Below are 144,179 nucleotides of genomic sequence, written 5' to 3'. Positions count from 1 at the left end.
TATTTTCCTTTGAACTATTTGAAAGTTATCCAACTTGAGTTATGAGAGTACGAATGGTTTCTTTTTCATTTTCAGTAAGAAAGAAGAAAAAAGGATATATAAGTCCTGGTTCTAGTCCCTAAATTAATGAAGATATTGATGTATGAATTCTAATTCAAGTCTAGCAATTGATGATGATATTAATATTATGAGTTCTACTTCAAGTCTAGCAAATAATATTATGATATTGATACTATTGGCGATATTATGATGATGATAATATGAGTTCTGGTTTGAGTCTGATAATTAGAGTTGGGTATGATATGGTATGGTATGGTTGATTTGATGGTTATAACTGATATTCAATAAAGTTATGGATCTTTGGTCATTTATTTTTCCTTGATTATACCCTTTGGGCTAATGGGCCGGCGTTAGGTTATTTACTTTTCTGCACTCATTGGCTTATGAGGGCTAATTTAATAGTTATAATTGTTTGATCTTTATGCTACTCTTTCTAATTTATTTATTCATTAATGCACAATAATGTTGGAGCTTATTTCTAGTTTTTCCCTTTTACCTTGACTTAGCTTTTATTATCTTGTATCTTATCGTATTTATATGATGATTTAACTTAGTTGGTGATGATGCTTACTGACTACTCATGGTTTTAGTACTCATACTACACTTTTGTATCTTTTTGGTGCAAATTTGGCTACTAGTAGTGACCACTAACGTAATGCTCGTGCTGAGTTGGATTTGAGAGATCGGGTGAGCTCCCAGAATCAGAGTTTCCCCTTTGCCTTCTATTTATCTATGTCTTGTCTCTTATTTTTTAGACAAATTATATTTGACTATTCAATACTTATGGTTCAATAGTAGTTGATGCGGTATTGCTATTACTAGGTCTTGGGATGATTGTTGACCTTTTATCTATCTATTAGACTATTATGATTGTTTTATGGCTATTTTAAGTATTTAAATATTTATTTCTAGATTTTAGGACATTTTCCACTAAGTTATCCATAGGTTATAGCTCCAAGCTATGGTTTGGCTTAAGTAGGAAGGATAAAGTAGGTGCCATCATGACTCATAAATTGGGTCATGTCAAATTGGTATTAGGGCCTAGGTTTCACTGGTAATGTTGGTACAAGAGCAAGTGTGTATTAGATTCTCATAGATCCGAATGATGACGTCCATTTTTTCTTTGGGAGGCTATAGGACATTCTTATGAGTTCCTTACTTCTTTCACTCATTTTGTGCTCAGTATTGGAGTTGGTTTCTAAAAAATTCTGTTGGTTTTACTTTTTAACATATGGATAGGACATATGATACTACTATACAAGATATGGATCTCAAGACCAAGCCTAGGATTCTATGTCTATTCATGGATACACTATAGTTCTTTAACAACGTAGGGACGTATCCTAGCTAGGGGACAGGATAGGAGGCCTTAACTAGATCCTATTCCTTCTCTTGAGCCAGAGATTCTTCCACCCAATAGGCTAGGGACCAGCCCTGTCTCTATTGGGGTTTATTTTTTTTTTAGTACTCAAGGATACATTGGTTCAACTTTTAGGATTGGTTGGTAGTGCACCATCTGATAATGCATAGTCTATAGACTAGAGTGGTAATAAGGTAGGGGCACAACCTATAGTTACAACTCATAGTGTTTAGGTCCCTCCTGGATCTATAGTTTCCTAATCAATAGTTGTTTAACCAATAGTTTCCCAAACTTTTATATTTTTTTATGAGCAAAAAATGTTGGGTAGATTCTTTAGATTGGCTCCGCCTAGGTTTTCTAGTGCACCAGGCAAAGCTGCATATGAGTTCTTGATTGCTTGTGAGAATAGGCTTCATAATTTAGGCTTAGTTGAGACTTATGGTACAAATTACATTATATTTTAGCTGGACTTGGAGGCTCGACATTAGTGGAGAGATCATCTTAGTTCTAGGCCAGCTGGATCTCCCTCATTAATAGGGACTCAGTTCTCTGAGATCTTTTTCAAAATATATGCCTCCTAGTCTTAGGGGTCGTTAAAAGATCAGTTCTTGAGGTTACAACATGGCCTTTTGACTATTGTAGGATATTAGGCTCAATTTTATGAGTTGGCTAGGCATGCTATGTCTATTCTAAATAATGAGTATGAGAGGGTTTGTTGCTTTATTCTGGGATTGATACTTTCTCTCAAATATCTACATAGAGTTTAGTTGTGGTAGGTAGGTCTTTTGTTGAGGTTTTTTATCATGCTCGGGTAATTGATAAGATTCATTGCGATGACCAAGGGGGTAGAGATAAGAGACCATGATATCAAGGTAGTATTAGTTAGATCCATAATGACTCATTACTCTTAAAGGCAGTGGTCCTCTGGTTAGATACCTTTTGTGTCTCCAATATCCCCATCAAGGTCAGTTTTGTATGTTCATTCAGGCTGCTTTTCAGGTTACCGATGGAGTCCACTCTAGTTTTTGTAATCATCCTGGCCAGGGTGCTGGTCATTAATAGAGAGGTTCATCTTGTGGTTATTATAGTCACAATTATTCTAGTTTTCATACTGTGCTTGGGGATTCTTATGGTTATAGAGCTCTTGGTCATTTCTTGAGAGTGTGCCTTAGTTGGAGTGCCTGTTTCTTCAGATTAAAGTATTCCTCAGATTAGGTGGTATATCTCCAGTTAGAGGTGGAATGCACGGTCATAGAGGTAGTCCTCAAGGTAGGATAAGAGATTAGTCAAGAGACCATCAAGGTGGAGGGCGTGGTTAGTTGTATGCCATACCTTCTAGACTCGATTGAGTCTTTGGATGCTATTATTATTAGTACAACCTTAGTGTGCTCTCAGTCAGCTTTTTCTTTATTTTATTCAGGATCCACTTATTCTTATGTGTCTTTTTTTATGCCCTATAGTTAGAGTTATCTTAGGATTCACTTTCCACACCATTATGTGAATCTACTCTTGTGGGTGATTATTTAGTAGTGGATGGGGTTTATAGCTGATATATTATGATAGCTTGAGGATTTGATAGTTAGGTTGATCTTATTATGTTAGATATAGTGTATGTTAATTTAATTCTAGGCATGGACTGGTTATCCTTTAACATACTCGGTATAACCTTAGTCATGTAACAAGGAGAGGTTTTGTATGAGCCGATAGGGATTATTTCTTATATTTTGTCTAGGAGACGTATTCGAGGGGTTTAAAGTCTTACCTCTCTTATATTTGTGATGTTAGTGTGAAGAGTCAGTCGTTTGACTCTGTTCCTATAGTTTATGCATTTTTAAAAGTTTTTCCCTATCAATCTACCTGGTCTTTCTCCTGAGCTTGGTATTGAGTTTGTTATTGATCTTGAGCTAGGTAACTAACCTGTTTCTATGGTACCTAACTGTATGGCTCTTGTTGAGCTTAAGGAGCTAAATTCTCATCGTCATGATCTTCTTGGTAAGGGTTTCATTAGACTAAGTGTAGCCCCTTAGGAAGCCTCTGTGTTATTTCTGAAGAAAAAATATAGTTCCATGCATATATGTATTGAATATAGGTAGCCTAATAAGGTGATAGTGAAGAACTGCTATTCAATGCCTTGTATTGATGATTTGTTTGACTACCTTTAGCAAGAAACAATGTTTTCTAAGATTGATTTGAGGTCTGATTACCATCAGTTGAGGATTCGGGTTGAGAATATCCCAAAGATAGCCTTTAGGACCCATTATGGTCATTATGAATTCCTAGTGATTGTTTTCCAATTGACTAACTCTTTAACCACATTTATGGATTTGATAAACTGTATGTCAGACCTTATTTTGATTATTTTTGTAATTGTATTCATCGACGACATCCTTGTGTATTCGAGGAGTAGAGAGGAGTTTATGTAGCATTGAGGATTATGCTCTAGACTTTGGGAGAACATATGCTTTTTGACAAATTCTCTAAGTGATTTTTGGCTTGAGTCACTGACATTCCTTGGGTATGTGGTGACTAAGGATGGGATTATGGTAGAAACAACAAAGATCGACGCTAGTCATGATTTCCCCAGGCCTACTTTTCCATCTCAGGTTCATAGTTTTATTGGTTTGCCCTACTACTATAGGCGGTTCATTAAGAGTTTTGCCTCTATTGCAGTGCCAATGACCATATTGACATAAAAAGAGGTTCCTTTCTGATGGTTCGAGGAGTGTGAGTTAAGCTTTGGAAAGCTTAAGCAGTTTGTCACTTCAAAACCTATCTTGGCTCTTCGAATTGAGGGGGAGGGATTCATTGTGTACTATGATGCTTTTGGTGTTGATTTGAGGTTGTATGTTAATGTAGTAGGGTCAAGTTATTTCTTATGCTTTGAGATAGCTTAAGGTGCATGAGAACAACTACCCCACTCTTGATTTGGAGTTGGTACTAGTAGTTTTTGCACTTACAATTTGGAGACATTATCTTTATGTTGTGTATTGTGAGATCTTCACAGATTATCATATTTCTCAACATCTTATGATCTAAAGAGAGCTTAATTCTAAGAAACATAGATGGGTGGAGTTTCTCAAGGATTATGATATCTCTATCTTTTATCATTTGAGCAAGGTGAATGAGGTAGCAAACTCCTTGAGCCGAAAGGTGGAGAGTATGAGTAGCTTGGCTAGTATTTAAATTTCTTAGAGACTATTGGTATGGGAAATTTAGTCTTTATCCAACTTGATGGAGCAATATGATATTTCAGACCCTAGAAGGATTTTCGCTAGTGTGTGGTGAGGTCTTTTCTATTTGAGGAGATTTGAGGTCGTCGATTTGAGGATAAGAGGCTTTGTATAATTCATGATCAGGTGTTGAGTGGTAAGTTTAATAGGGTTACCATATATTTTGAGGGTGTTTTGATATTTGATAGCTGCATTTCTATTTTGAGGGTTCCTGACTTGATTAAATCGATTTTGCGTAAGGCTCACAGCTCTAGATATTTTATTCACTCAAAAATAACTAAGATGTATAGACATTTGAGGCGTCATTATTGGTGAGTTTAGTGAATATATATGTGGGGGACTTTGTAGTTCATTACCTATGTCGTCAGTAGGTGAAGGACAAACATCGAATACTTAGTGGCTTGATTCAAATATTTCCCATTCCAGAGTAGAAATGGGAGCAAATTACCATGGAATTTATTAGAAGTTTGCCTCATACTTCCCATGGTTCCAATGGTATCTCGATCATTACGGATCATTCAACCAAGTTTGCCCATTTAATTCCTATTCTAATGTCCTTCAGTGTCGAGAGGTTGGCCCATATTTACGTTAGTGGGATAGTCTATTTGTATGGAGGGTTCAGTGTTCACTTCTAGATTTTGGAAAACTTTACAGAAGGATTTGGGTACTCAGGTGTATCTTAGTACAACCTTCCATTCTCAGACCATGGGTAGTTAGAATAGACTATTCAGGCTCTTGACGATATGCTCTGAGCTTGTGTTATAAATTTTGGACGAGAAGCAATTGGCTTTGGCAGAGTTTGCATATAATAATAGCTATGATTTGAGTATTGAGGTGACTCCATTTGAGTATTTATATGCTAGGCAATGTAGTTCTCCATTGGTTGGTTTGAGACTTTTGAGATTAGAATCTGTGGTACTAACTTGCTTCAGGAGTCACTGTATTGAGTCAAGCTGATTTAGGATATTTTCAGGGAAGCTTAGAGTAGAAAAAAGGCTTATGCATATTTTAAACTCTGTTCCTTGAGATTTGAAGTTGGTGATAAGGTATTCCTTCGAGTATCGCTCGTGAAGGGTCTGATGACGTTCAGGAGGAAAGGCAAGCCTAGCCCCAGATATATTGGACTCTTTGATATTCTTTGTACAATTGGTGAGGTGACTTATGAATTATCATTACACCCCATATTTTGTTGTAGTCCATTTGGTTTTCCATGTTTTTGTGGTTTGGCGATACATTCTTGACCCTTTCATGTGTTTGTATGGGACTCAGTTTAGTTGGATGAGTGGCTAACCTTCGTAGAGGAGCCTATGGTTATTTTGCCTAGTGATGTTAAGCGAATGTGTACTATAGAGATTTCAGTAGCTAAGATTCAATTGAGGCACTGCCCAGTAGAGGAGTATATTTGTGAGAATGAGAACAAGATGTGGATTCGGTATCCTTGCCTAGTCGAGGCTTCAGATACATCCTAGTCCTTTATTTTCACAGATGGAAGTTCTTTTAGTAGTGGATAATGTAATGACCCTCCATATCATTGTCTATATTTCATCTTATTTTTGCCATTTAGAATTTCCTATAGCTTTTCCAAGTTGTTTATGACTTTGTAGAGCTGGTAGTTTGGTTATCGGGCAATTCTTTTGGTTTCTAGATCCAATACCCTATTATGAAGCCTTTGCTAGTTCAAACTAGCTACTAGGAAAAAAATTAGTCAAACGACTTCTATGCCAATTTTTATAGTTCCAACAACTCTACAACATTGATTTTAGGCAAGGTGGACCCTTGTTTTGGGTCCTGAGGTTCCAGACTCATTTTGGGATATTGTTTGAAGGTTAAGAAAAATAACAAATGGGAGTGGGACCCACTTTTCAACAAAATGATCTCAGATGAAAATTTTAACTGTGCCATTGACTCTGGAGCATCGAATTTGATAGGGTAGCATAGTCCATTGGTATATACGTGATTATGGATGAATCCTAAGGGGTTGGTGGAAAATTCCAAGTCTCAGCTGGTACACAGTAGATCACTTAAGAGACCTAGATTGACCCATTGGTATTGCATAAGTAAGGTACGTGTCACGTAATCGAATGTTGCTTAAGTGATACCAGGGTCACACACGCAACATGTGCAAAGAAAACAAGTATCTCTAAAGAGACATTTGGTTGCTTAAGTAATATTTGGTTAAGCGACTTGGTGTACACTTAAGTGACATCCACGTACTCGAAAATGGTACAAATACCCCACTTAGCTCAATTATTTTCATCATTTTTCATCCATTATCAAGGATATTAAACCCTAAAAGGTTGTAAAACTTGGGAGAATCATTTGTTGACGATTCAGGAGCTTTGGTAAAATTAATATGCGTTTCTTCTTTGAATTTGTGGAAAGATTCCATTAGTTTCTTGGTTTAATTCTCCAACTTTTTCTAAAATCCCTAAAATCTTGGTGGCATGAATGTAGCACCATTAGAGCTCGTAATTCATCTATATTTGAGGATAAATGTTCCTTGAGCATAGAGGGACATTGTGTTGGTTCAGAACTACGATTTCATAAATGGGCCCCCCTTGAGATTTTTGCATAATTTTGGCCCTAAATCACAATAGTTCAATATAATGGGTATCATTGTTTTCATTTTGATTAATATATTGTGATTTTGATAGTGTGGTACCTTGTAGAAGCTTCTCAAAAAGGGAAGTGGTTTAGAGGATTCATCAACTTTTTCTTTGGTGTCCAGGTAGGCTAGGTTTACCTTCCTCATAGATTAAGCTAACTCATAGTATAATTATGATATTATTCTAGATATAGGATGGTATTTAGGCATTTGAAGCATGATTGATATGATTACTCTTATTTAGACTATTTAGGCTATGTTGGAATAGTAATTTAGGTGAAATTGACCTAATTGCTCACATTTTAGGTGGGATTTACTTAGTTGGTCATAGTTTAGAAAGAATTATTATCGTAGGTATAATTTTGGTTTATGTAACATCTAGAAATAAAATTAGACACCATATTCCAGTCTGAGGTAGAATTTGCCTGAAAAGGGATTTCGAGGACTAAAAGTGGGCTTTTTTGGCCCACCTTAGTCCAAGACTTATGTTAGATTTTGAACACCTTTGTACGCATTTTCAGCTTTTATAAGTGCTTATTTTAGGAATTTGAGTAGGTTAAAATACTTAATGATTATTCTAATATTGTAATTGGAAGTTAGTGCTAATTTTGGGTAATATTCGGTGGGTAATTCTTATGATTTAGTGATACGTCTTAGGGATATGGTTTAATTGAATTGTTTATTGATCGACTAGTTCCAATTTGAGTCAATCAATTAATGATGATACTGATATATGAGTTTCAGTTCAAGTATGATAATTTATGATGATACTGATACTATGAGTTTTGGTTCAAGTCTGATAAATGATGTTATGATATTAATGATAATATCAGTTTTGGTTCGAGTCCGACATTGACAGTTGTGTGTGATATGATATGGTATGGATGGTTTTATGGTTATAATTGATATTCAGTAAAGTTATGGATCTTCAGTCATTTATTTTTCCTTGATTGTACCCTCCGAGCTTATGTGGCCCCGCATTGGGTTATTTAATTTTCTACACTTATTAGCTTATGGGTGCCAATTTTGTTGTTATAAATGTGTGCTCTTTATGCTACTTTTCCAGATTTATTTATTTATTCATGCACAACAGTGTTGGAGCTTATTTCCAAGTTTTCCCTTTTACCTTAACTTTACTTATTTTATCTTGTATCTTATCGTATTTAAATTATGCTCAGTTTGCCGATGATGCCTTTTGAGTACCCTAGTTTAGGTGAGTAGCATAACATAATAAGGCATATAACTTAGCCTTATAAGCTACAACAGACATATTGTCCTGCTTAAGGGACAAAAACCCATGCTTCTTGAAATCATGAACAGTACGAGGTACATATTTCTCAAATAATAGAGTGTGGAATTAAGCCTATGTCAATGGAGGTAAATTTGGTGATCGGCCCTCCATATATGGCCTCCACCACTACTTTGTATCTCTATGCTGCAAGAAGGTCACAAAATCAATACCATTATACTCCACAATACCTATTTTATGCAGCCTTTGATAACTATCAACAATGAACTCAAATGTTTCTTTAATCTTAAAGCCAACAAAAGTAAGATGTTTCATTTTTTGGAACTTACTCAGCATGTCATGTTTATTCGCAGTTTTTACCATACCAAACATTAACTATGGGAAAATTTCAGTTGCCAATGCCTCAACCATTAGAGAAGCAACAATGTCAGTCAGATGAATACCTTGAAATTGATAAATAGGAATAATAGATGTGGCTTCAGTACCTTCCAATCCACTAAAAAATAAAGCACCTATTGAATCATCTTAGAAGACACGGGGAAGAGTTGCACCCCCAATCGGTCTTGCCTCTTTTTGCTTCATAACATCCTTATTCATAAATCCTTACACTAATCGTGGGAGTGAGAGGTGTCTTCGATCACTAATGGTCCTGATTAGCTGCCGCTCGAGATCTACCCTTGACAGGTGTTACTCTACCTATCCTTCTTCCCCTTACCCTTTTTTGTCCACAAACAATCAGTTTTGCAGCTGGAGCTACTAGTGTAGGTGCTGCTGCTCTGGCTCCATTAGCTCTAGTTTTCACCATCTACAAACATAAGAATGAAGGGGCTCAGATATAAATTTAGATTGCTACATAAAAAGTGGAATCACATTATAGCATGAAAGAAGAAAGAAAGTGATAACTTCCTAAGGTCCTATAGCTTCTCAAAGAAAAGTACAAATTTCCCTATACCATTCCGCAAGACTTTACTAGACCCATCTTGGTATAATAGGATCAATGAACCTAGGGCTCTCACATCAACTTTTTCAAGATCACAACCAATCGTGAGCAGCACCAACACAAACCCTTTAGTGGGAGAACCATCTAATTTAGACTTCTCAACCCAACACTTTACAAAAATCAAATAAGCTAATTTCTTTATTTGATAATACAATTTATCAAGGTGTTTTAATAACAATATATATGGAAATCAAATGAATATCTAAAATGACACATAGAATCTTAAAGTCATATTACCAAAACCAGTAAAATTTTCAATAAAGGATTCAACCTAAAAAAATGAAAATATTCGAGTTCGAAACAAATAAACCAGAAAATACTCTGCACTCAACAAAGAAAGAGAATATGTAGTATTAATACACAAGAAACAATAGTATAATGGTAAGGTCATTGGCCAACCCAAAATAAGAAAAACGAGCAAGAAACTACAATTTAGTAAACAAGAACAACCACACACAGCTACCATATAAATGTACTTCAAGTATGTCACTTAGCCTTTGAAAAAACACCACAGAGTTTAGTCAAGTACATATCAATATAGGAAATAACTCAAGTCAAGGCTCTGAGTACCAACATTAAATCCAAGTTAACAAACCATGACTCATCAACAGTATTCTAAGCCAAGTATCAACTATATAAGTGAATTGACAATGAAAAAACGTATGCCAGTTATTTATATTTTAGCTCTAACCACTCATCGATCCATATCAACAATAGTAAAGACTATTATCATAAGTGTCAGTTCACTCAAGGAACCAAATATAACAAGTCAACACATAAACATGATTCACTCAAGGAACCTTTACACTCAATAATACCTTGTCCGCACATGCTATAGGTCTTATTTGCCCATTAGATATGACCTCCAAGGGATGAGCTCTTTTCTATGTAACAAATCCTAGACATATAGTGCCTGCAAACCTTATATCATCCGATCTCATGAAGATGTCCAAATGTTGGTACATTGCACAATATTCAATAGATATCATAAGAATCACAACCAAAATAAAAAAAAACAATCACACTTTTAAAACCAACAAGCTTTTAATATAACTTCATTGCATGTGATTAACACTTAGGATATCATTCAACCATTGATTTTCATTGAACATGCATTGTAACAAGTATAAGAACAAATAGTTAACATGAATAATAAATTAGTTTGGGTTTCAACTATGTTACACCTACTTCAATCAAAGATAGGACCACTCTAATGGGCCTGAGCCTTACCTTTCTATGAAATTTCTGTTTGGTTATGGTCTAAAAACAATATCATGATCATAATTCAGACAATGAACTAGTATATTCGAGGATTATTGCATGATTTTATAACCATAAGGTCATATTCATGAGCATTCTTCTCATTTTAGGGTTTTCTATTATCATTCCACCTTAATCTACTAATTTCATGAATGTAATGGTGAACTCTAAGCATGCAATTGTAAACTAAGTACTTTTAAGCAAAATACAAAGGTTTTCAACTTGATTCACCTAATTGCACCACAAAGCTTTTCTACTCAATTCACCTAATTGCACTAGTATAATTACCTAAGTCAAGTTAAATTCTTCCTAGAACACAAAAACTATTGATTTTAAGGATTAACAATCAAAATACTAGTTAATGGAAGAGATTAACATACCTTTATGAAGGAATATGATTTAATTTAGGTGCGAATCACGCAAGATCACCTATCCCAACCCCTAGACAATGTTGAATAAAAATAACTTTTTTAGGTATTTCCTTCATTAATCAGTGCATATTCCACTATAACGGTCCTATCTCTCTCTAGTGTGATCCGCCCACTATGTCAAAATTCACTAAAGCTAACTCCTACTAAGTGGTGTGGTGGTAGAAGCCCACAACCCACTATAATGGGGTAGATGAGGTATAAACATAGGATTTCTCCTAGTTTTACCCTTTTGTCAACTCACCAATAAATTTTGACATTCCTCACCATCCCATTTACATAGTTTCAATATCAAGAGTTCTACTCACCTAAATTTACGTCAAAAATTTACTATCTATTCCTTACCATCTTAGATATAATAAAATTTACTCAAAACACTTATAATTTAGATAATCCATTCTTAAATTACTCTTGACCATATCATGCTCAAATTTTATTTAAGATTAGCGTAGCTTGAAATTTTTAACTCTTAATTTGGAAAAAAACTTAACCCAACTTTTAGCACATTAGACTAACTCATAATAATGGAATGAGTCATTACAGGGAGAGATGTTAATATACATAAGTTTCAGAAGTATATGTTCCTGAAAATCCACTGTATCAATGTATTGAGGGTAGAATTAAGCATATTTCACTAGAGGAAGAAGTCTTAATATGAAAACACCACAATGTAGTGAGGATAACATAAAGACTCAAATTTTAGTAGATGATGTGGTTCAACCACAAGATCATATTAGCACAGTTTCTCCTAACATGGCCCCACACCAATAGTGACTAGTCATAGTCAGAGAGTGATAAGAAAACCATTATGCACTCTTAGGAGAGTTTTTTGATAGAATCCCTTGAGAGTTGAATACCAAGCCCATGAATTATGATGAAGTATTACAAGATAAAAATGCAAAAAATTGGATTATTGCTATTAATAATAATAAGAGTTTATGTACTCCAATAAAGTCGAGGATCTTATAAAACCACATATATATAGAGTTAAATTCATTGTATGCAACTAGATCTATAATAAAAAAAGATGAGTAGATAGAGAAGTGCAAACTTATAAAGCTATGCTTCTTGCAAAAGGGTATACTTGAAAAGAAAGGATCGATTTTGAGGAATTTTTTTTACCAATAGACATCCTTAAGTCTATTAGAATTATCATATCCATTTGACCTTACCCGACCGGGGGCCTTGTCGTAATAGGCATCCCAAGTCCAACATGTACTGGGGACCACCCCTGTTACCTAACCTCCATTACCCTAACTTGAGTTGACTGAATTTCGAACATATAATAAGATAGAATAATTGGACAAGGGCTGACTTTGGGATAGGTCTATTCCTAGACCAGCCCTACCAAATCATCCCATCCACCAAACCATACCAAAGAAACCACCAAGACAAATAAAACCTAACCAAGGGAAATAAACCGGGCCATAACCAAATAAAATCCAAAACATAATATGATTAATCCCCAAATAAAATAGATGGAACAACAAACAATATCATAAACCGATATTAGCCCCAATAACAATACCAATGTTAAAACTAACACCACTAGTGACCCTTCCCATTCCGTAGCAGTACCAATAAAGCCTCAAACAAAAACAATAGCAAAATTCGATAGGGACATGCCCCCAACCATAGCCCAAACTAATATCCATATATAAGTTAAAGCATGAAATAACATCCATAAAATGGAAACTTTTTTAATGATACAAGATCACCATTTAAATCTAAATGCTAACACTAACGTCTAAAATCACTAAGAAGAAGGAGTAGAAGGGCCGATTCCTGCATCACGTGGGGATACGGCGCCTGAAGATGGGTTAGTAGGTGAATGCTAGCATGAACTCAGGATAAAAATAAAATATGTCATTTATAAAACCAAGTAAAAAATCATCCATATGCATACTACCATAAAAATATATAACCATACCGGAAAAGTGAATCGGATTTAGCATGACATTAAAACCTTTACCTGGGCTGTGTAGCTTTGCTATCCTAAATCACCCACTAGCTATATGTGATCAACTCCCCCTTGCTGAAAGGGACCTAGTGCTTGAAGATGCACAACCAGGGAAGAAAATCTTGGATAACTAGTATATCTCTAAAATAAATAGTGTGACATCATGCATACGGTCACTAGGACCAAACCTCATATTGGCAAATATAAGTTTCTAGTTTGGATACCCCCGGGACCTCCACCATCCATGGCTATGCTACACATTCCTCTTTTAAGCCCAATTAAAATGATTTTCCAACAAAACCATTATTGCATTATTATAAACCAAGGCGATTAGTAGTGGTATCATCATACCAACAATAACTTGCAAGTATTATCCTTAGCCAAACCTTAGGAGATTCCTATGTACCTCATATGATTTCCAATTAACCAAGGCCATGGACACCAAAGCCTTTCCAATCCATTTAAACCATTTAAATAATTTATATTATTTAAGGTTCCATTACCAAGTTTAAACCATGCATAAGTTCCATTAAAAAACAAATATTATGGTGAAAACATTGTTATCGACATTTTTCAAACACATTGGGGACATAGTATTTCCAAAACCAAAGTCCATTACCAAAGAACCATTCCCATGCAACCAATTATACAAAAATACCATTAGTTCATATAAAAGCATAATTAAAACATAGAAAAACTATAACCAAGAACTTATATCGAAATCTCCCAAATCATATTTGAAAACCCTAGATCATACAACATTCAAATCATAAAAACACTATATAAAACCATGTCTTTAGTTTGAACTAACAATGAGGGAAAAGAACATGTCTTAAACTAAGATGATGATGGAGAGAAATCACCACGGCAAGCCCCAATTTAATCCCTAATATAAAGCCCTAGAATCCTTTGTCCAAGAACTCAAGAGAGGATTTAAGAGTGTTTCCCAAGTGTTTAAGAATAGAATAATAGTGAAAATAACCTTCCAAGAGAAATATAAGTCGTGGGACCTTATTAGGATAAGTAGAGAAATGTCCAGAATACCTCCACATAATGATGTCTCCCAAAACTACACCTTAGTCAGAAGTATAATGTGGTCAATGCAAATATAATAACCTAACTAGATTGGGGGAAATCTCACAGGGAAAATGTAAGTTGTTGCTTGCCTTGATTTAATCCTCGATCAGTGTAGGAAAGTAAATGGGGGAACTTCTATTATCAATCACAAAGAGTAACCAATTCTTGAGTGCTTTTGAGTTGTGATCAACAGTAGATAAATGCTAGGTCTATGATTCCCCTGTCTTCTGGACTCTGTAGACTTATCGTGATCAACCTACTTATCTATTGTTCTACATGCAAAGCCTATAAGTTAGGTATTATCAGCTACCTTTTGAGTGCAAAGATAAATTTCACCCATAGACATGGTTATTATTGTCGGGTGTTGCCTTATTGTCCCTTGCTATGGCCTTAGTTAACTTGATCCTTGGTTATTGGATCAAATGATAAGATGGAATACGGGGACTACAAGGTTGAGATAAAAATCCCAAATTACTGTCCTAAGCTTCTTTTACCAATCACAAGCTTCTTGGTTATCGAAAGAATGCAAATAAAGGCTTTTATCTCAAGATGATATAATTACTTAAAATCAATTATAGTGAAGAAGAATTAGGATACATACATAAACCCTAGAACAGATGTATTTCATGCTTCCTCTACGTAGTTAATCCAGCAGGGTTCCTACAACCCTAGAGAAAGAGATTAGCCACTGATGTTTATGAAAAAAACTATAATTATCAATACGGAAAATATAAAATCAATTGTACAAGAGTAAGATGAGTAAAATCCAAAGTCTTTAATTGAATAAAACCCTCCAATCTGAAGAATAATTGTAAAAGTATGTAATAATATGTAATTTTTTGTAAAAGAATGTCATCACGTGTGACCTAATAAATGATAAACCCTATTGTCTTTATAGTATCTCAAAATAACATAAAAATCCTATTAAAAATGAGAAAGGTAAATTTAAGTCAGTAGTCGGTACAACTCGGTCTTCAATTGTATCCTTAGCTTATGAGTCATACCCTGCCTTGATGTAAGCATTCCACTGCCTAATCATTCTACGGCTTCAATTCTCTATTCATCTTATGAATTTATTTTATGAGTTGTAACTACATATACGACCTATGTCCTTGATCCATATCCTGGGACTTCAGTCTTTTCAAATCTTGAACCCTGGTTTGTATATGACATCCATATACAAGTCATACTTAGACTTCTAACTAGTATCCTTTTGACACTTTAATTCCTGGATACTAGCTTGGATTCTGTTATGCTCATGGCTTCAGCATACGACTCGTAACCTGGCTTACGAGTGGGAAACTTGAATTGTATCTTCCTTATACTTGGTTTTTCAATTTGACTTTTGGTTCTATTCCTCATACGGTTTAGCATACGAGTCATATCAAATGGTTACAACTCAAGGGCTAACTCAAACACTAATTAAAGTTGATCTTTTTCCCCTCTTTTCATTCAAATAATGTTATAAACCTATTTTACCTACAATTTACACCAAAATCATCATATCTAACACAACAAACCTGATTTCATGCATAAATTGATGGTTTTAGGCATCAAAAGTGTCGTATTTCAATGTCACATCAACACCCTCAATGTATAGTTTTGGATGGCCTCAAGCAAACCAAACCAAATAATATTTCCTAACCCAGAGACAATTCTAAAAACTTGAAGATCCCAAACAACCCATGGCAGTGATATGGGATTTAACTTTTCAACTCATACTTGTGTATAACAATTAATCACATGCAAAAACATGTGAGAATCCAATGATGGCATTGTATTAGCAATAGAAACTTGGGCATATACATGCATTACATTCATCAAACAATCTAGCAACTTAGAAATATAACCCATGTGCACTCATATTCAAAGAAATCCCATTCAGTCCTTATGAATAGACTCTTTTATTTAGGGATATATAAAAGACTCTCTATCTCACAAAGAAGTATCATCGGTGTGCATAAATTACCATAAGTTTGCCCTTATGCTCTTTTTCTAAGTTATCAAAAAGTCACTGTAGGACTTTATTTGGCTTGTAACATAGGCTTGAGGCTGGTATGATACGCTTAGATTTTTAAAGTGACTGCACCTCCTGGACACTACGCTCTTTTCAGGGGTCCACTATTGTTGCCTTCTTTTATTTCTACCCTTATGTCTCTCTTTTTTTCTTTTAGAATACAATCCACTTAAGTCAGGTATTGCTTTCTAGCACATATTTTTCTTCTTTTTCTTTCTATACCTTGTATATTTCTTTCTTTTCTTTACATCATACCTGCCCATGTTTAAACTTATTTCCCTTGTACACATATTTCTTCATTCAGGCTTTTCTCTTATGCACCCTTATGATAACCACCCTCAAGTTAGGTGATTTGCCTGAGTTGAGGTACACAGTATCCCCAGAAGGACCAGGATGAAACAGGTTCATTGTAAGTTAAATAGGAAGGTGATAGGTTTAACAAGAAAAATTGGTCTATTAAAGCTTAAATATTTGGATCAATTGGATTTTTGCATTTGGTTCAGGCATTTTAGGCTTAAGTGGACTCACACAAAAATGGCCAATGATCATTCCCTACCTAACCATCCTAAGACCTAGGCAATAGCAATCGGGAAAGTTCTAGATTCCAACACAACCGGGCACTAAGTAAAGCTTACACTCAATTGCACAAGGTTGTATTACTAAGTACTAGTTATCCAATTATGCAAAAGTTTTTGTCCCAAACTATACTATCCCTAGTCCTATTTCCATTATCAGATACTCAATAGTCTCACACAACTATATAAATCACGGAATTCATAAAACAAATACTTTGACGTGCAATATATTTTTAATTTTTTCAACACAGTTCACACCACTTTTCACAATTTCATTAGAAATATCAGCACAAAATTAGCAGTGTTTGATCAATAATAAAACAAACATTAAAATCAGAGTCAAAATATCTTTAAATATATCCCAAATTTTCAAAAATCCCTAAAAATTATTGTAAAAACTAAAAAATATCCACTACCATATATGCATTGATCTACTCCCTATCTCAGTTGTCTGCCCTAGTCTTGTAAGTCATAATTGACTTTCAATTTTAGCTACATCTGAAAAAATTTCAAACTAATCCCAAAATTTTTTGGTACCCCCACGCCAACTTAAAAACATTACCCTATCCCTAGTGCTAAAACATATAACAAGAGTAGGGATAAAATCATACCTAGGCACTCACGGCGTCGGAACATAAACACTAAAATGTGGGTCCTTAGATCAGATCCCACTCTCCTCAGCAACTATCCCAACTAGGACTGGATCAACAATAGGTAGGGCTACAACATCAACCCCCTCAAAATCCAAAATCAGAGATCTTGAACCACCATATCCCATATCTATTTCTCGGACTCATGTCTGACGATCCTGCTCATCCTGAATACTATCACGTCTGGTCTTTTTTTCATAGCTTTGGCTTTTTTCCTTTTTTTTCTTCTCTTTCTGGGTCTGCTTATCCTGCTCATCCATTGGTAATACCCAAATATTCAGCACCTCGATAGTGGAAATTACAGTCTCTATAATAGTATCATATCTATTAGCCTTTAATACAACTCTATGACTATCTTCTCAATCTCTGCGATCTCGGATCTGATGTCGGCAACATTAGACACCTGTTCACTACCCAACGACCAAGCAACCCTTAACTAACCAAGAACTTTTAGACGTGCATATCCTATGCTGCCACCTGCAGCGTTATCTATCTTCTTACTCCACCCTCTATATAACTTAGTTTCTCAATCAACATTGCTAACTGGGTTACTACTTCTGTCCATACATCTTGAGAAATCAACATAATCCTAGGTGGAATACCCCATAAGCTAGGTGGCACCGACTAGACTTGCATTGGGTCACTGGAAGTACCCATTATATCTGTGGGAGCAATCTCCATCTATTTACCTATATCGGTGGCCTCAACAGTAGAAGAAATATTTATTTGATTATCTTATGAGAACTGTCCCGCAATAGCATCTGATGTCTTCCTTAAAGGCCTAGCCAATAGGTTGGATGCATCACAAATCAATCTGATATAAAAAGTCTGATGGGCCTCTCTCATGTCATCATTGCTCAGGATATCTAGTACTCCTGTAGCTAAACATATTTACATGATCATGTAGGGGTAGGCTAACAATGCCTTCTACTCTGCAATAGACCTATCTCTTAATGCTTGATCTAAGAAATAACCAACGTCAATGTAACACCCTAAATTTGGTACCTAGAATGCTACACGATTCTTACGACCCTAAAGGACCATGAGCTAAGCCATGACTGAAATTTATACTAATATACTGCATAATATACTGTAAAATATGGAAACATGAACTCAAAGACTAGAAGGTTCAAACTGTATCATGACATCTAAGGAAAAGTATAACATCTGGTGGGGTACAAAGTACCAAAAACAACTGAAATAATTGTCTAAACATAATAGTCCGGAAAGCCTCTACTGACTGAACTATCTGAATGACGAGTTGATGGGACATGACCCCAACTAACTGCAACTAATAAACTAATTAATGAGATAATAGAAAAATAATTGTGTTCTCAAAAGATGAGGAATCACTGCTAACTCTGACTGCTGATATCTGGAATCTACTAATGCTATAAAGCTCGTGTCTCTGAACCTGTGGTATAAAACACCATAGCGCGAGCACATCAGTATGACTAAATATACTGGTATGCATGTAAGGTAGGCTAAATGGATGAGGTTCATATGCATGAATAAGTATAGTAACAGACTGACTTTCATGAGCATAAGAGTACATACATGAGACATAAAAATGGACACTGATACCGTGAATACATGATTACTGAATCCGAATACTGATAACATGACATATTGATAACTAATATAACTGATAACATGAGTATATATATCTGACTGTCCTGAATCTGATAGAACTATCTGAGTTTCGTACTTAACTGAGTTAACTGTATCTGACAGCCCTGAAATCCGAAGAACTATCTTAGTTCTTTTACTGAGACTAATACTAAAACTGTGGGAAGTAGTCATCTATCCAACATTCCCCAAATATGCCATAATAGCTGAGCTGGGGTCCAATCTGTTCCCTGATTGGAAGGGTATCAATACCGCACCACTGGTAAGGATAACATATGAGCAACCCTTATGTAATAGGTAACTCTAGTGAGAATGGTGGGAACCCTCATATTGTAGGTTAAGACCACTCATCTACCATCATATAGCAAGGTATGATGTCTCAGCCTATGCTGCCTATATAGTTTTGGAACACAAGGATTACTTCTAAGAATTACACCCTCATACTCCCATATGAATAGACACTGAACATGAATTACTGAACTGAACATAGACTGAGTTATTGAATTCCGTTGACTGATAGAATATTACTAATATCTAATAACTGTCTGAGTTTATGAGATTATGGATATTTCTTGAGTCATAAGACTGTCTAAAGTCTAAGGATCATAGCTTGACTGAGAATATCGTGAAAACATGACATGGCTCTAGGCATACAGTTAATATTTTAGGTACAAGTACCCCCAGGACCCGATTGAAGAAACTGACAAAGCTCGACTTACTTCAACACATAATAATTACCATAATCCATAATTCATTTATTGAAGAATTTCATCAAACAGGTGATAGGAATAAACTTGTATATACATACGGATTTTATAATATCATGCTAGTTGGGCATTTTCCTTCATCTAGGCATTTAATCAAACACATGGTAGGCATAGTATGTGTAAACAACATTATACAACAATTAAACATCATGATTGAATTCTACTTTTATCATTCAAGGGTTTAGTCATAGGTTTGCATGAATCTATACCTATACTAACCAAACGCACATGGAATTTATCACCCAACATGGAATAGAATTCAATTACTCCTTATCAACATGAGCAAGAGTAGCCCAACATGAAATTCACAAAGAAAATCCATAATTTTGATTTTAGAAAAGAGATTCTTGGGCTTCATGGATGAAAGGAGTCCATCAATGAACACTATGCATACCTTGGTTGAGTTTATTAAAGTTCTTGAACTTGAGGGATTTGAATCTCTTAGATCTTGAAGAAGATTTGGATTTTGTTATTTGGATTAATCTTAGAAAGAAGAATCCTAGTTTTGTTGTTATGAAATAATAGTGAATAAATAAGTTGAGGTTGGGTATAACTGGGTAGATATAAGTGGATAGTAAATGATCAAAATACCCAAACTAAAATGACCTAAAATAACTGAGCGGGTCATGCGACGGTGGGGTACGACGGTCCATCGCTATTCCAACGATCAATCGGACCTCTCTGTTGTACTTATCCAAAAAGCTAATTCACTATTTTGATGCGGTGGTCATGGTCGATAGTCCGTCGCTTGTCTGACGGTCCGTCGCCTACACCGTTGCACTAGGGTGGGTTTTCTGCCTTCTGTATTTAGGCCATAACTTCCTCATCCGATACCAGATTTTGATTAAAGTGGTATCAATGAAAAGCTTATTCAATTTCCCACATGATAGAAATGATAACAATAAAAATACCATGTGTACAAAAATGTATTTTTATTTCAAAGCAAGTTTTAATATCCTTGAGATGATTTCAAGCTAGGAAAAAGGTATGGATATTACAATATCTCACCCTAGAGAACATTCATCCTCAATGAAATTGAGAGTGAGGGAAAGAACTTAAACTAACATACATATTAAACATGAATAACTGGAACATAATCTCATGACCGACATGACCGATAAGCTAAACATAGCATACTGAACAAGCATATCTGATGCATGTGTAACTGATTCATGAATGCATAACTGAGTGTTTTGATGAACTAAGTTTTTTGATAATAAGAATGTATTTTTGATGTATAGTTGTATAACTGAACTGATAAATGAATGCATAACTGAATATGCAATGGTACTTGACACCAAGTTTGTGATGATCACTGAACATGAAATTGAGTAAGATTATGGAGAACTATTACCTTGATCTTGATTTGACTTAGCATTTTTGCGTTAGGATACTTGGTATGCATTTCTGCTTCTTTTTCACAAGTAGCTCCCTCGATGGGCTGATTTCTCCAAAGAACTTTAACTAGAGGGACTTCTTTGTTCCTCAATCTATGAGTTTGACAGTCTATGATTTCAACTAGAATCTCTTTATAAAAGAGGCTATTCTGAACATCGATGCTCTGAATAGGGACTATAACTGCTGGGTCACCTATGCACTTCTTGAGAAAAGAGACATGGCATACTAGATCAACTGAGGCTAGATTTGAAGGTAATTCGAGTTTATAAGCTACTTTCCCAAAGCAATAGAGAATTTTGAAGGGACTGACATATTGGGGACTGAGATTTCCCTTCTCTTTGAACCTTTTCACTCCCTTCATGGGAAAGATTCTTAGATAGACACGATAACCAATCTCAAACTTGAGATCCTTTCTACGAATATCTTCGTAATACTTCTGTCGGCTCTAAGCAGTCTGGAGTTTTTCTCTGACCAACTGGACTTTTTCTAAGGCGTTGAATATCAAGTCAGGCCCTAGGATTGAGGCCTCACTAACTTCAAACCAACCGATTAGAGATCTACATCTCCTACCATAGAGAGCTTGGAATGGGTCATCCAAATACTGGAATGATAGTTGTTGTTGTATGCAAACTCAACCAAAGGCAAGAGGTCATCCTAACTTCCCTTGAAATCAATGGCACATCCCTTAGAATATCTTTAAAAGTTTGAATGGTCCTTTGTGTTTGACCATTTATCTGAGGATGGAAGGTTGTACAAAGATGAACTTGTGTAATACCCATACTTTTTCCTAGCTTGAAATCATCTCAAGGATGTTAGAAATTTCTTTGAAATATGAATCCATTTTGGTACACATGGTATTTTTGATATTTTCACTTTCTATCATGTGGGAAATTTAATAAACTTTCTATTGATGCCAATTTCATAAAAATCCAGTGTCAGATGAGGAAGTAATGGCTAAAATACAAAAGGCAGAAAAACTGTTTAGGTGCGATGGTGAAGGCCAAAGGACCGTCGGACTAGCGACGGAACATCAAACACCACCATCGCATCGAGGCTGTGATTTAGTCTTCTGGATGAGTACGCTAGCGAGGTCCGATGGACCATTGACCCAGCGACGGACTGTCGCACCCCACCATTGCATCGAGGTAGTAAATCAGTTTTTTGGCTAAGTACAATGGAGTGGTCCAACAAACCATCAATCCGATGATGGACCGTTGCACCCCACCGTCACATAAAGATAGTAGGTCCCAGTTCTTGTCCCATTCAACGGAGAGGTCCGATAGACCGTTGATCCAGTGATGGATCATTGCACCGCACCATCGCATGTTTTGCTCAGTTATTTTAAGTCATTTTAATAGGGGTATTTTGGTTATTTACCACCTACTTATATAAACCAAGTTATATCCGACCTCAACTCATTTATTCACTATTATTTCACAACAACAAAACTAGGGTTTCTCTCCCTAAAATTAATCCCCAAGAATAAGAATCCAAATCTTATCCAAGAACTAAGATATTCAAATCCCTCAAGTTCAAGAACAACAAGAAACTTAATCCATGTATGCATAGTATTCATTCATGGATCCCTTTCGCCCATGAAGTCCAAGAATCTCTTTACTAAATTCAAGTTATGGATCTTCTTTATGAGTTTCAGAATTGGACTACTTTGTTCATATTGATAATAAGTAATTGGATCCTATTCTATGATTGGGTGATAAATTCTATGTGGGTTGATTAGTATAGATATGGATTCATGCAAACCTATGATTAAACCCTTGAATGATGAAATTAGAATTGGACCATGATGTTTAATTGTTGTACAATGTTGTTTACATATACTATGCCTACCATGTGTTTGATTAAATACCGATATGAAGGAAACTGCCCAATGAGCATGATATCGTGAAATCTCTATGTATGTACAAGTTATTCCTACCACATGTTTGATGAAATGCTTCAATAAATATATTATGGTGATTATTATGTATTAAAGTAAGTCACGCTTTGTCAGTTTCCTTCTATCGAGTCCTAGGGGTACTTGTACCCAAAACATTAGTTGTGTTCTTAGAGCCATGTCATGTTTTCACGATAGTCTCAATCAAGCTATGAATCCTTATACTTCAGACAGTCGTATGGCTCAGGAAATCTCTATGAACTCAGTCAGTTGTTAGATATTAGAAGTATTTCATTAGTCAATAGAATTCCGTAACCTAGTCTATGTTTAGTTCAGTAAATCATATTCAGTGTCTCATCAAATAGGAGTATGAATTAGCAATAAATGAACCAAAGGATGGGGACACACACTGTCAGATAAGGGTGTGATCCTTAGAAGTCATCCTTGCATTCCAGAACTATGTAGTCAGCATAGGTTGAGATATCAACACTATTCGATGAGGGTTGATAAGATAGATAAGCATTGTCAGATAAGTGCCCATTTTTTTCTCTTGAGTATAAGGGTTGATGAGGTAGATTAACACTGTTAGATAAGGGCTCCACCATTCTCTCTTGGGGACACTATAAGATAAGGGTCACTCACAGCTTGTCCTTAATAATGATGTGGTATTGACACCCTTCCAATTAGGGTTACAGATTGAACCCTAAACTAACTATAATGGTGTATTAGAGGCATGTCGGTTAAATAAATACCTCCCACAGCTTCAGTATCAATATCAGTCAAGAACTCAGATAGTTTTTCAGATTTCAGGACTATTAGACATAGTCAATTCAGATACAGTACAAAACTTAGATAGTTCCATCAGATTCAAGACTGTCAGATATATAGTCACTCATGTTATCAGTTATATTAGTTATCAGTATGTTATGTTATCAATATTCAGAATTAATAATCACATTATTATGGTATCAGTGTCAGTCGTTATGTCTCTTGCATGTATTCTTAGGTTCATGATAGTTAGTCAGTTATTATTATTCTTCATGCATATGAACCTCATGCATTTAGCCTACCTCACATGTATACAAGTATATTCAGTCGTACTGATGCATTTGCGCTATGGTGTCTAATACCATAGGTTTAGAGATATGAGCTCCAGAGCAGTAGTAGATCCCAGTCTCAGTAGTCAGAGCTAGAAGTGAGTCCTCACCTTTTTAGGACATGCTCATTTACTTTTTTTATTATCTCATTAATTAGTTTATTAGTTGGGGACATGTCCCATCAACTCCTCATTCAGACAGTGTAGTCAGTAGGGGCTTTCCCGACTACTATGTTCAAATAGTTATTTTAGATGGTTTTGGTGTTTCATACCCTTTTTCAGATGTGATGCTTTACTTCAGATATGTGAACCTTATGGCCTTTCAGTTCATGTTTCTGTATTTATAGTATTTTATGCAGTATACAGGTATAGATATCAGTCATGGGTTAGCTTGTGGTCCTTTAGGGTCATGAGCACTGTGTAGTATTTTGGGTACCAGATTCAAGGCGTTACAAACTTGGTATCAGAGCCAGGTTTAATAGTGTCCTAGGAAGTCTATAAGCCATATCTAGTAGAGTCTTGTACATGGGTGTGTTTCATGCCATATTTATGTGCAGGAGGCTATAAGATGTTTTAAGAACAGTTTCCCTTATTTCAGTATTCATGTCATGCTAGTGAACATAATCTCAAATCAATCTCTCAATCTAATTCATTTCTTCTCTTTATTTCAGAACATGCCTCCTACGATGAAAAACCAGTCAGTCGCTTAGCTCGAAGAACCTTTGGGCTATAATATTTCACATGCGGAGTTCAGGGCCGCATTTACTACTCTTGCTCAGTTAGTTGCTGCTCAAAATGAATGATGATCTATCATTCTGGCCAAACCAGCGGCCAATTCAGCTGCAGCCAAGATTCAAGACTTCACCCGAATGAATCCTCCAACTTTTCTCGGGTCTAAGGCAGATGAGGACCCTTAGAAATTCCTAGATCAGGTGCAGAAGGTAACAGATATCATAGAGGTGACTATTATTGAGAGTGTTGAGCTAGCTTCATATCATTTAAAAGATATTTCTCATGCTTGGTTCATGCAGTAGAAGTCAGAAAGGGAAGATGATGTAGGGTTAGTTGAGTGGGAAGAGTTTGTTTCTGTATTTCTTGATAGATTCTTCCCCCTAGAGCTTAGAGAAGCTAAGGTGCTAGAATTCATCAACCTCAGGTAGGGAAATATGGCACTGAAAGAGTATTCTCTTAAATTTACTCAATTAGCCAGATATGCCCCCCATGTTGTTGCAGATAGTAGGGCAAGCATGAGTATGTTCGTGTCAGGGGTTAATGGTAGCGTGGTTAATGAGTGCAGATCTTCCATGCTGAATAGTGACATGAATATAGCCAGGCTCATGACTTATGCTCCACAGATAGAGGAGAAAAAGATCAAGATAAGGGAGAAAAAGAATAAGAGAGCGAAGTCAGGTAGTTTCAACTTTGCTCAGCCTAAATTAGAAGGAGGAAACCATTCTCAATTTTATCCTAAGTCATCAGTCCCAACTCCTTCTTTAGCCAGTGCCCCAGTTCCTTAGTTTAGAGAGGGTAACAAAGATAGAGAGCCAGGATCTAAACCCCAGGGCAGTGTTAGGAATGCCTGAACTAATCCTCTTTGTCAGACTTGTAGTAAGAACCACAAGAGTGTGTGCAGAGCTAGAAGTGATGTCTATTTCGATTGTGGAAAGCCAGTCTACGGAGTCAGAGACTATCTTCAGTCGGGTTACCAGAGTCATCTTTGCTCCTCAGCTCCGTTCGGTTACCCAAATCAGCAGGGTGCCACATACAGTGGTACTAGTGGGCAATGCCCAAATTGTCTCTATGTCATTCAGTCCCGACAGGATCAGGAAAATTCTCCTGATATGCTTACTGGTACGTTATAGATCTTTCATGTACATGTTTTTGCTTTACTAGATCCAGGATCTTCTTTGTCTTTTGTTACTCCTTATATAGCAGTTGATTTCAGAATTAGTCTCAAAATTCTAGTAGAACCTTTTTTTAGTCTCTACCCCAGTGGGGAAAACCATCATAGCCCGCCGGGTATAGAGGGACAACTCAATTATGATATGTCAAAAGTCACTTCAACAGACTTAGTCGAATTAGAGATGACTGATTTTGATGTCATTCTCAGCATTGATTAGCTTCATTCCTGCTATTTAACAGTTGACTGCAGAAATAGAATAGTCCAGTTTTAGTTTCCAAATAAACCCGTCCTTGAGTGGAAGAGTAGCAGATCCGCATTCAGAGGTCAGCTTATTTCCTACCTTCAGGCATGGAAAATGATATATAAGGGATGTGTCTATCATTTTGTTTGAGTTAAGGACTCTCATTCCAAAACACCCAATCTTGATTCAACCTCAGTCGTGAATAAATATTTAGATGTCTTTCCTGAAGATCTTTCAGGAATTCCTCTTGAAAGGGAAATATACTTTAGCATTTATCTTCTTCTAAATACTCATCCTATCTCTATTCTTCCATACAAAATGGCACCATCTAAACTCAAAAAATAGTTGAGGATATCTTAGAGAGGGGATTTATCAGACCCAGCATTTCCCCGTGGGGCACACCAGTCTTTTTCGTGCACAAGAAAGATAGTTCTCTTAGAATGTACATTGATTACTGTCAGCTCAATAAAGTTACAATCAAGAACAATTATCCTCTTCCTAGATTCGATGACTTGTTTGACCAACTTCAGGGTGCGGTGCCAATTATTTCTCCAAGTTAGACCTCAGATTCGGCTATCATCAGCTCAGAGTCAAAGAATGTGACGTTCTAAAAATAGCTTTTCATACTCGGTATGGTCACTTTGAGTTCTAAGTCATGTCCTTTGGACTTACCAATGCCCTAGAAGCCTTCATGGACTTTATGAACCAGTGTTCAAGAAGTACTTGGCTATGTTTGTCATACTCTTTATAGATGATATTCTCGTCTATTCGTGTAGTGAGCACGATTATGCAGACCATCTTAGAAAATTACTTCAAACTCTCAGAGATCAGCAGCTATTCACCAAATTTAGTAACTGTGAATTTTGGTTAAGGTTAGTAGAATTCCTTTGTCATATCATTTTCGGTGATGGCATTAGAGTAGATTTTTAAAAGATTGAAGCAGTAAGAAACTGGCTCAGACCTGTCTCTCCATCAGATATCAGAAGTTTCTTGGGTTTGGCTAGCTATTACAGATAGTTTGTGGAAGAATTGTCCTCTATTACATCCTCTATATTCAGATTGACTCAGAAGAAAGTCAAGTTTCAGTGGTCAGATCCTTGCGAGAAGAGTTTTCAGGAGTTCAAGACAACTCACCTCAGCTTCAGTCTTAGCTCTTCCAGATAGTTCAGATGGATTTGTAGTGTATTGTGATGCATCCATACATCTTAAACCCTATGAGAAGAATTATACTACTCATGATCTTGAGTTAGCAGCCGTATTTTGCCTTAAATACGGTGTTCATGTAGATGTGTTCACAAATCATAAGAGCCTCCAGTATTCTTTTCTCAGAAAGATCTCAATCTTTGTTAGAGAAGGTGTTTAGAGCTCTTGAAAGACTATGATATGGGTGTCCTTTATCATCCAGGCAAGGCAATGTAGTGGCTGACACCCTCAGTGGACTGTTTATGGGTAGTGTTTCTCATGTTGAAGACAATAAGAAGATGTTAGCTCAGGAAGTCCATAAGCTTGCCAGACTAGGCATTCACTTAGTCGATTCTTCAGAGGGTGGTGTATGGGTTTAGAGTAGTTTAGAATCATCTCTAGTTTCTGAGGTGAAAGAAAAGCAAGATAGGGATCCCAGCCTTGTCACGTTGAAAGAGTCAGTCTAGAATCAGAAAGTAGAGATCTTCTCCTAAGGGGAAGATGGTGTTCTACGTTGTCAGGGTCATCTATGTGTTCCAGGTGTAGATGACTTAAGGCAGTGAATTTCTGCAGAAGTGCATGGTGCACTCTACTCTATTCATCCAGGGGCATCTAAGATGTACTGCGACTTGAGGGAGGTCTATTGGTGGAGTGGGATAAAGAGAGATATTGCAGAATTTGTGGCTAAGTGCTCTATATGTTAGCAGGTTAAGATAGAGCATCAGAAGCCTAGTGGTTTGATGCAGGCATTCATTGTTCCTACTTCGAAGTGGGAGGAAGTAAACATGGACTTCGTGATGGGTTTGCCTCAAACTCATTATCAACATGATTCAGTCTGAGTCATTGTAGACAGAATGAACAAATTAACCCATTTCTTTCTTGTTCATACCTCTTATTCACTGAGGATTTTGCTAAACTCTAAATCAGAGAGTTGGCCAGATTGCACGGTGTTCTGTTGTCCATTATCTTAGATAGAGGTACCTACTTTACCTCTCACTTCTAGAAACTGTTCCAAAATGGTCTTGGTACCCAATTTCATCTTAGTACATCCTTCCATCCTCAGATAGATGGTCAAGTATAAAGGACCATTCAAACTTTTGAAGATATGCTAAAGGTGTGTGTGATTGATTTCAAGGGTAGTTGGGATGAACACTTTCCTTTGATTGAGTTTACATACAACAACAACTATCATTCCAATATTTGGATGGCTCCATTCGAAGCTCTCTATGGTAGGAGATGTAGATCTCTAATTGGTTAGTTAGAAGTTAGTCAGGCCTTAGTCATAGGGACTAACTTGATGTTCGACACCTTAGAAAAAGTCCCATTGATTAGAGAGAGACTCTGAGCTGCTCAGTGCCGATAGAAATCTTATGCAGATGTTCATAGAAAAGATCTTGAGTTCGATATTTATGACTATGACTATCTAAAGATCTCTCCCATGAAGGGAGTGGAGAGATTTAGCAAGAAGGGAAAGCTCAGTCCCCGATATGTCGATCCCTTCAAGATTCTCAGTAGCTTTTGTAAGGTATCTTATGAGCTCGAATTAACTTCAAATCTAGCCTCAGTTCATCTAGTTATCCATATCTCATTGCTCAAGAAGTACATAGGTGATCCAACAGTAGTAGTCCCTATTTAGAGCATCAATGTTCAGAGTAGCCTCTTTTACCAAGAGATCCCAGTCAAAATCCTAGACAATTAGACTCATAGATTGAGGAACAAGGAAGTCACTCTAGTTAAAGTTCTTTGGCAAAATCAGTCCATTGAGGGAGCTACTTGGGAAGCAGAAGACGACATGCGAACCAAGTATCCTCACCTCTTCTCCGCCAACTCAAATCAAGCTCAAGGTAATAGTTCTCCTTAAGCTTACTCAGTTTCATCTTCAGTGTTCATCACAAACTTGGTATCAAGTACCATTGCATTTTAGTCATGCATTCAGGTATCAGTTAAGTTATATAATTATGAATCATACATGCATTCTCATTATGAGAAATTTAGTTCATCAGAACACTCAGTTATGCATTCATGAATCAGTTACACATGCATCAGATATGTGTGTTCAGTACTACATGTTCAGTTTATTAGTCATGTCAGTCCTGAGATCATATTCTAGTTATTCATGTTCATTATGTAAGTCAATTTAAGTTCTTCCCCTCACTCTTAGACTCATTCGAGGATGAATGTTCTCAAAGGGGAAATATTGTAATACCCGTACTTTTTCGTAGATTGAAATCATCTCAAGGATGTTAGAACTTCCTTTGAAATATGAATACATTTTTTTACCCATGATATTTTTTATATTTTCACTTTCTATCATGTGGGAAATTGAATAAGCTTTCCATCAATCCAAATTTAATCAAAATCTGGTGTCAGATGAGGAAGTTATAGTAGAAATACAGAAGGCAAAAAAAATGCCCAGGTGTGACAGTATAGGCCGACGGATCATTGGACTAGTGATGGACCATTGACCACCACCATCGCATTAAGGTATTGAGTCAGTTTTCTAGATGAGTACGACGGTGAGGTCTGAAGGACCGTTGGCCCAGTGATGGACCATAACACCCCACTATCGCATCAAGGCAGTGAATCAATTTTCTTGCTAAGTACGATAGAGTGGACCGATGGACCATCGACCCAGTGATGGACCATCGTACCCTAACATCGCATAAAGACAGTAGGTCCCAGTTTTGGTCTTGTTCAACAGAGAGGTCGGACGGATCATTGACCCGGTGATGGACCATCGCACCCTACCCTTGTATGTTTCTCTCAGTTATTTTAAGTCATTTTAACATGGGTAATTTTGTCATTTACCATCCACTTATATATACCTAGTTATATCCAACCTCAGCTCATTTATTCACTATAATTTCACAATAACAAAACTAGGGTTTTTCTCCCTAAAATTAATCCCCAAGAACAAGATTCCAAATCTTCTCCAAGAACTAAGAGATTCAAATACTTCAAGTTCAAGAACAAGAAAAAACTCAACCTAGGTATGCATAGTGTTCATTCATGGACCCCTTTCGTCCCTGAAGTCCAAGAATCTCTTTTCTAAATTCAAGATATGGATCTTGTTTATGAGTTTCAGAACTGGGTTGCTTTGTTCTGTTGATAATGAGTAATTGGATCCTATTCCATGATTGGGTAATAAATTCTATGTGGGTTGATTAGTATAGATATGGATTTATGCAAACCTATGATTAAACCCTTGAATTATGAAATTAGAATTGAACCATGATGTTCAATTGTTGTACAATTTTGTTTACACATACTATGCCTACCATGTGTTTGATTAAATTCCTATATGAAGAAAAATGCCCAACTAGCATGATATCATGAAATCCTCAAGTATGTACAAGTTATGCCTATCACATGTTTGATGAAATGCTTCAATAAATGTATTATGGTGATTATTATGTATCCAAGTAAGTCATGCTTTGTCATTTTCCTTCTATCGAGTCCTGGGGGTACTTGTTCTCAAAATATTAGCTGTGTGCCTAGAGCTATGTCAAGTGTTCACGATACTCTCAGCCAAGCTATGAATCCTTAGACTTCAAATAGTCTTATGACTCAGGAAATCTCTATGATCTCATGAACTCAGTCAGTTGTTAGATATCAAAAGTATTCCATTAGTTAACAAAATTCAGTAACTCAGTCTATGATAAGTTTTGAAAATCATGTTTAGTGTCTAATCAGATGGGATTAGGAATTAGCACCGAGTAAACCCAAGGATGGGGACACACACTGTTAGATAAGGGTGTGATCATTAGAAGTCATCCTTGCATTCCAGAACTATTTAGCCAGCATAGGTTGAGACATCACCACTGTCCGATGAGAGTTAATGAGGTGGAAAAGCACTGTCAGATAAGGGCCCTACCATTCTCTCTTAGGGACACTATCAAATAGGGGTCACCAATAATTTTTCCTTACTAGTGGTGTGGCATTAACACCCTTCCAATTGGGGTTACAAATTGGACCCTAACTCAGCCATAATGGTATAGTAGGGTTTTGCCGTTTAAATAACTACCTCCTACAGTTTAAGTATCTAAATCAGTCAAGAACTCAGATAGTTCTTCAGATTTTAGGACTATCAGATATAGTCAATTCAGATACAGTACGGAACTTAGATAGTTCCATCAGACTCAGGACTATCAGATATAGTTACTCATGTTATCAGTTATATCTATTATCAGTATGTCATGTTATCAATATTGAATCAGTAATCATGTTATTACGGTGTCAGTGTCAGTCATTATGTCTTATGCATGTATTCTCACGTTTATGATAGTCAGTTATTATTATTGTTCATGGATATGAACCCCATGCATTTAGCCTACCTCACATACATACCAGTATATTCATTTATACTAATGCATTTGTGCTATGGTGTCTTATACCACAGGTTTAGAGACACGAACTCCAAAGCAACAGTAGATCCCAGTCTCAGTAGTCAGAGCTAGAAGTGAGTTCTCACCTTTTGAGGACATGATCATTTACTTTTATTTATTATCTCATTAATTAGTTTATTAGTTGGGGACATGTCCCATTAACTCCTCATTCAGACAGTGTAGTCAGTAGGGGTTTTCCAGACTACTATGTTCAAACAGTTATTTTAGATGTTTTTGGTATTTCATACCCCTTTTCAGATGTTATGCTTTACTTCAGATATGTGAACCTTATCGCATTTCAGTTCATGTTTACACATTTAAAGTATTTTTTGTAGTATACAGGTACAGATATCAGTCATGGGTTAGCTTGTGGTCCTTCAGGGTCATGAGCACCATGTAGCATTCTGGTTACCAAATTCGGGGTGATACACTTGGGTACCTAGACACTTTTGGAACATTTTCCATAAGTAAGAGGTGATCTGGGTACCTCTATCTAAGATAATAGATAGCGAAACATCGTACAATCTGACTAACTCCCTTATGTTAAGTTTGGCATAATCCTCGGTCGAATAAGAGGTATGAACTGGAAGGAAATGAGCTGATTTGGTCATCCTATCTACAATGAACCAAAATGAATCATAATGATGACGAGTTTGAGGCAAACCCATCATGAAGTCCATGTTCACTTCTTCCCATTTTCAAGTAGGAATAATGAACTCCTGCATAGGACCACTAGGATTCTGATGCTCTATCTTAACCTGCTGACATATAGATCATTTAGCTACAAACTTTAGAATATCTCTCTTCATCCCACTCCACCAATAGATCTCCTACAAGTCGTGGTACATCTTAGTGGCCCATATATGAATAGAGTAGTATGTACCATGCGCTTCTGCATGAATTTGCTATTTTAAGTCATCTACACCTGGAACATAGGAATGACCCTGACAATGCAAAACACCATCTCCCCCTTGGGAGAAGACCTCTACTTTCTGATTTTGGACTGATTCTTTCAACTTGACAAGGCAGGGATCTTTAAGTTGCTTTTCTTTTACCTCAGAAACTAGAGATGATTCTAAACTACTCTAAATGCATACACCACCCTCTCAAGAATCGACTAAGCGAACGCCTTGTCTGGAAAACTGATGGACTTCCTAAGCTAACTTCTTCTTATTGTCTTCAACATGAGCAACACTACCCATAGACAGTCTACTGAGAGCATTAGCTACTATGTTGGCCTTGCCCATATGATAAAGAAAACTTATGTCATAATATTTCAAGATCTCTAACCACCTTCTTTGAAGAAGATTGAGATCTTTCTGAGAAAAGACATACTAAAGACTCTTATGGTCTGTGAAGATATCTATATGAACTTCGTAGAGAGAATTCCTCCAAATCTTTAAGGAAAAAACTATGGTTGCTAGCTCAAGATCATGAGTAGGATAATTCTTCTCATGGGGTTTAAGTTGTCTAGAGGCGTAGGCTATGACCATACCATGCTATATGAGGACACAACCTAAGACCACTCTTGATGCATCATAATACACTACAAACCCATCTGAACCATCTGGTAATGCTAGAACTAGAGCTGAGGTGAGTCGAGTCTTCAACTCCTAAAAACTCTTCTTGCAAGGATCTAACCACTGAAACTTGACTTTCTCCTAGGTCAATCTGGACATAGGGGATGTAATAGAATAAAATCCTTCAACAAACTACCTGTAATAGCCAGCCAGACCAGAGAAAATCTTAATATCTGATGGAGAGATAGGGCGAGGGTAGTTTCTTACTTCTTTGCTCTTTTAAGGATCTATTCTAATGCCATCACTGGAAAAGATATGACCAAGGAATGCTACTGACTTATCCAAAACTCGCACTTACTGAATTTGGCGAATAGCTAATGATCTCTGAGAGTCTACAGTACTATTCTAAGATGGTCTGCATGATATTACTCACTGTAGGAATAGACTAGAATATCATCTATGAAGACTATAATGAACATTTCTAAGTACAGCTTGAACACACAGTTTATCAAGTCCATGAAAGCGAGTGGGGAATTGGTAAAACCAAAGGACATAACTAATAATTTAAAGTGTCCATACCGAGTACAAAAAGCTATTTTTGAAATATCACATTCTCTAACTCTGAGCTGATGATAGAGGAATCTGAGGTCTATCTTGGAGAAATAACTGTCACCCTAAAGTTCGTCAAACAATTCATCGATTCTGGGAAAAGGATACCTGTTCTTGACCTTGACTTTATTGAGCTAACTCTAATCAATGCACATTATGAGAGAACCATCTTTCTTGCACACAAATAAAACTGGTATGCCCTACGAGGACACACTGGGCCTAATAAATCCCTTATCTAAGAGATCTTTCAACTGTTGTTTCAATTCTTTAAGCTCTGTTGGTGCCATTCTATATGGTAGAATGGAGATAGGCTGAGTATCTGGAAGAAGATCAATACCGAAGTATCTTTTCCTTTTTGGAGGAATTCCTAGAAGATCTTCCGGACAGAAATTTGAATATTCACTTACAACTGGGACTAATTCAAGACTGGGATTCTTGGAACTAGAATCTTTAACATGAACAAGATCATAGACACATCCCTTATATATCATTTTCCTTGTCTAAAGGTAGGAAACAAACTGACCTCTGAAAGCTGAAGTACTACCCCTCCACTCTAGAATAGGTTTATTTAGAAATTGAAACTGGACTATTCTATTTTTGCAGTCGACTGGGGCATAGAAGAAATAAAGCCAATCTATGGCCAATAATGACATTAATATCAATCATCTCTAATTCGAATAAGTCTGCTGAAGTGACTTTATGGAATATCATAAATGGGCATTTCTTGTATACCTACTAGGTTATGATGGTTTTACCCACTGGGTAGAGTCTCAAAAGGGCTCTGCTAGAGTTTCGGGACTGATTTCGAAATTTCCTGCTATATAAGGAGTAACAAAAGACAAGGAAGCACCTAGATCTAGAAAAGCATAAAAATGCACATAAAAGATTTTTAATATACCAGTAACCACATCAGGAGAATTTTCCTGATCTTGCCGGGACTAGAGATCATAGAGATAGTTTAGACGGTGCCCACTAGTAGCACTGGAGGTGGCGCCCTATTGATTTGGGAGACCAAACTAAGCTGAGGAGCAATTCTGTTAACCCTGAGGACAATCTATGACTCTATGGCCTGGCTTGTCATATCCAAAACATATACCACTACCCTCTCTACAAACATACTGATGGTGCTTATCGCAAGTCTGACAAAGAGGATGGGTGTGGGCATTTCTAACACTACCCTGAGACTTAGAGCCTGGTGCTCTATCTCTATTATCCACTCTGACCTTAGCAACTGGAGCACTGGCTGAAGAAGGAGTTGGAACTTATGACTTAGTACAAAACTGAGAATGATTGCCCCCCACTGAATGAGGAGTTGATGGGACATGACCCCAACTAACTTTAGCTAATAAACTAATTCATGAGATAATAGAGAATAATCATGTCCTCGAAGGATGAGGACTCACTGCTAACTCTGACTGCTGATATCTGAAATTTACTTATGCTCTAGAGCTCGTATCTCCGAACCTATGGTATAAGACAACATAGCACGAATCTGTTAGTACGACTGAATGTACTGGCATAAATGTGAGGTAGGATAAATTCATAGGGTTCATATGTATAAATAAGTATAATAACTTACTGACTATAATGAGCGCGAGAGTACATACATGAAATATAAAAACCAACACTAATACCGTGAATACATGATTACTGAATATGAATACTAATAACATGATATACTAATAACTAATCTAACTGATAACATGAGTGACTGTATCTGATAGTCTTGAATTTGATGGCATTATCTGAGTTCCATACTAAACTGAGTTGACTGTATCTGGCAGTCTTGATATCTGAATAGCTATCTGAGTTCTTTTACTAAGAATGATACTAAAACTATGGGAAGTAGTTATCTAATCGATATGCCCCAAATGTACCATAATAGCTGAGTTGGGGTCCAATCTGTACCCTCATTAGAAGGGTGTCGATACCGCGCCACTGGTAGGGACAATATGTGAGCAAACCTCATATAACAAGTAATTATAGTGAGAATGGTGGAAACCCTTATATTGCAAGTTAAGCCCCCTTATCTACCCTCATATAGAAGGCTATGATTTCTCAACCTATGTTGGCTACATAGTTCTGGAACACAAGGATTGCTTCTAAGAATCACACCCTCATATAGAAGGTGATTTTCCATCCTTGGGTTCATTTGGTGCTAATTTGTACTCCCATTTGAATAGACACTAAACATGAATTACTGAACTGAACATGGACTGAATTACTGAATTTCGTTGACTGATAGAATATCTCTGATATTTGACAACTATTTGAGTTCATGAGATCATGGATATTTCTTGAGTCATAAGACTATCTGAAGTCTAAGGATCATATCTTGAGTGAGAGTATCATGAAAACATGACATGGCTCTAGGAACATAGCTAATGTTTTGGGTACAAATACCCCCAGGACTCGATAGAAGGAAACTAACAAAGCCCGACTTACTTGAACACATAATAATCCCCATAATTCATAATTTATTTACTAAAGCATTTCATCAAACAGGTGATAGGCATAAACTTGTAAATACATGGGGATTTCGCAATATTATGCTAGTTGGGCATTTTCCTTTATCTAGGTATTTAATCAAACACATGGTAGGCATAGTATGTGTAAACAAAATTATATAACAATTAAACATCATGATTCAATTCTAATTTTATCATTTAAGGGTTTAGTCATAGGTTTGCATGAATCTATATCTATACTAACCAAACCCATAAGGAATTTATCACTTAACATGGAATAGAATTCAATTACTCCTTATAAACATGAACAATAGCATCCCAACATCAAATTCAAAAAGAAAATCCATAATCATAATTCTAGAAAAGAAATTCTTAGGATTCATGGACGAAAGAAGTTTACGAACGAACACTATGCATACCTGGGTTGAGTTTCTTGAAGTTCTTAGACTTGAGCGATTTGAATCTCTTTGTTCTTGAAGAAGATTTGGATTTTGTTCTTGGGATTAATCTTAGAGAGAAAAACCATAGTTTTGTTGTTGTGAAATAATAGGGAATAAATAGGCTAAGGTCGGGTATAACTGGGTATATAAGTGGGTGGTAAATGACCAAAATACTCCCGCTAAAATGACTTATACTAATTGAGCGAGTCATACGATGGTGGGGTACGACGGTCTATAGCTAGTCCGATGGTCCATCAGACCTTTTCATCGACTGGACTAGAACTGGGACCTGCTGCCTTTATGCGACGGTGGAGTGCGATGGTCAATCGATGGGTCAATAGTCCATTGGACCTCTCCATCATACTTATCTAGAAAGTTGATTCACTACCTCGATGCGACAATAATGGTCATGGTCTGTCGCTTGTCCAACGATTCATCGCTTGCTCTGTCGCACCTGGGTGATTTTTCTGCCTTCTATATTTCAGTCATAATTTCCTCATCCGATACCAGAATTTGATGAAATCAGTATTGATGGAAAGCTTATTCAATTTACGACGTGATAGAATATGAAAACATCAAAAATACCACATGTACAAAAATAGATTTGTATTTCAAAGCAAGTTCTAACATCCTTGGGATGATTTCAAGCAAGGAAAAATATACAGGTACTACAGTGAAATGCATACCCTAGTGTACAATCTACCATCACCGTGGCACAAAATAGTTTCAGTACATCATCATCTGTAGTTGGACATAGCCTGTTTTGAGCTATATTCCACCAAGCCTTACTCTCAAAGTTATGGGTACCCTTCTTTATCTGTTGACACTCTCTAATACTAACCTCAACCCAAGTAGCATGCACATATTTTGAAGCTATACGCTCTACAATCCATCAGCACATTACCTTTTTATCATATTTACCCAAAGTCTGGTTGGTCATCTTCTTAATTTTAGCCATTCTGTACTCTATTTTAGCTGTGTTGGCATGGGCCTAATATGTCAGACCAATTAAGAATCTTCCAAAAGTTTGAGGTGATATATCAACTCGAACACTGTGAATTATTAGAAAGTTAATAAGTTCACCTCCCTTCCATAGCTTACCCGATGGATGTTGCATCAACAACTCACCCTTATATGCCGCATAGAACTCATATATAAGGACCTCATTTTATGGTCCTAGCACTCTTATCATCCATTTAAAACCATAATTTCTAAACCATTCTGCATACTCAAGAAATTCTGCCATACCCATAGTAGTCATCCACCTCTTTTTGTACAATTCTCTCTTAATCTTCCCTATTGGTAGCTGAGACAACCCCATGTTAAATGTTGCCTACATGCCAGGGTAGCTCCATCACTCTACAATGGGCACCAAAGTAGGGGCTAGTACGAGTAGGGGGTCTTGTTTGTCTATCAGAGTGGCCTCTACCTCGGGATCCTTACCCTCATGTGAACTCTCTTCTGCTAAACTAGATTCATCTTCATTATCATAATCCTCATCTTTACCATCCATAGGCTATTGTGAGTGCAGGGGAGATAAAGTTGCTTTTCTCTTCTCAAACCCTTTGGTGGTGTATCAGAATCCTGGGGAACTGCTCTCTTCTCCTTTGCCTTAGCTGCTGCCTTACCTTTCTAAGAACTTTTCCTAGATGAGGTCCTGGTATTCTTCCCCTATGATTTTAGAGATGGTTTCAGATTTGGAGAATCTTGTTTCCTCACTCTCACTAGTGCTTGTTTATTCCCTTTCTTTTCCATGGTTTTGGATGAGGAAGCATTTTTTGGAGGCATATTTCCTAGAAATACACTGAGTTTAGTAACTATGTAAAGAAAGGAAAAGAAAAATTAAAAGCTAAAGTTTGATGTGCATTTTCTAAACTGGGTATGAAAGGTTGTTATTGGTCGTATCCACCAGATACGACTAATATACTCGAGTCGTATCCTAGACACTATTAGATTGTTGTTAACTGGTCAGTTTATGACTCCTACTTACTAATCGTATCATTAGTTTACGACTCATGAACAACAGTCATAAGCTAGTCAGAAACTTTTGTTCATACATTTTTCTTTCTAGGCGGGTACAATTAACGTGTACTAGTTATATGGTCTGGATACGACTCATATTTTTGAGTCCGATCCATGCCAGAATCTTAAATTTGTTAGATTTCCATGTTGTCAATAGGTACGAGTACCATTACAACTCCTATATCAGTGGGTACGAGCCGTAAGTAGTCCCATATCCACTGCAACATAGAAGTCCAACTTTCAAAGTTTGATGAAATTCCCAAACTACCCACTACTTTATTCAGCTATATCTAATATTTTAAACACCTAAGCACACAAAATTCCTTTTCTAAACCCTAGTTCATCCTCATTTTCAATTTTCAACATAAATACCTATATTATGCTATCAACAACCTAATATATGCATAAATTTTACTTAACCCATGATTACTATAGCACCTATTACTCAACTCACTTTGTAATGCAGCAGAAATAAGTTAAGAAACATACTTGTTTAGTGTAGACAGGAGGATTTTGATTTTTGATCTTGGTAGCCTCAAATTTGAGTTAAAATCATATGAAGTGATTGATTCGGAGTTGTTGGTACTTAGATTTAGTTGAAAGCTGCTTTATTTTTAAGATTAAAGTTCAAAATTTGGTATCGAAAATCGTGGGTATGAGTTAAGTTCCTGGGTGCCCTATCGGGCCTAAACTTTTAATTTAAATAATAGATCTGGGTTGGGTCAAAACCAAGAACTGACCTTGTAAGCCAGGGTACGAGTTGTCTATATGACTCGTACCCAGGTTTACAGGTCATTTCCTTGACTCATATAGCCCTAAGATCTTACCGAGGTTCTAGAGTGGTTACAACTCTTAGTCATGACCCGTACCTAAGGGATATCACTCATACCTTGAGTCATATGCATTCTAGAACCTAATACCTGATTTTGATTTTTCTCCCTGGTCAATACGACTCCTACTCATGAGTCGTACCATATAGATACAACTCGTAAAGAGTCCGTGTGATACCCTTTTCACTTCTTTAGATTTTTGTCTTCATTCTTTAGTCCTACACATTGAACAAACAAATTACCCTATAAATAAAATAAGTGCAAAACATGGGTTGCCTCCCACATAACGCTTGATTTAACGTCACAGCACGACGTGGCTAAGTTGGACCCTGAGACTTCACCAACTAGCCTTATAGGTTGCCTTCAATGGTTGTGAACCATCTTTTTATAGTTCTAAAGCACCATAGGGATAGACTTTTGAAACTGTGAATGGGCCATGTCATCTAGACCTCAGCTTCCCAGGAAACAAGTGAAACCTGGCGTTCTATAGTAGCACTTGGTCACCTTTCTTAAATTCCCTCTTATCAATCTTCCTGTCATGATACAACTTCATTTTCTCTTGGTAAATTTCTGAAATTTCTTATTCCCAGAGTCGGAATTCATCCAACTCATTGATGTTTTTCAACCATGACTTAGCTGCATCCTTCTACTCTAAATTTAGCTTTTTTAATGCTCATATTACCTTATGCTCAAGCTTAATTGATAAATGAGAAGCTTTTCCATACACAAGTTAATAGTGTGAAGCACCTATGGGAGTTTTGTAAGTTATACGGTAAACCCATAGTGTATTATCTAACCTTTTTCCCAATCAGTCCCATTGGCATTAACAGTCTTTCCCAATATGGACTTGATTTCTCTATTGGACACTTCAACTTGTCCACTAGTCTATGGATGATAAGGTGTTTCCACCTTATGATTCACTCTATATTTTGCAAGCAGACTCTTTAATAGATAATTGCAAAAATGTGACCCTTCATCACTAATAATAGTACGTGGCATACCAAATTAAGAAAAGTTATCCTTTCTCAAAAATGTCGTGACACTCCTTGCTTCATTGTTAGGAAGCACAATTTCTTTCACCTATTTTGAAACATAATCAACAGCTACAAGTATGTACCTCATTCCATACGAACTCACAAAAGGTCCCATAAAATCTATGCCCCACGCATCAAATACTTCCAATTCTAAGATAGGTTTCATAGGTAGTTCATGTCTTCAAGTAATAGTACCTTGTCATTGACATTGATCACAGGCAACAACATAGTCATGAGCATCTTTGTAGATATCGACCACTAGTAGCCGCATTGTAGGATATTATGAGTTGTTTAGGCCCCTATATGGTGACCCCTAACTGGAGATGAATGATTTGCCTCAAGTATTCTCATTATATCCACCTCAGATATGTATTTGCGATTGATTCCATCTGCAAAAATCTTAAATATGTAAGGTTCATCCCAGACAAAATTTTCTTACCTCATGCATGAACTTCCTTCTTTGCTGATATGAGAGATCTTTTGGGACTAGATCACTTGCTAAGTAATTTGTAAAATTTACAAACCATGGAATAGGATCTTGGGAAGCTTTTAATATTTGTTGTAGCAACCTTCTGCATGTCTTCCTCCTCTAATCTAGATAAGTGGTCTGCAACTTAATTTTCTGTGCCCTTTCTGTCTTTCATTTCAAAGTCAAACTCTTAAAACAACAACACCCATTGGATCAGCCTAAGCTTTACGCACAATGTTGTATGATCAGTGTGTACTATCACCTTGGTCCTAATCAAGTAACATCTAAACGTTTCAAAGGCAAACCCCATTGTTAATAACTCTTGCTCCATCACGGTATAGTTATTTTGAGCAGGATTTAGTGCCTTACTAGCATAGTAGATGGGATGAAAGATCTTTTGTTTCCATTGGCCTAGTACAGCCCCTAAGGCCAAACCACTAGCATCACAGATAATCTCAAAAGGTAAGGACCAATCATGAGACACAATGATTGGAGCAGTCACCAACTTCTCTTTAAGGATTACAAAAGCTTTCATGCATGCATTATGAAAATTAAACTTTACCGCCTTCTCAAGAAGCTTGCAAAAAGGGCTTGCAATTTGTAAGAAGTCCTTGATAAATCTTCTATAATAACCTGCATATCCTAGAAAACATCTAATTCACTTCATAGAAATTAGATAAGGTAATTTTTCAATCACCTCAATCTTTGCTCAATAAACCTCTATGCCTCGCTTTGAAATCTTGTGCCCAAGCATAATTCCTTCTTTAACCATGAAAGGACACTTCTCATAATTGAGCACCAAGTTGCATTATTTACATCTTTGTAGTGATTTTGCCAAGTGCATGAGATAATCATCAAAAGAGTCATCCACCACTAAAAAATCATCCATAAAAACTTCAATGGTGTCTTCCACAATATCGAAGAAAATGAACATCATATATCTCTAAAACATTGTTGGGGTGCTGCATAGCCCAAATGGCATACATTTAAATGAAAAGGCCCCATGAGGACATATAAAAGTAGTCTTCTCTTAGTCCTCCGGTTATATTGTAATCTAGTTATAACCCGAGTACCAATCAAGAAAATAATATCATCATTTTTCTTATACCCTGTCTAGCATCTAATCCATGAACGACTTTGGAAAATGGACTTCTATAATCCATGCACACTCTACAGAGAATCACCGGCCTCATAGGAGCTAACTCATTCTTCTTATAAGTAATAATAGTTATTCCGTCCTTTTTAGAAACCCATTAAATTAGGTTAACCCACTTTCTATCAGCAATTTGAAACACCACACTTGTATCCAATAACTTTATTGTTTCTTTCTTTACCATCTCCTGCATAGGATGATTAATTTGCCATTAATGTTTAATAGATGGAATGCAATCTGGATCAAGCTAAATTTTGTGAGTGTACAACCCAGGTGGAATACCCATAATATCTGCAATGGGCCAATAATGGCCCTTTTGAAATTCTACAAAACTAACAACAATGCTTCCACTTCTGACTGTCTCAAGTCAGCTGCAATAATGACTAGCAAAGTAATGTTGGCCCCTAAAAATACATATTACAAGTGAGATGGGAGGGCCTTCAATTCTAACACTGGTGTTTCCTTAATGGATGGACAAGCAAGTTGAGTTGTTCTATTCTTTTAATCTAAATCAAGCTTCTTTGGTGTAAAATTATAACCATTACCATGCAATTCACCAACCAGCTCCTCATATTCTTCTATGCCATCAGAGTCAAAATTCATGATCACAGCTGCAAGATACTCAATACTTAGTATTTATTCAATAGGAACTACCACATCAGAACCATCATCCCACAAAGTTAAAAACACCAACATCATAAAATGAATCTGCCTCTTCATCATACACATTAATCATAGATATCACCCTTAACTCATTAGGTTACTTCATGGATTTACATATGTTAAATATCACATGTTTGTTAATGAATCTCAACATCAAATGTTTAAGATGCACATCAATTAACATTCTACCTATAGCAATAAAAGGTCTGTCAAGAATAATTGGTACTTAAAAGTCCACATCACAATCTAGCACAACAAATTCAGTAGGATAAATAAAAGAAGCTACTTTTACTATGACATCTTAAAGGATACCGACTAGATTTTTCACACTTTTATATACCATGACTAGCTCATGGTGGTGGGTTATGGATCATCAAACCCTAACTACTTTGACACTAAAAATGACATAAGGTTGATACTAGCACCCAAATCACACAATGCACATGCAAAGTGGAATAATCCAATAGTGCAAGGTATAGTGACTGTACTAGGATCCTTCTTCTTCTTTACGAATGATGTAGTGGCTACAGCACTATAATAATGGACATTGTCAATCAGCTCATAACTGACTTCTCTTTTCTTTGTAATCAGGTCCTTCATGAATATTACATATCCAAGCATCTACTCCAATGCTTCAAATGGTATGTTGACTGACAACTCTTTTAGCATAGATAAAAAATTTTGATACTTACCCTCTTCTTGTGTCTTTTTTAGTATTTGAGGATAGGGACAACATGGTCTTGGAATGGGTTTCACCACAGGCTCTATAGCCTTATCTTCTCCTTCATTTGGCTTGCTACTACTCCCAATATCAATAAACTCATTCTCACTTTATTTTTGCTCATCAATAGTAGGTGTAGCTAAATCTATAGTAACCTTACCACTTTGAGTAGTAATGGAATGATATTGATAGTCATTTCTTGGATTTACCACTGTGTTGCTTGAAAGAGTGCCATGTTGTCTCTGATTTACTATGGTTAACATCTGCCTAAACTGTTGCTCCAACAACCGATTATTATTGAATGTGATTTAACTTTTTGATTGAGTCCTGACAAATCTTCTTTGATATCTTTCATAGAATGTTCTTAACTTTCTTGTCCCTTAACTAGCTTATACAAGAGAGCTTCAACTATAGACTTTGTATCTCAACTGCCTAGTGGAATGTATTTATCACTCTTCTTCTTCTAGTAATCCTTATATCGCCAATCACTATCTCTACTTCTATATCTATATCTATCATATAATTATTTCGACCTTGATTCCCTTACCCTTGGGCTCATAAATCTACCAATCTACGATCAAGATAGTTTGCCTCATCTTTAGATTCAATCTCGAATAGTTTTGATGTAGACCCTAGTACTGCTACTACATTCACTTTCTCAGTATTTAGTAAAGCAAACTACTTTATGAGTAATCCAATATTAGTCTGAAGTTGTGCTACCTCTAGCGTAATAATATCATTACCTACTCCATATGTGTTTGTAGCCCCAATAGCATATGTACCACTACCATGATCAGAATCTCTGGTATGCTATCCTCTATTAGTGACTTCAATATCTTCAAAAAATTCCTATGCAGCATCCCTACGAATATGCATATATTCTTCTTTAGAAATAGTATCTACCATGGCTTTCAAACTATCACTCAGTGATCTATAGGATATTGCTGACAAATTAAATCATGTAATTCTGTGTCTTGGCACTAGGCTCTTCTTCTTCTTAAATCTAAACCATGCTTTGTACATCGATTTTATAGGTAGTTATCAGAAATTACAAATTTTATCCTTAAGCTATTTACTTCATGTGGGAGGGAAAAATCTGCTCAGAAACTATTTCTTTAACTCATTCCAAGTAGTGATAGATCCTCTTGGTAGTTCCCCTATCCATAGATATGCTTCTCTAGTTAAAGATAATGGGAACAACCTTAATCTCAATGCTTCCTGATCAACCCCTAGGACATTATAGTTTGTGCAGATCCGAAGAAAGTTAGTAAGGTGCATGTTTGCATCATCCTTAGTTGCTCCTGAAAATACACCTTTTAGATTAAATACCTGGATAATAACACTTGTAATATAAAACTTCACATTAGGGGCTAAAGTTGGTGTAACAATAGATCCTGTCTTAGTAGGGTCAACATAACCATTTTCTTCTTTATCATAATCATATGGATTGATTTGTGGTGATTTTACCATTTATTTTCACTAAATAATTATGCACACTACCATATTTTGTATAAGAAAATCAGGTATCATCATGATTTAAATACACTAATATCCATATTTTGCAGGTATATGGTTGATAACATGAAAGCTTATTGATTAAAGCTAAAAGAGATCAAATAGAAGCAAAAAAAGAGTAGTTGAAGACCGAGAATAGTTCAACCTTAGTTACTGCGATCGCAGTCCTTAAGCTATGGTCGTGGTCAGTCAAAGATAATTAGGATAGCACAATCACAGAATATAAACATGGTCGCATTGGCTGCAATCGTGGACAACCTCACGTGATTATGGCCAAGTGGGAGTATGACCCAGAGAAGTTTTATAATTTCTCTTAGAATAATCCCAAACCTCATATAGGCAAAAACTCTTTCTTCTTCGGGTATTGTATACCTCATAGATAATTTTTGAATTTGAAGCAAGAAACCCTAATTGGGCAAGTGTGTAACTAATTTTGGGGGCTTGATTTTTTAGTTGTCACAACCCTTTTTAACCAAAAAAAAATATTATATCTTAAGTTTGAAAGTGTTCTATTATTAAGTGAAAAAAATAATGTTGTTTCAAAAAGGATTCATTTTACAATTAACTCAGAATCGCCACTTGGCATAAATCGGGTGTGCCAAGTCACCTTTTAAATCCTTTTTAAAAACAATTGTTGACTCTTTAAAACTGATTTGCAAATAGAGATTCCGGCTAAGGAATTCTACTAACTAAGGGGAAGGTGTTAGGCACCCCTCAGACCCATAGTTCTACCATGGTCACTATGTAGACTATGTCGTCTAGTAGACACTATTGGATGTATAAACCAAACAAAACACACAACAAGAAAGAAACAATCAAACAAACAAAAATCCAAAAAAATAATGTTCAGTCCAATTTATTACAGTCCCAAAAATAGAAAAATGCAGAAATGTAAATCCTATTCTAAACTACTCCTAGATTAAACTCTACCCGACATTCTGAGCCTTGATCGCGAGCCTCCTTTGCATACATAATACTTTGGGGAATTCTCTTGTGAATAAGTACATAAGATCTCGGGGCATTCCCTGGTAAAATGAATACATTTTTTGTGCATTAAAATAGAAAGAACCATTCACAGACATTCGCACATTTAATAGTTCACCATTCCTAAGTTTGCCTACCCAACCTATGTTTGCCTATTGATGCCCGTTCTAAGACATGATTCTATCAATTTCGATAAATTTATCATCCATTTCAATTCAAACAAAAGGGACTAATCAACACAATCCGATATTCACTTTTATCGATTTTTTATACCTTCCCCCCAAAAAAGTTTTTCAACATAAATTTCTTATGCAAGACATGGTTATCCAACCTATACAACACCAAATTCATTCCAAAATCAATTATCCATAACAAGTAATATCAACGGCAATAAAATCACCCAATCTTCATTATCCAATACACAATCATAGAATCAATTCCCAAATTTAAGATGAAATAAAAAGAAAGAGTTGAAGAATTGGACCTCAATTGTCAATTTCAATATATCAAAGATAGAACCGCAACTGGAAAACCTTAATTCGAACCTCGACACAAAACAAAATTCAACTTGGTATTGAATTCAACCTTGAACCAACCTTGATCAAATCCTTTTTTTCCTATATTCCACCAACCTGAACTAGTATCACAAGGAATACCAAAGACCAGTACCCGGACTGGTCTGCCTCATCTATTTTTTGGTGAAGTTTGCCAAAAACTAGAATGGAAATTAGTTTTAAGACAATTACATCATCGATTTTGATTGAAATTAGAGATGGATGCCCTTTTGCGGGGAGGGATGCCATTTTTGGCGAAAAGTCACCAAAAAAATGAGCTTCCGATTATTGTTTTTCCCCTTTTTTTGTTGTTTCTCAAACTCTTCACTTTGTTTTTCTTCTTCAGTGAGTGTATGAGTTCTTCATTGAGGTGATATCTGATTTCTGGAGAAGTGTTAGTGCCGGTAACTATGATGTGTGTGTGTTCATTTTGGTTGTCGAAAAAAAGGAAGATAGGGTTGTGTATGGTATTTGTGCAGTGTGTGAAGTGAATGAGAAAATTTGTGAATATGTTGAATTGTGTATCCAAAATAGAGGATCCTCTCCCCCTTGTCCATCTCCACTGTGTGTATATAGTGTTTCCCCTTTCCAGTGAGGTGTATATGTATTGTTGTGGAAGAGAATCCCATAAATTAGAGTGTGTGTGAGTAATTGTATTCGTTGACGAAAATATAAGAAGGGCCCTGGGGGTATAGGGATATGTGAGAGTAGGGGGTTGGGTGGTGATGTGTTAAAATTTAATAGGGAGGTTGTTAGTTTGTTCAAATAGGATTATGTGGGAATTTAGGGATATTTTTTTTTTGAATTTATTGAGAGTTTGTTGTTATTTTTTGGTTATATTGTGGAAAAATTATCAACTAAAAGGGGGTGTATGCTAAGGTGAGTTAAATGAGTTAAAATAATTTGTGGAGGGACAAAATTACGTGTATATATCATGCCCCCTTTGGATGTAAACAAAAAGTGTTATCAGGTAAAGAAGTAGACAACAAGACCAAATTTTGTCCCGAGTGTTATTCAAAATAAGGAAATAGAAGAAAGGAGGGCATCTGAGTTTTGATTTTGAGCATCCTACCTATCCCAAGTTATATGGTATTCAAGTCATAGGTAGTTCTAGGATTGACAAGGAGGGACTATACTGAGATGGATTCCTATCTATACATCTTCTTTAGGACTCTTGACTTGAGTTTCTGATTCTATCAAAATTGACAAAAGATCTGATCTTCTTTGGGTTGAACTTGAGATCTTACTACATACAAATTTGATGTTAGAGGTGAACTCACAAATTAATCATACTTTATCGGAGATACTTCTGAACCTTGATCCTAAATTTTAGAATCTTCACCCTATTCTTCAGGTGGGCTCCTGACTTACAATTTCTTCACCTTATTGTTTGACTTTCAATTCATCACCCTGTTCTCCAGGTGGGCTCCTAACTTGTTATTTTTAATCTTTAGATATTCAATTTCACTGCCCTATTCTTTGGATGAGGCTCCCGACTTGTAATTTCCTCACTTTATTGACTCTCAATTTCTTTACCTTGTTGCTTGACTTTTAATCTCTTAACCTTGTTGCTTGACTTTTAGTTTCTTCACCCTATTCTTTAGTAAGGATCCTGACTTGTCATTTCATTACCCTGTTCTTCAGGCAGGATCCTGACTTGCTATTTCATCACCCTGATCTTCAAGCGGGCTCGTGACTTTCAATTTCATCACCTTATTCTTCTGGTGGACTCCTGACTTTCAATTTCATCACCCAATTCTTCAGGCGGTCTCCTGACTTTCAATTTCATCACCCTATTCTTCAGGAGGGATCCTGACATAGAATTTCATCACCTTATTCTTCTGGTGGGCTCCTGACTTTCAATTTCATCACCCTGTTCTTCAGGCAGGCTCCTGAGTTACAATTTCTTCACTCTGTTCTTCGGGTCACAATTTCTTTAATTTTTTCCCTGGGCGAGCTCCTAACATGCAATTTCATCACCCTATTCTTTAAGAAGGCTCCCAACTTGCAATTTCCTCACTATGTTCTTTGGGAGAGCTCCCGACTTTTAATTTCATCACCATATTATTCAAGCGGGCTTTCGAGTAGTAATTTCTTTACTCTGTTCTCCAGCCAAGCTCCCAACTTTTGATTTCATCATCTGATTCTTTGGTTAGCTTTCGAGTTGAAATTTCTTCACTCTATTCTTCAGGAAAGCTCCCGACATTCAATTTCATCACCCTATTCTTCGAGTAGGCTCCCAAGTTATAATTTCATCACTATATTCTTTGAGCGGGCTCTCGACTTGTAATTTCTTCACTATGTTCTCTAGGCAATCTCCTAAATTGCAATTTCATCACCCTGTTCTTCAGGAAGGATCTTAACTTACAGATTCCACACTCTGTTCTTCGGGCGAGCTCCTGACTTTTAATTTTATCACTGTATTCTTCGGGCAAACTCCGACTTGCAATTTCCTCACTCTATTTTCTGAGCAAGCTCCTGAGTTTCAACTTTATCACCCTGTTCTTCAAGTGGGCTCCTGACATACTATTTCCTAACTCTGTTCTCTGGGCAAGCTCCTAGCTTGCAATTTCATCACCTTATTCTTTAGGTGAGCTCTCGACTTTTAATTTCCTTACTCTATTCTCTAGGAGAGCTCCCAACTTTCAATTTAATCACCCTATTCTTCAGGATGGGTTCTCACTTGCAATTCTATCACCCTATTCTCCAGGCAGGCTTCTGAACTCAAAATAAAAACTAGAATAAAAATTATCCCAAACAATCATGATGATAAAGAAAGATTCCATATTTTAGAAAAATAAGGTCTCACTTTCTTGCAGGGTCCTTAAGTGAAGTTCCATATAATATGAATTACTTTTATTTTTTGCCTAAATTTTCATCAAAAGCTTTTATAGATGTCAAACCTAATCACAACTACTTGAAATAGTACACAATAGAAAGATGAATCAAGATCCTGATCAACAAATGCCCCTTTTGGGGGTAATATTGAATGACTAAGACCAATAAGTCCCTCTCTTAAGAATGAAAGTGAAAGGTTCTGGCAAAAAATGCCTCTTTTAAAATTAACGATCCAAATTAGGAAGTGCACCTCCTGGCCGTGAGACATGAAAGACCCAATTAGAGAATGTATCTCTTAGGGGTAGAAGATGATGAGTTTTACTATAATTGTGATTACTAAACCTATATAGCAACACTGCTCTTGCATTTGTAGAAATGAGTAATTCCATCTTTAGACATATGCGCTTTGAAGCTTTTGATTTGAACGTAGCAACTGTTCCTGTTTCATACAAACAAAAATTGTGAGTTTAAAATAGGGTGGTTGGCTTGTCGCTTTGTCATTCGAGGTGATTTCTCTTGCACTTGTCCCATTTAGACTTTTCTCCAATCATTATCATTTTCCATTTCGTTGTTATACCACTGGTCAAAACTCAAAATATTAAGCATGACGCTAAAACATACACAGTATCTCTGCTTTGCTATGTTTCTCAGACAATCCCCTTTAAACCTTAGTATTCCCATGAATTCCCAGACTCATTTGTTGACAAAACTTTCTGCATGCCTTATTTCTGCTAACAATTATGTCTCTTTCATGTGCTGGCCCTTTTTCTTGCTTTGTGCAATTAAAGAAGCTGTTAGCCTATTTTCAAATTTTCTCTCAGTTGTTTTGACATGGACTTGACTCAAGGACTAGAGAAAATGATAATGATTTTTTATTTGGATAATTGACTCAAGAATATAAAATAAAAATAAATAGAAAAAAATGACAATGAATGTCCCCATTTGAAACAAAGAAACAAAAAATTTATCTAAAAATGACAGTCAACTGTAATGATTATGCCATGCATTTTAAATAAAGCTGCCTGATCTTTCCATCCAATCTTGCTACCAATTGTTCTTGATTTAATATCCTTGAAACAGATTTACTTCCTCGGGCCAACTGTATTTGGAGACCTCATTCGGGTAGTGGCGCCATGAAGGGTTTTCGCGAACGTCTCCCTTATTTTTTTTTCTCATCTCACCTTTGTCTTATGATGTCCATGAAGGTTTTTCACCAATGAGACTCTCAATTTTATTTCTCTCAACTTATCATTATCTTACAGTGCTCGTGAGGGTTTTCACCAATAAGACTCTCATTTTTATTTCTATCCTAATTCCTTATGTTAAGGCAGAGAGTAGTTCCCAAAATATGTCATCATATCCATCCCATTCTTAGCCTTAATATTCTCAAATATTGATTTGAAAGTCTTTCTTTGGTTGTATCTTGGCTTTTGGATAAGGTTAGAAAAAAAGAATGGAATGAGGCCTAAACAACTCTTAAAGTGGGGTAGGACTTAAAACTTTAGGAATCGACTCAAACAATGAGGATCAAGTCATGCCCCAATTTCTTTTGGCTGGGAGACTAAATTGTTTATTTGGTTGGACTGAGGCCCGAGTAAGGTAGCCTACGTATATCACACCCAAGAGAGGATAATCAGGTCAAGCATAGTTCCAACAACTTATTTTTTGGCTTTATTCTAATTTCATTTTTTCTTTTTTTTTTCTTTTATTGACTCTTTCTCCTTTTGGGACCTTTCTGACTCTATTTTTTCTTGACACTTTTCTTTTCTTTCTTTTGACACACATTTTTCTTTCTTTTTTTGACACTTTTTTTACTCTACTCTTTTGCTCGACATCTTTCCTATGAGCTTTATTGACTATCTTGATTCCAAAAAGGGGGTTTGAAAGAAAATAACACAAAATCTCAAATGGGGTAAACAAAGGATGACACAATGTTTGGATAGCTGAATGAAATTCCCCCATCATATCAATCCTTTAAAATGAAAGTACATATCATGCAATGCGAAAGTGGGAGATGAAGATAATGTGTGCAATTTTTTACAGCACTAACTTTAACTGAGCATGTGTTCCATTTCTTCTTCTACACTTGTCAAACATACATGTTTTTCAATTGATGATCAAGTTATTCTTTTTATTCTCAAAATAATTGCCTTAATTTTGAAAGAAGGCTTCAACATGGTCACCAAATGTCTCAACACTTTACCAATTTCTGAGATGCCCTTTTTTCTAACTTTAGCCCTCTGATTCAATGTTTCACGAGTACACTGAATTTTAAGATCCGACTAAAAATTCCGCAGGCATGTCATAACACTAGAATCAGCATAAATATATTATGTAAAGAAAACAAACAAACAACTTAAAATAAGACAAAACAACAAGGGACACCATATTTTATTGAAAGGTAAGATATAAGTGCTTAAACAAAGAAGACAAAGAAATAAAAAAAGATAGATTTTGAACTACAATCCTAAAATAATTTGAAAAATAGAAAGGAAAACAAACAAACTACCAACAATCCTTCCAAGTAAGGAGAGGAGTACTTTCTAATTGCTGAGCTTGACATCTTACCCAATTATTTGCATATCATCATGACTAGAGAATTCACCGCCATCAGACACATTCTATGTAAAATGATCCTTTGACTTCCTCCTTTTTTCAAACTTCGGCCTCAATTAAAATTTGGAGTTAGAAGTTCTTTGGAAAATATGTTGGGGTCGAGGACGATATTAAGGGACTGGATCATGCCATTATAGATAAGAAGACAAATTAGTATATGCATGGGCATTATCTACTAGATATGGAAGTGGTGAAATGGAATATAATAGGTTTTGAGAATGATTATACAGAGCTTGGTTACAAACTTGGGCTTGAAACTGAGGGTAATAGCGACGCAGCCTTCTTGGATATGCATGTTGTCTATCTACAATAGCAGATGCATCTTCCTTATTCTTATTTCCCCCAACACTTCCTGAACCCTTTAACATTGCTTGAGTAGTCGCTTTTAATATTGCGAAACTCACAATGCAACCGGTATTAATTCTATCTTCTATTATTTCCCCCATTTTAAGGACCTCGATAAATGGCTTGCCTAATGCAGGTAACAAGTTTTGATAATATGTTTCCTTTTGTTCTTGAATAAATCCCTCCACTATCTTAATTTCTTTCATTGGTAGTTTCACCTTAGCAACTGGTTAACACCATCTAATCACGTACTCCCTAAAACTTTTAATACTCTTCTTCTTTATGTTAGTTAGGAATTTCTCATCATGGATCAACTCCACATTGTATTGAAATTGTTGAAGGAATTCATTAGAAAAATCATCCAAACAATTTCACTTGTCGATGTGTTGATCAACAAACCATTCTGAAACTAGACTTGAAAGACTCTCGCCGAAATAAGCCATGAGTAATTCTTCTATCCCTTCAGCACCCTTTAATTGGTTATAATAAAGTCTAAAATATGCTATGGGATAATCATATCCATCATACTTCTCAAACTTTGACATTTTAAAACCAAGAGGGAGATTAACACCTAGAAACATGCATATCCTTATACACGACACTTTTGTACCCCATGTCCTTGGAAGTTCTTCATAGCTAGTTCCAAACTTCTTAATTTTTTGGTTATTTTATCTTGTTCTTCAATCATAACATGCTTCTCAGTGTTAAGGGAAAATTCAGGCGGGTGAGCGTAGCAATAATGACCAGTCAACTTAAATGTAGGATCAAGATCATGATGTTGATCACTAGAAATATTCAATGCAGGTGTGCTTGCAAAGAAGAGAGGCATAACTGGTGGTTGAACATCAAAAGTAGGAGCTTCAGGTGGAAGTGATGCTGCCAAAACATGAACAGGTGGAGCATAGTATGCGGTAGTTCTTTATTTAGGAGCTTGGAGAAGAATATTGGAAGTGTCAAGATAGTGTTGCACCAAAGTAAATACTGATGCATGTTGTGGCATGTCAACAAAAATAAGGCATTGGGCATACGAAACTGGAGGAAAGCTAGAAAGATATTCCAGATTATCAATAGGAAATGGGGGAGGCGACAACCCTTTAACCCAATCTCAATGTATTTCTATCATTTGCTTCCTTAGTTTTTGAATCTTTTTATTAGATCTTAAATTCTCATTTCCTGAACTCCCTATCTGATTAGTGACAACAACCTCGGTATCCTTGTTGGCCATAACTTTCTCTTTGACTTGGTGCAATGCGGATGACTAGCAAAAATGCGACAAACCAACCACTTTAAACTAACTGAAAAAGAGTTAACAAATGCATTAGAGTTCAATATTTTTTCAAAACCTCTTTTTTCTTTTTGAAAAGATCACCGAACTATCTCACTCCTAAAAGAGAAGAATCAGGTGTCCGTAGTTTGTAACTTTCTTAATTTTTTTGAAACTTTAAGAATAAAGGAAAATACAAATTATTAAAAGAATTGATGAAAAACTTTTTGAATATTTTTCAGCTTTAACATCCCTATAGAAAATGAAACCTACGATTACCAAATATGAATCTTTTTTGGATTTTCGAATTTGAATTTCATACGAAAATAAAACTTGAACCTATAAAAGGAAAATCTTTTTGTAGTTTTCTTTTAAAGATGTATATGATACACTTACTCTAAATGAAGTGTAAAGAAAATCTTTTTGAATTTTTTCAATAAGATCACCGAACTCTAGAAGGGTTGCCTGCGTATCTCACTCCTGAGAGAGGAGAATAAGGGGTGCGTAGTTCATCCAGATTGAATAATTTAGGATTAATAACAAACTTAACCTTAAGAGACACGATCAAAGACAAATGATGAAAAATTTCAATAAAGATTTTTTTGTGGTTTTAGATTCACCACATCACATAAAACTGACACCAACCACTTAGAAAGAAAAATCTTTTTTTGTATTTTCGTTATATTAAATATACAAAACTTCTATCTATTTTTTTTAATCTTTTTATAAAAAATTCCTATTGAATTTTGTTTTTTGAAATTTTCAAATTATGAATGCTTGTTAAAGAGAATAAAAGAAAAATCTTTTTGTTGTTTTTTATTTTTGAGAACATGAGTGCAAAAGATAAAAAAAAATTCTTCAATTTTTGGATTCTGAAAAACAAAATCCATAAAAAAACTCAAAAAACTACGAAACTCATTTTTTTACTCACTTTTTTTCTCTCTTTTTTTAGATTTTTCCATGCCTACATACCTTATTTTATTCTAGCACATGTTTTCCCCAAATCAGTCCATCAAATAACCCTATTACCCTAAAAAATGAAATAATTAGCACGTAAGGATCTTTATGGGTAACTCACTTATGAAGGACCAAGTGGATCCTGCTAGGTATCAATAAAATGCAAATTGGCATTACCTAAAGGCTGACCCTTGTTGGGGTTCACTAATAAGGCTATTCGAGGAAGAATATGGTCGATAGTGGCTACAATGGCTTTCCACCTACTCCATATACCCAATGGCTCCTTCTTTTAAAATAAGGGTGACTAAACTAGAGGTCGTGTATATATGTGTACTATAGATTTGTTGCGAAAAAAATGATTCAGGTTATGCACATGATGACAGATATAAAGCGGTAACAGATAATAAAAACTATAAATATTTAGCACATAGGTGATCAAAAATGATAAAATAAATATAAACGATCAGACAAACATTGTTTATACACCCATAATATCAAATTAAGCTGATACAACTCAAAAAATAAGATCGAATTCTGAAAAATTCCCCAGCAGAGTCGCCAGAGCTATCACACCCCTTTTTTAACCAAAAAAAGAATGCTATATCTTAAGTTTAAAAGGGTTATATTATTAAGTGACAAAAATAAAGTTGTTTCTAAAAGAATTCATCTTAAAATTAACTAAGAGTCGCCACTCGGCATAAATAGGGTGTTCTAAGTCACATTTGAAATTCCTTTTTTCAAAATGATTATTGAATCTTTAAAACTAATTTGTGAATAGAGATTTTGGCTAAGGAATTCTGTGGACTGAGAGAGAGGTATTAGGCACCCCTCGGACTCGTGGTTCCACCACTATCGCTTTGTGGAGTATATCGGGTTGTAGACACTATGGAATGTATAAACCAAAAAAAGCACACAAAAAGAAAACAAATAATAAAATAAATAAAAATCCAAAAAAATAATGTTCAGTCCAATTTATTACAGTCCCAAAAATAGGAAAATGCAAAAATATAAATCCTATTCTAAGCTACTCCTAGACTAAGCTCCACTCGCCATTTCGGGCCTTTATCACAAACCTCCTTTGTGTATATGATACTTTGGGGAATTTCCCTATGAATAATTATATAGGACTTTGGGGCATTCCCTGATAAAACGAATACATTTTTGTGCGTTAAAATAGAAAGAGCCATTCGCAGGCATTCACATCTTCAACAAATCACCATTCCTACATTTGCCTACCCAACTATTGTTTGCCTATTAATTCCTAGTCTAAGACATGATACTATCAAGTTAGATGAATTTAACCTCAATTTCAAATCAAAAATAAGCAATTAATCAACATAAGTTGATATTCACTTTTACTGATTTTTAATCAATTTCCCCCCAAAGCTTTTCAATAGAAATTTCTTATGTGAGACATGGTTATCCTACAATACCAACACAAAATTCGTACCACAATCAATTATCCATAAAAAGTAACATCAACATCAAAAAAATCACTTAATCATCATCATCAAACACACAATCATAGAATCAATTTCCAAAAGTTAAGATGAAATAAAAAGAGAGAGTTGAAGAATTAGACCTCAATTGTCGAATTCAATATAACAAAGATAGAAACCGCGCTCAGAAAACCTTAATAAAAACCTTGACACAAAATGAAATCCAACTTGGTATTGAATTCAACCTTAAACCAACCTTGATCTTACCCTTTTTTCCTATTTTCTGCCAACCCAAACCAGAATCATGAAGAATACCAAAGACCCATTCCCGGATTGGTCTGTCTCATCTATTTTTCTGGTAGAGTTTTCCACAAACTAGAATGGAAGCTAGGTTAGGACAATTGGTTTGATGATTTTGATCAAAATTGGAGATAGATGCCCTTTTTCGACGAGGGATGCCATTTCTGATGAAAAACCACTAGAAAAATAAGATTCTTGATATGGTTTTTGCCCTTTTTTTGGTGTTTATTGCGCTTTTCGGTCTATTTTTCTTCTCCAGTGAGTGTATGTGTTCTTTAGTGAGGTGATGATTGAATTTCGGTAAAGTGTTTGCACCAATGACTGTGATGTGTGTGCGTTCATTTTGGTTGTCGAAGAAAAGGAAAATGGGGTCGTGTATGGTATTTGTGTAGTGTGTGAAGTGAATGAGAAAATCTCTGAATATGTTGAATTGTGTATCAAAAATGGAGGATCCTCTCCACCTTGTCCATCTTCATATATGTACATAGTATTGCCCCTTTTCAGTGAGGTGTATGTGTATTGTTATGGAAAATCCCGTGAATCAGACTTTGTATGATTAATTGTATCCATTGGGGAAAATATGATAGGGGCCTATGGGTATAGGGGTATGTGGCGATAGGTGGTTGGGTGTTGATGTGTTAATATTTGATAGGGATGGTTGTTAGTTTGTTTAGATTAGGATTACATGGGAATTTAGGGAAAAACTTTGTTATGTATTTATTGAGAGTTGGTTGTTATTTTTTATCATTTTGTGGAAAAATTATCAAATAAAAAGAGGTGTATAGTATGGTGATTTAAATGTGTAAAAATAATTTGTGGAGGGACAAAATTACGTGTCTGCATTAATATTTTATGAGAATAAATGCTTTGGATAATCCTTATGGTATATCTTTCTTTACTTTCTTCATGAGTAGCTAAGTAAATTAGTCTTAGGATTATGGTGAACTAAAGTGTAACTATGTGTGGGTGTTGTTGTGTTTGCATGATTGTTAGTTATTGAGTATGGATTCCACCGTTGCTTGAATTTATGAGTTGGAATTTGTGAGTGAAAACCCCAAATCTCCAAATGGGTTTGATGGGTGAAAACCGCAAACTCTATAAACCCTTCATCATCCTTTAAAGAGGGATGAAGGTGAACATGAGGTAACCCATAACATCCTTGAAATAGGGTAATAGGGAAGCAAGGCAATAGTGGACTATTAAGCCTATCGTTTACTACCTTTTGCAATCTTAGAAATAAGTGTAATTGGAGTGTAAATTGTGTCAAGAGCATCATCCTAAAAATGGGGATGCTTGGTTGAGGTTTTGGGTGATTACAAATTGTACACTTGTTAGGTGTTCAAAAGAGCTAACAGGTGAACTTGGTATGGTTTTATTGAAAGATTAACTGCAATGATCTTTGACCTAGACTGTCATTTAGTTAACAACTAAGTTTCATGTTAAACTATCATTAACACACATACTTTTACTTTTAGGTAGACATAATCCCAAGATCACCTAAAATATTAATTTTAAGCAAGCCAAAAGTGTCATATTCGGGCATTGTTAACCAAAAATCATTATAAATAAATCCCAAATTAATTCCCCCACTTTATTTTACATGTCATGTTGGTTAGCATTCTGGGTAATCTTTTAGTAATTAGAACACCCATAGGATTTGAAATTTATACTTTGCTACTTGTGGTTTCAACCCCAATACGAGTTAGGTTATTAAAAACGACCACCTAACCCCTCAAACTTGGGAGTGAGTTGAGCGTATCAAAATGGCACCGTTGCCGAGGAGTAGAATATAGATTTCACTGGTATGGTATGATTCTTACTTGGGAATGCCCGGGGTGGTTTAATTTACATCATTTGTTATTTTTGAATTTCTTTTAGAAGATCGAAGTGTTAACAGAACAATAAGTGAGAAAGAAAGCAACAAGGGCCCCTTTGATGGTCCCCTAGATGAAGCAAGCCAAACAAGTGTAATTCGTATCCCACCAACTAATGGGAACAGAGTGTTCCATGTGACTAGAGTCATGCTTCATATGTTTCAAATGAAATGATTGTATGGGGTTCAATCCTTTGAGGACCCAAATGTCCATTTGAAGAATTTTGTGGAAGTGTGTGCACCATTCTAAATAGCATGCATTACTCAAGAAGCCATCGGGCATCACCTCTTCCCTTTCTCACTAATGGGCGAGGTAGTTTTATGGCTCAGCTCAGTTCCACCCGACTTAATTATATCCTGGGATGAGATAACTATGGTGTTTCTTCATAGATACTTCCCACCATCTAAAATGCTTTACAAGCGGGACAAAATTGTGAATTTTCGCTAAATGAATGGAGAGTCATTATTTGAAGCTTAGAAATAGTTTAATGGAAAATTGGCTCAATTCCCAAATCACGAAATCCATTAAACAAAACGGTGATGGATAATACGGAGGGTGTCTCCATAGTGAAGATGCACCACCATGCAGCCTTTCTATTGATAGAAGAAGTGTCAAAGTTAAATCGGGGTTAGGATAACCGGGACACCGAAGTTACCAAGTTCCCTTCAACTACATCCATGGTTGATAAGGAATAAAGAAAGCAGAATAAAGAAAAGGATGAGACTATGGAAAAAATGATGACCCAACTTGAACTCTTGACAAAGCATGTTATGGATGCACCCGCGAAATTGATAAATGCCATAGCATCAAAATATTATGAAGATGATGAAAAAGTAAAGAAATTGGATGAGAAAATTTGATATTTGGCTAACTACTTCGGGGTTCCCATCCCGCCTATCATAGGAAAAGTGGGAATCAAGGTTGGATAGACTGTGAGCGGGATAGAGATTTGAGAGATAGGGAGAGTGATTATGACAGTTATGTTCCCTCTCATAATTGATCTAAGACCAAGGAGTCAAGTTCCATCGACCTAAAACAATTCAAGACAATGGATGTGTTAGTAATAATATTCAATAGAGTGGAAGGTATGAACAAAATGGTTCGTGAGATGAAAGATGACTTCTCTTTACTATCTTAAACCATGGTGTCTCACTCTGCCTCTATAAAGAAATTGGAAACCCCAATTGTGAAAATCTCCATGCAACTAAATGCTAGGCCTAGAGCCAGACTCCCTAGTGACACAATTGTTAATCCTAAGAATGATGCTCAAGTTATAGCAATTTTCACAAGGAGTGGAAAGAAAGTTGATGAGCCCTCTAAAGGATACTTGAGTGAGAAAATGCCCAAAGCTAAACCAAAAGAGGTGTTACCTCAAAGACGAGAAGAAAATGATGAGAAAGAGACCGATGACAGTGACGAAGAAGTGGTTAAGGTTAAAAACCCATAAAGTAGAGAAAGGCCCACAATATAAGTTCTTCCCTTATTCGCTCAACGATTGCATAAAAAAGAGAAAGGTAAAAAATTGAGGAAGTTCATGGAAAAACTTAGCAATCTATCAATAAATATCCCGTTAATCAAGGCAATCCAGGAGATCAAAGATATGCTAAATTAGTGAAAAAGTTGATGTCCAAAAAGAAGCTCATTGAATCTGACACCATTGAGGTTCTATCATGGATAGCAAGGTTACGGGAAAGAAAGATAACCCCGGAGTGCTCACCCTTCTTTGTACAATTGGGATGCATGAATTTGCAAAAGATCTACATGACCTTAGTGCGAGCATCAACTTAATGCCTTCTGTTATCTACAAGAAACTTGGATTGGATGACCCTACACTAACCTCTATACGATTCTTAATGGCGGACTGGTCCATCTAAAGGTCGGTGGGAATTTTTTAGATGTGCTTTTTATAGCAGACAAGTTTATACTTCTGGCGGACTTCATGGTATTGAATTATTAAATGGACCAAGTGGTACCTATCATCCTTTTTTGTCCTTTATTTTCCACTGGAAAAGCCATTATCGATTTAGAAATGGGGGAAATAAAAATTAGGGTGCAAGAGAATAAGGTCTTTTTAAAGATTTGCAAGACAAAGAGGCAAACCATAGAGCTTCAAATGGTGTTTGTGTTGGATGTTGAGAGTGAGAAGGTAAGTAAATAGGGGTTTGAAAACCCCCTTGAGAATTGAAGAAGTAACATGTCATGCCACAATGATAGCTAAGGCGTTGTGTGGAAGCAACCCATATATGCCATAAAAGTGGCTCATATCCTTTTCGTTATGTATTATAGTATAGATGTTAGCTTTTGCATATGAATAAATCATGCATTTATGGAAATAAGGAGTGGATTGGATGATCATGAAAAGGGGAAAGTATGCAAAAATTGCATTGAAAACTATACACAAAAAAATCTATCAAAAAACTTAAGCAAAAAGCTCCATAAGGGAAAATAGGGAAGAAGAAATGATCTTAGTTACCGTGATCACGGTCCCTAGGAGTGATCATAGTCACCCATATGTTTACGATCATTCCCACCTGACCATGGACGTGGTCGCGGTCACTTCAGCCGTTAAATCCCTAATTTCCCTTCATTTCCCCCTCACAATCCCTTTCAATTCTTACTCTCTAATTGGATTAAATTTTGGCCAAGATTGTGATCCCTTTAACAGTATCCTAGACTCCTCCTTGAATCATAATTCCGGTAGGTATCGCGAATTCATGCTTAAAATCTTTGAAAATAGGCCTTAGAATGCATGATTTAGAGAGGGCCTAAAGTTTTGATTATTATGCTTCCATGTTGTCATAATTGATATTTGTGTGGTTTTAGGTATTTGAGTAGGGTGTGCACACAAGTGTGGAAGTCTTGAGTACCCAAAAATATTTGCAAAATATAGAACAATGCAGTGTGCACACCAAGTATTTGATACATTTCCCAAATGAACTTTCAATAATGATTCTTGTTGATTAAAATGGCATATTCGAACACTTATAAGCATCGTTCAATTGGTATTCATGTAAATCCATATGGTAGATCATGCTAGTGGCCTAAAAATTTTGAAGGGCTTTGAACATGAGAAGATGGTATAAAACCAGCCTCAAGTATCGTGACCACGGTCATGATCCTTGATTGCGGTAACCGGTGCTAGTTTCCTGCCATGCCAAAATTCCTGCACTTCCTTTTTTATTAGGAAAGCACCATCAAGCACCCATTCCAATGAGACTTAGTGAACAATGGGAATAGTCCGCATGTTAAATTATCATTGATTTATATTTTGTGTGCCTAGTTCTTTCAAGGTAACTTCATGGATAAGTATGATCACATTAAATTCATGGCACTTGATTGCCACACTCTCTACTACAGTGATCTTTAGAGGACAAATCTTTTCTCGGAAAGAGGAATTTTCTTGGAGAATGTGCTGGAAATATTGTCAGCATTTAATGACAAACTTGAAGCCACGGGGTGGCGGTTCTTTCCGTGCATTGCAAAAGAATAATGGGTTTTTGAATTTTATGCCAACATCAGTGAAATGTCTTTCTTGTAGACATTCAATATGACTTAAGATTTGGGGCAAACCAGTAAGAATTAGGGCAGAGAAAATCAATGATGTTTATGGGCTCAAATATGTAGACATGGGTGAATTCAAAGTAAAAGGGTGTAAATCGTGGAGTTCGTTGGCGCAATGCCTATGCCCCAGAAAAGAAGTCTCTTGGGTAAAGGCTAAAAGCAACATATCTATGAACGACTTTACGTTTGAGGCTCGAATATGGTTGAACATAATTTGTAGCTGAGTATCTCATTGCATCCATATGACAGCAGTCCTATATGTTCAAAAGGTTTTTTTTATTCTATACGACATCCCGTTAGATGTTGTTCAGTTCGTAGTCAATGAAATAGATCACTTCAAGAGCGAAGATAGTATGTATCTCTTCTTTCCCTCTTTGATTCCTGAGCTGTGTAGGGGAACGGTGGTTGAGTAGTATGCTAGTGATACATGGGTGCACCTTGGTGCCCCCATCTACTTTTGAGGTTTCGAGGAGAGGGAGAACTTGACAAAGGCATAAAAAAAATCCACTTAGAAAATTTGACATGTGTTGAGCTCCAGTCTGATAGGCCAACCACCACCGAACCTCTTGAGGAGATTAGAGTTTATATTGTAGCCATCAGGGAGCTTGTGTCTGGTTTTGAGGGCCGAAAGAGCCTTTCAGCACCCATCATTCATATGTGTCATGTGTTGATTATGAGACTTACAGGGAGGATTAAAACAAGAAAAAAGCTACCATTTATAGGCTTGAGAAAGCCTACTCCTCTTTGGTAAAGTCAGATTGAGACATCTAGAGCACACATGAAAAGATGGTCACAAGAGAGAAAAGGAGGGATGAGTTGTTTATCAAATGTGAAAGGGGGTAAAGGGCCTATGAAAGGTCCTAAAACCCTAAGATAGACCTCCTTCTAATTGGGTAAAGAGTGATGATGAGGCCCCAGGTCTGATCTTGAGGAGAGTGATAATGATGCGAAGTCCGAGAGTGATAGCAGCCCTTGATGCTCTTTAAAGGAGCACCCTTATCTCTTTTATCCATGATTATTTATGTAGTGGGGACATTGCTACCTTTTTAGTTTAGTGTGTCTTCTTCTTCTCATTCATTTGATTTTGGCCTTTAGTATTGTTATTTCAGCATAGTTTCCTCACTCTTTTTGTTGATTCTTATTTTTAATTGGCTTGTAATATTCGGGCAATATAATGGTGCCCACACTTGCATGGATTATTTAATTTTTTTATAGATTTTTTATTTATTTTACTTCTATTAAATGAGTTTTCCCTATGATATACTGAGTGATGACATTCTTAAGGGGAAAGCATCATAATTGGGTTTTTAACCATGGATGTAGGGGAAGTCTGATTACCCGTGGCATTGATGATTTTGGATTGCATTCATACCCATTGGTGAAGTCTGAGTAGCCATGTAGGTGGTTTGCCCGTATTATAGCCACACTGTGAGATAATAGCTTGGGTTGTTTCCATGATTAGTAAATTATGCATAGTGCGGATACAAAGCAAACATCCCCCTCCGTCTGAAAACTTTAGTAAAATTGAGGGTATGGGCGTGAGAAACCTTTTAAAAAAACTTTTCCTCTTTTTATCACACTGAAAGTGACTTCAAAAAATAGTTGGTATTCTATTTTTGTCTCGAGCGGGTGGAACAATTGAACCCCCTTTACGAGCTTCACATGCCATGTGTGTGAGCTTACTTGTTTACATCTCATGTGTACTTGTACCATCTAGAACTTTACCCATTAGTTTTTCAAGTATAAATTTTGATTCTTGTTGGTTGGTAAAATGATCATAGGCTATCGTGTCACATTGGAATCCTATTTTAGCCTAAAAAGCCTACCAATACTAGGAGTTACCCTTAGTCACCCTCTTTGGACTTTTCTTTAAAAGGGTATAGTTCAGCCATGAAATTATAAGAAAGTGACTACAAGCTTAAGCTAATAAAGCAAGATGATTAGAAGAAAGAAAAGATCCAATAGAGGAAAGAAAGACATGGTTTATGCACGAAAAAAAGAGAAGAGAGAGAAAAAAGCAGGAAAACCAAGAAAAGGCAAAGTAGGTATAATAGTAAAGGAAATGAAGTGACCCAATAGCAAAAATTAAAAAAAGGGTGATTTAGAAGTTTATAGAGGGTTTAGCCTTATTTTCCGAAGTTGATATCCTAACCTACCGTAAACCTATATTACAAGCTCAAAAAGTCCCTTGTGATTCCTAACCAAGTGTGGTCTTTGTAGTGGCTATTGAAAATAGGGGAAATCATATGGCATGGTACTTGTTAACATTGAGAATTTCTTGAGAGAGAGTGTGTTTGCACTTACACTCCTTGTTTTAGTGCTGGTAACTAGGTTTCTGAAAAAAAAATTTCTGTGAGGAGACATATGAATATGTTGAGGTGGGTGATTTTTTCATCTTCCGCACAATGAGATAAAAGGAAGAATATTATGGGTGAGGTCAACAAGTGAGGCATTTCTAGAGTGAGTAATAATTGTCACCTGGTTGCTCCTTAAAGTATATTGCATCCTCCATTATCCCATTTTATATTGACGGGCATCATTAAAAATCATTTTGCCTATGTGCGAAGAACTTTTTGTTGTAATAATCAAGTTGGATTCATCATGATCATTGGGTAATAGAGTGTGGGCATATATGTGAAGTTGTATCATAGAAAACGGTGGTGTTTCTTGAGGAAAAGCAAGGTTTTAAGTTAGGGGTTTTGATGAGTGGTGATTTTACCACTCATTTGCACCAAATATTTGTGCACCCTCCAATATTTCATATAAGAAAAATAAGGTATTGTCATGATTTAAATGCACTAATATCCATATTTGGTGGGTATGTAGTTGATAAGATGAAAGCATCTGGATTGAAGCTAAAAGAGATCAAATGAAAGCAAAAGAAGTGTGGTAGAAGACTTGGAACAATTCATCTTTTGTTACTGCAATAGTGATCACCAAGCTGCGGTGGCGGCCAGTCAAAGATAGTCAGGATAGTGCGATTACGGAATACAACTGCGGTCGCATTGTCTGTGATCAAGAACAAACTCACACGATTGCAACCAAGCGGGAGTATAACCCAGGGGAGTTTTGTAATTTCTCTTGGATGAATCCCAAACCTCATATATGAAAAAACCCTTTCTTCTTTGGGTATTGCTTACCTTATAGAAAATTTTTGAATTTGAAGAAGGAAACCCTAATTAGGAAAGTTTGTAACTAATTGTGGAGGCTTGATTCTTAGTATTTTGTGAAGAACAAATGCTTTGGATAATCATAACTATATATCTTTCTTTACTTTCTTCATGAGTAGCTAAGTAAATTAGTCTTGGGATTATTTTTATGTAAAGTGTAATTGTGTGTGTGTGTTGTTATGTTTGCATTATTGTTAGTTGTTGAGTATGGATTCCACCATTTCTTGAATTTATGAGTTGGAATTTGTGGGTGACAACCCCAAATCTCCAAATGGGTTTGATGGGTGAAGACCCCAAACTCTAGAAACCCTTCATCATCCTTGAAAGAGATATGAAGGTAAACATGAGGTAATCCATAACATTCTTGAAAGAGGGTTGTAGTGGGACAAAGCAATAGTGGACAATTAAGCCTATAGTTTATTGACTTTTGCAATCTTAAAAATAAGTGTAATTAGAGTGTAAATCATGTCAAGTGCATCATCCTAGAAATAGGGATGCTTGATTAAGGTTTTCAGTGATTACGAATTTCACACTTGTCAGGTGCTCGAAAAAGCCAACATGGGAAATCGTGGTGGTTTTATTGAAAAATTAACCATACTGATCTTTTACCTAGGCTATCCTTTAGTTAACAACTAAGTTTTATGTTAAACAATCATCAACCCACATACTTTTACTTTTAAGTAGACATAATCCCAAGATCTCCTCATATCTAGATTTTAAGCCAAAAGTGTCATATTCGGCGTTGTTAACCAAAAATCATTACAAATAAATCCCAAATAAATTCTCCCACTTTGTTTTACATGCCGTGTTTGTTAGCATTTTTGGTAATATTTTAGTAATTAGAACACCCATAGGATTTGAAATTTATACTTCGGTCCTTGTGGATGCGACCCTAACACGAGTTGCATTATTGATAACAATTACCTCCCCCCTCAAAAATGGGAGTAAGTTGAGCATTATCATGGATATAAGTGCTAGTATGCTTGAACATATGGAACTATGCCCCTCTTAACTCGACGATCAACAACTTATCTAGGTCTGGCTAGTCCACCTTGCTGTGCTAATTCGGCTTCAGCAGCCATTCTAGTTTGTTCAACTTCTCTACGTTCTCGCTCCAATAGTTGTTGTGTTGATGTATGTAATATTCTGCTTGTCTAATAGATCACATGGAAGTGTAGTTTTTGGGTCCATAGGTGGGGGATCTTACACCCCATCATGAACTGATACTAACATCCTTCTCGGTAATTGAAGGATTCTATATGGCTTTTGGTCAAAAGGAAGTAAGGGGTTGCCTCTACTCCTAGTGCTTGGCATACACCGACTATGTGAAATCAAAAATAGAAAATTAAAAACTCGATAATTTCACCAATTTAATTCACTAACCAAACTAAATTCCCTAGTAACGGTGCCAAAATATGAAACTACACCTCTATCGGAAGTATAATGTGGTCGATACAAATATAATAACCCAACTAAGTTAGGGCCGATCATATAGGGAAAACATGAGTAGTTGCTTGCCTTAATTTAATCCTTTAGTAGTGCAAAAAAGTAAATGGGGCGAATTTTGTCATTAATAGAAAAGAGTAACCCATTCTTGAGTGCTTTTGAGTTGTAATCAATGTAAGACGAACGTTAGGTGTGTGTTCCCCTTAGCTTCTAGACTCCGTAGACTTCTCGTGATCAACCTACTTTCTGTTGTCCTACATATAAACCCTACAAGATAGTTATTATTAGCTACCTTTTGAGAGTAAAGATGAATTTCACCCTTAGACTTAGTTATTGTCGTCGGGTGTTGCTTTGTTGACCTTGCTATGGCCTCGGTTCACTTGACCCTTGGTTATCTGATCGAGTGATAAAATGGAATGTGGGAACTATAAGGTGGAGGTAGACATCCCAAATTACTATCCTAAGTTTCTTGGTTATAGAAAGAATATGAAAACAAGCTTTTATCTTAAGATGCTGCCGTTACTTGAAATCAATTATAGTGAAGAAGAATTAGGATACATGCATAAACCCTAGAGCAGATGTGTGTCACACTTTCTTTACGTAGATAATCCGCCAGGGTTCAGGGTTCCCACAGTTTGCACAACCTTGGCTAAGGAGATTATCCACTCATGTTTGTGCAAGAAACCATTATTATCAATAAAGAAAAACATAAAATCAATTCCACAAGATGAATTGATGAATACAACTTTGGCTATCAATAAAGAGCAAGATGAATAAACTCCAAAGAGCATGATTATCAATAAAGAGCAAGATGAATAAACTCCAAAGTTTTTAAATGAATAAAACCCACAAATCTCAAGAATAATTGCGAAATTATTTAATAATATGTAATTGCACGTAAAAGAATGTCACTACGCATAACCTAATAAAAGATAAAACATAGGGTATTTATAGTATCTCAAAATAACATAAAAATTCTATTAAAAATGGGAAAGGTAAAGTTATGTCGGCTGTCGGTATGACTCGGTCTTCACTCATATCCTCAACTTATGAGTTGTACCCTGCCTTGTCACAATCATTTAAATTCCTAATCTTAGCATGGCTTTGATTCTCCATTCAGCATACAACTTTGGCTTCTGAGTCATAACTACGTATACGACTCGTGTCCTTGATCCATATCCACCTGGGAATACAGTCTTTTCCAGCCTTGAACACTGGTTAGTATACGACATCCATATACGAGTCATACTCAGACTTCCAACTTGTATCCTTCTGACACTTTAATTCCTGGATTGTATCATGGACTCTATTATGCTTACGACTTTAGCATACGACTTGTATCCTGGCTTACGAGTGAGATACTTGAGTCATACCTTCCTAATACTTGGTTTCTCGGTTATATTTTTGGTTCTGTTCCTCATATGATTCAGCATACAAGTCGTATCGAATAGTTACGACTCAAGGGATGACTCGTATACAGATTGAAATTGGTTTTTTTCAAGTTTTTTCTCCTCTTTTCATTCAAATAATGTTATAAACTGATTTTACCTGCAATTCACACCAAAGTGCATTATATCTAACAAAAACAACATAAGTTTATGCATAAATTCACGATTTTAGCCATCAAAAGTGTTGTGTTTCCATGCCACATCACTTAAGTTGTACAAATATCCTGTCATAGGGATACAACTGATCCTTACGAGTTATATCGTTCATGTACGAGTGGTACCTACCACTCATACCCTTGGCCTCCTCCTTGGACCTAACATTGTCCAAGGTACGATACACTTAAACTCAAGTCGTATGAAAGTGTGCAACTGGTACCCATAAATCATACCCCCGGTAGAATCGAATCCTTAGAGGATTGAACACTGACCACCATATGAGTCTTGGGTATGATTCATACCCTGACTTACGGCTCAAGGTGAGCCACTTGTACTCAGATCCAACTTAAGTTACCAAGTCTAAGATTAAGCTAAGGAAAACAAAAATCAAATGATCTTTATCCAACCATACGACTCATACCTTTTAAGTCGTACCCATTTCAGTATGTGAAATCCATCCCACCAACTGACATTGGTCAGCAAACGATTGGACCATACCATTCGTACCCCAACATATGACTCGTACCCTTGAGTCTTATTGGGTCCAGACACCAAAATTCTAAGAAATTTTCTATGGTCCAGAAACCAGGGTGTTTCAGTCTCCCCCACTAGGAGCATTCGTCCCCGAATGACACACAAGGTAGGGGTATCCAGACGTACAAGTATATAAATTATCAAATATATTTCCAATCTTTAACAAAGTTTGAAAACAAAAAGGTAAAGATATTAATCTTTCCTGTAACAAACTCAGAAAATAATAATGTGTTGAAGACAAATACTTCCGCACGAATCCCAGGAGTAGAAAACATATGTGGATGCTTGTACTTCATTTCCTCCTCCACTTCCCATGTAGATTTTTCCACTTTATGATTCTGCGACATCCTTCGTTCGCAACTGACGAACTTTCCTATCCAAGATCTCAATCAAGAACTCTTCATAAGACAGAAAGTCTGAGATACCCAACCCCTCAATAGGAATAATTTAAGAAGGATTACCGAGACACTTACTCAACATTGAAACATGAATTACCAGATTAATAGAGGTTAAACTAGAAGGCAAATCTATTTCATAGGCAATATTTCCATACCTCCATAAAACCACATAAGGACAAATATACCAGGACTAAGCTTCCCCTTTTTGCTAAACCTCATTACTCCCTTCATGGGAGATACCTTGAGGAATACCTTATCTCCAACCTCCAACTCCCAGTATCTACGTCTTACATTCGAATAGGACTTTTGGAGACTTTTGGAGGCCTTAAGCCTATCCCTAATAACCTTTACCATTTCCATAGCCTGATAGACAAAATCTGGACCAAACATATCCGTCTCACCAAGCTCGAACCAACTAATAGGAGATCTACACCTCCTACCATACAATGCCTCAAAAAGGACCATACCAATACTAGAATGATAGCTATTGTTGTAAGAAAACTCTCCCAAAGGTAGATGCTCAACCCAACTGCCGCCATAATCAACCCCACATTCCTGAAGTATATTCTCCAATGTCTAAATAGCTCTTTCCTCTTGCCCATCTTTCTGAGGCTAAAAAGCAGAACTCAACCTCACCTTAGGACCTAATCCTTTCTTAAAAGATCACAAAAAATAAATGAAAATTGGGAACCACGATTAGAGATAATTGAAATAGGTACCCTATGCAGTTTCTCGATCTCCTGAAGATATAACTTCATATAATCTTCTGCCGAAAAGGTAGTCCTCATTAGCAAGAAGTGAGAAGACTTTGTCATCTTATCCATGATGACCCAAATTGAATTATATTGATTTTGAGACCGAGAAAGACGGATAATAAAATCTATATTGATTACCTCCCATTTGCATTAGGGCAAAACAATCTCTTGATATAACCCACTAGGTCTCATGTGCTCAACTTTAACTTATTGACAAACAAAAAACTTTGCCACAAAATTAGCCACGTCCCTTTTCACACCATTCCACCAATATATCTCCTTGAGATCATGAAACATCTTTGTCGAGTTGAGATATACCACGTAGCATGATCCATATGTTTCAACCAAGATCCTTTGCTACAAACTATCGACATCGAGAATTCACAGCCTCCCTAATACCATAAAGTATCATCGCCACTGATCTCAAACACCATTACCTTCTGCATACCAATATTACTCTTGATTTTCATCAAGATAGGATCTAGCATTTGCTTCTCCTTAATCTCTGCACCAAGATATGATCGACCCATTTCCTGTATCATCACCCTACCATCATCAAAGTCTAACAGACGAACTTTAAGATTTTCCAAGTGGTGAATATCCATCACCAATTCCTGCTTTTGTTCATCTGCATGAGCCAAACTCCCCGTGGATAACCTGCTAAGAGCATCATCAACCACATTAGCTTTACCTGGGTGATAGTTAACACTCATGTCATAGTCTTTAAGAAGATCTAGTGAAGACTCATGTCATAGTATTCGAGAAGGTCCAACCATCTTCTTTGCCTGAGATTTAGCTCCTTCTGAATGAACACATACTGTAGACTCTTATGATCAAAAAAGATGTCCATGTGCACTCCATACAGATAATGCCGCCATATTTTCAAAGTAGAACCTACCGCTAACAACTCTAAATCATAAGTAGGATAATTCCTCTCATACACCTTCAACTGCCTGGAAGCATAGGCAATTACCTTCCTATGTTGCATCAAGACTCCACCACATCCCACCTTAGATACATCATAATAAACTAGAAAACCTTCACTGCCCTCAGACAATGTCAAGACTAGAGCCAAAGTTAGCTTATCTTTCAATTTCTCAAAACTCCCCTCACAAATATCCAACCAGGAAGACTTTACCTTTTTCTGAGTCAACATAGTCAAAGTAGCAAATATCGTTCAAAAGCTCTCCATAAACTATTGATAATATCTATCCAAACCCAATAAACTCCAAATATCGGTTGGAGTCGTGGGTTTAGACCACATTTTAACCATAACCACCTTCTTTGGATCCACCATGATCTCCTTGCTAGAAATAATATGACCAAGAAAAGTCACTCCGGTCAACCCAATCTCACACTTGGAGAACTTGACATACAACTATTGTACCTTCAAGGTCTGCAATACTAGATGGAGGTGATTAGCTTGATCCACCTCACTTTTTGAATAAACTAGAATGTCAATAATAAACACAATGATGAAGAGATCCAAGAACTGATTGAAAACCCTATTCATCAAGTCCATAAATATCATCGGGGAATTAATCAAACCAAATGACATCACCGAGAATTCAAAGTGCTCATACAAAGTATATAAATCCATTTTAGGGATATCCTTCTCCCTAATCTTAAGCAATGCTACCCAGACCAAAGATCTATTTTAGAAAAGAACTTGGCACCTTGCAACTGATCAAACAAGTCATCTATCCTTGGAAGTGGATACTTATTCTTTAATGTTACCTTCTTCAACTATCAATAATCAATGTACATCTGAAGGGAACCATCCTTTTTGCGCACGAATAATACAAGTGCACCCCATCGGGATACACTAGGACAAATAAACCCCTTATCCAGAATATCCTTAAGTTGATCCTTGAGTTCCCTCAACTCAGCTAGAGCCATTCTATAAGAAGGAATAGATATTAGACGAGTGTTTGAAACAAATCAATTCCAAACTCTATTTCTGTATCCAGAGGATCACTAGGAAGATCATCCGAAAAGAACTCAGGAAACTCACTTACCATCAAAACTGACTGTAAAGAAGGACCTACCTAGTTAGAATCTTTAACCCAGACCAAGTAAAACCGACAAGCCTTAGAGATTAACCTTCGAGCTCTAAGATAAAAAATAAACCTCCCCTTTGGAGCTAAGGAACCACCCTCCTACTCTATGACAGGTTCACCAGGGAACCTAAAGACAACCTTATGGGTTCGGCAATCCAAGGACGCATAAAAAGAGTGTAACCAATCTATCCTTAAAATGATATAAAAAACCACCATATTAAGTTCAAACAAATCCACAAAAGTTGGCCTATCACCAACATATATGAAACCTCACCTATAGACACTCTTAGCAATAACTGAGTCATCTACCAAGGTAGAAACAGAAAAATGATCCGAAACAACCTCAAGATCAAAACCAATACATATAACCACAAATTGGGCCTCATAAGAAAGAGTGGACCCCGAATCAACCAAAAAATACACGACATGAAAAAAGAGTTGTAACATACTATTACCGATATCAGGTGATGCCTCAAATTCCTAGTGAGATATAAGAGCATACAACTTTTTTTGGCCAGTACTAGTACCAAAACTAGCAAAAGACACCAAAGCCGCACCACTAGGCGTAAACGCAGAAGATAAATCAACTGGATTTTTGATTGCTTCAGAAACTCCCGCACCAACTAGATAATTCTTAAGCATGTGGCCTGGCTTCCTAAATTTAAAGCACTTATCCCTTCCTTCATCACAATAATCCCGATGAAGACGACTATAAAACCAGCAAGGAGGGCATGAAAAATCCTATTGACCCAGACTCACCTGAGATTAGGCACCCCATGCCCAAAAATTATCACCACCATATTGACTGTTATCACCCAACTACCTTGTGTAAGGAGCTCTAGCAGAAAAGAAGGAACCAAAACTCCACCACTTCTTCTTCAACCATTTGACTCCATTACTACCACCTTGCATCTGAGCACCCTTGATCCAAAAACCTGCTCTTCTTACCCTGCCAATCTTCGAACTCCATCTATTTTCTCTTATCCTCCACCTACTTCATATGACAATCAACCTAAAAATATCCATATCCTTGATCAGCAAAGTAGTCAGCTTTTCAATATCAAATCCTGAGATAACCCAGAAGCAAACTTTCTCATTCTCATACTTATATCAGCCACTAAATTAGGAGCATACCTTTTCAGCTGGTGAAATTTCCAGGCATATTCCTTTATAGCATTCTTTCTTTCTTAAGATCACAAACTCTTCCATTTTCGCTTCCCTAAACTCTTAAGGAAAGAACCAGTCCAGAAAAAATCATCCTATAAGGATGAATCCTCCACATAACCTCTATCCCTATCCCATTCTTCATACCAATAGTATGGAACATCTTTGAGCTGATAAGCTACAAAGTCTACACCCTCCATATTAGTATCCTACATCACCCTGAATAACTTCTCCATCTTATACAAGAAACCTTGAGGATCCTCCTCTACATTTACACCGGTAAAAGTAGGAGGATTTAATTTCATAAACTGACCAACCCTTATAGCCTCAGTAGATAACCCACCAGATACATCCCTCTCAGGCTGAATAGTAACCATTTGAGCAATAGTATGAATAGACTGGCAAAATTTTACATTAGTCATCTCACTCTAAGTAGGACTAGTAGCACCTAAAGGAACTCCAGAACTATTAAGGATAGGACCTTAAGATCAAATACAAACTTTAGACATAGATCTTACCCATCAACATTGTCCCTAGATAGTACTGAAGAGTTTCCTTGTGTTCCAGATTGTCAAGGCATGATCTAAAAAATGAACTATAAAGGATTAGAAAAAAATTACAGGACTTAGACTCTAGGATTGAAATAGAATACCAAGAATGTGAAAGATACCTAAATGGCTTGTAGCCTCTCTCATATGAGTGTGACATTCTACTCACCCTTTGTGTACTCTTAATTGACAATAATTCTCAAGCTATGATCCAATTGGAAACGACTCGGTTGGGGGACCTATCATAATGGGCATCCCAAATCCAACCAGAACTGGGCACCACCCCTTGATACCCAACCCAACACCATTAGCATACCTTAAGCTAGATGGATTCTAAATCCATAACAAGATAGCATAATCAGATAAGGGCTGACTTTAAAATAGGTCTATTCCTAGACCAGTCCTATAAAGTTATCTTTTCCACCAAACCATTCTAACAAAACCACCAAGGTAAACTAACACCGACTAAGGTCCATAAACTAAGCCACAACCAAATGAGATCCAAAATATAATATGATTAATCCTTAAATAAAATATGATGGAACAACTAATAATATGTCAATCGGCATCAGCCCCAATACAAATACCAATGCTAAGGCTCACACCACTACCGACCCTGCCTATTTCAACCTATAGCAGTACCAAAAAAGCCTTTAACCAACAGAATAGAAAAAAACTAGTTGGGACATAGACCTAACAATATCCAAATCCAATATCCATAAATAAGTCAAAGTATGAAATAACATACATGAAATAAAGCCTTCCAGAATGATGGAAGCTCACCACTTCAGTACAAATACTGACCCCAAAGTCTAAAATCACTAAGCAGAAGGAGTGGAATGCTAGTTCCTACATCGTATAGGGTTAAAATGCTCGAAGATTGGCTACCAGTTAAATGCTAGCCTAAACTCAGGATAAGGATAAAATAATGCCATTTATAAGACCAAGTTAACTCCATGCATATGCACACAGCCATACATATACATAACCATGCCGAGAAAGGGAATTGAGTTAATGAAGCTATTAAAACCCTTACCTGAGCTATGTAGCTTTGCCATCCTAAACCACCTATGGGCGGGTTCAACCCCTACTTAAAGGGCCCCAGTGCATAAAGCCATACAACCAAGGAAGAAAAACCTGGGATGACTAGCATATCCCCCAAATATATAGTATGACAACATGCACACAGTCGCCAGGACCAAACCTCAGATCGGTAAATATGAGTTTCCAGTTTAGATCCCCTGGGACTTCCACCTTCTATCACTTTTCTACATATCACTCCTTTAAGCCAAATTAAAACCATTTTCCAAAAAAAACCATTATTTCATTATTATAAACCAAGGCTTTTAGTAGTGGTATCGGTATGCCAATAATAACTTGTTAGTATTATCCTTAGACAAACCTTAGGGGATTTCTATGTACCCCATATGATTGCCAATTAACAAAAATCATAGCCACCAAGGCCTTTTCGATCTATTTAAAGTTATTTTAATTATTCATATCATTTAGGGTTCCATTACCAAGTCTAAACCATGCATAAGTTCCATTGAAAAACCAATATTATATTGTAAACATTGTTATAGGAACTTTATCAAACACATTGAGGGCATAGTATTTCCAAAACCAAGGAACCATGCCCATGCAACCAATTGTCTAGAACCACCATTAATGCATATAAAAGCAAAACTAAAACACGGGAAAACTATAACCAGGCATTTATAACCAAAAACCCCAAATCATATTTGAAAACCCCAAATTATACAACATTCAAATCATAAAAACATTGTATAAAATCATGTCTTTAGGTGGAAGTAACAATGAGGAAAGAGAACATGCCTTAAAATAAGATGATGATGGAAGGAAATAACCAAGACATGCCCGAATTTACTCCATAAGATGAATACCTAGATTTATTTGCCCAAGAACTCTAGAGAGGATTTAAGAGTGTTTTCCAAGTGTTTATGTAATACCCCGTGTATTTTTAAGCTAAAAAATAAACCATTGTTCCTACGTAGGAAACCTCCTATACTATGATTCATGCTTGATTACATGAATTAGGATGAGTATCCTAGTGATAATAGAGCTTATGATGTGTTAAGCATGTTCATAAGAGTCACTTAGAGTAAGCCAAGCTAAGAACTTTTGAATCCACCAAATTTGTGTGTGCGATTTCACATAGGTCACTTTGAATGAGCATAACTTGGTTTATAAGTGGTATTTTGGCAGATTCATACCCTTCAAATTGTGTATAATTGAATAATGTTTCCTTCGAGATCAAATTTTCCTAAAACGAACACCCGGTGAAGAAGTTATGGCGATTTAAAGTTTTAGCACTATCATTTCAGTCAGTGGCACATTACGCCATAAGCCAATATGATGTTTGTCAATTTCTAGTGTCTCTCCGCGATTCCACCACATTGCGATGAGTTTCGAGGTCATAAACAAGTGGAAACGCAATGTCTCCGCATGGCGCTAGGGGCCTAAATCGGGAAATTTTTATAGAAATTAAAAGACACATCTAGAGGGGTATTTGGGTCATCTTCCCACGCCTATATAAGCTCCCAAACACACAATTAAGCCGTTATTTCACCAAAACATACTCTTTTAATCAAATTCCTCTCAAGAACACATTAGGGTTTCAATTGAGGGATTCAAGTTCAAGCAAATTCTACCATCAAATTCCAAGAATATCTCCGTCAATCTTCACTAAATCAAGAACTAAGGTATGCGTGTGTTCATTCATGGACTCCTTTCGTCCATGAAGTCCAAGAACTCTATTTTTAACTCTATGCCATGATTTTTTTATGTTTTTATTTGGTTGTTGAACTTGTTTATGTGCTGAATGATGTCAATATAGAATATTTATGGGTTTTTATGAAACTAGGATGGCATGTTAGTTAAAATATATGAACTTTGGGTGATTTGGGTGGTCGAATTCATGAATAAACCTATGCCCAAAGTGGTGCATGCAAGGTTTTTGATAAAATACCTAAGAGACTAGAAATCATGTATTTTAGCTAAATAGAACTTAAAAGACAAGCCCATGCTCTATCCCTTATGACTCAACATGAATTCCATGCAAATTGTCATGTATTGTTGTTGTACTATGGAATGCTCATGAAATTAGAACCATGCAGGTATGTACATGTTATATGCAGTATCTTCCATGTTCAAGAATATGATAACCATGTGTCATATGAAATCCCCTATTTATGGTATTATGAATCGTGAATGTTATTCTTACGATCAAGTCAGTCATGTGTGTCAGTTTCTTTCCATCGAGTCCTGGGGGTACTTGTACCCAATGAATATAGTTGTGTGCCTAGATCTATGTCATGTTTTCATGATACTCTTAGTCAAGACACTATCTATAGAAATCAGTCAATCATGTGACTCTGGAAAACTCAGAAATCTCAGTAATCTCAGTAGTCCAGTAATCTCAGTAATCTCAGTGCACAATAACCTCAGCAACCTCAGTATTCATAGTGAATCTCAGTAACTTCAGTACTCTCATCGGTCCTCAGAACTCAATACATTTTGTCAGTCATCTGAATCTAGTTAACTCAGTTTAGATTTGCTAAACAATCCCACAAACATCAGTTCATTAATCAGTTCAGTTCAGCTAATTAGTTTAGTGTCTTTCAGTTAGGAGTAGGATTCAGCACCGAGTGAACCCAAGGATAGGGACTCACCTACCACAGTCAGAGGGTGAGATTCCTAGAAGCAATTCTTATGTTCCAGAACTATGTAGCTAGTGTAGGTTGAGATGTCACTACCCATAGGGCTAATGCATCTCTTTTGAGTTTACTTGATGTAGGGCAGACAGAATGAGCTCCCAAAAATAGAATAGGGTTACTCACATGTTGTCTCTACCCGTAGCACGGTATCAACATCGTTCTAATTAAGGAAAAGATTAGACCCTACCAGTTCAGTTTTGGGGCATGTCGGTTAGATGATTACCTCCCATAGTCTCAGTTTCAGTCTCAGTCTCAGTTTTAATAATAGAACTCAGATAGTTCTTTTGAATATCAGCACTGTCAGATACAACCAACTCAAATACAATACAAAACTTAGCTAGTTCTACCACATTCATGACTATCAGATACGAACACTTAATTTATCATTATTACCAGTTCTCTGAACTCATATTACCACTATCCATCTTCATGACTGTCAGATACGGTCAAGCATTTTAGTTTCTCATATTCATGGCTACCAGATATAGTTAATCAGATTAGTACTTTATAATTAGACTATCAAATATAGTCGACCAGACCAGTCCTTCATAATCAGTACTGTCATACACAATTATTTATGTATCAGTAACATAGCACTAGTCCCTCAGTATTTAGTAATACAGTATCAGTTCCTCACTTATTAGTGATTTATATACTCAGTATTCAATTTCACGACTATTGGACACAGTCAAACAGACCGGTTCTTCATAATTTGAACTGTCAAAAGAGTCATTCATCTATGCAGTACCTCAGTGTCAGTAAAGTCATGATGTCAGTATTCAGACTCAGTAGTCAGTATCATCATGAGTTCAATTATAGTTTCTCATGTATGTATGTATTCTCACGTTCATATCAGTCAGCATTGTTCATGCATATAACCCTTTGCATTTAGCCTACCTCACTCGTAAACTCAGTACATTTAGTCGTACTGACGCATTTGTGCTATGGTGATTTTTCTACTGTTACACCATAGGTTCAGAGGCACGAGCTCTAGATCAGCAGTAGATTCCAGTATCAGCAGTAAGAGTTAGAAGTAAGTCCTCATATTTCGAGGACACGATGATTACATTACTACTTCAGTTTTCAGTTTATTTTAATAGTTGGAGTTAGTTGGGGACATGTCCCATTAACTCCTTATTCAGACAGTTTAGAGGCTTTTCAAACTATAGCATGTCAGACAGTTATTTCAGATTTTTTTGGGTATGGTTATACCATTTTTAGATATTATTCTTATCATATCTTTATTCAGTTAAACTTTATGGCCATTCAGTACATGTTTTTTACATCTTCATGTTATATTATGCAGTATACAGGTACAGATATAAGTTATGGGTTAGCTTGTGGTCCTTCGGGGTCATGAGCACCGTTTAGCATTCTGGTTCAGAAAATTGGGGTGTTACAGTTAAAGAATTGAATAATAAGGAAAATAGCCTCCCAAGAGAAATATAATTTATGGGACCTTATTAGGATAAGTGGAGAAATGTCCAGAATACCCCCACTTAAGTTGCACCAAAATCCCATCACAGGGACATGACTTACCCTTACGAGTCGTATCCTCCCTATACTAGTGGAACCCACCACTCTTACCCTTGGCCTCCCTCTTAGACCCAATAATGTCCAAGGTATGACACACCTAAACCCAAGTCTTATTCAAGAGTAAGACTAGTAACCATAAATCATACCCCAGGCAGAATCGAATCCTAACAAAATTGAACATTGACCACTGTACGAGTCATGGGTATGACTCGTACCCTAACTTGCTCATGGAGTGCCACACATACTCAGATCCATCTTAAGTTACAAAGTCTAATATTAAGATAAGGAAAATCCAAACCAAATGATCTATATTCAACCATAAAACTCGTACCTTTCAAGTTGTACCCATTTTAGCGACCAAAATCTATCCCATCAACTAACACTGGTCAGCATACGACTAGACCATACCAATCATACCCCAATTTACAACTCATAACCTTGAGTCGTATTAGGTCTAGAGACAATAATTCCAAGAAATTTTCTAAGGTCCATAAACCAGGGTGTTTCACCATTGCTTCTCATTATGACTATGAGATTTGATAAATGGATGCCAAGACAACTTTCTTTAATGGATATTTTGATGAACATACTTTTATTCATTAGCTAGAAAATTGTATTGAAAATGGCAAAGAACAAATGTTGTGCAAGAATAAAATATCGATTTAGGGATTAAATTAAGCTTCTAGGTCATGAACCCTTATTTTGACAATGTGGTTAAGACTTTTAGTTTTGAGCAATGTCTTGTGTATAGAAAAAGTAGAATAGGGACAAAATGGTGTTTCTAGTATTCTGTTGCTTATAGGATATAATATGGTCTTATTAAATTAAGGTAAGGAATGGTGTCACGCCCCAAAAGTTGAGATCACGATGACACCTACCCCATCCCAACCCTAGTAGGCAAGCCCAACAACCAAATATCTAAAGAATGCAGAAAGGAAGTAATAAATACTTATATGAGACTTCATAAGAAAGTTCGAGAATAATATGACCAGCAATATCTAAATCCAAATAATATATAACTCCAAATCCCAAAATGTGATGTCATGGGTAAAGAAAACTACAACTTATAAGGAGTATGATAAAACTTAATTCGATCTCTGAATCATAAAATAAAGACAATATATATATATATATATATATATATATATATATATATATATATATATATATATATATATATAAAGTTTGGAATCCAGCCACAAATAAGGATCTCACTCGTCCTCCGGATAAGCTTCACTCACCGAACGATCTCATGCTCTGTGGCCGCATATAAAGAAGGACTTACATAAAAAAGGGTATAGAAAGTAGGAGTGAGTAGTAGCCACTAATACTTAGTAGGTATCATAGGCTAACTGAGCAAAGTAGAAAACTAAAAAAGTAAGAAATGCTATGAGCAGTTTCCACCTTCATACGGAAAAGTTCCCAATAGTAGATCAAATCATATCTCCTAAAAATTCTACGAGTATATTATCTATGTTACAATAACTACACATAAATATATATGGGGCAAAGCAAAATACACAATAACAAACACATAAATAGAATTATGAATAATTCAATGCAATTAAATGAAGTGGAATAATGATAATGTAAATCATCGGCTGAAATCCATTGTATGGCTCAGATATACACCTTTCAAGCATAAGCTTCCAAGATAGGTTCCATGGGAGGATTCAGGACCCATGTACTTTTATGATCTCAATATCTTATCTTTATTAACCTTGTCGGTAGAACCTTTGGCCAAGGGTTTTATAAAGTGTTTCATTTTCTTTCAAAATTAGTGTTTCTGTTGATTCCAATTCTACATCTAACGATGAATGAAATGGGGATACATGCTCATAATTAAAACAATATCATTAAATGAGTGAAGTCGATGATGGTATCAAATGAGCTCAAACCTTCTAAATATCTGAATAATTCATGATATAGGCCATCACATGGCACCAAAATATTAATAGTCATGTAAGACATCGATATTAATTTAAGCCCCAACTCAAGAATTGTATTAATCTAGATGGAAAATAATGTTCAAACTAGACTAATATCAACCTTTACTAGGGTATTCACCATAATAACCATCTCTCAAGTCAACTATAATGTTCATATAAGCACTCACTTAGGCATCACAATAATAATAATAATCTCTCAAACCTACAATAATACTTAATTATGCTCCCACATGGGAAACATTATAAAATAACTATCTCAAAACACAAATTTCATGATGAAATCCTAAATTCATAACATATTTTATAAGAATGGTCAACTACCTAGTCCAGTTTGAAGAAAGTTAAGTCATGGCCTAGCTCAAAAACCAAAAACACGAGGTTGGATACTTCAACATGGAGCCTTTCTTTTAAGTGTTACTTCTAAAGGAACCAAATTTATCAAATCATAATCTACATATCAAAGAGAGTCAAATCATATCCACATCAATTACTTTTTCCCGAGTCTAAAAATAGTTCAAATATCAACTCCAAAGGAAAATGGGTAAAACCAAATTTTATATATGAGTCAAGTTTTCCATACCTCAAGGATCGTAAATATGAAAACCTATAAAAAAACAAGAAATTGTGCTTGAAATTAAAAAAAAAAACTATTTTTCCAATTCAGAGTAAAACAAAATCTACTAGTGTGAAATGTAAGTTTTGAAATTGTTTTGTGTATTAAATCAATGGCAAGTAATGAAAATATGATTTTAGAGTTAGCCCATAAAATATTGAGGAAATTTCTCTTTTAAATCCCCAAGAATTGAGTTCCCAAAGTCCAACAAATGGAGAATATATAGGTTTGGATAAGAAAAGATATTAAATTCTTTCCAGCTATATTTTGTTCTTTATGAATGCGGCCCCCAATCTCAAGCGCAAAGACTAACTTGACCCAAACACATTATTTTTTCACAAATACGGCCACCACCTTGCATTTGTGATAAACAAAAAATGTAACCCTTTTTAAAATGCGGTCCCACCATCACGCTTGTGATGAAAAGTATTTTTCTTCTCCATAATTGTGACTAGGAGCCTATAAATATGAAGAAAGATTCCTAAGGCACTAGATAACAGCAAAAACAACTATGCAAAATGATAAATCTCTAAACGGACCATCAAGATTCTTTTGGGATCCCACAGAAGTAAACCAATAATACTAATAGACTAATTTAAACATTTTAGACTTGTGAAACCATCAAATTTATCAAAAGAGATCCTTTTTAATAGGCTAATCCTTGGGACTCCTTTAGGCTAAATATAACTAGTTTCCCGTTGAATAGGTCAAAATTAAATATAAAGGCTCAAAATGCAAACCTACTACGCTACTAACCCAAAATCAACATTTCTTATCTAATATAATTGATACAATCTCTATCTGGAGCATAGATTACAAGGTATTGACCAAATTTGAACTAATCACTTATAAGGCTACTTAAAACCTTAAACTCACTCAAATCACTTCTGAACTCCTCAAGGACCATGCCAAGCATTTCCATAACTCATAAACAACATATAACAACTAGGAAGAAGGGGAAAATAGTGAGAATTTATAACAAGCTTAAATCACATTAAGGATTACTATATTATCCACCACTAAAACATAAGTCTATCTTTATACAGAAAAGAAAATAAATAACCTAAATCCGTAAAAAATTGAGGGTATCTACTTTGCATGTCAGGCTTAACCACTCATGTGGCCTCCTTAATAGGGAACTGTCTCCATTGGACTTTCACTGTGTCAATATGCTTAGACCTTAATTTCCTAGTCTATTTGTCTAGGTTGACAATAGGCTTATCCTTATAGGAAAATTTATTATCTAAAGAAACTGAGTCCAATAATATCACATGTCAATCATTTGGATAGTACTTATTTAACATGAAAATATGGAATATCAAATGAACAACTGATAGATGTGGAGGTAAATTCAGTCTATAAGCCACATATCCACACTTCTAAAGAATCTCAAAGTCCCAACAAGTCTCAGTATAAGCTTTCTTTCTTCCAAAATCTCATTACACCCTTCATGGGTGACCCCTTTAACATAACTCGCTCACCACGCATAACTACATAATCACAAAATCGATTATCGACATAAGATTTATGCCTATTTTGGGTAGACACAGGCCACTGCTGAATCAATCTAACTCAATCCATCAAGTTTCTCAATAATTTAGTTCCCCAAGGCCTAATAGTGAATGAATAAAACCATCCTATGAGGGATCTACATATCCTTCCATACAAAACCTCAAAGGCAATATCTCAATGTTAGAAATGGTAACTATTGTTATAGGCAAACTCTGCTAAGGGCAAGAACGGGTCCCAATAATCACCAAAATCTATAATACACACTTATGTTCTCTAGTAGTTGAATGGTTTCCTCTGACTGGCCATCCGTATAAAGGTGAAAAGTTGTGTTGATATAATGGGTGTAAGTGGTATGGTTTGAGAAATTATCTTATAAAACCCATACCATATCAACTTTTTGGTTATTTAATCATATATAACAAAAATTAAACATTTCAAAACTGTCCTATCATCTCGTTTTACCTTTGGTATTGGCACAGTCTGCTTAAGTTTCAGTTTGTTTTTGTTTTTCAAAAAGTATAAAAAAAAAGAGTAGAACATGTTATCATGTACAATTGTGTATGACTTTGAAAAAACAAACTTTAGACATTTTTATTGTTTAAAAGGTCATGAATCAAGAATTTTGATCACACAAGTAGAAAGAAATTAATTGACATTAAACTCAAGCAGTGAGTCTACTTAATTATTCAATAAAAGAAGTTTAAGTCATAAGTGATAAAAAATGCTTAATATCTTGGAGATTATTACTCAAGATTGTTGGAGTACCTTTTAGCTTGCTAGTTACTATTCGAGAGTAGAGATGCTATAATTAATTTGGTTATGATCATAGTAGTATAATAAATTTTAGCATTCGGTCTTTTCGTGTTAATTATGTTTTCATTTGTAGTTGGTTCCATCTCTCTAGATATGAAGGAAAAGTTTAATATCTATTATTCTTAAACTTAATATATACAGAAATATTTTACACATGTATTGTTTGTTATAGTTTAGTTATTTTTTGATTAATTTCTATAAATAAGAAAGCTACTCAATTGTTCAATACAGTTATAGATTTATATAAAAATTCATCGGATTAATAAAAATAAACCTAAAAATTTGTTTGGTATGGTGCAATTCAGTTGGTTAGGCCATTATTTTGAAAAACATTGGCACTCATTATATTAACCTTAGCACCCAAATCACTCGACATAGAACTCCAAAAATCCAAGGTAAATTGAGTAGCACTATCAAAAATAATGGAGATAGGTACCAAATGCAACCAAACAATCTTTCAAATGTAGAACTTCGCCAACTTCTTCATATTATAACTTACCCTCACAAGTATAAAATGCATGGACATAGTCAACCTATCTACAATTACCTAAATATAATAAAACTTCTCCAAGGACAAGGGTAGGCTAATAACAAAATTCATAGTGATTTGCTCCCACTTTTGCACGGGTATCTCTACATAGTACCACTCGGTCGCTGATGCTCATACTTCACCTAATGGCAATTCACACACTTGGACACAAACTCAATCATGTCTTTGTTCATACCATACCACCAAAAGTGTTGCTTAAAGTCATGATACATTTTAACCACTTCTGAGTGAATAGAATACTTCAAACAATAATCCTCATCTAAGATCAGTCCAACTAATCCACCAACTCTCGCCACACATACGTGGAAAACAATCCTCAAAATATCATTGGGATTGAGAATTACACTCTTTTTTTCACTACTCAATCACCCTCAAATTATCATCATCAAACTGACGAGTTTAAATTTTTTCCATCAATGAAGATTTAGCCTAAAAAAAGGACAAAACATTCTCAGGTGTTGAAATATCAAGTTGAACTAACTGTTTAGCTAAAGACTGAATATCTAAGGCTAAAGGTCACTCCCCAAAAAATAAATAAGCAAAACTCTCGATATTCACAACCTTTCAACTCAAACCATCCACTGCCACATTAGATAATGTAGCCTAAATTACACCTCTAAAAAAGTATAAAGCAGTCGCTTGTGAAATATAAAACCCAACAAGGCTGGGGTCCATTCCATGAGGAATAGACCAAAAATCTCTCTCGAGCTTATTGATGTAATTGAAAATTATAGAAAGTAAATTGTTTTTTTATAAAAGCAAGTGCTGTCACAACCTGACCTGAGGCCTGGCCATGACAGGTATCTCAAGTCCCACATGGACTGGAGATCACTCCCTTCACCTAACCTAGTCAGCTCAACAACCTCAAGTGTCGGATAAGTTCCAAACATATAACAGAATAGTGCAAAATAAAATTAACGATAACTCATTAAACATCTAAACCAATCCACCAAAACAAAACACCCAAGTCCAAAGTAATCCAACAAATTTTTTATAAATCCAAAGTCAATAAAATGTTGGGACATTCCCCCGATGATAGCCAAAACCAATCCAAAACATGAAATATAAAGACCATGAAATGAAGGCTTCCGAAGTATGGAAGCTCACCATTTCAATGTAAACTCACAATCCAGTTGAACATCTGATCACTGCATAGGAAAATAGAAGAAGTTTTGGCCCCTACATCACATGGGGATACAACATTCAGAGATGGTTAGTGGTTGGAGCGCTAGCATGTAGCTTAGGGATAGTGGAATAAAATAATGCAATCATTCAAAACCAAGTCAAATTATCATATGTAATATCATGTACACATACATATATATGTATATATATAGATGTAGTGATGGGATAGGGAACAAGGATTAGCATGAACTTTGAAAACCTTATACTGGGATATGTAGCATAACTTTCATAAAAAAAGGCACCCACGGGCTATATAGGCTCAGCTTTCCTATAGCTAGAAGGTCCCCAATGCGTGTAGTGCGACGAACAAGAGAATATCCATATCCGTATATGCCTTTATGTGGGACTCGAACCTCCCAGCATAATCAAGGTGACTTAAGCTCCAATATATACAATATGGGAGACTCTAACCTCTTAGTCATATATGTATTCAGAGGACTTGAACCTCCAAGTCATATAGACACCCGTACCAGCTAGCACACCCATGTTAGTCCTTCGGACTTTAATTTTATGGCCCCGCTACAAATCCCGCTTTAGAGACCAATTTAAAACATTCATTACGTATGTACATAACTATTTATCCAATTACTTAACAAAGTCATCCTATTGGTATTAGCATACCAACCCCACTTGCAACCATATAACATGCCATAACCATCATAAATCAAATTTGGGACTCGAACTCATTGTCTAAACCAAGACAACAATTCAATCCAAATTTTAGGGACTCAAATCTATTTATCCAATTTAACCACCAAAGTTACAATTCAAGTCAATTTACGGCCAACAACACCTTCATAAAACCATTTACCAATCATCAACATTCATAGGCCATTGCCTTACTTCAAACACAAATTATATGTGACAAGATTCTTCTCATTAATATTTTCACAAACAAGTTGAGGGCATACCATTAAAGAAACATTATTCAAAGCCAAAAACCATCAACTCTAGGGTTAAACATAACCCATTCATTAAAACACAAATCCTATGCACCCACATGTGCAAAACCATTATTAAAACATGTATAATCATAATTTAAAACATAAGAAAACAATATTCGACATTATGCATCCAAACCCTCAACCATGGTTTTTGAAACCACTATTAATGAATAAAGAACAATGTTTAAAACATATGATATTTTTGAACTAACAATGAAGGAAGATTCACATTCCAAAGTTACAAAGATTCACGAAGAGATTTTGATTTGTAAGCCTCTCGATGATCACCTTGAAGAACCCTAGCCCAATCCCCTTGAAAATTTTTTAGGGAGTGTTAAAGAGTGTTTTAATCTTCTAGAGTGTAGAATGAATTCCCAATAAGTGTTATTAAACATGTATCTTAAGAGTTTGGGGTGGGAAATATCCAAACTACTGTCAGCTTAAAAGTTGTGAAAAACTCGCAGGTGGGTGCTAATGAACCCTCTAACTCATAACCATATCATACGAGTGGTACCCTCAAGTCGTTACTTGACCAGAAAGTTGGACACCACATTCTGTCAAACATACGACTCCCTTGTCTAACTCGTATCATCTTTATATGACTAGAATCACCAAGTCATACTTAAGGCAGAACATCAATGGATAGACACTGGATAACATACGATTTGACCCTATAATTTTTGTTACTTGATCACATGACTCATATGGTTTATCTTGTACCTAGGGCAGAAATTACCCAATATCACATGACTAACATATGACTAGGGCCCCTAGACCCATCACCACAGCATATGAGTCATGATATGAGTCGTATAATGATGAGAAGGTTGAAGACTCAAGAATTTTGCAAGGGCCAATGTTTGGGGTATTTGAGTCTCCCCCTCTTAGGATCATTCATCCTCAAATGTTGGGACATGGAACAGACTAGCACAATTAAGCCCTAAATGCCTCTACTTTTACTTTTAATATAAAAAATAATATACCAAGGAGTTCGCATCCTAACTTTAACAAAGACATAAAAGAGAGATGTTAAGAGTAATACATACCTCAAGCAAGAATTTTTGAAATCAAGAAAGGGAATGGATACTTAGACTTCATGTCCTCCTCAGCCTTCTAAGTAGCTTCCTCAGACTTTTAGTTCTTCTATAGAACATTTATCGAAGCCATGTCTTTCATTTAGAACCGACGAACTTGCCAATCCAAGATCCTCATCGAGACCTCTTCATAGGAAAAAGAATCCAAAATACCAATATTCTCCAAAGGGAACAATCAACTAAGGATCACTCACGCATTTCCACAACATGGACACATGGAATATCGAATAAAAGAAACTCATGCTAGAGGATTGTTCCAACTTATACGCAACACTACCAATCCTTCTCAATACCAAGTATGGCCCAACGTACCAGGGAAAAACCTTCCTCCTTTTCCCAAACCATATTACTCCCTTCATGGGAGACACCTTTAAGAACACATAATCTCTAACCTTAATCTCCAAGTCTCTTCAACTCGCATCTGCATAGGAATTTTGGCGACTTTAGGAGGTATTAATCCTATCCCAAATTACCTTTACCTCTTCCATATCTTAATGAAAAAATCCAGGCCAAATATTTCCGCTTCACCAACCTCGAACCACCCAATAGAAGATCTATATCTCCCATCATACAATCCCATAAATTAGGCCATACCAATGCTAGATTGGTAACTATTATTATAAGAAACTCAATGAGAGGCAAATGGTCGAGCCAACTACAACCATAGCCAATCATACAGGATCATAACAAAGCTTCCAAAGTTTGAGTAGTCCTTTCAGCTTGCCCATCCAACTGCAGGTGAAAAGCGATACTAAGACTAACCTTAGTCCCTAAACCATGTTGAATAGAATGCTAGAAATATAATGATAACTGAGTACCATGATTCAAAAAATTGAGATAGGCACACCATACAACACTACCACTTTCTAAAGGAACAACTTTGCATAATCCTCGATAGAATAAGTAGTCCTCACTAGTATAAAGTGAGCAGACTTAGTCATTCAATCCACGATGACCCAAATGGAAATACACTCATTCTATGACTACAGAAGTCCAGTAATGAAATCCATATTAATTACTTCCCATATCCACATCAGTGGTTCAATTTCTTTAAAGTAACCTACCCGGCCTCATGCACTCCACCTTTACTTACTGACACATAATACACTTAGCCATAAAGTTGGATACATCCCATTTCGTGTTATTCCACCAATACGTACTCTTGAGATCATGATACATCATTGTTGAATGGATATAAACCACATATCGTAATTTACGAGCCTCGAACAAAATCATGCCTTACAACCCATCCTCGTCAAGAATGCACAGTATCCTTTGGTACCTCAAGATACCATCTCTGCTGATCTCAAAGGCTATCATCTTTTGCATACCCACATTATTCTTGATCTTCATCAAAGAAGATCTTACACCTGTTTCTCCTTTATTTTTGAAACAAGAAATGATTGTACCACCTGTTGCACAAACACACCACCATTCTTAGAGTCTAAAATATGGACACCAAGGTTAGTTAAATGGTAAATATCCTTCACTAATCCCCATTTATGGTTATTCTCATACGACAAACTTCCCATTGACAACCTGTTAAGAGCATCCACAACCATATTATCTTTACTTGGATGGTAGTAAGGATTCATATCATAGTCCTTCAATAACTCAAGTCACTTCCTTTCCCTGAGATTGAGCTCTTCATAAGTAATCACATACTTTAGGCTCTTATGATCAGAAAACATATCAACAAGGACCCCATATAGATAGGGATGCAAAATTTTCGATGCAAATACCACAGCTAACAACTCTAAGTTATGAGTCGGATAGTTCTTCTCATGAACCATTAATTGTCTAGAGGCATAAGCAACCACCTTACCATGATGCATTAACGCAACCCCCAAACCATCCGAGGATGCATTTTAATAGATGACAAAACCCTCGGTACCCTCGGGTAGAGTCAAAACTAGACTAAAGTCAACTTATCTTTTAGCTTGTCAAAGCTACCCTCACAAGTATCAAACCATAAGAACTTTACCTTCTTCTGAGTCAACTTGGTCAATGGAGAAGCAATAGAAGAAAAGATTTCCAAAAACCTCTTATAGTAACCAGCTAAACCCAAGAAGCTTTGAATATTAGCTAGATTCGCAAGTCTAGGATACTTCTTAACAACAATAACCTTTTGAGGATCCACCATAATCCCCTCACTAGACACGGTCTTATAAGGTCTGCAATAGGAGGCATGGGTGATTAACATGATCCTCCTTACTCTTAGAGTACACCAAATTATCATCGATGAAGACAATCATGAAAAGATCTAGAAATTGACAAAAGACCATATTCATCAAATCCATGAATGTCACGGGGTATTGGATAGCCCAAAAAACATAACTAGAAACTCAAAGGGTCTATATCGGGTATGAAAAGAAGTCTTAGGTATATCAAACTCCCTAATATTTAATTAATATTCTCAGATCAAAGATCGTTCTTACAAAAGAATTTGGCACCCTGAAGCTCATCAAAGAGATCATCAATTCTCAAAAGAAGATACTTATTCTTTACCATCACCTTGTTCAACTACCGATAATTAATACACATTTGAAAGGAACCATTCTTCTTACACACGAATAACACCAGTTTACCCCATGGGAACACTCTAGGATGGACGAAACCCTTGTCTAAAAGATCTTTTAATTTCTCTTTTAACTCAGCTGGAGCCATTCTATATGAGGTAATAGAAATAGAATGAGTGTATGAAACAAGGTCAAAACCAAAATCAATCTCCTTATCGGGAGGGATACCAGGAAGGTCATTAGAAAAGACTTCAAAAAACATATTTACCATAGGAATAAATGTAAGGAAAGACCTTCCAAGTTAGAATTTTTAAATTGGATCAAATAATAGAGACACCCCTTGGAGATTAATCTCTGAGCTCTAAAATATGATATGAACCTTTTGTTAGGAGCTAAGGAAGCACCCTCCCTCTCAATAATTATCTCATTGAGAAATTTAAATATGACCTTATGATTCTAATATTATAAAGGTGCATAGCACAAGTGCAACCAGACCATTCCTAGAATAAAATCAAAGTTAACCATGTCTAACTCTATCAAATCAACTAGAGTTTCTATAGTACCAAAAGACACCACACAACCCCTATAGACTCTTCTGACAACCACAAAGTCTCCTATTAGGGTAGAAATAAAAAAAGGGCCCGACAGACATTCAGGACCAAAACTAAAATATGCAGCTATAAATGGGGTCACATAAGAGAGAGTGTCCCCTAAATCAAGTAAATAGTACATATCATGAGAGAAGAGATAAAACAAACCAGTAATAACATCTATAGCTGTCTTAGACTCTTGACAAGTAGTTATTGCATAAAGATATTTCGGCCAGTGTCAGAGCCAGAAGTAGCATCCTTTGGTAAAGAAGATGATGAATAGGAAACAGGAACCTTATTGGCCCTAAAATCAACCTTAGGGGGACAATTACAGTGCATATGACCAATCTACCCACATAAAAAAACATTGATTCCTCCTCTTCTAGCACTAACCACAATGATGCTGACCACTTAATCTACAGAAAGAGTAGGATAGTGCTGACTAGTCCCTACTGGCCTTAGATTGGGAACCTTGTTCCCTAGAAGCATCACCAACCTAAAAATATTGGTAACCAAATAGCTTTGGGTAGGGAGCGAAGCTATCAAATAGGAGCTAGGACTCCCCAACTCTTCTTCTTAGACAACTTTTCACTCTATTATTGGCTCTTACCATGTTTTGAATATGGAAATTTCTTACTCTGCCTCTTACCAATCTCAACTTGCTTGTTTTTCTCCTCTTTTACCTACTACATATACATAACCAATCTAGAGATGTCTATGTCCTTGTTTAACAAGGCAGCCTTACTCTTAAGAATCAACCCATGAGGCAATCCAAAAGAAAACTTTCTCAGTCGGGCCCTCATATTAGATACTAATTTAGGAGTACACCAGGACAACTGATGGAATTTCAAAGTTATAAGTGCCATTTAACCACTCATTCATACTCATTATTCATGCACATTACCATATTTTACATGAATAAATGAGATATATTCATAAGTAAATGCACTAATATCCACTCTTTGAAGGTAAAAAGCTAAGGAGATCAAATAAGATATGGATTGGAGCTTAAAATGATAAAAGGGGAGCAAAGAAGAGTACAACTAAGACTTAGATAGTATTAACCTCAGGTACCACGACCACGGTCCTATAGCCATGGTCTCAGTTAATCAAGATAGTCAGTACGCCACGGTTGCAGATGCTCGTACGTGATCACGGATTAGCGGAAATATGCCCAGGGGTATATTTTTAAAAGAACTTAGATGCATCCCAAGCCATATTTAAGTAAATACTCTTTTTTCTTTTGGGATTGCTTACTATTTAAGACACTTTTGAATTCAAGGATTGAAAAACCCTATTTGTGCAGATGTGTAGTTAGTCTTGGAGACTAAATTTCTTAGTAATTTTGTGAAGAATGAATGTTTTGGATCTTACTTATGGTATAACTCTCTTTTCTTTATTCATGAGTAGCTAAGTAATTTAGTCTTGGGATTATGTTGAACTAAATTGTGTTTATGTGTGGGTGTTTATCTGTTTGCAAGATTTTTAGTTATTGATTATGGATTCCACCATTTCTTGAGCTTAGTAGTTTGAATTTCATGGGTGAAAGGCCTAAATTCAAAAATAGGTTTGATGGGTGAAGGCTCCAAACTCTATAAATTCTTTAGCATCCTCGAAAAGGGGATGAAGGTGAACATAAGACAACCCATAAAATCATTCAAAGAGGGTTATAGGGGGACAAGGCATTGGTGGACAATCAAGTTTGTGGTTTACTTTCTTTTGCAATCTTAGAAATAAGTGTAATCAGAGTGTAATGTCAAGAGCATCACCCTAAAAATAGGGATGATCATAGAAATAAGTAAAATTAGAGTGTAAATGTCTAAAGCATCATCCTAGAAATTGAAATTCTTGATTGAGGTTAAGGGTGGATACAATTTGCACACTTGTTAGGTCCTCGAAAGATCCAATAGGTGAAATTATTGCGGGTTGATTGAAAAATTATCCATAATGACTACTGACCTAGCCTATTATTTGGTTAGAAACTAGATCTCATGCCAAACCATCATAAACCCTCACATGTACAACTTTTAGGAAGACACAATCCCAAAATTCCCTAAAAACATGAATTTAATTTGGGCGTGTTATATTCTTGCTTTGATTAGTTGACAAACCATTTCTACAACAAATCCCCTATTTTCTTTTACATGTTGTCTTTATCATTATTTTGGGTAAATTCGAAGTAATTTAAGCATCCATAGGATTTGAAGTCTATAAATTTACTCCTCGAGATTTGACCCCAACTCAATTTGGGTTGCTTAACAATGACCGTCTCACCCCTAACCATGAGAGTGAGTTGAATGTTATCAAAATGGCACCATTATCGGGGAGTGAAATATAGATTTCACTTTTGTGGTGTGCTTATTACTTGGGAATACCCGAGGTGGTATAATTTACTTTGGTTTTTATTTTTGAATTTTGTTTTAGGTGATCAAAGTGTCATTGCAACATTGAGAGTTAACAAAACCATGATCAATAGTGCAAGAAATATGGGCCCCATTGACTCCCCTCTTGATGACAAAGGTCAAATAAATGAGGCATGACAAATAAGTGCAATTCGTATCCCACCAACCAACGGGAATGAGGTGTTTCATATGACTAGTGTCATGCGTCACATGTTGCAAATGAAATTATTGCATGGGGGACTAGCATATGATGATCTGAATGTCCATTTGAAGTACTTTGTGGAAGTTTGTGTGCTATTTAATATATGCTGTCCATCCGACTTTGACTTTTCCCATTTTCACTAACGGATGAGGCGGTTTTATGGATTCTCACTTCCACCCAGGTCAATTACATCATGATAAGATCTTACTATGGTGTTTCTAGATAGATATTTCCCACCATAAAAAATTCTTCAAAAGCCTAATGAGATTGTGAACTTCTGGCAAATGAATGGAGAACCGTTATTTGAAGCTTGTGAAAGATTCAATGGAAAGTTAGCCCAATGCCCAAATCATGAGGTTTTGAAAAAGATAATTCTTGAAATTTTCTATAGGGCCCTTGATCTATTAAAAAAATGGTGGTGGATAATGCGGAGGGCGGTTCTATAATAAGATTGCATCATCTTGCAGCCTTTCGATTGATAGGTGAAGTATCAAAACAAAATCGAGGGTGGCACACCCATGATGTTGATGCTCCTAGTACCCCTTTTAATACCTCCATAGTGACTAATGAGCAAAGAAAATGAGATGAGGAGAAGGAGGAGAAAATGTCCAAGATGATCACCCAACTTAAGATTTTAACAAAACATGTTATAGGTGCACCCAAAAAAGTGGTGAATGACATAGCGTCAAAGCATTATGAAGTTGATGATGAGGCAAAGAAGTTGGCTAAAGAATTCGGTGCTTGGCATACTACTCGGGAGGTTCCATCTCCTCCTATCAGAGGCAAGGTGGAAACAAAGGTTTGATGGATCGTGACTGAGAGAATGATCAGAGAGACAGGAAACGTGACTATGACCACTACATTCCTCCTCATGATAGGGATAAGGCCAAAGTGTCAAATGTCATCGACCCCAAAAAGTTCAAGACCAAAGATGTTTTGGCAAGAATCTTGAGTAGAGTTCAAGGTAAAGACAAAATGGTCCTTGAGTTGAAGAGTGAATCCTCTGTGCTCTCCCAAATGTTGGTGTCACACTCTGCCTCCATCAAGTAATTAGAGTCCAAAGTCATGCACATCTCCATGCAACTAAATGCAAAGGTTAGAGGTGGAATTCTGAGTGACACAATTTCTAACCTAAAGAATGAAGCACAAGTCCTAGCAATTGTCACTAGAAATGGAAAAGCTATTGAAGAGCCCTTTGGAGGAGATGTCAGTTAAAATATGCCCAAGGACTAGGAAAGGGAGGTGACGCCTCAAAGAAGAAAGGAAAATAATGAGAAAGAGATAGATGAAAGAAATGAGGAAGTAGGCGAAGTTGAAAAGCCGCAAGGATAAGCAATGCCAATGACAGTGCCCAAGTGCACACGCAAGTGCACATGGTCTTATCAAGTAGTAAAGTGGCCTTCAAGAAGACAAGTATCAATCCCACAGGGACTTGATTTAACAATGATTCAATTCTATTTTAATTTTTAAGATTTATTTAGTGTGAGAGTAACAAAAAATAGAGTTTTTAATTATGTAAATTAAAAATAAAGTAAATAATGAGTAAAATAAAAGTCTTGAAACAATCAATAAGAGAAAACTCAAGGTTAAAGCACTTCGAACAATCATTTTATATTATTAAACTTCATTCGTTAACTTACTTATTGTGGTTGTTGATTAATAGGGTTAATTGCATGATCATGGTTTCCCAACCTCTAAGATTTTACCTAATATGGACATTACAACTACATCATTAAGTGGGAATGTAATAATCCAATTAAGTTATTAAAGCTATCGTCCTACGTTTGAATTAAGTAAGGCATCTAAGTGCATCCCTGTCCTAGATGCTAAGTTCAATTCTTTATTTTATAAAAGAATAAAAACCCAAACTTTGTTTTTTCATATGTTCTATCACTGACAATATATGTATTTTACGGGTGGTCAATCCATAAAATAATTTAAACGAGAATAAACAAACAACTGAAATAATAAGCAAAATTAATCGAATTTAATCTAAAACAATAGTACTCATATTCTTGGATTTAACACTGGAAAGAGGGTTTCTAGTCGATAATATTCATAATCAAGATCAAAATAATTGAATACATGTTATAAAAAATGAAAAGCTAAATAAAAATAATGCAACCGAAAGAAGTAGCACATGTTTCCAAATTAATTCCAATTCACGTCCAAGGTGTCCAAGCTTGTCCAGGAGTATATATATTTAAAGTGGAGTTGAACCCAATCCATGAGGGATTAATAATGGCACATGATACCAAATATTCCATACAGATTCCCTCCTGCATCCTTGAAATATGTGCCCCAATTTGAATTAAAATAGGATGTCCCAAACTACATCGACAGAATTAAAATTGATTTTGTATAAACCACCAATCACGATGTGAGGCTGGCTTCAGTCAAATAGGGTCACGATGCACCCCTATTGTGACACCTCTCTAAAATTTGTTTATCAAAAATTGGTTAAGTGTTGGACGTTCCTCCATTCATCATTTACTTTGTGGTGTATTTCCAATGAATTTCTAGCCTTTAAATCATCAATATATCATCATATTTAGCTCACAAAGCCTCCTATATAATTACAAATGACTAATTAGAGATCAAAACAACATAATATCGTCAATGATGAATCAAAAGAAAAGCTAAAATAAGGCAAATTCACAATGATCTTCACTTTTATGGTCCTACTCTTGACTTAATCAAATTGAGTTTTTCACATTAATAGCAAGTTATTCCATATATAATTACACATTTAAACCATTTGGAATATATTAAACACATTAGAATCCAACAAAGCCAACTAAACACACACCTAGCTCAAGTTAGTGAAACTATTTTTTTGGATTGAACTCTAAATTACACAATTAAGTACAAACTCATTTGGAAAATATGTTGAACATTATAATCATACACAAGGACACTTAAATGCTTATTTATATCAATATGAACATATCAATCACACAAATTTCTCTCAAAACAAGGCAAAATAATCTAGAATAACGACTCCAAATTGTATAAAACCACCTCAAATCAGCGAAACATCAAAGTTCCTCGCCCGTTCCCTCAATGGTTGCATAAAAAGAAAGAGAGTGACAATTTAATAAAATTTATCACAAAACTTAGCAATCTTTCAATAAATATCCCACTACTCGAGGCAATCCAAGAGATTCAGGGATATGCTAAGTCAATGAAGAAGTTAATCACCAAGAAGAAGCTCGTTAAGAGTGATACCATTGAGGTTTCTCATGGGTGTAGTGCTATCATGGATAGAAAAGTCACAAAAAAGAAAGATGACCCTGGAGCATTCGCTATCCCTTACACCATTGGGACTCATAAGTTTGCAAAAGATCTTTGTGACCTTAGTGCAAGCATCAATCTAATGCCCTTTGTCATCTATAAGAAACTTAGCTTAGAAACTCCTATGCTGACCTCAATGAGACTTTTGATGTTAAACTAGTCCATAAAAAAGTTGGTGGGTATATTGTTTGATGTCCTTGTGAAGGTGGAAAAATTCATTCTCCCAGCAAATTTCATAGTATTGGATTGTGAAATGGACAAAGAAGTACTTGTCATTCTTGGTCGTCCTTTCTTGGCCACTGATAAAGCCATTGTCGACCTAGACCTGGGGGAGATAAAATTTTTGGTACAAGAAGATAAAGTTTCATTCAAAATTTACAAGCCAAAGTAGCAAACCACAGAGTTACAAGTTGTATCCATGGTAGAAGTTGAAAATATGAAGATGAACGAAGAGGAGTTAGAGGACCCAATTTGAGAATGAATGGAGAAAAACATCGTACCATGATGATAACTAATGTGTTGGGTAGGAGGTGACCCATAAATGCCATGAGAGTAACTTTTATCCCTTTTTGTTAAGTTTTTGTAGAATTGATGTTATTTTCTTTACGTAAATTCTACTCCATGCATTTGTAGCACCTTAGAGTGAGTTATAAGCTTATAAAAAAGGGAAAGTGTGCAAGTCTACTTTGAAAAATTTAAGCAGGGAATAATTTGTGCAAATTGAGTAAAATGTTGACCATGGGAAAACAAGGGATAAAAACTCCTCTTAGTCACTGCGATCGTGGAACCCACCAATTACGGTGATACGGGTGTCAGCGATCGCGGTCGCAGTTACTTCAGTCATTTAACTCCTAGTTTCCCCTATTTCCCTTATACTCTCTTTTAGGATTTTACTCTCAAATTTAGGCTAAATTTTTGTCAAGTTGTGAGCTCTCATACAGCCTCTTTGCGCATTCCTTTTTGTATCACAACTCAGGTATGTGACATGAATCCATGCTTTTATTTTTGCAAATAGACCATAATTTTTACCTATATAGTAGAACATGCTAACAATATAAAATTGGAAAGAATGTAAACATACAGAGGTGACATGGGACCAGCCTCAGGTGTCCTAACTGGATCTTATGCCACAACCGCGGTAATGTGAATATAGCCCTGACTACCAATTGTGGTAACTGAGGACAGGTCCCCTACCAGGTTAAAAATCCTAAACTTTCCAATTTTTAGCCAGGCAACTCTATGCACTTAGTCCAATGAACTTTAATGATCAATATAGCACAACCTACATGATTAAACTGACATCAAAAGATATTATGTATGTTTAGTGCTTTTAGGACAACCTCATGGATATGCATGATCATATCTGATTAATGGCACTTAAATGCCACACTCACTAATACAGTGATCTTCCAAAGACAAAGTTTTTCTTGGAAAAAAGGATGTGTTTGGAGAATGTGCCATAGAAACTACCATCCTTCCATGAAAAATTTGAAGCCACAGAGTGGAAGTGCTTTGCACTGAACCCATGCCTTGCAAATGAACAACGGGTTCGTGAATTTTATGCCAATATCAGTGAAGCATTTTCTTAGACCAACTCAATGTGATTGTAAAGATTTGGAGAAACTCGATGAAAGTTGGGGCTAAACAAATCAATGATGTCTATGGGCTCAAACAGGAAGACATGGGTGAATTCAAAATAAAGGGGTGTACATCAGAGAATTAGTTGGCACAACGGCTATGTCCCGAAAAGAAAGTTTCATAGACCAATACTAAAAGCAATATTTCCATGAACGACTTCACTTATGAGGCTTAAATATAGTTGCACATCATTTGTAGCCGAGTGTCTCCTTGCACTCACATGACAACAGTCCTTGAATTGTGTGCTCATATGGTTTCTTGTATTTTAGATAGTATTCCTTTGGATATTGGTCAACTCATGGTCAATGAAATAGATTAATTTAAAAACTAGTGTGGTACAAATATCTTTTACCCTTCTTTGATTACTGATCTTTGTAAGAGAACGGGGGTGGAAGAGTATGCTAGTGATACATGGGTATGTCCTAAATCCCGCATCTACCCATCAAAGATTCGAGGAGAGGGTGCACAAGGAAAAAGGAAGATAAGAAAGATCAACTTGTAATATCAGCATGTAGCAAACCCAAACCTCATAGGCAAACCACCGTGGGACCTCTTGAAGAAATTAGAGTTAATATTGTAACCATAAAGAGTTTGTGTCTAGTTTTCCCCAAGGACTGGGAGAGCCTTTCACCACTCAACTTTCCTCTGTGTTATGTGCTGATTATGAGAAGTTTAACAAGGTATAAAAAAAGAAAGAAGCTATCATTGACAACCTTTAGAAAGCCTACTCCTCTTTGGTGTAGTCACACCAAGACCTCTGGATTATGCATAACAAAATAGTTGTAAGATAGAAGAAAAGGGATGAATTTTTTAGCAGAATATGGAAGGGCATGAAGGGACTATGGAAGGTCATAAGGCCCCGAGATGGACTTTCTTGTTCTTGGATAGACAGTGACGATGACGCCCCAGCCGAGTGGTTCAATCTTGATTAAGATGGTGATGTTGCAGAGTATGACAGTAATGGCAACCCTTGATGCAGATTCAAGGAGCACCCTTAACTCTTCTACTCTTGATTCTTTATGTAGTGAGGACACTTCTACCTCTTTATTTAGGGGTGTCTCTATTGATATTTCTACATACTTCTCTACTCTTTTGGATAATTCTTACCTTTATTTTTATTTGGGTTATAATATTCGAGCACTCTAATGGTGCCCATATTTGCATGGATTAGTTTATTTTTAGTTTACTATTTTAGTTTGAATTACAATAGATGAATCTTACCATCGTGATTGGATTTTTATCTGTAGGTGTAGGGGAAGCCTGAGTAACCGTGGCATCAAGGCCATAAAATGAAAGAAAAGTCTGAGTACTTGTAGCATTGATGTTTGGGATCACATTCATACCCATTGATGATGTTTGAGAACCATAGGTGTGTTTCGCTCGTACTATGATTCACAATGTGAGACTATGACTTGGGGTGTTACCATGATTAGCAAATTAAGCATGGTGTGGGTCCTAAGGAAAACACCCTCCTCTTTCTATAATTCTTTTATAAAATTCGAAGCATGGAAGTGAGCAACTTTGTAACATTATTTTCCTTATTTTTATGACTCTAAAAGTTAAATTTAGAAAATTAGTGAATATTCTATTTTGGTCTTGAGTGTGTGGAACAATTGAACTCCTTGACGATATTTGTGTGCCATGTGTGTGAGGTCAATTTTCTTCATCTCATGTGTACTTGTACTATCTAGAACTTGCCCTTTTGGTCTTTCAAAAATAATTTTAATTGTACTAGGTTGGAGGAATGATCTTGATCTTAGGCCACCTTTGTAATTTTGGTACCCACTCTGAGCCTAAAAAGCCTACCCTTACATAATTATAATCCCTAGTACCTACTTCGAGCTTTTGGACCTTTATTTGGCAAACATATTACAAACCATGAACCATTCATTTTTTCCCTCTTTTGAACCATACCCTTCTTGAACTTGAAAGTGTAATTTGAGGCAAAAATACTAAGTTGGGGGTGATAAATATTGATGGAAGAAAGTTTGGTGCCACAACGATGTAGTGTATGCCTAATCTGCCTTAGTTTTGAAAAGAAACGAATAGAAGAGTAAAGGGCCCAACAAAGGAAAGATAGCATGAAAGTTACTTGAAAATAAGATAAAAGTAATAGGGTGAACAAAGAAAGCAAAAAGTGGGCTTGATAAAAAAGAAAGAAAGCAAAGAGAGTAGCTCTTAGTTATAAAGAAAAAAACAATTAAAAAGTGTGATGTAGATGTTCAAGGAAGTGTGTAGCCATGTTGTTTCCAAAATGACATCCTACCCTAACCCAACCCTACATTACAAGATTATAAATTCCTTCAAGATCTCCAACCACTTACCTTCTTTGTAGTGGCGATTGAAAATTAGGGCAAGTATATGGTATGGTACTTGTTAACATGGAGAATTTCTTAAGAGAGTAAAGGTTTGCACTTAAAATTCCTTGTTGCATGTTTAGTAACTAGGTATGTGAAATTTTTCTTTCTCATGAAGAGGCATGTGAACTAGTTGAGGTGGGTGATTTGGTCATCCCCAGTGCAATGAGGTGAATAGCGGTATAGCATGAATGTTGTCAACATGCGAGTCATTTCTAGAGTGTTAGTAGTTGTTACATAGTTTCTCCCCAAACTCTATTTCATCCTTCTCTGGTTAATTTTATAAGGAGGAGAGTTGTTAGAAGCCTATTTGCCCATGTGTGAAATTCTTTTAGTGGTGGCAATAAAGTTCAAGTCACCATGATCATTCAATGACAAAATGGAGGCACACATTGTTTCATAGTATAGGGGTAGTGTTACTTGAAGACAAAAAAAGTTTTAATTTGGGGGTATTGATGAGTGACACTTTTACCACTCATTCACCTCATTATTTGTGCATATTACCATGTTTTACATGAATAAATGAGACATATTCATGAGTAAATGCACTAATATCCACTCTTTGTATGTTAAAAGCTGAGAAGATAGAACCAGATGTGGATTGGAGCAGAAAATGATAAGAAGGGTGCAAAGAAAAGTGCATCTGAAGAACTGGATGACATCAGCCTCGGATGTTGTGACCGCGGTCCTATAACTGCAGTTGTGGTTAGTCAAGATGGTCAGCACAATGTAGTTGCAGCATAAAACTATGGTCGTATCGTTGTGGTCGCGGCTGCTCGTACACGATCACAGATCAGAACGAATGTGCCTAGGGGTAAATCTGTAAAAGTACTTAGATGCATCCCAAGCCATATTTAAGTAAAAGCCCTATCTCTTTTGGGGATATCTCATCATTTTAGACACTTTTGAATTCAAGGATTAAAAAACCCTTATTAGGAAAGTTTGTAGTTAGTCTTGGAGACTAAATTTTTTAGTAATTTTTTGAAGAATGAATGTTTAGGATCTTTCTCACGGTATATCTCTCTTTACTTTCTTCATGAGTATCTAAGTAATTTAGTATTGGGATTATGTTGAACTAAATTGTGTTTGTGTGTGGGTGTTGATGTGTTTGAATGATTTTTAGCTGTTAATTATGGATTCCACCATTGCTTGAGCTTAGTAGTTGGAATTTGATAGGTGAAAGCCCCAAATTCACAAATGAGTTTGATGGGTGATAGCCCCAAACTCTAAAAACCCTTTATCATCCTCAAAAGATGGATGAAGATGAACATAAGGCCACCCATAACATCCTTAAAGGAGGATTATAGGGGGATAAGGCAATGGTGGATAGTCAAATCATTGGTTTACTTCCTTTTACAATCTTTGAAATAAGTGCAATTAGAGTGTAAAGCATGTCAAGAGAATCACCGTAGAAATATTAATTCTTGATTGAGGTTATGGGTGGATATAATTTGCACACTTGTTAGGTGCTCGAACGGGCTAATAGGTGAAATCGTTGTGACTTGATTGAAAAATTGGCCATAATGACTATTGACCTAGCCTATCCTTTAATTAGCAACTAGATCTCATTCCAAACCATCCTAAACCATCACACTTGCACTTTTAGGAAGACATAATCTCAAGATTTCCTAAATACTTGAATTTAATTTCAGCGTGTTATACTCTTGCTTTAATTATTTCTGGTAACATCAGCCTCGGGTACTAAAACCGCGATCTAATAGCCACAGTCGCGGTTAGTTAAGATGGTTAGCACAATGTGATTGCGACACAAAACTGTAGTTGCGTTATCGCGGTCATGGATGCTCATACATGATCGCGTATTAGTGGGAATGTGCCCAGGGGAAGATCTGTAAAAGCACTTAGACGCATCCCAAGTCCTATTTAAGTAAAAACCCTTTTTTTGGGGGGATTTCTCACCATTTTAGACAATTTTGAATTCAAGGATTGAGAAACTTAATTGGGCAAGTGTATAGTTAGTTTTGGAGACTAAATTTTTTAGTAATTTTATGAAGAATGAATGTTTGGATCTTCCTCATGGTATATTTCTCTTTACTTTATTCATGAGAAGCTAAGTAATTTAGTCTTGGGATTATGTTGAACTAAATTGTGTTTGTGTGTGGGTGTTGATGTGTTTACATAATTTTTAGTTGTTAATTATGGATTCCACCATTGTTTGAGCTTAGTAGGTGGAATTTCATGAGTGAAAGCCCCAAATTCATAAATGGGTTTGATGGGTGAAAGCCCCAAACTCTAGAAATCCCTTATCATCCTCGACAGAGGGATGAAGGCGAACATAACGCAACCTCTAACATCCTTGAAAAAGGATTATAGAAGGACAAGGCAATGGTGGACAGGAAAGTCTGTGGTTTACTTCCTTTTGCAATCTTAGAAATGAGTGCAATTGGAGTGTAAATCATGTCAAGAGAATCATCCTAGAAATAGGGATGCTTGATTGATGTTACGGGTGGATATAATTTTCACACTTGTTAGGTCCTCGAAAGAGCTAATAGGTGAAATCGTTGCGGTTTGATTGAAAATCTTTCCACAATGACTATTGACCTATCTATCCTTTGGTTAGTAACTAGATCTCATGTCAAACGATCATAAACCCTCACACTTCCACTTTTAGGAAGACCTAATGCCAAGATTCCCTACAAACTTGAATTTAAGTCGAGTATGTTATACTCTTGCTTTGATTAGTTAACAAACCATTTCTGCATCAAATCCCCCATTTTCTTTTACATGTTGTCTTTATTATCATTTGGGTAAATTTGTAGTAATTTGAGAATCCATAGGATTTGATGTCTATAAATTCACTCCTCAAGATTCGACCATAATTCAATTTGGGTTGCTTGACAACGACCGTCTCACCCCTAACCGTGGGAGAGAGTTTAACGTTATCACAATGCTTACTTCTTAACTATCATTCTTCCTTGCTTTAAGTTAACAAATTATTCTATTTTCACCTCCCTGAACTTTTGAGCAAAGACGCGATTCAAAAATTCAATATAGAAATCATCCCAAAAGGCAGAACCAACATGCTCACCGCTCAACTTTTGCCACTCTTCATACCACTGGTATGCCACATCCTTTGATTGATTGGTAGTAAACTCTACACCTTCAATCTCCGAAGCATGCATAATCTAGAAAATTTTCTCCATCTAATTAATGAAACTTTGATGATCCTCCTTAACCGCTCAACCAGTAAACATTGGAGGATTCAACCTCATAAATTGGTAAACTCTAGTGGCCTCAGACGAACCCATAGCTACACCAGCAAAACTCAACTATTGTGACTGAGATGTCACCAACTGAGCAAATAGGTTAATGGATCGATAGAACTCATTATTTGTCACCTCCCTACGAGGCGACTGAGTATGAGTGTCACCCTCAGGGGTAGTATCAGTAGGAAAAGGTAGGACCCTATATGGATAGTCAACTTCACCGACCGTTGAATGGGTTTGGACCCAGAAGCTGGACAAGCACCGTACACATTGTCCTCAGATGAAACAAAAGAGTTTGCATGAACATTATATATTCTTGAAGGCATGATCTAAAAGATGAGCAATCAGAAATCAGAAGAATCCAAGACCTTAGACTCTATAGCTAAAAATTAAGACAACAAGAAAGGAAAATATTTCTAAATGTCTTATAGCCTCTCTCTTATAAGTGGTGCGCTACACACCCATAAATGGGATTTTACTGGACACGGCTTTATAGACACCCAATTGACCATGAACCTAGGTTGTAGACCAACTTTTTGCGACCTAAATTGGGGCCTGGCCGTGATGGGTATCTCAAATCCCATATAGACCAGAGATCAACTCCTTCACCTAGCCTAGTTAGCTCAGCAACCTCCAGTGTTGGATGAGTTCCAAACATATAAAAAGACAGTGAAAAATAAGACTAGCAATAACTCATGAAACTTCTAAACTAATCCACCAAAACAACACACCCAAGTCTATAGTAATCCAACAAAGCCTCTATAAATTCAAAGTCAATCAAATGTTGAGACATTGCCCTGACGATAGTCAAAACCAAGTCTAAACAAAGTCTAAGGCATGAAATATATATACCATGGAATGAAGCCTTCTGAACTATGGAAGCTCACAACTTCAACGTCAACTCACGATCCACTCGAATACCTGAACTCTACGTAGGAAAAGTAGAAGAAGTTTTTCCCCTCTGCATCACATGAGGATATAATATTCAGAGATGGTTAGCGATGCACTAGTATATAACTCGTGGACAGAGGAATAAAATAATGTAATCATTCAAAACCAAGTCAAATCATCATATATAATCATATTTATACAAATATATATAGTGTCGAGATAGGGAAAAAGGCTTATCATGAACTTTGAAAACCTTAACCTGGCTTGTGTAGAATAACCATTATAAAAAAAGGCACCCACGGGCTATATTGTCCCTGATCTAACCTAGCTGGAAGGGCCCCAATGCGTGTAGCTACAGGAACTAGAGAATATCCATATTTGTATATGTCTTTATGGGGAAATCGAACCTCTCGGCGTATTCAAGGTGACTTAAGAACCAATATATACAATATGAGGGACTCGAACCTCCCATTCATATATTTATTTGGGGGACTCAAACCTCCCGTTCATATAGACACCCACACAGACCAGCGCAGTTTCTAGTGTTAGTCCTTCGGACTCCACTTTAAAGTCCCGGATACACATACAACTTTAAAGTCCAATTTAAACATTAATTACACATATACACAACTATTAATCAAAATATTTACAAAAGGAATCCCATTGGTATCATCATACCAACTCAATTTACAAGTGCTTTACATGATATAACCATTATTAATACACTTTGGGACTCGAACCCATTGTCTAAACCAAGACATCAAGTCAATTCAACATTTAGGGACTTAAACTCATTTAGCCAATTAAACCACCAAGGTTACAAGAAAATCAACTTATAGAGAAAAAGAACTTTATAAAACCATTTACCAATCATCAACATTCATAGGAAACGCCTTAGTTCAAACACAATTCATATGTGACAAGATTCTTCTCATTGACATTTTCACAAACCGGTTTAGGTTATACCTTAGCAAAACATTATTCAAAGCAAAAAACCAAAGTCTAGGGTTATACATGACCCATTCATTAAATCACAATTACCATGCACCCACATGTGCAAAACCATTATCAAAACGTGTATAATCATAATTTAAAACATGAGCAAACGATACTCAACATTATTCATTCTAACCCTCAACCATGGTTTTCAAAAACACCATCAATGAATCATGAAAAATGTTTAAAACACATGATTTTGTGAACTAACAACGAAGGAAGAGTCACATGGTTGAGTTATGAAGATTCACAGAGAGATTTTGAACTTTAAACCTCGAGATGATCACCTTGAAAAAACCCTAGCCTAATCCCCTTGACAAGTTTTTAGAGTGTATTTTGATCCTTTAAAGTGTAGAATGAATGCCCAATTAGTGGTATAAAACATAGGGTCTTAAGGATTTGGAGTGGGAAATATCCAAACTACACTCATCTTAAAAGTCTTGGAAAAATCATAGATGGGTACGAGTGAACCCTCCATCTCGTAACCACATCATACGAGTGATACCATCAAGTCGTCACTTGATCGGAAAGATGGACACCATATTAAATTGAATATACAACTCCCTTGCCCAACTCGTATCATCTCTATAATACTAGTATCACCAAGTCAAATCCAAGGAAGAACATCAAAGGCTAGATAGTGGACACCATATGATTGGACCCTATACTTCTCGTCACTTGATCATACGATCCATATGGAGTATTTTGTATATAGGAAAAATCTTGGCTAATATCACTCTGAGCAACATATGAATAGGGTCCTTAGACCCGTCACCACACCATACGAGTCATGGTGTGAGTCGTATGATGATCAGAAGGTTCAAGACTAAAGAATTTTTCAAGGGCCAAAGTTTGGGGTATTTCAAGAGTAATATAAGAATGTTGCGTAATTAGGATTGTTATCAATATAATACAATCACTAGGATTGTGTTCCCCTTGACTTTATAACTCCACAGACTTATCGTGGTGTGCACCAGACTATCTCGGTGACTTGGATACAAAATCTAACATGTTAGGTATCACAAAAGCATCTCTCAACCTTTGTTTGGGTGAATTTCACTCATCTCCTTTCGGTCTTAGAGTGTCTATTTTAAAAGTAAAAAGTGGGAATAAATCCCTTTTTAGGAAAAACAGTGCTAAAACCATATATTTTGTTTGAACCATACCATTTATCATTTTAGTGAGTGTGAACATACCGAATCTATGCATGCCATCTTCAGTATCGAAACAATACAATTATAAGCATCTAAATGTCTATAAACGACGGCCATGTACTTTAAAATGATAAAACACTTCTCAAAATCTAAAAAATATAATAATAACGGTCTTGGGGCCAATAATGCGTATCCAACATAACCATATCATAATCCAGGAAACCATTACAATTAACCAAGTAAAGTAGTAAACATTATACTAAAGGATTATTAGTCTCAACTATGTCTACCATGCTAGCAACCTAAGGTAATAGGATCCTAGAAGCATAATAAATATTTCCCCTTAAGGGTCAATTCACCCTTCTATCCCCAATCTCATAAATTAGGCTAAGTTATAGTGTTCTACCCATTATGACATCCTAAAATCAATAACCAACATGCAACATATATAATACACTATCTCATGAAAAAGACTAGAAAAAATCCTACCTCTTTGTCAAACTACAAATTCTTGAATCTTCAATAAATCGTTCTCTTAACTCCATGATCCTGAAATGCCAATCACACTATCAAAATAGTAATCTTCATGTCAAGAGTAAAATGAGACCTATTGATATATTTGGGGTGGGTCAAAATTTGGGTCAAGAACGGGCCTATGGGGCCTAAAAACGAAATTCAAAATTGAATCCATCACGGGGTTCCTCGAAAGACAAGGAATGTATACCCAAAATTTAAGCACAAACAGAGCATAAATCTTCTCTTAAAACAACCCTTAAAGTTTAGGAAATTAAGACCTAATTTCAAAGAATTTATCATGAATTGGGAAGGAAATTAAAGGAAAAATTAATAGGAAATGATCAAGGAGAGTTAGGCTAACTTACCTTATCTTCTATTGATGATTTTTCACTTTTTCCTATTTTTTAGTTCTCAATTTAGTGTGAAAATTATGGAAGAAATGGTGGAAAATTGGGTGAGGTAAAAGAGGATTTAAGCCACCAGACGTCGCTTAAGTGGTCACCCTGTCGCTTAAGTTACAACTGCTCTTAAGAGTTCTTAAACCATTGGTCGAATATCGCTTAAGCGACTCCCAGGCTGCTTAAGCGGACACACGATGACTAAAGCGGCCCTTGAAAAAATGGTCAAGGTAAGAGACACTATGACACATATGCGAAGGCTACTTAAGCGGTCATATGATCTCTTAATAGGTCATATCAGATCCTGATGCACTATATTTATTCCATGTCCAAATGGATCTTGATCGAGTGCTCGAAATTTCTTCAAAAACCCCATACATGTAAATGAAATATGCTACCTTACCAAATTCCTTTTTTCGGACTCAATAAAATCATCAAAACATTTATCTGAGATTATTTTGACTAAGTGTGGGGCCCACAACTATAGCTTTATTTTTCATATAATCCACCCTATATCCCAAAATGAATCTGAAACCCTCGGGACCTAAACTAAGGGTTCCCATAGCGTAAACTAATATTTTGAAGCTGATGGGGCAATTGAAATTCTTATCTGAGGTTATCTACTAGGATTTTTGGTCACAGAGCTAATCCTAAACTACAAAAGAGCCAAAATAGAAAAATAAGCCTAAAATACAAATAAATTGGTCGATAACTAAACCAATAGTTTCGATAAGTCATACATGACTTGTAGTTGCTGTGGGATGGCTCAAAACACCAGAAATGCATACAAATAAAGAAAATGACCTGGAGGGTCATTATAAGATCCAATACTAAAAGGGCTTATATTTGCAAAAATCAATGGAGAGAAAGATCACAAAAGCTCAAAGGGATGAGGTACTGCGCCCGTATGCTCCTAGCATGACTTCCCTTATAAGCTCCAAGAAGAAATAACGCTTCCAAAGGATTTTACCACAGGTATCCTTTTGGCTACCAACTTTCTCTATTCCCTTCTTAAATATCTGAAACTCAACCTAAACCACCAACTGGCCTCCAACTGAACTGAGAAAGGTTAATACATGCAAAATGGAACCATAAAACTTCGATACCAGTATAACCAATATAAAAGTCATCCAGACATAAGGAAAACCAAGGAATGAGCCATGCAACTAATTCGTATATCAAAACATATCCTTCTTTTTTCCTTTACAAACCTGCTATCCACTCTAAGCCAAGAAGCAAGTCACCGGAGTCCTGTCCGCATAATTCTATCATATTAACATCAAAGAATGAAAACTAATCCACCAAGAATCAATAATGGAAAGCATAAGAATAATCCCATAAGGCACTATTTGGGAACACAAATAGAGATAATCAAGGTCTGTAATCTATATAAATGCTATAACTACTCTGGATGATCCTTGAAATTGGAAGCTAGAAGATCAAAGTACAAGTTCCCACTGCCGAATGATCTGCTCCAGGATGCCCCAGCAATTGGGAGTAAACCCATGTTAAATCTGTCTTAAACATACTATTCTTGCTTAGTAGCTCATCCAAAATCACAAGGATAACTGAATACTGAGGTCAAGGCTGAAAGAACTAACATTTTGTCAATAGGTTACCATCGGAACACCTATCAACCATAATCCATCTGAACTGAAGACCGAATATATAGGGAAAGAGTAGGCTTAGCCAGACTATAGATGAAATTCCAACTGAGATAAGTCTTGGAAACTAAGGTTGTACCCAATCTCTACAACTCCAAGCGAAATTTCAATGCCAAGGCTAAATCAATCAATCTTAACTACCTAAACCAAGCTTGAAGATGGGAAAGCTTGAAGATGGGTAAGCATCAACACTTTAAATTTATCATAATCTCTAAATCATCATTCCAAGGCATAAATTTCAAAATTAAGTCAATAAGTCATATCTAAGACCAAATACTCAAATTGACATTAATATCCAAATCAAACATATCCTTACTAAATTATGTCTGAGCCAAAATTGAAATATAGCTGAAGAATAAAATCACAACAGAGGATAAATCATTGGCTGAAAACACAAGCAACCAACTCTATATCTATTAAAGGGCAAAAAACCATCAAAGCATACTAACGAAATCACCAAGGTTGTAAACTATACTAGAGATAACAAAACTCTAGATACTTGAAAAATGCAACTTTATCTGAAATCTAATCAATCTAGTACTCCATCTCGACAATGAATAGCCAATTTATCAACTTAAGAATTATTCACAGGAAAGATCACCTATCTTTAACTCTTTAAACCCCACTAAGACAAGAGCTACATCATGGCAAGAACACAGTATCCAACTCCATTCCAATACTAAGAGAAAACCATCACCAGGAGATAAACCCAACAGACCTAAAAGACAAATCCAAGATCTCTCAACATTAATATCGGAACAACTATCAAGAGATAAACTAGTAAAATTGAAAGAACAGACCCCAAATTAGTCAACCTTAGAAATGGGTTACATAGAGAGCGATAACCAATGTAAAACCATGGAAACCTAGGAGGTAAGTACAAGAATCTCAAACCCAAAAATGAACAGTATAGCCAATTTCCATCTATAGAACAATAAGAGAACCATAAATTCCAACATACCTTCACTGCCAAATCCACTCAACAACTGGTCTATCCTCGCCAACAAAAGAACAAAATGACAAATCTTACCTTGTTATAAGAGAGAAATAATCCAACCAATCTAGACACCTAAGCTAATGAATAAGAATTGTGAAGAAGGAAAATTCCCACTAGATATTGCTAGTTTAGGTATCTACCAAGTGAGGATCAATAAATATCAAACAATGACAATAATAACAATAGTAATATAAACATCAGTATAAAAGATAGTGGTTCCTAAAAATGAAAATCAACAAAAAAGTACCACTATCGATCCATAAAAAAGCCAATATGCCAAGGTAAATAGGACTCAAACCCTAATGCTACACCCTCAAGAAAATATCAACACTTATTCCTCCATCTACTACTAAAACAAATAATCTATGAGGGTAGTCATATAACCATAAACTCTACATTAAGGCATAAAACAATCAATATAAATCCACCAAGGCATATAATCATTGATGAGTATGAGAACCCCAATACACACAAATGAAAAGTCCAAGGAAGAGAAATAAAAGTGCAACAATCACGGCAAAATATAAAGTCACATGCCTGATGGATTTGAGGGAGAATAAATCTAAATGGGTCCAAACTCTAACTAGTCATCAGAAACACCAACTGTGGCACTAAGTGCACTGCCTCTAGCTGAAGGTATCACATCTCTACAAGACTAATCTGAATGAGTTGAATGACTGATAATCCCATGCTAGAGACACTCGTTGTACTTGTGACTGATCTCTCTACAGTAATAGAAAACCATTAAATCACTAATCCAGTAAGAAACATGAGTTGACCATAATTGAGTAACCAACTAACACCGAGGTCACTTCCTACTGAAATGACCATCCTTCTTACAATCTAATACACCTTAGGAACTCTAGGTTAGAGAGGAACATATGCTAACTCTTTTTGAACAACTAACTCGCATTTGGGGTATTTTTTAGACCAATGTCCTATCTCACCATAACAAAAACAAGCTCTTAGAATACCTTGAGGTGGTGACCTTTCAAATATTGAATGACTGCTATGTCCTGAACTCCCATACCAAATATTCCACAAGAGCCAATGAAAACTCTACCTGTTATGATCCCTATGACTAATCTGAGAGACATCTATAGTCTAAAATGCTACTTGCATAGAACCAATAGGCTACAAATTAAGTTGTCCTCTGTCGAAAGAATCCTCACTTCCTGATGGAATTCTAATAGCACTATATTAATGACATGAACTCATACCACTACCCTTATAAGTCTCAATGTATGCTCTCTTTAGCCCTTGTGTGTTTACTAGAGAAGGAACACCCAACTACTATCAAGTACTTCAACACCAAATAGAATGGTAATACTAATTCTCTAGTAAATTCATACATCATGTCATTCCATAAAGAATATAGCACAAAAATGTGCCAGGCCCACTCAAAAACACAATCTTGTGCTCTATATCCGAAAAGGAAACCGGATGAACACTAACAAACCAAACTCTAGCCTGAGAACTACTCAATGAACAAAATGGCATCCCTGGCTTTGAGGTATCAAAAAAAGACTTAGGATCCCCAATGCTGAATCTTAAAAGGTTGAAGCAGTCATGAGCTCCATCGGAGCCTAGGTTGGCCCTAAATCCTCTAATTACACTAAAGAATCTTCAACATCACTAACTCCCTAGTCCAATGCTGCACTGAAGCTCTAGAAATATATGTCAAAGTCCTATCCGTCTCTATCGACAACCTCACATTATTCTTCTGGGCTAAAATAAAGTCAAGGAACGCAGTTGAGGCATATAAAAATATGAAAAATGACAAGAAGTCAAGAAAAGAATTTCTTAAGAATTCTCTGTAGCCTTCCAAAGATAGGTTATGAACGTTTATGCATCGATCCGTAAGACTCTACTAGATATATAGTTCTTGTACCAAGACATTTGTAAACCAAGGCTCTTATTTTAATTTGTCACAACCTGATTTCTCAGGTCATGATGACACCTACTATGACCCACCAGTGGGTAAGCCAACCCATAGTCCAGAACTACTAGTAATGGACTACCAAGAGAAATAAAATAAGAATATGGAATAAATATAGTACAAAGGCTAAAATACATATGATAGTCCCAAAACCAGGTGGAATTAGTATAAGAGCTTCTAATGTAATAGGAATACAAAATAAAGCACTAAATGAAAAAATTGATACAATGTATCCCTAAATACAACATGGAAATTAGTCTAGTACATAGAAGGGAGAATAGAAATACTCTGAAAGTAGGAGCTCACCCTATTTCTCCAATTTGTAGCTACTTTGCATGATGCACACAATAACTGTGAGAACTCATACTATGATCTGCAAGTTGTAGAAGTGTAGTATGAGTACCAAACACGTGGTACTCAATAGGCAACTATCGACTGGGCTCCAAAGATACAACAACAACAACAACAACAAACCCAGTGTATTCCCACTTAGTGGGGTCTGGGGGGGGTAAGATGTACGCAGTCCATACCTCTACCTCTGATGAAGTAGAAAGGCTGTTTCCGAAAGACCCCCGGCTCAAGTCACGAGATATCACACAAACACATAGTACAGCACAGAAGCAGATGACATAACATAGATACGGCACCCATAAGGAATATAAAACAGAGTAAAGCAGGAATGCAGGAATATAAAGCAGAGGAAAGCACACAAATATAAAATAGCATACAAGCGGGAATATAAAATATGCATAAATATCTAGAAAACTACATTGTAAAGCTAGGGATACCATAATAATAAATGATTCTATTCTAGCCATACTTTGGGGCCTAAGTACTATATCATGTATTGTTGGCCATTATACAAATAAAGAGAAGAAGAAGGGCATATATAGTAGTTCACAAGGACAAGGAACAAATATACAATCATGAATAATGGAATAGAAGGATATACAATAATGTCATAGCTATATATATATACACACACACACAAACAAACAAGCCTGACGCAAGGCAAAACCTACAGTAGTCGTACTAGCATCTCATGGCCTCCTAATCATAGTAGGAATAGACACTAACATAATCAGGATCTCTAATTCGTAAGTCTAAACATAATATAATAATCCATAATAAAGAAACTGTAAGAAAAATGAATCAAATTCAAAACCATACCTCAAATCCCATTATTAGTCCAATAATTAACCTATAATAAACTAACCATAATAGCAAAACAATATAAAGTAACTGGCTTTCCCAGACAAACAATACATAAATTGATACCCATAACTCCAATGGTCCAATCAACATACAACACACCATAACTAATACTACACACTTATACCTATGTAACCCCCCATAAGGTTGATAGATATAGGCACATACTGGTGATTGATAGGAAATGTGCATGTAAGTATGAATGTAAAGTATAATCCATACTACCATAATCAAAACAAGCATCATAATGTAACCTGGTGTATAAATTTCTTCGACCTTGATGGCTCATAAAGGCAGGACCTACATTGGTCTCTCTTCTGTAGAAGGACGACCCATAGAAGAAGGGGCCCTTAAGGGATTTGTAAGTATCCATAAACACCGACCTGGTCCCTATCCAGGATTTACAATACTCATCATCATTCTCAACCTACTCCATATAATATGGAGGAGATATATATAAATAAAATTGCATGGACTTGAATCATGTCTAAAAGAGTTCAAGTTTGTAAATCTATTGTCTGGGGTAAACTCTGGAACTAGATTATTATTAAAGTGTAGAAAGGGTTAAAATCTCTCTCGATCGAGGTAAATAGTAATAGAAAAATCGTGGACTAGAATCTATCTCGATCAAATTTCTAAAACATCATTTTTAGTCTCAAAGGATTATAATTTATTCATTATGATGGTATAATTCCTATTATAAAGAACCAATTTTAAAATTAAAAATTTGGAATAAATCTCTTTTTAGGAAAAATAGTAGTAAAACTATATTTTTAATCGGAATCATACCATTTTGTTGTTTTAGTGAGAATAGATATACCAAATATATGCATGTCATCACCAGTATATAAACAATACAATTATAAGATTCTAATGACTATAAACTATAGCCACATCCCTTACAAGGATAAACACTTCCTAGAATACAACCAATATCATAATCATGGTCTTGAGCCCTATAATGCATATTCGATATAACCATATCATAATTTGAGAATTCATCATAATTCACTAAGTAGTAAACATTGTACTAAAGGTTCTTTAGTATTAACTATGCCTAACATGCTAGCAACCTAGGATAATAAGATCCTAGAAGCATAATAATTATTTTACCTTAAGGGTTAATTCACCCTTCTATCCCCAAACTTATAAATTAGGATAAGTCATAGTGTTTTACCCATTGTCACATCTTACATCCCTATCCAACATACAACATATATAATCCACTATCTTATGAAAAAATAGATAGAAGCCCACCTCAACGCCAAATCGCAAAACCTTGAATCTCCTACAAATGGTCTATCTTTACTCCACAATCTCTAAATATCGTCACGCTATCAAAATGGTAATCTACATGTCATAAGGAGTAAAATGAGACACATATAGCTATATTAAGGGTTAGATCAAAATTCTAGTCCAAAATGGGCCTAAAAGGCCCATAAACAAAAATCAAAATTGAATCTATCACAGGGTCCCTCAAAAGAAAAAAAATGTATGGGAAAATGTTTAGCACAAATGAGGCGTAAATTGGGTATCAAATCAACCCTTAAGGCTTAGTAAATTAAGACCTAATTTCTACGAATTTATCATGAATTAGGATGGAAATTGAAGAGAAGTGGTGGATAACCAAGGAGAGTTGGTCTAACTTACCTTAGCTTCTATGGATGATTACCTACTTTTTCCTCTATTTGAACTTTCAATTTGGTGTGAAAATAATGAAAGAAATGGTGGAAAATCGGATGGAGAAAAAGGATATTTAATGCCACTAGGTGTCACTTAAGTGGTCTCCCTGTCGCTTAGGCGCCAGCTACTTAAGTGACTCCACGATTTCATAAGTGATCTTGAACCATGGGTCGAGTATTGCTTAAGCGACTCTCAGGCCACATTACCGATGCCCGCTTAAATGGATACTCCATCGCTTAAGAAGACCATAACCAAATGGTCAAGGTCACTTAAATGATACTATATAGAATATGCAGAGATAAATTAAGCAGTCATATGATCACTTAAGCGGTCAGATTAGCATCCTGATGCACCAGATTTCTTTAGAGTTCAAATGAACTCTGATGAGTGCTCGAGATTTGTTTGAAACCCAGTATGCACAAATAAAATATGCTATCATAACAATTTTGACATTCTGGACTTAATAAAACCATCAAAAAGATCATCCAAGATCATTTTGACTAAATGTGGGGTCCATACCCATGCCTCTATTTTTATATAATTCGTCAAATAGCCCAAAATGAGTCCAGAAGTGCCGGGACATGAACCAAGGATCCTTTTTGCCTAAAATCAATTTTTCAAAGTTGATGACACCATTAAAATTAACATATGAGGTCATCTACTAGGAGTTTTGTCTAACGCCAAATTCTAAACAAAAAAACCTCCAAAATAGAATAATGAGCCTACATTAACTGTCCGTAAAAAATCGACAATTCAAATAAGTCATAAATGACCTGTAGCCACTTTGGGAAAGCTCTAAATGTTATAAATGCATGCAAATTAGGGAAATGACCTGGAGGTTCATGACACAAAATATCATCCTCTTGAATGCGAGTCCTATATGGGCAAATGAAGATCGTTTTAGCTTGGTCCTCAAGAGCAATAGAAATTTAATTATAATCCAAGTATCCATCAAAAATAATACCAACCACTACTAATAAGTCAGTCAAACATTTTATCCATGAAGGTCATAGGGAAGTGATCCTTCTCGATCAAGAGTTCAACATCTTATAATCCATACATACATGCCAACCTATGACTAGAATCATCAAAATAAGCTTATTCTTTTTATTTGAAACCATAGTGATTCCACCTTTATTTAGCACATATTAGACTGGGCTTATCCACTTATTATTAGAAATTAAAAAGCCGCACTTGCTGTAATGCCCCGAGTCTATACCTCGGATGTTACACGGTGCTCATAATCCCGAAGGACTACAAGCAAACCCATGACTAGTACCTGCTACAATAACTAAGTAATAAATACTATAATTATTAGAAAATAGGATGAAACATATTCCATAAGGTTAAAATCTATAAATAAATCTTAATGTCGTATCAAAATACCAAAACTGAATATAACTACTGAAAAACTGAACAACCGTCTGAAAATACTCTAGTTTGAGAAAGCCTCTAACTGTCTTAACTGTGGAGTTGATGGGATAAGCCCCCAACTAACTCCATCTACTGAAATAAAACTAAAGTACTATAAATATTAAGCATGTGCTTGAACTATGAGGACTCACCACTACTTTAAAAGCTATGAATCTAAACTGCTAAGGGTACTCTGGGCCCATGCATCTGAACCTATGATATAAGACATCATAGCATAAAAAAAGCATGTGTCAGTACTTTGAATGTACTAGTATGCTCAGTGAGGTGGGCTGAAATCTATGGGTTCATGTGCATGAACAATAATAATTGAATAACATAAGTATGACTGAGTAAGATTGCATGCATGAACATATAGATTGTAACTGTGATCGTACTACTACTGAGTACTAAATTGAAATACTGGTAACTGATATATAGGTTTATGAGTACTGTATTACTGATTATCTGAATGATTGTATCTGATAGTTTTGAGTACTGTCGAACCATACTGAGTTCTGCACTGAGCTGAGTGACCATGTATGATAGTCCTGAATCTGCAAAACTGAATTAAGTTATATTCTGAGACTGAGACTAGAACTAAGACTATAGGAGGTAATTATCTAACCAATATGCCCCTTCTCTAACTGCTTTGGGGTCCAACTTATAACCCCAGTTAGAAGGGCATCAATATCGTGCCACGGGTAAGATAAGCTGTGAGTTAACCCTCTCTGACAGGAAGCTCTTTCATCAACCTTCGCTGACATGATACCTTGAATAAGAAGTATCAACCCTCATAATGTCTGACAAGGAGATACCTCAACCTACGCCAGCTACATAGTTCTATAACGCAGGGATTGTTGCTAAGCATCAAACCCTCTGCTGACAGGAATGCCCCCATCCCTGGGTTAACTCGGTGCTGAATCCTACTCCCAACTGAATAGACACTAAACTGATTTCTAGTCTGTAGTAGGTTAGACTGAATGATTGCTGAGATTACTATTTAGTTAAACGAAATTGAGTTCACTGAGTACTATTGACTGATAGAATACTACTAGATTCTATTAACTAATAGAGTTTACTGAGGTCTGAACTAAATACTGAGTTAGACTGAACTACTACTTAATCTATTGAGTTTTCCTGAGTTCTGTAACTGACTGAGAGTATTACTGATCATGACATAACTGATACTATTCTATGACTGACCATGGCTCTAGGTAAATATCTAAAATGTCAGGACAAGTACCCCCAGGACTCAATAGCATAAATTAAGAGACATAGCATAACATGAAACATATAAACTATGAACTTGATCATCATTCATACATTGGGGCATTTTGATAAACACTTGCATGAAATAACTTGCACATAAGCTAACTTGACATGATTTCATTCTTTTAATAGTTCACATGGACAATTTATCAAGCACTTGGTGAGCATAGTATTGAACAACATGTGAGCATCGTAATTAATCTCTAATTTCACAAGTCAAGGGTTTATCGTGGATTCACATGAATCAACACATATAATGATCAATTTCACTTAATTTATATATATATATATATATATATATATATATAAAATCATGAATTAGGAACTTAATGAAAATAGCAATCATGGATACACTTTAATTCCAATCATGGAAATCATAAAATCAATTACTGGAAGTTTAAAAGAGATTGTTGGACTCCAAGATTGGAAGGAACCCATGGATGAACACTTTACATACCTGTGTTGAAGAATTTCTGAAAGTTTATGGTTGAATCTTGAGTTCTTGATTTGGAATTTAAGCACCTAGGGTTTTGTTCTTGAGCCAATTGGATAATAAATGAGTATATTTTCTCTCCAAAGGACTTAATTTCATGTTTTGAGGGCTGAAGGACATGGGGAAAATACCCAAATACTCCCAAGAACATGGTCATTTAATGAATGAAAACTGGGTTATTGATGCGCAGGTTAAAGTGGTGCATTGATGGCATTGATGCGATAGCCAATGAATTGCGCTATGTTCACGTTGATTTACTGGAATTAGATGCTGGTAGCTGGGAAAAATATCAATCAACGTCATAGTCGATGCGGTGTGCCAAGATCGCATTGATCCACTATTTTGGGATTCCAACGGAGCTTCAAACGAAGTTCAAAAAATCTGAAACTTGTCTGGAAATAGCTACGGACATTCCTGATCATGAATCAACCTAAACATCAAAATTTAATGGATATAAAGGTCACAAAATGAGATTGCCAACCTTCTTAGGCTAAATTGACACTAAGTCTGAGTACTTAGCTAAAATATTCTAAGTCTGGGACCCTTTGACAAGCCTAAAGGATTGAATTAAGCTTAGGATTTTGTGGGGTCTTACATTATCTACCCCTTAGGAACATTCGTCCTCGACTAAGACTGCTTAGACTAAGAATACTGAGAGACTAAATTACTTACTGGGCATGACCATCTGGAACATGACTATATGACTGATATTACTGGTATTCTGAATTATCATACTGAACATGCATATCTGATGCATGGATATAGATACATATGATTCATGAATGCATAACTGGGATTACTGATAAACTAAATCTATATGATGAACATATATATCTGATACATGGATACATGACTGAACTGGTTCATGAACGTATAACTGAACATGCAATGGGAATTCACACCATATTTGTAACTAAAATCTGAACATAAAACTGATTAAGCTTATGGAAACTATTACCTTGAGCTGAGTTTGGATTAGCAAAGAATAGATGAGGATACTTAGTTCACATGTCTGCTTCTGCTTCCCAAGTAGCTTACTCAGTGGACTGATTCTGCCAAAGAACTTTGACTAGAGGAACTTCTTTGTTCCTTAGTCTGTGAATCTGATAGTCAAGGATTTCGACTGGGATCTCTTCATCAGAGAGGATGTTCTGAATATCTACGTCCTTAATAGGGACTACGATTGATGGGTCACCTATGTATTTCTTTAACAAGGAGACATAAAACACTGGATGTACTAAATATATATCTGAAGGTAACTCAAACTCATAAGCTACCTTTCCAAAATGGTTGAGAATTCAGTAAGGACCGACATATTGGGGATTAAGTTTCCCTTTCTTGCCAAAATGCTTCACTCTTTTCATTGGAGAGATCTTCAAGTACACATAGTCACCAATCTAAAACTCGAGATCCTTTCTGTGCAAATTTGTGTATGATTTTTGTCGGCTCTAAGCTGTCTTAAGACATTCCCTGATCAACTGGACCTTCTCTAAGGTATCAAACACCAAGTTAGGCCTTACCACTGTGGCCTCACCCACTTCAAACCAACTAAAGGGATATTTACACCTCTTCCTATAAAGTGCCTCAAATGGATCCATCTGAATACTGGAGTGATAGCTATTGTTATATACGAACTCAATCAAAGGCAAGTGGTCATCCCAACTACCTTCAAAGTCTATCGCACATGCTCATAGCATATCTTCCAAGGTCTGAATGGTCCTTTCTACTTGACCATCTGTCTGAGGATGAAAGGCTATATTGAGATAAACTTGGGTACCAAGACCCTTTTGGAATGCTTTCCAGAAATGAGAGATGAACTAGGTACCTTTATCTGATATAATGGACAACAGAACACTGTGCAATTTTACCAACTCCCTAATATAGAGTTTGGTGTAGTCCTCAATTCAATAAGAGGTATGAACTAGAAAGAAATAAGCTAATTTTGTCATCCTATCTACAATAACCCGAACTAAATCATGCTGACGACAAGTACAAGGCAAGCCTATCACGAAGTCCATGTTCACTTTCCCATTTCTAGTTTGGAGTACTAAACTCTTGCATGGACCCACTAGGCTTCTGATGCTCAATCTTAACCTGCTGACATATTGAGCACTTAGCCACAAACTCTGCAATGTCTCTTTTCATCCCACTACTAATAGATCTCCTTCAAATCGTGGTACATCTTCGTGGCCCCTAGATGAATAGAGTAATGCGCACCATGCTCTTCTACAAGAATTCTCTTCCTTAAGCCATCTACTCCTGGCATACACAGATGACCCTGACAACACAAAACACCATATCCCTCTTAGGAGAAAACCCCTACCTTCTGAATTCTGACTAATTTCTTTAACTGGACTAGACTGGGATCCCTATCCTACTTTCCCTTCACTTGGGAAACTAGGGATGATTTTGAGCTACTCTGCACCCACACACTACCTTCTGCTGAATTGACTAAGTGAATACTTAGTCGACATAGATGATGAACTTCCTGAGCTAATTTCTTCTTACTGTTCTCAACATGGGCAACACTAACCATAGACATTCTACTGAGAGCGTCATCCACTATATTAGGCTTGCCCAAATGATATATAAAACTCATGTCATAGTCTTTCAACAATTCCAACAACCTTCTCTGACGAAGATTGAGGTATTTCTGAGAGAACACATACTGCAAGCTCTTATGATCAGTGAACACATCAACAAGCACACCATACAAGTAATGCCTCTAAATCTTTAAGGTAAAAACTACTACTGCTAACTCAAGATCATGAGTAGGATAGTTCTTTTCATAGGGCTTAAGTTGTCTAGAGGCATAGGCTATGACTTTACCTCTATGCATTATAACACAACCCAATCTGACTCTGGAAGCGTCATAGTACACAACAAAACCGTCTGAATAATCTGGTAGGGTCAAAACTGAAGTTGTAGTGAGTCGAGTCTTTAACTCCAAAAAACTCTTCTGACAAGGATCTAACCATTGGAACTTGACTTTTTTCTAAGTCCATATGGACATAGGGGATACAGTAGATGAAAATCCCTTAATAAACCATTGGTATTAGCCAGGCAAACCCAAGAAAATCCTTATATCTGATGGAGAGATAGGCTTGGTCCAGTTTCTCACTGCTTTGGTCATTTGGGGATCAACTCTAATGCCATCACCGAAAATTATATGGCTAAGGAATGCTACTGGCCTTAGCTAAAATTTGCACTTACTAAATTTGGTGAATAAATGATGGTTTATAAGAGTTTACAATACTGTTCTGAGATGGTTTGCATGATCATATTCACTACAGGAGTAAACAAGAATGTCATCTATGAAGACTATGATGAACATGTCCAAGTACTGCTTAAACACATGGTTCATTAAGCCCATGAAAGCTGTTGGGGAATTGGTAAGACAAAAGAACATGACTAAAGATTCAAAGTGACCATACCGAGTTCGGAAAGCTATTTTTTTGGGATGTCACTTTCCTTGACTCTGAGCTGATGATAGCCTGATCTAAAGTCTATCTTAGAGAAATAACTGACGCCCTAAATTTAGTTAAACATTAATTTTGGGGAGTGGATACTTGTTCTTGACTGTAACTCTGTTTAACTGACAATAATCTATGCACACTCTGAGAGAATAGTCTTTCTTATGAATGACTAACTATGGTGTGCCCTACAAAAACACACTGGGTCTGATGAATTCCTTATTTAAGAGATCTTTTAACTATTTCTTTAATTCTTTGAGTTTTGCTAGAGCCATTCTCTATGGTGGGATAGAGATTGGTTGAGTATTTAGGAGAAGATCATTTCCAAAATCAATTTCCCTTTTGAGTGGAACTCTTGGAAGGTCTTTGAGAAACACATCTGGGAATTCACATGCTACTAATAGTGATTCAAAAGTAGGGGTTTCTGAACTAGAGTCCTGGACTCGAATGAGATGGTAAACACATCCCTTAGATATCATCTTTCTAGCCCAAATGTAAGAAATAAATTGACCCCTAAGTGCTGAAATACTACCTTTTCACTCAAGGATGGGTTCATTTGGAAACTAAAACTGGAAAACTATGTTTCTGTAGTCAACTGAGGCATAACAGGAATAAAGCCAATCCATGCTGAGAATGACATCCAAATTAGTCATCTCTAATTTGACTAAATCTATTGAAGTGAGTTTCTAAGATATCATAATAGGACAGTTCCTATATACCCACCGGGCTATGATAGCTTTACCTATTAGGGTAAAAACTGAGAAGGGATCTGCTATAATTTCAGGACTGACTCTGACATCAACTACTATATATGGATTAACAAAAGATAAAGAAGCTCCTGGATCTAGCAAGGCATAAACATGAAAATGGAAAACTTATAACGTACCAGTAACCATATCAGGAACACTTTCCTGATCCTACCAGGAATGAAGAGCATAGAGTCTGTTTGGGCACTTTCTACAGGTGGCACTGGAAGAGGCACCCTTCTGATTTGGGCGATTGGACTGAGCTGAGGATGTTTATGCTGACTCTGCGAACCAACCTGAGGAGACCGTCTGACTCTGCGACCTGGCTTACCACATCAAAAATACACATTTCTACCAACTCTGTAGATACCCTGGTGGTTTTTACTGCACTTCTGGCAAAGGGGATTGATTTGGTCACTGCTAACACTTTCCTAGGGTTTAGGGCTTGATGCCCTGTCTCGGTTTCCATCTCTGAATTTTGGAATTGAGGCACTGGCTGAGGAAAAAGTTGCAACTAAGGATTTCAGGTAGAACTACCACCCTCTAACTTAGGCTGAGCGAAATCGAAACTACCTATTCTCGCTCTCTAGGCCTTCTATATCTACTGAGCATGGATTATGAGCCTGGCTATGTCTATCTCCTTAATAAGCATTGCAGTCTTACATTTCTTGACAATGCTGCTAGATATTCCTGACACAAACTTACTCATCTTTGCTTTGCTATTTTCTATAATACTCCTACACTGTCATATTTCCTTACTTCAGGTTTATATACTCCAAAACCTTTATTTCCCTCAACTCTAACGGAAAGAGCCTATCCAAAAAAGCAACTGCAAACTCTTCCATTCTATGGACCCTATATCTGTGGCCCACTCTGCCTTCCACTGTTTAAACAAAGAGTGAGCCACATCCTATAACTGATATGAAGCCAACTCAACACTCTCAACAGCAGTCACCACCATGATATTGGTAACCTTCTACACTTGATCAAGAAATTCCTAAGGGTCCTCATCTGACTTAGACCCGGTAAATGATAGAGGGTTCATTCGGGTAAAGTCCCAAATCCTGGCAGCAGTAGTATTACCCACTGGGTTCGCCAAAACCATAGCTAGACGTTCATTCTAGGCTGCCATAGAATGAGATAGGGTGGTGAAAGCTACTCCGAATTTTGCATGGGAGACATGCTCGCCCAAAGGATCTGGATGGATGAACTGAGGGGCTGACTGATCTCCCATTCCTCTTCCCTTAGTCCTATTTGGAGACATATTCTATAAACAGAAGAGAAACTACGATTAGAAAGAGAGTGTAACGGGAGCTCATGCTCACTCGCACGATATGAAAACTGAAATAAAGGAAAATTTTCCTAAAACATCTCATAGTCTCTTGTCCATAAGTGTGGCACGTAACACACCCATGCATAAGACTCTACTAGATGAAGATTTCAGAATTCCTAAGACTCTGTTGAACCTTAGGCTCTAATACCAAGTTTATAATGCCCCGAGTCTGTAACCCAGATACTACACAGTGCTCATAATCTCAAAGGACCACAAGCTAACCTATGACTGGTACCTGCTAAAATAACTGAGTAATAAATACTATAATTATGCAAAAATAGGTGGAAACATATGTCATAAGTTTCTAATTTATAATAAATTTGAATGCGGTATCATAATACCAAAATATAAGTACTAAAAAACTAAATAGCTGTCAGAAAATACTCTAGTCAGAAAAAACCTCTAGCTGTCTAAACTGTGGAGTTAATGGGACAAGCCCTTAACTAACTCCATCTACTAAAATAAAATTAAAGTACTGTAAATAATAAGCATGTCTTCAAACTATGAGGACTTACCACTACTCTGAAAGTTGAGAATCTGAACTGCTAAGGGTGCTCTGGGGCCCGTGCATCTGAACCAATGATATAAGACATCATAGCGCAAATAAAAGCATACGTCAGTACTTTGAATATATTGGTATGCTCAGTGAGGTAGGCTGAAATGCATGGGTTCATGTGCATGAACAATAATAACGGAATAACATGAGTATGACTGAGTAAGAGTACATACATGAATACATAGATTGTAACTAAGATCATGCTAATACTGAGTATTGAATTGGAATACTGGTAACCACTATCTGGGTTTACGAATACTATATTACTAATTATCTGAATGACTGTATCTAATAGTTTTGAGTATTGTGGAAATATATTGAGTTCCATACTAAGCTGAATAACCATGTCTGATAGTCCTAAATCTGTAGAACTGAACTGAGTTCTATTCTGAGAATGAGACTGGAACTAAGACTGTGGGAGGTAATCATCTAACCGACATGCCCCTTCTCTAACTGATTTGGAGTCCAACTTATAACCCAATTAGAAGGGTGTCAATACCATGCCATAGGTAAGGACAAGCTATGAGTCAACCCTTATAATGTCTGGCAGGAAGATACCTCAACCTATGTTGTCTACATAGTTCTGTAATGCAAGGATTGCTACTAAGGGTCAAACCCTCTGCTGATAGGAATGTCCCCATCACTGGGTTAACTCGGCACTGAATCTTACTCCCAACTAAATAAACACTGAATTAATTTGTAGTTTGTACTAGGCTGGATTGAATGGTTACTGAGATTACTATTTGGCTAAAAAAACTCAGTTCAATTCTGAGTACTATGGAACCATACTGATTTTCGTACTTAGCTGTGTAACCATGTCTGATAATCCTGAATCTTTAGAACTGAACTGAGTTCTATTCTAAGACTGAGACTAGAACATACATTGTGGGAGGTAATCATCTAAACATCATGCCCTTTTGCTAACTGATTTAGGGTCCAACCTATAACCCCAGTTGAAAGGGTGTCAATATCGTGCCATAGGTAAGTACAAGCTGTGAGTTAACACTCTTTGACAGAAAGCTCTTTCATCAAACCTCGCTGACAGGATAACTCGGATAAGAAGTATCAACACTCATAATGTCTGGCAGGAAGATACCTCAACCTACGCTTTCTATGTAGTTCTGTAAGCAGGGATGGCTGCTAAGGGTCAAACCCTCTACTGACAAGAATGCCCCTATCCCTAGGCTAACTCGGTGTCGAATCCTACTCCTAACTGAATAGACACTGAACTAATTTCTAGTCTGTACTAGGATGGAATAAACGATTACTGAGATTACTATTTGGCTAAACTAAATTGAGTACACTAAGTTTCATTGACTGATGGATTACTACTAGATTTTATTAAATAATAGAGTTTGCTGAGGTCTGAACTGAATACTGAGTTAGACTGAACTACTACTGAATCTACTGAGTTTTCCTAAGTTTTGTAACTGAATGAGAGAACTATTGATCTTGATGTGACTGATATTGTTATATGACTGACCATGGCTCTAGGTAATCAGCTAAATTGTCGGGTACAAGTACCCCCAGGACTCGATAGCATAAATTAAGAGACATGGCATAACATGAAACATGTAAACTATGAACTTGACTGTCATTCATATGTTGGGGAATTTTGGTAAACACTTGCATAATATAACTTGCACATAAGCTAACTTGACATGATTTCTTTCTCTTAATAGATCACATGGACAACTGCAATACCCTATATATTTCTAAGCTAGAAAATGAACCGTTGTTCCTACATATGAAACCTCTTATCCTATCATTCATATTGGAGTACATAAATTAGGATGAGTATCCTAGTGAAAATAGATCTTATGATGTGTTAATCATGTTTATAAGAGTCACTTAGAGTAAGCCAAGCTAAGAACTTTTGAATCCACCATGTTTTCGAGTGTGATTTCACATAGGTCATTTTTGAACAAGATTAACTTGGTTTATAGGTGGAATTTTGGCATATTTATACCCTCCAAATTTTAGAGAATTGAATAAGCTTTTCGTCCATACCAAATTCACCTAAAACGGACATCCGGTGAAGAAGTTATAGCGATTTAAAGATTCAGCAGTGTCATTTCAGTCAGTAGCGAGTCGCGCCGTAAGAAAAAATGACGTTTGTAAATTTCCAGTATCTCTCCGCAATTTCACCATGTCACGGTGAGTTTCTAGGTCACAAACGGGGGGGCAACACGATATCTCCGCATTGCGTCGGGGGTCCAAATCGGGTAATTTTCACAGAAATTAAATGACGTATCTAGAGGGGTATTTGGGTCATCTTTCCACCCCTATATATATTCCATAAACACGAAATAAAGCCATTATTTCACCAAAACATACTCTTTCTCTCAAAATCCTCTCAAGAACACATTAGAACTTGTAAATGATTGTTGTTTAAGTTTCAAGATGATATCTAAAGGTGTTTTCATGAAGTATGTGTGTTTGTTAGTTGAAACCCATGATAATTATGTGGTTTAATATGGTGAGATTCAAGAACACAACTAAGCTAAAATAATGCATGCAAAGTGTTTGATAAAAGGCCTAGGATGATATAATTTATGTCCCATGATTTAATAGTGCTTAAATGACAAGTCCATTCTCTATGCTTTATGATTTCACATGAATTCCACATGATTGATATGCATCATTATTGTGATATGGATTGAGCATGATATTGAATATATACAAGTATAAACATGTTTTATGAATTTCCCTTCCATACGTAAGATGTTGATAACTATGCTTAGTGTGAAATCCCCTACTTATGATATGGTGAATTGTGGACTCCATTTTATGATCAAGTCAATTATGTTTGTCAGTTTCCTTCCATCGAGTCCTGGGGGTACTTATACCTAAAAAAATATAGTTGTGTGCCTAGAGCCATGTCATGTTATCATGATAATCTCAGTCAATCCATGATCTATAGAACTCAGTCAGTCATGTGACTCAGGAAATCTCAGAAATCTCATGATCTCAATAAATTCTTAGATAGTAGTACTATTCCATCAGTCAATGGAAGTCAGTTACTCAGTCCATGTACAGCCAGTTAAATCATGTTCAGTCTCTTCAAATGGGAGTAGAAGTTAGCACCGAGTGAACTCAAGGATGGGAACTCACCTACCAGTTTAGGGTGTGATTCTAAGTAGTCATCCTTGTTTTCTTGAACTACGTAGCCAGCGTACGTTGAGATATCTTAACCTTCCAAATTAGGGTTGATGAGGTGGCTTAACTTGTCAGCTTAGGGCTCCCACCGTTCTTATTCGAGTACCTGCCAACTAAGGGTCACTCGCAGTTGTCCTTACTAGTGGCGTGGTATTGACACCTTTCCAGTCGGGGTAGAGATTGGACCTCAACTTAGCTATATACGTTATTGGAGTATGCCGGTTAAGCAACTATCTCCCACAGATTCAGTCCCAGTCTTAGTAAAAAAAATCAGATAGTTTTTCAGATTTCAGTATACCAGGACTGTCACGGGCTCATTTTTTAATGTGTCAGCGGCACATAATTTTGCCCGTGCAGCGCCCATGGTTCCCCCAACTATGGTCCAGCCTTTCTCATTTCCCAGTTCTTTAGCACGATCCTGTGCCTGTGGGAAGCTCGCTTCAGAGGCTTGCCCCCTTTGGTGCCGCTCCTTCAACATGTCGGCTGACATAGCCAACGTATAAGCAACTCTTCTGGCGCACCTTTAATCCGTGGATCTCATCCATATGCGCTCCTGGGGATGGCTACTGACATACTCGTCCCTTGCCTTGGCCTGAGCATTGCCATCGCATGCACAGTCCTATCCTCAAGCTTGACATCGCCTCATGCATGTGCACTTGGCCTTTGCTTCGCCCGAGTAGGGCAACCCTCGATCCTTGGCCTTTGTCTCAAGCGTCTTTCTTAGATATGCCGTCTCATGTCTTATGGCATAGTCAAACATAGCCCACGCAACTTGTATCCAGCTTCCATAGCACAGTGTCGCCCCACAACTGCGCATCTAGGCCAACGGACCCTTGCTCGCTTGGCTGAACCTTGACCAAGCTCACAAGTTAGCTCACGAGTTTCTTTGGGAGAGTATCTCGATTGCTCTATCGGCTTGGAGGCATCCTTCCATCATTTAGACAGCCCACGGGGCTTGTCGGTTCATATAGCCAACCTCTAGCCTTTTCCGACGCCCAACGCTAGTCCACCCGACCTGGCGTCGCCCATAGGGTTCCCGAGCCCTATGAGTACCTTGCGCATTCCTTTGACATACCAAGGCAGGCCCTTGAGGTTGTCCCTCATGGCAGCACACTTGGGGTGGCCATCTGTCGACACACCCGGGGGAGGCTGGTAGGCTGTCACCATTCATACCCCCCTTATATATGCTTAAAATAAATAATCCCAATGTCCACCACTAGACATCATTTTGCCCGAGAATCATACTGGGGCTTAGATCATTCATCCGACCTTCAAATTGGGTGTCGTTTGTTCTTACTCCTTTCTCTTGACTTCCTTCACACCTCCATGAAGTTTCATCCCATTCCCATACACATGGAATGAGTTATGGCCTTCGGACCAATCAGCAAATTACGACAATACCACTGGACTTTGGCCAAGTCAAGCCCCTATCCAAACGGACTCCAAATGACCCCAAATTTGTTAAGCATACATAAGGTACCATCAATATCAACTCTCTAAACCGGAATCCTTAGATTCCACTTGTAGCTCAAAATGGTACGGCGCTGACATCGAACACCGCACACGATCCTCACCATGCCTCCGCCCCCTTGGGCTCACACCAAGCCCTCTCCAAATCATATTGGCACTCTTAGGACATGTCATACAACGTATATAGATGCTTGTTGCCTCATGTTATGCCCCTTTGCCTCATCTTCGACTTCAGCATATTCCCTCAGCACATGCCGCCTGCATAGCTGACAAGGTTGCGGCCTAGTTAGCACGCACAATCCTGGCGAGTGACAGGCCCCAAAACTTTAGGGCATCATAAGGACTGTCAATTACAGTCAATTCATTTATAGTACGGAACTCAAGTAGTTCCATCAGATTCACGACTACCAGACACAGTCATCTATGTTATCAAAACTTTAGTATCAGTCATGTTAGATAATAGTAAACCATGTATTAGCGTACAAATCCAGATATGACGTATTCACAATCTTAGTTACTATGTATGCATGCTTGCACTCTCACATTCATATTAGTAGTCAGTTAGCATTGCTCGTGTATGTAAACCCTTTTACATTTAGCCTACCTCACTCGTATACTCAGTACTTTTAGTTGTACTGACATATTTGTGCCATGGTGCTTTCTTTCATCTTACACCATAGGTTCAGAGACACAAGTTCCAGATCAGTAGTAGCATTCCAGTCACAGAGTTGCAGTGAGTCCTTATCCATTTGAGGGTGATATTATTTTATTTCATTCATTATTTCAGTTCAGTTTTGCTAGACGGAGTTAGTTGAGGACATGTTCCTTCAACTCCTTATTTCAGACAGTATTTAGAGGCTTTTAGATCTATTTCAGATTTTAGATTCAACTTTCAGTTGTTTTGGGTATTTGTTACCCTATATGGATGTTAATATTTATAAGATATTCTATTCAGTTGAACCTTATGACCTATTGTTCATATTTTCTGCATTGTACAAGTATATTATGCAGTATACAGGTATAGATATCAGTCATTGGGTTGGCTTGTGTTCCCTTAGGGTCATAAGCACCGTGTAGCATTTTGGTTTAGAAAATTAGGGTATTAAAAACTTGGTATCAAAGCCTAAGGTTCAATAGAGTCCTAGGAATTCTGAAAGCCGCATCTAGTAGAGTCTTGTGCATGGGTGTGTTTCACGCCACATTTATGTGCAAGAGGCTATGAGAACAGTTTACCCTCTTTTAGTATTCATGTCGTGCTAGTAAGCATAATCTCAAGTTAAACTCTCAGTCTAATCGGTTCTTCTCTTAATTCAGAATATGCCTCCAAAGAGAAGAAATCACCCCGCTCCTCAGCCCAAAGATCCTTTGGGTGAACAGGTTTCTCATGCGGAGTTTAGGGCCATATGTACCATACTTTCTCAGTCTGTGGCCACCCAAAATGAATGGCCACCAGTTATTCCGGCCAATCCAGTGGCCAACTCAACCACAGCTAGGATTCGGGACTTCACCCGAATGAACCCTCCATCTTTCTTTGGGTCTAAGTCTGATGAAGACCCTCGGGAATTTATTGACCAAGTCCAGAAGGTCATAGAAATCATGGGAGTTACTTCTTTTCAGAGTGTCGAGTTATCCACATACCAGTTACAGGATGTTGCTCACACTTGGTACAAATAGTGAAAGTCCGAAAGTGTAGATAATGTAGGTCCTATGGAGTGGGAGGAGTTTTTCACTGCATTCTTAGACAAATTCTTTCCCCAAGAGCTTAGAGAAGCCAAGGTACGAGAGTTCATCAACCTCAAGCAGGGCAATATAATAGTGAAAAATTATTCTTTTAAGTTTACTCAGCTATCCAGATATGCCCCTTATGTGGTTGCAGACAACAGAGCTAAGACGAGCAAGTTCGTGTCAGGAGTGAATAATAGTATGGTAAATAAGTGTAGGTCTGCTATGTTGAACAGTGATATGACTTTAGCAAGGCTCATGACTCATGCTCAGAAATTAGAGGAGCAGAAGAGTAGGACTAGGGAGAGGTAGAACAAAAGAGGAAGATCAGGCAGTTTCAGTTTTGCTCAACCCAAATCAGAAGGAGGAAACTGTTCACAGTTCTGTCCTAAGCCAGCAGTTCCAGATCCTTCCTCCATCAGTGCCCTAATGCTGAAGTTCAGAGACGGCAACAGAGATCAAGCACCAGGCTCTAAGTCTCAGGGTAGTGTCAGTAGTGCCCAAACTAATCCCCTATGTCATACTTATAGTAAGAACCACAAGGGTACCTGTAGAGCTGGTAGCGATGTTTGTTTTGGTTGTGGCAAGCCAGGCTACAGGATTATAGAGTTTCCATAGTCAGGTCTACAGGGTCAGAAAAATCGTTCCATAGCCCAGTTAGGTCGCTCAAATCAGCAGGGTGCCACTTCCAGTCCTACTAGTGGGCAACGCCCAAATAAACTCTATGCTTTTCAGACCCGACAGGATCAGGAAAATTCTCCTGATATCGTTACTGGTACATTACAAATTTTCCATGTTTATGTTTATGCTTTGATAGATCCAGGTGAATCCTTGTCTTTTGTTACTCCTTATATAGCAGGCAATTTTAGAATCAGTCTCTAAATTTTAGCAGAGCCCTTTTCAGTCTCTACCCCAGTAGGTAAAACCATCATAGCTCGGCAGGTATACAAGAATTGCCCGGTTATGATATTTCAGAAAGCCACATCAGCAGATTTAGTCGAGTTAGAGATGACTGATTTTGATGTCATTCTCGGCATGGATTGGCTTCGTTCCTGCTATTCCACAGTCGACTGCAGAAATAAGATAGTTTAATTTCAGTTCCAGAATGAGCTAATCCTAGAGTGGAAGGGTAGTACTTCATCTTTCAGGGGTCAGCTTATTTCCTACCTTCGGGTAAGGAAAATGATTTCTAAGGGATGTGTTTATCATCTCCTTCATGTTAAAGACTCTGGTTCCGAATCTCCTTGCTTTGAATCAATCCTAGTGGTTAACAAATATTCAGATGTCTTTCCCGGAGATCTTCCAAGCATTCCTCCTAAAAGGGAAATAGACTTCGGTATTGACCTTATTCCAAATACTCAGCCTATTTTTATTCATTCATACAAAATGGCACCATCAGAACTCAAAGAACTGAAGGATTAGTTGAAGGATCTCTTAGATAAGAGATTTATGAGACCCAGTGTTTCCTTATGGGATGCACCAGTCTTATTCATATGCAAGAAAGATGGTTCTCTCAGGATGTGTGTTGATTACCGTCAACTCAACAAAGTTATGGTCAAGAACAAGTATCCTCTTCCCTGAATAGATGACTTGTTTGACCAACTTCAGGGTGCTAGTTATTTCTCCAAGATAGACCTCAGATCAGGCTATTATCAGCTCAGAGTTAGAGAATGTGACATCCCAAAGATAGCTTTCCGTACTCGGTATGGTTACTTCGAATTTCTAGTTATGTCCTTTCGTCTTACCAATGCCCCAGCCGCTTTCATGGACTTGATGAACCGCGTGTACAAGCAGTACTTGGACATGTTCATCATAGTCTTCATAGATGATATCCTGGTCTATTCCTGCACAGAGCGTGATCATTCAAACCATCTCAGAATTGTTCTTCAGAATCTCATAGATCACCAGCTATTGGTCAAATTCAGTAAGTCCGAGTTTTGGCTAAGGTCAGTAGCATTACTTGGATATATTATTTTTGGTGATAGCATTAGAGTAGATCCTCAGAAGACTGAAACGATAAGAAACTGGCCTTTAACCTGTCTCTCCATCAGATATCAGGAGTTTCTTGGGTTTGGCTAGCTATTACAGGTGGTTTGTTGAGGGATTTTCTTCTATTAAATCCCCCATGTCCAGATTGACTCCGAAAAAGGTCAAGTTTTAGTGGTCAGATCCTTACGAGAAGAGTTTTTAGGAATTAAAGACTCAACTCACCTCAGCTCCAGTCTTAGCTCTTTCGGATGGTTCAGATAGGTTCGTAGTATACTATGATGCCTCCATAGTAGGTTTGGGTTGTGTCCTCATACAGCATGGTAAGGTCATAGCCTACGCCTCCAGGCAGTTAAAGCCCCATGAGAAGAATTATCCTACTCATGATCTTGAGTTAGCAGCCGTAGTATTTTCCTTAAAGATTTGGAGGCATTATCTATACGGAGTTTATGTAGATGTCTTCAGAGATCATAAGAGTCTCCAACATTTCTTTTCTCAAAAATATTTCAATTTTCATTAGAGAAGGTGGCTAGAACTTTTGAAAGATTATGACATGAGTTTCCTTTATCATCCGGTCAAGGCCAACATTATGGATGACGCTCTCAGTAGATTCTCCATGGGTAGTGTTTCTCATGTTGAGGATAGCAAGAAGAAAATAGCTTAGGAAATCCATCAGCTTGCCAGACTAGGTGTTCGCTTAGTCGATTCTTCAGAGGGTGGTCTATATGTTCAGCATAGTTCAGAGTCATCTCTAGTTTTCGAGGTAAAAGAAAAGAAAGATATAGATCCTAGCCTTGTCAAGCTAAAAGAGTCAGTTTAGAATCAGAAAGTAGAGGTTTTCTCCCAAGAGGGAGATCGTGTCATTCATTATCAGGGTCGTCTCTGTGTTCCAGGTGTTGATGATTTAAAGCAGCAAATTCTTGTAGAAGCGCATGGTGTGCGATACTCTATTCATCTAGGGGCCACTAAGATGTACCACGACCTATGGGAGATCTATTGGTAGAGTGGGATGAAGAGAGATGTTGCAGAATTTATGGCTAAGTGCCCTATATGTCAGCAGGTTAAGACAGAGCATCAAAAACCTAGTAGTTCCATGCAGGAGTTCACCATTCCTACTTGGAAGTGGGAAGAAGTGAACATGGACTTCGTGACAAGTTTGCTTCGAACTCACCATCATCATGATTCAGTTTGGGTCATTGTAGATAAAAGGACCAAGTCAGCCCATTTTATTCCAGTCCATACCTCTTATTCGGCCAAGGATTACGCCAAACTATATATAGGGAGTTGGTCAGATTACATGATATTCCATTATCTATCATCTCAGAGAGAGGTACCCAGTTCACCTCTCACTTTTGGAAAGCATTCCAAAAGGGTCTTGGTACCCAAGTTCATCTTAGTACAGCTTTTCATCCTTAGAAAGATGGTCAAGCAGAAAGGACCATTCAGACACTTGAAGATATGCTAAGGGCGTGTGCAATTGATTTCATGGGAAGTTGCAATGACCAATTGCCTTTGATTGAGTTTGCACACAATAATAGCTATCATTCCAGTATTAAAATGGCTCCGTTCGAAGCTCTACATAGTAGGAGGTACAGATCTCCAATCGAGTGGTTCGAAATTAGTGAGGCCTCAGTCATAGGGCCTGACTTAGTATTCGACGCCTTAGAGAAAGTCCAATTAATCAGAGAAAGACTCTGGGTTGTTCAGATCCGACATAAGTCATATGCTGACATTCGTAGAAAGGATCTCGAGTTTAAGGTCGATGACTATGTCTATCTAATGATCTCTCTCATGAAGGGAGTGAAGCAGTTTGGCAAGAAGGGAAAGTTCAGTCCCCGATATGTCGGTCCCTTCAAGATTTTCAATCACTTAGGCAAGGTAGATTATGAGCTCTAATTGCCTTCAGATCTATCCAGATGAAAGTAAAAAATTTACATATATAGTAGAAGCAGACACAAGTGAATATAGTTATGGCGAAGTATTAAATATAGGTACGAAAATGAAAAAATAGAACATCATTGTAGATATTATTCAGGAACATTCAATAAAACAAAAATAAATTAAAAAATAAATAGAAAAGAATTATGCTCATTATATAAATGTTTATTAGCATTTGAACCATATATTGTATATAACAAATTTATTGTGAGAACAGATAATACCCAGGTTCGATGGTGGTTAACTAGAAAAATACAAAACTCAGTTACGATGAAGGACATTCGGATATTAGTATTGAAGTAATCAAGACTGACAAGAATGCTATTGCATATTACATATCAAGCAAAGCTACTCAAACTAATTTACCAATGGAAGAAGCTGATGTCAAAGATACCCAAACAAACTTAATATTACAAGTATGTGAACAAATAAAGTTATTACAAGAACGAGTTATCACATTAACTACTGAAGTTACAAATGTAAAAGTGCAGGTTGAGCACTATAAAAAAACAAGAAGATATTAGCAAAGATATTGTGTAGGGAGAGCACATTAAAAAACTAGACCTAGAAGGTGACGATGAGAAACACCTAAAAACTAAAATTACTAACGTAATTATAGTTACAGCTGCAGGCGCAGGTGATGTATCCAAGGGAAAAAATATAGTCACTCAAAATGAACCTGAACCACCAAATAAAAAGAATTATAACCTCAACCAGATATTCTCAAAATCATATACACCAAATATACTAAAATCAGAGTCATCTATACCTCCCAAGATACACACAAATTCCGAATCACTCAATCAACAAAAGCAAACTTATAACCATATCACTCGTACATATATTGATAATATTTATACCTTACCAAAATTATTAAATACAAAACCTATCTAGAGTAAAGATTTAGCAAAACAACACAAAGGATACATTACACAAAAATGTCAGAACTATAACAAACTTATTGCTTTGCCTGGCACCAGTGCAAACTTAATTTCTTCATGTTACTATTATTGACTATTATCTATAGTTTACACAATTACTGGAGAAGAGTTAACAAGAATTCCAGATATTCACAAAAGATTTATGGATTATAACTTGGGTAACTTAAATAATTTTTATTTGTGCGTGGATGCTTCTTAACTTCTCTAAACATTTTTATTTTTAGTTTATTTATTTTTATTTTATTAATGTTCAAATCTTTTGTGAATATGTATCTAAATAATTATTGCAAGTGAAGGATGTATAGGATGTGTACAAATATTTTATACTTGTTGTATAGAATATATATTTTGGATATGATGCATATAAAGATTTTATCATTAATGTATAGAATATGTATCTGTATAAGATACATATAGAAATTGTATTATTGTTGTATAGAATGTGTTTTTGTATTAAGATATCTATAAAAACTATATCATTATTGTATAAAATATATATGTGTATCATTTTTGTATAAAATTTGTTGTTTTCATATAATCAGCCAAAATACTCTCTTTTGGTATTTGATTGATAAGAAAGTAAAATTAATTTGTAATTGATTGTTCAAAGAAAAAATCAAAAGTTACAAAATTTTATTTGATTTTTGTTCGGGAAAAGAATCAAATTTATCCTTCTACTTTGAAAATTGGTAAAATATATCCTTTGTCATAGTTTGGGGTCAAATTTACCCTCGTTGTCGTACTTTGAATCTAAATTTACCCTCATTGTTAAGAAATTCTTCACAAGAACCTTTTCCTTGATAGAAAATCTCAAATTAATGTTAGCTGCCCCCTTTTTGAAAAATAAAATACACCATTAAAATCCAACTCTTCCGATCTGACCTACAAAATAGACACAAACAAATATAGTCCTCCCTTAATTTTGTTAGTCAGATTTTTCCAATATGATTAGGCCACTGGATATTTATCAATGCATAGCTCCAGAAAAATGAATCTGCATCTGACACGACCTGACCCTGGATCTTGTTGTAATAGGCATCCCAAGTCTAACTAAGACCGGGAACCGCCCCTTGTTACCCAACCCAACCACCTATATCCAGCCTACGGTGCGCTGAATTTTGAACATATAACAAGATAACATTATTGTTCTCATTAAGACTGGGATAGAGTCACAACTATGACCGACCCAACCGAGTCCAACTGTACCACACCAACTACCCAACTATGCCAAAGAAAATCATAGACCATAAACCAAAGGAAATTTTAAAACAAAATATGAAAATCAATCCCAAAATTGAATATGACGGAAAAATGAGAAATCATGTCCGATGATGCCAGCCTCAACATCAATACCAATGCTAAGGCTGACAACTTTATCGATCCAGCCCATATCAACCCCTAAAAGTACAACAAAGCCTCTATCAAAAGGAATAAACAAATTCGATTGGGACATACCCCCAACCATGGCTGAAACCAATAGGCAAAGTGAAAGAAAAGTGTCTAAACGAATCCATAACATGAAATGATTCCCCCCGAAAGGATAGAAGCTCACCACTTTAGCCCAAATGTTGATATAGAATCCGCGTGGTAAATAGGAGGAGTAGAATAGCCAGTTTCTACATTATGTGGGTATACAACCGTCAGTAGACGGGGTTAGCAAATGACCGTTAGCGTGAATCTAAGGATAAGGATAAAATAATTCCAGTTATAAAATCAAGTAAAACCCTCCACAATTCATACAACAATACATATATAAGTTCCAAGAAAGGGAACCGGATTTAGCATGAATTTAAAACCTTTAGCTGGGTTGTGTAGCTTTGCCGTCCTAACCACCCACGGGCCTTATGGGTTCAGCTACCCCTGATGGAAGGGCCCCAATATGTGTAGTCGTACGTCCAGGTAAGTATCCCATTGAATGACTAGTATATCCCCCAATATAAAATATGTTACGCGCATATGGTAATCAAGACCCCTCATATCGGCAAATATAAGTTTTCAATTTTAGTCCCTTCAGGACCCCACCTTCCATGTCTTAGATACACACCCCGCCATTAATGCCCAATTAAAACCATGTCCAAACTATTAATTTACCATTTATTAACTAAGGACAATATTAGTGGTATTTTCATACCACCCCTTACTTGCAAGTAATATCCATAGCCGAACCATTTAGGTTAAAGGGACCTTAGGTGCCCTTCTAATTACCATATTAAATCCACTTGGGAGACTTCTGTTTTCTACAAACATAACTATTTAGACTTTAGCCTTTCCAAACCTTTTAAACCATGTATAAATCCTTTACCAAGTTGAAAACATGCAAGAGTTCCTTTAAAAGAAGTCAATACAATGAACATATCTTTATATGCATTTTATCAAACACCTTGGGGCATAATATATCCTAAAACAATTCAAAAGACCATTAAACTATTACCATGGAACCCAATTGTCCAAATCCACCATTGATGCTATTAAAAGTATAAGTAAGACCAGAGGAAACCATAACCAAGCATTTAATATCAAAAACCCCAAATAATAATTGAAAACAATAATCATGAAAAAGTAAAACCATGAAATTAATAATATAAACCATGCCTTTAGTTGAAATTACAATGAGGGAAGAGAATCATGACTCATACCAAAGAAATGATAGAAAGAAATCACCAAGACAAGCCCAAAAGCAATCCATAAGATGAAATCCTAGCCTTTTTGCCCCAAAAGCTCTTGAGAGAATTATGGAGTGTTTTGGAATAGTTTCTAAGGGTTAATGAATAGAATAATAGGGTAAATAGACTCTAAAGTGTATTAGAAATTGTTGGTCCTAGTTATGGTAAGTAGAAAAATATCCAGAATACCCTCACTTAAATCCCATAAAAATGCATCATAAGGAAACGACTGACCCATACGAGTTATACCCTTCTATACGATTGGTACCCACCACTCGTATCAAAGCCTCAGCCCTTGGATCAAACATTGTCCAGTATACGACTCATCCAACCTAGTCGTGACCATAGCATACAGTCCGTACCCATAACCCGTATCTGTGGCTGAATAAAATACTGAGAGGATCAAACACTGCCCACCATACGAGTCCTTAATATGACTTGTACCATTCCCTACAACTCATGCCCCTATGTCGTACCAATTCCAGTGAACAAAACTATCCCACCAACTAATATTGGTCAGCATACGAAAGGACCATACCACTCATACCCCAACATATGGCTCGTACCCATGAGTCGTATTGGGTCGGGAGAATAGATTCCAGGGAATTTTCTAAGGGTCAAAATCTATGATGTTTCAATCTCCCCCACTAGGAACATTCATCCCTTAATTACGGATAAGGTAGGGGTAACCACACACCGAGTTATTTGAATTATCAAACAACCCTTCAACAAATTTTGAAAATAAAGAGGTAAAGATGTTAATCTTTCCTTTAACAAACTCAAAAATTAAAGATGTGTTCAAGACATATACTTTCTGCATGAATCCCAAGAGCAGAAAACAAATGCGGATACTTGGACTTCATGTCCTCTTCTGCTTCCTAAGTAGCATCTTTCACCTTATGGTTCTGCCATAGAACCTTAACCGAAGAGACATCCTTGGTATATAATCGATGAACTTGCATATTTAATATCTTAACCGAGGCCTATTCATAAGACAGAGAATCCAAAATGCCCAATCCTTCCAAGGGAACAACCGAAGAAGGATTACAAAGACACTTCCTCAACATGGAAACATGAAAGACCGGATGAACCAAACTTAAACTAGATGGCAACTCTAACTCATAAGAAACATTGCCAACTCTCCACAAAATCACATAAGGACCAATGAACTGAGGACTGAGTTTCCCTATTTGCCAAACCATACCACTCCCTTCATGGGAGATACCTTGAGGAATACCCTATCCCCAACCACAAACTCCAAGTTTCTATGCCTAACATCCGCATAGGACTTTTGGAAACTTTGGGCAGCTTTAAGCCTATCCCGAGTCACCTTGACTTTATTTATTACCTGATAAACCAAATCCATACCAAATATGTCCGATTTTCCAAGTTCAAACCACCCAATAGGAGATCTACACCTCCTACTATACAATGCCTCAAAAAGAGCCATACCAATACTCGAATGATAGCTAGAAGTATAGGCAATCACCTTCCCATGCTGCATCAAAACACAACCAAGCCCTACCCAATATGCATCATAATAAACCACAAACCCATCATTGTCTTCCAGCAAAGTTAGGATTACAACCGAAGTCAACTTATCCTTCAACTTTACAAAACTCCCTTCTTAAGAATCCAACCAAGAGAACTTAAGATTCTTCTGAGTCAACTTACTCAAAGGAGCAGCTATCGAATAAAAGATTTCAAAAACCGTCTATAATACCCGGCTAACCCAAGAAACTTTAAATATCGAATAGAGTCTCGACCTAGGCCACCTCTTCACCACAACAACCTTTTACGAATTCACCATGATCCCTTTACTAAAAATAATATAGCCCAAGAGAGTCACAATGTTCAACTAAAACTCATACTTAGAGAAATTGGCATACAACTATTATTTCTTTAAGGCCTGCAACACCACACAGAGGTGACTAGGATGATCCACCTCACTCTTCAAATAGACCAGAATGTCGTCAATAAATACAATGACGAAGAGATCTAAATACTGTCGGACACCTTTCTCATCAAGTTGATAAATATTGTTTGAGCGTTAGTCAATCCAAATAACATCACTAAGAACTCAAAATACCTATACCGAGTATAAAAAGTCATCTTAGGGATATCCACCTCCCTAATATTAAGCTGATGGTACCCAAACTGAATATCTATCTTACAAAAGAACTTGGCACCTTAAGATTGGTCAAATAAATTATCTATTTGAGGAAGAGAATACTTGTTCTTGATCATCACCTTGTTCAACTGCCTGTACTCAATGCACATCCAAAGGGAACCATCCTTCTTACGCACAAACAACACCGGTGCACCCCATAGAGAAACACTAGAATGAATAATCCACTTATCCAGAAGATCCTTAAATTGCTTCTTGAGTTCCCTTAACTCAGTCAAAACCATCTTATATGGAGGAATAAAAATTGGATGAGTGTTTGGAAACAAATTAATACCAAACTATATTTTCTTATCTGGAGGAACACCAGGAAGATCATCTAAAAGACCTCTGGAAACCCATTAACTACAGGGACCGAAGATAAAGAAGGACCTTCTGAGTTAGAATCTTTAACCCAGGCCAAGTGATAAAGATGATCCTTGGATAATAACCTCCGAGCTCTAAGATAAGAAATAAACCTCCCCCCTAGGAGCTAAGGACTACCTTTCTATTTTATAACTAGTTCACCAAGGAACCTAAAAATAACTGTACGGGTCCGATAATTTATAAATGCGTAACAAGAATGCAATCAATCCTTACCTAGAATTAAATCAAAATCAGCCATATCCAACTCAAACAGATTCACCAAGATCTTCTTACTACCAACAGATACCACACGCCCCTTATAGACTCTCTTAGCAATATCTGAGTCACCTACCAAGGTAGAAATAGAAAAAAAATTCAAAATAACTTCTGGATCAGAACCAAAAGACACGTCCACATATATAGTCACATAAGAAAGAGTGGATCCCAAATCAAGAAAACAATATACATCATAAGAGAAGAGTTGTAACATACCAGTAACGATTTCAGGTGATGTCTCAAATTCCTATCGAGATGCCAAATCATACAACCTATTTCAACCAACACTAGAACTAGGAGCAGTAATATAAGTATATACTACCCCACCAGGTGTAGGAACAAAAGATGAAGCCACAGGAATCTTATTTGCCTTGTAGTAACCTTATTGACCAGACAATCCTTGATATAATGGCCTACCTGGACACACTTGAAGCATTTTTTCTTTCCTTCCCTGTAATAGCCTTGATGAGGACGACCACAGAATTGACAAGGGGGACACAAAAAAACTGACTGACCTCTGCTCGCCTGAGATTGGACAACCTGTGCCCTAGAATTATTACTACCTTGATAATGCCTGTCTCTCGATTGATAAAGAGCACTAGCAAAAAAAGATCCAAAACTCGCCCACTTCTTTTTCTATCACTTGCCACCATCTCTACCACCCTGAGACTGAGCACCTCTTTGATTAGAAAACTTATTCCTCTTTCCCTGCCTATCCCCAAACTGTGCCTGCTTCCTCTTCTCATTCTTAACCTGCTGTATATGAATAGCCAACCTCGATATATCGATATCTTTAATTAGCAAGGCAATCTATCCCTCCAGAATCAAATCTCTATTCAACCTAGAAGCAAATTTCCTCATTCCTGACGTCATATCAGCCAGTAAATGAGGATCATACCTTGATAACTGATAGAACTTTAAAGCATATTTCTTTATTGACATCCTCCCCTGCCTGAGGTTCACAAACTCCTTCATCTTAGCTTCCCTCAACTCTTGAGGAAAGAATCGATCCAAGAAGGCATTAAAAAGGCCTCTCATAACCCATTATCTTCCATATTACCTTTATCTATGTTCCACTCCTCATACCATTGATAAGCAACATTCTTGATCTAATAAGCTCCAAAGTTAACCATTTCTACATTAGTAGCCTGCATCACCCAAAATATCTTTTCTATCTCATTCAAGAAGCCCTATGGATCCTCCTCCACTTTCACTCTAGTAAAAGTTAGAGGACCCATCTTCATAAATTGACCAACCCTTATGGCCGCAGTAGATAAAGCACCATCCATACCTCACTCAGCCTGAGCAATAACCAATTGGGCAATAACATGGATAGACTGACAAAATTTTGCGTTCATCATGTTACCCTGAGAAATATGAGAAAAACTAGTCAAAATAGAAGGAACTTCAATACCATCAGGAATAGGACCATAAGATCGAAAATGTACTCCATATGTAGGACGTACCCCTTCAACATTATCCCAGATGGGACAGAAGAATTTTCTTGTGTTTTAGATCTTGGGGTCATGATTTGAAATACGAACAAATAAGGATTAAAGGGGATTCTAGGATTGAGAATCATGCTTGAAGATAGAATACCAAGAAAGTGAAATATTCCTAAATAACTTGTAGCCTTTCTCTTATGAGTGTGGCGCGCTTCACACCCCTAAAAGAGACTCTACTCGACATGACTTTATGGACTTTCCAGTTGACCATGAACCTAGGCTCTGATACCAACTTCACTCGACTCGACCCCGGGCCTTGTCGTAATGGGCATCCCAAGTCCAACCAGGACCAGGGACCACCCCCTATTACCCACTTAACCACCTATATCCAGCCTTAAGTAGGATAAATTTTGAATATATAACAAGATAGAATTATTTTTCTCATTAAGACTCTGGGATAGGGTCACAACCATGACTGACCCAACCAAGTCCAACCATCCAACCATACCAAACTAAACCATAGACCATAAACCAAAGGGAATACCAATACAAAGTATGAAAATCATTTCTAAAATTTAATATGACAGAAAAGTGAGAAATCATATCAGATGATGCCAACCTTAATATCAATACCAATGCTAAGGCTTACACCTCTGTCAATCCTGCCCATACTAATCCCCAGAAGTACCATAAAGCCTCTATCCAAAAGAGTAAACAAATATGGTTGGGACATGCCCCCAACCACTGCCAAAACCAATATCTAAAGTGAAAGAAAGGCATCTAAAAAAACCATAACATGAAATTATGCCTCCCAAAAAAATGGAAGCTCACCAGTTCAGCTCAAATATTGATACCAAATCTTCGTGCTAAACAGGATGAGTAGAATGGCCGGTTCATGCATAGCATGGACATACATCCGTCAGTAGACGAGGTTAGCGAGTGACCGGTAGCATGATTATCAAGATAAGAATAAAAGAATGTCATCCATAAAACTAAGTAAAACCATCCATAATGCATACAAACATACATATATAAGTGTTGGAAAAGGGAACCAGGTTTAGCATGCATTTAAAACCATTACTTGGGCTATGTATCTTTACCGTCCTAACTACGCGCAGGCCATATGAGTTTAGCTCTCCCTGCTAAAAGGGCCCTAGTGCGTGTAGCCGCACGACGAGGGAAGTATCTTATGGGATGACTAGCATATCCCTCAATATAAAATATGACACACGTACACGGTCATCAAGACCCTTTATATCGACAAATATGGGTTTCTGGTTTTGGTCCTCATGGGACCGCCACCTTCCACGTCTTAGATATACACCCCTCCATTAAT

At 36.6% G+C, this 144,179-nt stretch overlaps 1 non-coding gene across 1 annotated transcript; it reads right to left on the bottom strand.

Moving 5' to 3' along the window:
• Nucleotides 1-93,722: 93,722 nt before the first annotated feature.
• Nucleotides 93,723-93,825, bottom strand: LOC124892227. The gene has a single exon (XR_007050134.1). It is a non-coding gene; the product is annotated as a small nucleolar RNA R71 (small nucleolar RNA).
• Nucleotides 93,826-144,179: the final 50,354 nt, after the last annotated feature.

The sequence above is a fragment of the Capsicum annuum genome, chromosome 1 (assembly GCF_002878395.1).
Source record: "Capsicum annuum cultivar UCD-10X-F1 chromosome 1, UCD10Xv1.1, whole genome shotgun sequence".
Lineage (NCBI taxonomy): Eukaryota > Viridiplantae > Streptophyta > Magnoliopsida > Solanales > Solanaceae > Capsicum > Capsicum annuum.
This window is presented reverse-complemented; position numbering and strand designations above follow the sequence as displayed.